This window comes from Mchenga conophoros, linkage group LG14 (genome assembly GCF_057382185.1).
Source record: "Mchenga conophoros isolate Kocher_MC1m ecotype Shallow Benthic linkage group LG14, M_conophoros_male_GT1.1, whole genome shotgun sequence".
NCBI lineage: Eukaryota > Metazoa > Chordata > Actinopteri > Cichliformes > Cichlidae > Mchenga > Mchenga conophoros.
Window position 1 is genome coordinate 4,864,534 of NC_140539.1, and position 121,896 is coordinate 4,986,429.

At 38.4% G+C, this 121,896-nt stretch overlaps 3 protein-coding genes across 9 annotated transcripts; 1 reads left to right on the top strand and 2 right to left on the bottom strand.

Annotated features, from left to right (window-relative positions):
• Window positions 1-31,130: 31,130 nt before the first annotated feature.
• Window positions 31,131-33,065, top strand: LOC146559116 (uncharacterized). The gene is made up of 5 exons (XM_085244750.1): window positions 31,131-31,420; window positions 31,518-31,629; window positions 31,945-32,033; window positions 32,147-32,319; window positions 32,483-33,065. The coding sequence occupies exons 2-5, from the start codon at window positions 31,574-31,576 to the stop codon at window positions 32,510-32,512; spliced, it is 348 nt and encodes a 115-aa protein (XP_085100876.1). The 5' UTR covers window positions 31,131-31,420; window positions 31,518-31,573; the 3' UTR covers window positions 32,513-33,065.
• Window positions 33,066-63,621: 30,556 nt separating this feature from the next.
• On the bottom strand, window positions 63,622-85,955 carry wsb1 (WD repeat and SOCS box containing 1). The gene is made up of 9 exons (XM_085244828.1): window positions 85,566-85,955; window positions 84,108-84,276; window positions 77,533-77,816; window positions 72,043-72,174; window positions 70,740-70,840; window positions 68,619-68,791; window positions 66,540-66,653; window positions 65,737-65,844; window positions 63,622-65,529 (listed from the first exon to the last, which is right to left on the bottom strand). Exons 1-9 carry the CDS (start codon window positions 85,603-85,605, stop codon window positions 65,367-65,369), a joined length of 1,284 nt encoding a protein of 427 aa, XP_085100954.1. The 5' UTR covers window positions 85,606-85,955; the 3' UTR covers window positions 63,622-65,366.
• Window positions 85,956-86,865: 910 nt separating this feature from the next.
• Window positions 86,866-119,941, bottom strand: LOC146559118 (CUE domain-containing protein 1-like). Of its 7 annotated transcripts, none has more exons than XM_085244829.1 (12): window positions 119,643-119,941; window positions 115,098-115,198; window positions 113,331-113,975; window positions 112,291-112,418; window positions 109,693-109,819; window positions 104,559-104,817; window positions 101,273-101,338; window positions 100,983-101,081; window positions 100,086-100,179; window positions 96,652-96,710; window positions 95,568-95,637; window positions 86,866-92,367 (listed from the first exon to the last, which is right to left on the bottom strand). In XM_085244829.1, coding segments are annotated over exons 3-12 (1,215 nt in total). In that variant the 5' UTR covers window positions 113,643-113,975; window positions 115,098-115,198; window positions 119,643-119,941; the 3' UTR covers window positions 86,866-92,366. The 7 variants fall into 7 exon arrangements, with proteins under 7 accessions (XP_085100955.1, XP_085100959.1, XP_085100962.1 ...); XM_085244833.1 differs by having other exon boundaries at window positions 104,559-104,814; window positions 119,643-119,940; XM_085244836.1 differs by having other exon boundaries at window positions 100,983-101,057; window positions 119,643-119,940.
• Window positions 119,942-121,896: the final 1,955 nt, after the last annotated feature.

Here is a 121,896-nt window from a genome sequence, read left to right on the forward strand (position 1 = left end):
AATGTGTGGACTCTGACCAGCAACATCCAGCAAGACCCAGACAGCATTTTCTATCTCCCAGCTGGAGGTTTTTGTTTGTCTGTGACTGGAGAGTCAGATTTTTGTTGAGCTTCACACTTGCAGAGGTAAGTCAGTTTGCAGAGATCCCTCCCACCCTGGCTTTTATGTGCTAGATTTCTTATCTGAAACAGTAATATTTCAGTGACTGCTGCTTATACCACAGGTTAATACACTCTACTGATCCCTGATAGGAGAATCATCAATTTTGGGCTTTGTTGTCCTCGGTCTTTTTGCAGGATCAGAAAACAAAACCAGGAGGCACGTAAATGTTTCTTCTCCATGATGTTTCTTCAAATGTTTCTTCTGGATGATGAGAAGACTGTGACACGGGATGCCACCTTTGGTCTTGTGATGAAGCAAAGCTCAGGAAGAAGTGTGATTAAATGGTACCCACATGTTGAGAAGGATGTACAGGGCACCTGCAGCCAAATCCAAGCTTCGGGTTAATTGTAGTTGCAGAACACTATAGGACTGAGACATCTGAGGCATCAAATGTTTGATTAAACGGATGAAAAAGAGAAGTTTCTTCCCTATAATTATCACTTTTTAAAATCTGTAGCAACTTCAAGTCTGTCAGCATGCTGAGCATGCTCAGAATGTGACAGTATATTTTTGTTCAATATTTAATTTCTTTCAGTTGCAATTGTTAAATGAAAAAAAATATATATTCTTATAATTTAGCAAACTAATTTATCAAAAATATATATACATATATCTGTATTAGTTTTAATAAATTAATTTGACACCTGTATTGAAAATACCATATTGTATTCATACAGAATCAGTTTGGTATCATTGTTTGTCTGATTGCTGAAACTAAGAGCTACTTTGATCTGTTTAGATCTAAAGTATCCAAAGTTGAGCTCTAATGTTTCTTCACCCCTGTGTGTGTGATATGTGATTTCCTACATGCTGGCAGAGCAGAGCAGCAGTTTGTGCTCACAGATGGTGACGGTGTGGAGAGACGGTGGTGTTTCCTCAGAAGAACCAGCAGAGTCACAAAGGACACCAGTCCATCTCACCACCTTGACTTGCTGACTGATGCTCATCTGCACTGCACAGAGGAGATCAACTGACTGAGGTTTGTCCAGTGACGTGTTATGAAATGTATATTTGTTTTATGCTTACAGATATGTTTTTCTTGACAGAGGCTCTGCAGAGGTTTGACAAAGCAGAGAAAATATGTGCTTTACATTTTACTGTGATTTATTGAGATATTTGTTGCCTGATGTTCAGCAGGAATGGAGAAATAGAATCAAAGGAGATGTTTTTGATGTTTTTGTAATGATGTAAGTAAATCTTCAATATTATTTATTTGCTTGGTTATATTAGGAGTGTTTCCTGGAGTCATCATCCAGGTAAAGTGACGTGGATCAGTGGATACACTTGTCTCCCCTTTAAAGGAGACGATCCAAGTCATCCTTAAATGTTAGTGCTTTCAAATACACAAACATTTTTAAAGGACAAAAATGAACATCCAACTTTGACTGTAATACAAAATAAATCTTTGCATGTGTGTTTTCAAACTCTCAGATGGGCAGCATATCAGTCTTGGACTGTCTAACCTGCCGGAGCAGCACTGAATGACCACCACACATGAGCATGTTCCTGCAACATTCAGCATCTGATCCTTCATCTGTGTGCTGCTGCTTTTGGTAAGTAGAGTTACCCAACTACAGTAACTCTAAACACATGCCATCCATTTCTAACGGCCTGGTTACTTCCTGTCAGTTACTTTAGAAACCATGTGGTCACCTGACCTAACACTATTTCTTCTTCTTCCCCTTAATGTTGAAGTGTCAAATGTCAAACAGCTGGAGAGGAAACTACACCAGTGTACTGAGATGTTTCAGCAACACGTGCCAGATGCTGTTCCTTCATGGTGACATCACCAGAGACAGCCCCGCCCGCCTCAGGACCTCGCCATTGATCATGATGATTATAATGATGACAGCAAGCGGAACTAAGACTGTAAAAATCCATGACCAGAATGTTTAGATGCTTTCTAATTATTAATGAATACTGAGTTTTTGTCTCTCCCTTTTTTTTTTTACCTCATTTGTTACTAACAAAGTTCACCAAACTCACACAGTTTACATTCTGTATGTTTCCATCAAGGTTTATTTTCTTAGAAATCATAGTTTTTCTCCTTTTCTCTTTTGTAATTGATGATAATTCAGTGAATATACTGCGCTGCTTCCTTTTATTGCGTCACACATTGCTTTAAGTTTTTCAGAGTCCAGTTATTTTTTACTGCTGTTTGAATTCTCTGTATGTTTGACCCTGTAGACTGTTTGATGGACTGCTTGTCTTCCTGTTTGTAACTGCCGCCTGTTTTTGACTAAAGATTTGGATTTCTGACTTTAACACAGCCTCTGCGTGTCCTCCCTTTGTGTCCTCTTCCTCTGTGAATGTGTTGCATGTGTCACAGATTCGTTTTATTAACAGCTTTCCCACAGTGAGTTGCATCAGCATTCATTCACAGCACATTTCAGAAGGATTCAGATTAATAGAGTGATCTTATAGTCAGAATTATCCTGACAGAGTGCCACTGTAAATTATCTTTCATCAAGTAAATTTTAAAGTTCAGTATTTCAAAGCAGGAGTTATGAAGAATCATACTGGCATTAGGACTAATAATATGTACTTACAAAGTCAAAGTTTTTTAATTATGCTACAATATTGGAAGACAATCAACTTTTAGTGTTTTCCGCATATTAATTATTCTGAAATAGAGATGGTGACCCTAACTGTACAGAAGCACACTAAACAACTGACAATCTAACAGACATCATTGGCCCGAGCCGTCATGCACAGTGAGTCTGATCCTTTGCTGTGAGAGTCTGACAAGCATATTTCTGGTCAGTTTGGAAGAAATAATATCACAGTGTTGATCTTTCTTTCAATATTCCTTTTACAACATAAACTGTGATCAAAGCTACTTATGTTCACAGCATGTAATAATACTGACAGTCCAGGGCATTGTGGTCTGTTGAGCTAGGGTTAGGGTTAGGGTTAGCAATTCAGACATACAGTGGGGCAAAAAAGTATTTAGTCAGCCACCGATTGTGCAAGTTCCCCCACCTAAAATGATGACAGAGGTCAGTAATTTGCACCAGAGGTACACTTCAACTGTGAGAGACAGAATGTGAAAAAAAAATCCATGAATCCACATGGTAGGATTTGTAAAGAATTTATTCGTAAATCAGGGTGGAAAATAAGTATTTGGTCAATAACAAAAATACAACTCAATACTTTGTAACATAACCTTTGTTGGCAATAACAGAGGTCAAACGTTTACTATAGGTCTTTACCAGGTTTGCACACACAGTAGCTGGTATTTTGGCCCATTCCTCCATGCAGATCTTCTCGAGAGCAGTGATGTTTTGGGGCTGTCGCCGAGCAACACGGACTTTCAACTCCCGCCACAGATTTTCTATGGGGTTGAGGTCTGGAGACTGGCTAGGCCACTCCAGGACTTTCAAATGCTTCTTACGGAGCCACTCCTTTGTTGCCCGGGCGGTGTGTTTTGGATCATTGTCATGTTGGAAGACCCAGCCTCGTTTCATCTTCAAAGTTCTCACTGATGGAAGGAGGTTTTGGCTCAAAATCCCACGATACATGGCCCCATTCATTCTGTCCTTAACACGGATCAGTCGTCCTGTCCCCTTGGCAGAAAAACAGCCCCATAGCATGATGTTTCCACCCCCATGCTTCACAGTAGGTATGGTGTTCTTGGGATGCAACTCAGTATTCTTCTTCCTCCAAACACGACGAGTTGAGTTTATACCAAAAAGTTCTACTTTGGTTTCATCTGACCACATGACATTCTCCCAATCCTCTGCTGTATCATCCATGTGCTCTCTGGCAAACTTCAGACGGGCCTGGACATGCACTGGCTTCAGCAGCGGAACACGTCTGGCACTGCGGGATTTGATTCCCTGCCGTTGTAGTGTGTTACTGATGGTGACCTTTGTTACTTTGGTCCCAGCTCTCTGCAGGTCATTCACCAGGTCCCCCCGTGTGGTTCTGGGATCTTTGCTCACCGTTCTCATGATCATTTTGACCCCACGGGATGAGATCTTGCGTGGAGCCCCAGATCGAGGGAGATTATCAGTGGTCTTGTATGTCTTCCATTTCCTGATGATTGCTCCCACAGTTGATTATTTCACACCAAGCTGCTTGCCTATTGTAGATTCACTCTTCCCAGTCTGGTGCAGGTCTACAATACTTTTCCTGGTGTCCTTCGAAAGCTCTTTGGTCTTGGCCATGGCGAAGTTTGGAGTCTGACTGTTTGAGGCTGTGGACAGGTGTCTTTTATACAGATGATGAGTTCAAACAGGTGCCATTCATACAGGTAACGAGTGGGGGACAGAAAAGCTTCTTACAGAAGACGTTACAGGTCTGTGAGAGCCAGAGATTTTCCTTGTTTGAGGTGACCAAATACTTATTTTCCACCCTAATTTACGAATAAATTCTTTACAAATCCTACCATGTGGTTTCATGGATTTTTTTTCCACATTCTGTCTCTCACAGTTGAAGTGTACCTCTGGTGCAAATTACTGACCTCTGTCATCATTTTAAGTGGGGGAACTTGCACAATCGGTGGCTGACTAAATACTTTTTTGCCCCACTGTATGTAATACATCTCTGACATGGGCCACTGTTCGCAGTGTTGGGAAATCCATACCAGGCTGGAACGAGTCAAGGTAGGTGAGCATCCACGAGAAGACACAGCAGATGCATCCTACTAATACTGACAGGACCAGGAGACTCCAGAAACCGAGAATCTTCTCTTCAGTGCCATCCTCTCCTGTCACCCTCTCTGCCCGCAGCTCTTAGAGTATGGGGTAGATAAGGGCGCAGAGAAACCCTTATTACTAATTTGTATTATAATTCAATTTTCATGAAATATTCATATTCAGTATCGGTCCTTTTATATTATAACCACATATCCACCCAGGCTCATGGTGGGGCAGGGCTCTGTCCTGGGATGCTTGAGTACAAGGTAATGTACACCTGGCCAGGTATCCAGTCTGTCAGAATTGTTTTCAATATTTGGTTCAAAAACATGAGTGACAACAAAAATCCAACTAGGATTCTTGCATATGATGAATGAAGTCTGTCTTTGACTGTATTGTCCAGCTGATCCATCAAACCCCCAGTAGGTGATCCTTATTCATGACATAACACGGCAACAATGTAAAATACTAAACAGCAACAGTCTAAATGTAAAGTGCATTCTAAACTCCTCTTCAATAAATTATATGCAAAGAGTCATTCAGGACTGTAAAACGTGAACTACAGAACCCAGAGTCTTCATCATTAAATCTTTGGTTTCTTCATTTTTCTATCCTATATCAAATACTTTAAAGGTTAGGTTAGGTAAAGTTGCATTCTCATGGTGAGGCAAAGTGCTTTATGTGTGTGTGTGCGTGTCATGAACGGCTATAAAAGGCCTATAATTAAAGAACAAAGCGGGGTTTGAGTTCGAGTTACGGCAGACTGTCACTACTTGTAAATGGAACGCAGCCTTCCTACGGCGGACAGCTAATAACAGGAATCGGTCGCGGTCCACCCAAGTCCACAGCAACCACCATAGCAACCGCCTAGCATGACCATAAAAACATATTCTGTCTTCATAACTATCAAAAACGTGAAATGATTTGCAAAGTGGGAAAGTGTTACTGCTGCAGAGAGCTATGGCAGTATCTTTGGAAGCTGTTTACATAGCTAATAATATACGATGTAACTATGGAGACAGTCAGTCACGTGAGCTAGCGGTGCATGTTCCATCCATCCATCTTCATCCGTTTTATCCAAGGCCGGGTCGCGGGGGCAGCAGCTTAAGCAGAGAGGCCCAGACCTCCCTCTCCCCAGCCACCTCCTCCAGCTTATCCGGGGGAACACCAAGGCGTTCCCAGGCCAGCCGAGAGATATAATCTCTCCAGCGTGTCCTGGGTCTGCCTCGGGACCTCTTCCCAGTGGGACATGCCCGGAACACCTCACCCAGGAGGCATCTTTGTCAGATGCCCGAACCACCTCAGCTGGCTCCTTTCGATGTGGAGCAGCAGCGGCTCTACTCTGAGCCCCTCCCGGATGGCCAAACTTCTCACCCTATCTCTAAGGGAGAGGCCAGCCACCCTTCGGAGGAACCTCATTTCTGCCGCTTGTATCCGCGATCTCATTCTTTCGGTCACTACCCACAGCTCGTGGCCATAGGTGAGGGTAGGGACGTAGATCGACCGGTAAATTAAGAGCTTTGCTTTTACACTCAGCTCCCTCTTCACCACGACGGACCGGTGCAGCGTCTGCATTACTGCAGCTGCAGCCCCAATCTGTCTGTCGATCTCCGGCTCCCTTCTCCCATCACTCGCGAACAAGACCCCGAGATACTTGAACTCCTCCACTTGGGGCAGGAACTCATCCCTGACCCGGAGTGGGCACTCCACCCTTTTCCGGCTGAGAACCATGGCCTCAGATTTGGAGGTGCTGAGCCTCATTCCCGCTGCTTCACACTCGGCTGCGAACCGTTCCAGTGCGAGCTGGAGACCCGATGAAGCAAACAGAACCACATCATCTGCAAAAATCAGAGATGAGATTCTGAGGCCACCAAAGTGAAAGCCCACTCCGCCACTTGGCTGCGCCTAGAAATCCTGTCCATAAAAATTATGAACAGAACCGGTGACAAAGGGCAGCCCTGGCAGAGCCCATCACCCACTGGGAACAAGCCCGACTTATTGCCGGCAATGCGAACCAAGCTCTTGCAACGGTTGTCCGTTGCAAGAGATTCTGGCAAACTGTCAGGCGTCTCAGGAAGGGAAAGCGGTGCTCTACCTGCACTGTGTATAGTGCTGGCGGAGCGCTGCTGACATCGACTGAGAAAATTGTCAGGTGGTGGAAGGAATACTTCGAGGACATGTCTTCCGAGGAGGAGCAAGAGTCTGGGGATGAGGGGAATGACCCGCCAATTTCCAGGGGCAAGGTCACTGAGGCAGTTAAACAACTCCTTGGTGGCATATCCCCTGGTGTTGATGAGGTCCGCCCCGAGTTCCTGAAGGCTCTGGACATTGTAGAGCTGTCCTGGTTGACACGCCTATACAATGTTGCGTGGAGATCAGGGGCAGTACCCCTGGACTGGCAGACTGGGGTGGTGGTCCCCATCTTTAAGAAGGGAGACCGGAGGGTGTGTTCCAACTACAGGGGGATCACACTCCTCAGCCTCCCTGGGAAAGTCTATGCCAGGGTGCTGGAAAGGAGAGTTCGTCCGCTAGTCGAACCTCGGATACAGGAGGAACAATGTGGTTTTCGTCCTGGTCGCGGAACACTGGACCAGCTCTTTATCCTCTCAAGGATACTTGAGGGTGCATGGGAGTTTGCCCAACCAGTGTACATGTGTTTTGTGGACTTGGAGAAGGCATTCGACCGTGTTCGAAAGTCTTTTTCCAAGGCCTCTCCGAACTCCTCCCACACCCGAGTTTTTGCTTCAGCCACTGCCCGAGCCGCATTCTGCTTGGCCTGTCGATACCTGTCGGCTGCCTCCGGAGTCCCACAGGCTAACCAAGCCCGATAGGACTCCTTCTTCAGCCTAGTGGCTCCCTTCACCTCTGGTGTCCACCATTTGGTTCGGAGATTACCACCACGGCAGGCACCAACCACCTTGCGGCCGCAGCTCAATGCAGCAGCTTCGGCAATGGAGACGCTGAACATGGTCCATTCAGACTCAATGTCCCCAGTCTCCCTCGGAATGCTGTTGAAGCTCTGCCGGAGGTGTGCGTTGAAGATCTCGCGGACTGGGGCCTCTGCTAGACGTTCCCAGCACACCCTCACTACGCGTTTAGGTGCACCGGGTCTGTCCAGTGTCCTCCCCCGCCATGTCTCCACTCTAATTCTGTTGTTTTCATTCAAATTCCATTTTTGTCATTCGAATTCTGTTGTTTTCTTTCAAATTCTGTTGTTTTTTTTCTAATTCAGTTATTTTCATTCTAATTCAGTTCTTTACATTCTAATTCTGTTGTTTTCATTCTAATTCTGTTGTTATTCGTTCAAAATCCGTTGTTTTCCTTCTAATCCAGTTCTTTTCATTCAAATTCCGTTCTTGTCATTCTAATTCTGTTGTTTTCATTCAAATTATGTTGTTTTCATTCTATTTCTGTCGTTTTCATTCAAATTCGGTTCTTGTCATTCTAATTCTGTTGTTTTCTTTCAAATTCTGTTGTTTTCATTCTAATTCTGTTGTTTTCATTCAAATTTTGTTGTTTTCTTTCTAATACTGTTTTTTCATTCAAATTTTGTTCTTTTCATTCTTATTCTGTTCTTTTCCTTCTAATTCAGTTCTTTTCATTCTAATTCAGTTATTTTCATTCTAATTCTTTTGTTTTCATTCTGATTCTATTGTTTTCATTTAAATTCCTGTGTTTTCATTCAAAGTCCGTTCTTCTCATTCTAATTCTGTCTGTATTTGTTCGAAATCCGTTGTTTTCCTTATAATCCAGTTCTTTTCATTTAAATTTTGTTCTTTTCATTCAAATTCCATTCTTCTCATTCTAATTCGTTTGGTTTTTGTTCGAAATCCGTTGTTTTCCTTATAATTCAGTTCTTTTCATTTAAATTTTGTTGTTTTCATTCAAATTTTGTTGTTTTCTTTCAATTCCGGTGTTTTCATTCAAATTCCATTCTTGTCATTCTAATTCAGCTGTTTTCATTCTAATTCTGTTGTTTTCATTCTAATTATTGTTTTTTTCATTCAAATTCTGTTGTTTTCATTCTAATTATTGTTTTTTCATTCAAATTCCGTTTATGTCATTCTAATTCTGTTGTTTTCATTCAAAATCCGTTGTTTTCCTTCTAATCCAGTTCTTTTCATTCAAAGTCCATTCTTGTCATTCTAATTCTGTTGTTGTCATTCTATTTCTGTTGTTTTCATTCAAATTCTGTTCTTGTCATTCTAATTCTGTTGTTTTCTTTCAAATTCTGTTGTTTTCCTTCTAATTCTGTTGTTTTCATTCAAATTTTGTTGTTTTCTTTCAACTTCCGGTGTTTTCATTCAAATTCCATTCTTGTCATTCTAATTCTGTTTTTTCATTCAAATGTTGTTGTTTTCATTCAAATTTTGTTGTTTTCATTCAAATTTTGTTGTTTTCTTTCAATTCCGGTGTTTTCATTCAAATTTCATTCTTGTCATTCTAATTCAGTTGTTTTCATTCTAATTCTGTTATTTTCATTCAAATTATTGTTTTTTCATTCAAATTCCGTTTATGTCATTCTAATTCTGTTGTTTTCTTTCAAAATCCGTTGTTTTCCTTCTAATCCAGTTCTTTTCATTCAAATTCCGTTCTTGTCTTTCTAATTCTGTTGTTTTGTTTCAAATTCTGTTGTTTTCCTTCTAATTCTGTTGTTTTCCTTCAAATTTTGTTGTTTTCCTTCTAATCCAGTTCTTTTCATTCAAATTCCGTTCTTGTCTTTCTAATTGTGTTGTTTTGTTTCAAATTCTGTTGTTTTCCTTCTAATTCTGTTGTTTTCATTCAAATTTTGTTGTTTTCCTTCTAATCCGGTTCTTTTCATTCAAATTCCGTTGTTCTCTTTCAACTTCCGTTGTTTTCATTCAAATTTTGTTGTTTACTTTCACCTTCCGGTGTTTTCATTCAAATTCCATTCTTGTCATTCTAATTCTGTTTTTCTCATTCAAGTTCTTTTCTCTTTTTTCTAATACTGTATTTTCATTCAAATTTTGTTCTTTTCGTTCTAAATCAGTTCTTTTCATTCTAATTCTGTTCTTCTCATTCTAATTTTGTTGTTTTCGTCCGAAATCCGTTGTTTACCTTCTAATCCTGTTGTTTTCATTCAAATTCCTGTGTTTTCATTCAAATTCCGTTCTTGTCATTCTAATTCTGTTTTTTTCTTTCAAATTCTTTTCTTTTCCTTCTAATTCTGTTGTTTTCATTCTAATTCTGTTGTTTTCATTCAAATTCCTGTGTTTTCATTCAAATTCCGTTCTTGTCATTCTAATTCAGTTGTTTTCGTTCAAAGGCCGTGGTTTTCCTTATAATCCAGTTCTTTTCATTCAAATTCCGTTCTTGTCATTCTAATTCTGTTGTTTTCATTCAAATTGTGTTGTTTTCTTTCAACTTCCTGTGTTTTCATTCAACTTCCATTCTTGTCGTTCTAATTCTGTTTTTTCATTCAAATGTTGATCTTTTCATTCTAATTCTGTTCTTTTCATTCAAATTCCATTCTTGTCATTCAATTCTGTTGTTTTCTTTCAAATTCTGTTGTTTTCCTTCTAATTCTGTTGTTTTCATTCAAATTCTTTTGTTTTCCTTCAAATTTTGTTTTTTTCTTTCAACTTCCGGTGTTTTCATTCATCTTCCATTCTTGTCATTCTAATTCTGTTTTTTTTTCTTTCAAATTCTGTTGTTTTCCCTCTAATTCTGTTGTTTTCATTCTACTTCTGTTGTTTTCATTCAAATTCCTGTGTTTTCATTCAAATTCCGTTCTTGTCATTCTAATTCAGTTGTTTTCGTTCAAAGTCCGTGGTTTTCCTTCTAATCCAGTTCTTTTCATTCAAATTCCGTTGTTTTCATTCAAATTTTGTTGTTTTCTTTCAACTTCTGGTGTTTTCATTCAAATTTCATTCTTGTCATTCTAATTCTGTTGTTGTCATTCAAATTCTGTTTTCTTCATTCTAATACTGTTTTTTCATTCAAATTCTGTTCTTTTCATTCTTATTCTGTTCTTTTCATTCTAATTCAGTTCTTTTCATTCTGATTCTATTGTTTTCATTCAAATTCCTGTGTTTTCATTCAAATTCCGTTCTTGTTATTCTAATTTTGTTGGTTTTTCTTCGAAATCAGTTGTTTTCCTTCTAATCCAGTTCTTTTAATTTAAATTTTGTTGTTTTCATTCAAATGTTGTTTTTTCTACTTCAAATTTAGTTCTTGTCATTCTAATTCTGTTGTTTTCTTTCAAATTATTTTGTTTTCTTTTAAATTCTGTTGTTTTCCTTCTAATCCTTTTTTTCCATTCCAATTCTGTTGTTTTCATTCAAATTTCTGTGTTTTCATTCATATTATGTTGTTTACTTTCAACTTCCGGTGTTTTCATTCAACTTCCATTCTTGTCATTCTAATTCTGTTTTTTTCTTTCAAATTCTGTTGTTTTCCTTCTAATTCAGTTGTTTTCATTCTAATTCTGTTCTTTTCATTCAAATTCCTGTGTTTTCCTTCTAATTCTGTTGTTTTCATTCTAATTCTGTTCTTTTCATTCAAATTCCTGTGTGTTCATTCAAATTCCGTTCTTGTCATTCGAATTCTGTTGTTTTCTTTCAAATTCTGTTGTTTTCCTTCTAATTCTGTTGTTTTCATTCAAATTCTTTTGTTTTCCTTCAAATTTTGTTGTTTTCTTTCAACTTCTGGTGTTTTCATTCAACTTCCATTCTTGTCATTCAAATTATGTTGTTTTCATTCAAATTCTGTTGTTTTCATTCAAATTATGTGGTTTTCTTTCAACTTCCGGTGTTTTCATTCAAATTCCATTCTTGTCATTCTAATTCTGTTTTTTCATTCAAATTATGTTGTTTTCATTCTAATTCTGTTGTTTTCATTCAAATTCTTTTGTTTTCCTTCAAATTTTGTTGCTTTCTTTCAACTTCGGTGTTTTCATTCAACTTTCATTCTTGTCATTCTAATTCTGTTTTTTTCTTTCAAATTCTGTTGTTTTCATTCTAATTCTGTTGTTTTCATTCAAATTCCTGTGTTTTCATTCAAATTCCGTTCTTGTCATTCTAATTCTGTTTTTTTTACTCTAATTCCGTTCTTGTCATTCTAATTCTGTTGTTTTCATTCAAATTCTTTTGTTTTCCTTCAAATTTTGTTGTTTTCTTTCAACTTTTGGTGTTTTCATTCAACTTCCATTCTTGTCATTCTAATTCTGTTTTTTTCTTTCAAATTCTGTTGTTTTCATTCTAATTCTGTTGTTTTCATTCAAATTCCTGTGTTTTCATTCAAATTCCGTTCTTGTCATTCTAATTCAGTTGTTTTCGTTCAAAATCCGTTGTTTTCCTTCAAATTTTGTTGTTTACTTTCAACTTCCGGTGTTTTCATTCAACTTCCATTCTTAGCGTTCTAATTCTGTTTTTTCATTCAAATGTTGATCTTTTCATTCTAATTCTGTTGTTTTCATTCTAATTCTGTTCTTTTCATTCAAATTCCTGTGTTTTCATTCAAATTCCGTTCTTGTCATTCTAATTCAGTTGTTTTCGTTCAAATTATGTTGTTTTCATTCTAATTCAGTTGTTTTCGTTCAAAGTCCGTGGTTTTCCTTCTAATCCAGTTCTTTTCATTCAAATTCCGTTCTTGTCATTCTAATTCTGTTGTTTTCTTTCAACTTCCGGTGTTTTCATTCAACTTCCATTCTTGTCATTCTAATTCTGTTTTTTCATTCAAATTATGTTGTTTTCTTCAACTTCCGGTGTTTTCATTCCAATTCCGTTGTTGTCATTCTAATTCTGTGTTTATCATTCAAATTCTGTCCTCTTAATTCTAATACTGTTTTTTCATTCAAATTTATTTCTTTTCATTTTTATTCTGTTATTTTCCTTCTAATTCAGTTCTTTTCATTATAATTCAGTTATTTTCATTCTAATTCTTTTGTTTTCATTCTGATTCTATTGTTTTCATTCAAATTCCTGTGTTTTCATTCAAATTCCGTTCTTGTCATTCTAATTCGTTTGGTTTTTGTTCGAAATCCGTTATTTTCTTTATAATCCAGTTCTTTTCATTTAAATGTTTTTGTTTTCATTCAAATTTTGTTGTTTTCATTCTAATTATGTTGTTTTCATTCTATTTCTGTTGTTTTCCGTCTAGTTCTGGTCTTTTCATTCTAATTCCGTTCTTGTCATTCTAATTCTGTTGTTTTAATTCTAATTCTGTTGTTTTCATTCAAAGTTTGTTGTTTTCTTTCAACTTCCGGTGTTTTCATTCAAATTCCATTCTTGTCATTCTAATTCTGTTTTTTTCTTTCAAATTATGTTGTTTTCATTCATATTATGTTGTTTTCATTCTAATTCTGTTGTTTTCATTCAAATTCCTGTGTTTTCATTCAAATTCCGTTCTTGTCATTCTAATTCAGTTGTTTTCATTCAACTTCCATTCTTGTCATTCTAATTCTGTTTTTTCTTTCAAATTCTGTTGTTTTCCTTCTAATTCTGTTGTTTTCATTCAAATTCCTGTGTTTTCATTCAAATTCTGTTCTTGTCATTCTAATTCAGTTGTTTTCATTCAAAATCCGTTGTTTTCCTTCTAATCCAGTTCTTTTCATTCAAATTCCGTTGTTTTCTTTCAACTTCCGGTTTTTTCATTCAACTTCCATTCTTGTCATTCTAATTCTTTTTTTTTCTTTCAAATTCTGTTGTTTTCCTTCTAATTCTGTTGTTTTCATTCAAATTATGTTGTTTTCTTTCAACTTCTGGGCCCTGTTTCAGGAAGCCGGTTTGGAAAACTCAGAGTGAAAAACGACACTCACGGTTGAGTAACCCCGAACTGTCCAACTCGGAATATTCCGTTTCAGAAAGGCTGATAACAATTAGTTCAATCAAGGCGGAGTTGCTTTAACCCCAAGTGAAGCGCGCGGACGAGGATACATAAAGCCCTGATAAGCGGAGCACAAATTAAGCGAGTCACCATGGAGACGGAGGGAAAGAAGGCGCGGTCAATGTATTTTACAGCGCTTGAGGCCGAAATGCTGATGGCAGCATATGCCGATAACATGCAAATTCCGCGGAAAAAAGTAACACAGCGACAGCTGCAAAAGAAAGTGAGCATGCATGGCAAAACATAGCCGACAGAGTCAATGCGTGAGTGTTAATATAAACATTGATCGAGGGATTTCCACCCATTTAACACGTTATTTTATCATATGTTATTTTATTTGTTATTTTATACATTTTATTTTGTGACGTGATGTGAGCGCAGGTGCAACCCAACAGGCCCCAAACGTGCCTGGCAGCAAGTAAAAATGAAATATAAAAATATAGTCCAAACAGGTAAGGTGTAATTGTATTATGAGCCATAGTGCTTGGTCTGTTTGTCCGATGTAAATCAATTGCAGTTAGAGGTTACATTAATTTTCTGTCTGTAAGCACTTATTGAAATTATCTGAGCACATTACAAGTACATATTTGCTTACTCTGTATGCTCAAATGTGACCCGTTATAGCCAACAGAAAAAAAGCGGAGGCCCGAAAAACAGGTGGGGGTCCTCCTCCACCACCACTCACAGAGGCTGAGCAGTTGGCCCTCAGCCAAAACAGTGGGCGCCCTGTGGCCGAAGGCATCTCTGCGGGGACATCCTCTGAGTCAATAACCCCGCAAGACACAAGTGCCTACATAGGGGGTAAATTCAAAATAATACATGATGTGCATACATCCTTTCTTCACAGTCACCTTCGCAGTGCTACTCATTCATTTGATAAACTCTTTACCATAATGGATTATTTTGTAGTGAAGTTATTTTCCTACTGATTTTGCCTTGCCTCAGTCTTGGTTGTCTTTGAGAGCATAATGACAATGAAGTGTAAGGTGCTTGGTATGTTTGTTAATTGCCATTTGGTCCCTTGTAAGTTATAAGTGACCTGTATAAACCTCATATTCTATCAGTTGATGGTGATGGTGTACTGCATCTGGTGCAGCCTCCTGTTGAGCCAGACCAACATGCAGTTGTGAGTAATACTCCACAGATTATATGAGTTTACAGTAGAACAGCAATGTTGTTTATTTCTTTACTACAGGAAAATAATGAAGAAACATTGACAGCTGTTACAGAGGAGGAAGCAACAGAGACACTTTATGAGGTGTACATCTTTTAATACTTTGTGTACAGGAAACACAGGCGACCAATAAAGCCAGTTGAACAAAAAATCTGTTTATTCTTCTTTCAACATGTTGAGGTGATGGGTCAAAGGAAATGATTGTGACATATGGTGTCTCTGACTGCTCTTCCATCTTGTATGTCCGTGGGAGGGTCAGGATGTTCATGGTTTGGATCACTGCTGTTTGGTTCAGAAGGACAGTGTTCTCCTCTAATTGTGGCAATGTTGTGAAGAATCACACATGCCACAATAATGTCACATGCCCTTTCTGGGGTGACCCTGAGGCTTTGCAGGCACTGGAACCGGGCCTTAAGCATTCCGATAGTCATTTCAACTCTGGCTCTTGTCCTGCAATTAGCCAGATTATATCGCTGCTGTGGGCCCGGTTCAGGGTCAGGGTAGGGGGTAAGCAAATAGGGTAAACATGGATACCCCCTATCACCAAGCAAGTAGCCAGTGAACTCTCCTAAGACAGAAGGATACACTTCAGTTCAAATGTCCCTGAAGCAATTGGTCTTTATATATTTTAAAGTATTTTCAACTCACCATGTCCAAATTTTGTGCTCAGTGTACATTCACGGAATATTTGTGAGTCATGGACAGAGCCTGGCCACTTGGCTTCCACATTTGTGATAATGTTGGCAGCATCATATATGATCTTCACAGTGCAGAGAACACAAATTAGCATCCATTACTATGATGAAATAATTTGTTAGTTTGAAATGCTACAGGGAACTATGTACCTGTACATTAATGCTGTGGAAAGACTTCCTGTTCACATAGTCTCCTTCATTTACTGAAGGAGCAATAATTGGAATGTGAGTACCATCTATACAGCCAATCACGCCTGGGAACCCTGAAAATAAATGTAAAATTTAAGTAGTAGTTCAAGTATCACCACATCATAAATTAAGTTTTGTTCATCCTGATACCTGCAATTTTGTGGCATCCCTCTTTGATGAATCTTGTGGGTCTATGACCGGGGAACACCACAGACGAGTACAGGAGACGTTTCAGTGCAACTGTAACATTCCTGACTGCCCGACAGACGGTAGCCTTGGAAACGTGCTCAGCGTCACCAATATTATACAGAAAGCTCCCGTTTGCAAAAAACCGAAGTGCAATACAAATAATATGTACAGAACTGAGAGCATGTCCGCGATGTGTCACATGCGTAATATATGGCCTGAGGATGTTATCCAAATAACTTATAGATTGTGCTGAGACACGGTAACGTTCGCACAGGAAATCATCAGGTAATGATAAGATGTCCAGACGCGCTCGAATCACTCTCTCCCGGCGGAGAGCTCTGCGGAGAATTTGGGCTTCGATATCTACCGGCTCTTCAAGGAAGGGACACGCCATGTCTGAGACTTCCTACTGTCAGGTTTCCGACAAAGGGGCGGAGACAGTCAGGGTTAGTTGTGGTAAACCTGCTAGGGGGCAGGTTAGCTTCACGGCGTGTGTCGTCATAGTGACTCACTCAGGCTGCAGCTGAACTCGCTTTGTGAAACCGAAAACCCAGAGTTTTCGTTAACTCAGGGTATACTTACTCAGTTTTTCCACTAAACCGGCTTCCTGAAACAGGGCCCTGGGCCCTATTTCAGGAAGCCGGTTTTGAAAACTCAGAGTGAAAAACGATACTCAGGGTTGAGTAACTCGGAATATTCCGTTTCAGAAAGGCTGATAACAATTAGTTCAGTCAACGCGGAGTTGATTAGTGGAGCACAGAATAAGCGAGTCACCATGGAGACGGAGGGAAAGAAGGCGCGGTCAATGTATTTTACAGCGCTTGAGGCCGAAATTCTGATGGCAGCATATGCCGATAACATGCAAATTTTGCAGAAAAAAAGGTAACACAGCCTCAGCTGCAAAAGAAAGGGAGCATGCATGGCAAAACATAGCCGACAGAGTCAATGCGTGAGTGTTAATTTAAACATTGATCGAGGGATTTCCACCCATTTAACACGTTATTTTATTTTATTTTATTTTTCATTTTATACATTTGATTTCGTGATGTGATGTGAGCGCAGGTGCAACCCAACAGGCCCCAAACGTTCCTGGCAGCAAGTAAAAATGAAATATAAAAATATAGTCCAAACAGGTGAGGTGTAATTGTATTATGAGCCATAGTGCTTGGTCTGTTTGTCCCATGTAAATCAATTGCAGTTAGAGGCTACATTAATTTCCCCTCTGTAAGCACTTATTGAAATTATCTGAGCACATTACAAGTACATATTTGCTTACTCTGTATGCTCAAATGTGGCCCGTTATAGCCAACAGAAAAAAGCGGAGGCCCGAAAAACAGGTGGGGGTCCTCCACCACCACCACTCACAGAGGCTGAGCAGTTGGCCCTCAGCCAAAACAGTGGGCGCCCTGTGGCCGAAGGCATCTCTGCGGGGACATCCTCTGAGTCAATAACCCCGCAAGACACAAGTGCCGACATAAGGGGTAAATTCTAAATAATACATGATGTGCATACATCCGTTCTTCACAGTCACTTTTGCAGTGCCACTCATTCATCTGATAAACTCTTTACCATAATGGATTATTTTGTAGTGAAGTAATTTTCCGACTGATTTTGCCGTCCCTCAGTCTTGGTTGTCTTTGAGAGCATAATGACAATGAAGTGTAAGGTGATTGGTATGTTTGTTAATTGCCATTTGGTCCCTTGTAAGTTATAAGTGACCTGTATAAACCTCATATTCTATCAGTTGATGGTGATGGTGTACTGCATCTGGTGCAGCCTCCTGTTGAGCCAGACCAACATGCAGTTGTGAGTAATACTCCACAGATTATATGAGTTTACAGTAGAACAGCAATGTTGTTAATTTCTTTACTGCAGGAAAATAATGAAGAAACATTGACAGCTGTTATAGAGGAGGAAGCAACAGAGACACTTTATGAGGTTTACATCTTTTAATACTTTGTGTACAGGAAATACAGGCGACCAATAAAGCCAGTTGAACAAAAAATCTGTTTATTCTTCTTTCAACATGTTGAGGTGATGGGTCAAAAGAAATGATTGTGACATATGGTGTCTCTGACTGCGCTTCCATCTTGTATGTCTGTGGGAGGGTGTGATGGCATGCCACACATGTTACCTGGGGGTTGGTGTCTCCTCCTGTCTGGCAAAAGGTGTGGCAAAGGGCTGGGAGACCTGAAGTACTGCTGACAGCCTAATTGGATTGCACCACATGCTTCATTGCCTGGGGGGTGTTTCATGTTTGTTTAAATGTTTTGTATTAGTTGGTTATATGGCAGCCATCTTGTTTTCCCCCGTGTGTGTCATTTGGTTTAGCTAAACCAGTATTTAAGTCCCCCTGTGTGTCATTTCAGCAGGTCAGTTTACCATATGTTTGTTTGAGGTTTTGTTAATTATTAGCTTGAGTTTAGTCTGTTGAGTTGACCTCTTTTATTGGTCTGCCTGTTTAAGTTTTGGCTTTGTTAAATATATTTTCATATTTTTGGGTCAATAAAACCCGTTTTTTGAATTAAAACCACCGGTGTCCTTTATGCTTTACTGCTTGGTCCCTGACAATTGGTGGCAGCGGTGGGATCATCCAGTATTGGACACAGGTCTTTTTTCTTTTTCTTTTTTTCTTTCTTCTGTTTTTCCCCATGAGGAGGAAGAATGCATCGTGGTGGCAAGAATGAAAAGAAAAAGGGATCTGCTCAGCAAACCTGCGAAGAGGAGGAAAATGGAGCCTCAGGAGTCACTGAAGTTGTGGAGAGAGTTGAAAAGGAGCCTACTTTGTCTGATCTAGTCAATATGCTACATGCTCACATGGAACAACAGGACATCCGGGATGCAAAACAGAGTGAGTTAAATGCACGACAAGAACAGCGATTTAAAGCCTTTCAACATCAGTTTAGACTTTTGCAGTCAGAAATCCAAGTCAGAACATCACCATCAGATTCTGCAGAAGCTCGCTCTGAATCATTAGAGTTTGATATTCATCCTTCTTCCTCTGTTCAGCAGGCCCAGGCTGAACCAGTTATGACTAATTCCAATCCAGCCATTTCACCAGCATTTCAGTTTCCCCTACAAATAGAGGGCAGATTGGAAAGATTAACTGAAGCTGATGATATTGAACATTTCCTGATCACATTTGAACGTATGGCTACAGCTTATCGATGGCAGAAGTCAGATTGGGTTTTTCATTTGATACCCTTGCTTACTGGTAAAGCTAGAGGTGCCTATGTTCACATGGACATTGATGATTCATTAGACTATGATAAAGTGAAATCAGCTATTCTGTCAAAATATGACATTAACCCTGAAACATTTTCAATTCAATTCAATTCAATTCAATTCAATTCAATTTTATTTATATAGCGCCAAATCACAACAAAAATCGCCTCAAGGCGCTTCATAGATACAGAGAAAAACCCAACAATCATATGACCCCCTATGAGCAAGCACTTTGGCGACAGTGGGAAGGAAAAACTCCCTTTTAACAGGAAGAAACCTCCGGCAGAACCAGGCTCAGGGAGGGGCGGCCATCTGCTGCGACCGGTTGGGGTGAGAGAAGGAAGACAGGATAAAGACATGCTGTGGAAGAGAGACAGAGGTTAATAACAGATAAGATTCAATGCAGAGAGGTCTATTAATACATAGTGAGTGAGAAAGGTGACTGGAAAGGAAAAACTCAATGCATCATGGGAATCCCCCGGCAGCCTACATCTATTGCAGCATAACAAAGGGAGGATTCAGGGTCACCTGGTCCAGCCCTAACTATATGCTTTAGAAAAAAGGAAAGTTTTAAGCCTAATCTTAAAAGTAGAGATAGTGTCTGTCTCCCGAATCCAAACTGGAAGCTGGTTCCACAGAAGAGGGGCCTGAAAACTGAAGGCTCTCCCTCCCATTCTACTTTTAAATACTCTAGGAACAACAAGTAGGCCTGCAGAGCGAGAGCGGAGCGCTCTAATAGGGTGATATGGTACTACAAGGTCATTAAGATAAGATGGGGCCTGATTATTTAAGACCTTGTATGTGAGGAGCAGGATTTTGAATTCAATTCTGGATTTAACAGGAAGCCAATGAAGGGAAGCCAAAACAGGAGAAATATGCTCTCTCTTTCTAGTCCCTGTCAGGACTCTTGCTGCAGCATTTTGGATTAGCTGAAGGCTTTTCAGTGAGTTTTTTGGACATCCTGATAATAATGAATTACAGTAGTCCAGCCTGGAAGTAATAAATGCATGAACTAGTTTTTCAGCGTCACTCTGAGACAGGATATTTCTAATTTTAGAGATGTTGCGCAAATGGAAGAAAGCAGTCTTACATATTTGTTTAATATGTGCGTTGAAGGACATGTCCTGGTCAAAAATGACTCCAAGGTTCCTCACCGCGTTACTGGAGGCCAAGGTAATGCCATCCAGAGTAAGAATCTGATTAGATACCATATTTCTAAGATTTTCAGGGCCGAGTACAATAACCTCAGTTTTATCTGAATTAAGAAGCAGAAAGTTAGCGGCCATCCAGGTCTTTATGTCTTTAAGACATTCCTGCAGTTTAACTAATTGGTGTGTGTTATCTGGCTTCATGGACAGATAGAGCTGGGTGTCATCTGCATAGCAGTGAAAATGTATGCTATGTAGGCAAAGATTCAGATCCCTGGACGTTCAACCAGATGAAAGCCCTCGTGAGCTATATGCGAGACTGAAGGAGCTTTATGGGAAATGGATCCAGCCAAAGGGTAAAACTATTCATGACATTGGTGAAACTATAATCTTGGAGCAGTTTCTCAGAATGTTATCTCCTGAGCTTCAGGTTTGGATCAGAGAACACAACCCTGGTTCAGCAATGGAAGCGGCTCGGTTAGCTGATGTTTTTGTTGCTGCCAGAAAGAAGGGGCAAGCATGGAGCCATAATGCATGGAAGGTATCGAGGGACACCCGGAAGATACCTCAGCAAAACCATCTGGATTCAGCAAATACAAGCACCAGTAAGAGCTCTCAGTCTACCACTAGACCACCAAAGGCCTCTGGTAAGAAGCTCATTTGTTATCTTTGTGGATTAGAGGGCCATACAAAACCTATGTGCCCAAGAAATTCTGCTAAAATGGTGCAAATGTGTTTTGCTCCTCGTTCTAATGCTGATCCTGAGCAGGAGAGTGACAAATCCATCAAAATGAGCCAGATTGAAGTGAATGGGGTTCTACTCAATGCCCTTCTTGACTCTGGCAGTTCTCGGTCTCTTATTCACTCAGATTTTGCCCCACCTAATATTGTTCGCACCAGTGATACAATTTCAATCTGTTGTGTCCATGGAGATGAGAAAAGATATCCGACAGCTGACATCTACATTAAAGTTCAGGACCAGATGTATCTGCTGAATGTGGGTGTTGTGAACAGTTTGCCTTACTCTGCCGTGTTAGGGTGTGACCTTCCTGTGCTTTTTGATTTGTTGGAGTCTGAGCAGACTGAGGAGTGCAATGTAGCTGTTACCAGAGCTCAGGCTAAGCAAGTCAGTACCCACTCTGAGACCCTGAGTGCCCTGCCTTTTTTTAATGAGGAGTTTGAGACAACTGTGGTGAAGCCACGGAAGACCCGCAGACAAAGAAGGCAGGAGAAATTCAAATTTTCACCTGTGGATACACTAACAGACGCTGAGCCAACACCGTCACCCCTAGGGTTTAATATTCCAACTGAAATTGCTGAACTCCAAAAATCTGATCAATCTTTAATATCTCTTTTCCGGAAGGCCAAAGAAAAGGAACCTGGAGTGGAGCAGGTTAACAGTGAGTACATCTTGCAAAATGACATTCTCTATCGTCAGCAGGGGTCGGTGCTGCAGCTGGTGGTTCCCCAGAAGGTCAGAAACGCCATTCTCACCTTAGGGCATTCTATTCCGTGGGCTGGCCACCTTGGTAAACACAAGACCACAGCTCGCATCAAACATCATTTCTACTGGCCTGGTCTTAGCAAAGATGTGGCTCAGTTTTGTAAAAGTTGCCCACAGTGTCAGATAACATCTGCTAAAATCCCCCATAGAGCTCCACTCCAACCTCTCCCTGTCATCGGCACTCCTTTTGAGCGTCTTGGAATGGATATTGTAGGGCCTGTTGAGAGGAGCAAAGCAGGAAATCGTTACATGCTTGTTGTAACAGATTATGCCACAAAATATCCTGAGGTGTTCCCTTTAAAATCTATAAAGGCCAAGCCCATTGCATTTTGTTTAGTGCAGTTCTTTGCAAGAGTTGGGTTTCCACGAGAAATACTAACTGATCAAGGCACTAACTTCATGTCTACTCTGTTAAAGCAAGTTTATCAGTTGTTGGGCATCCGGAGTCTGAGAACTTCACCATACCACCCTCAAACTGATGGGCTGACAGAACGGTTTAACCAGACATTGAAACAGATGCTCAGGAAGTTTGTCAACGACAGTGGTAACGATTGGGATCAATGGCTGCCATATCTACTCTTTGCTTATAGAGAAGTCCCCCAAGCCTCCACAGGTTTTTCACCTTTTGAGCTGTTGTATGGTTATGAGGTTCGTGGCCCTCTAACTCTGTTAAAGGAGATTTGGGAGGGAGACAAGGTGGAGGGGGGATCCAAGAACATTTTGTCTTATGTCATTCAGATGAGAGAACGGTTGGAGAAAATGGGTGAACTTGCTCAATCACATATGGTGGAGGCCCAGCAGCAGCAGAAGTCTTGGTATGATAAATCTGCTCGTCAGCGTGCGTTTGAGCCAGGACAAAAGGTGCTCGTGCTCCTCCCCAGTGACAACAACAAATTGTTGGCAAAGTGGCAGGGGCCATTTGAAGTCATGAGGAAGCTGGGACCCACCACATATGAGGTGTCCACCCCAGGGCAGTTGCGCTCCAGCAAGGTCTTGCATATAAACCTTCTGAAGGAGTGGGTGGAGCGTATTGAACACAAGGCGGATGCAATGCTCATACGGCGAGTGCCTGAAGAAGATGAAGCAGATGAGCAATATCTACCACCTGCTGGCTCTCTAGATTATGATCTCAGCCATCTCCCAGAGGACAAGCAGCAGCAGGTGAGAGAAATGTGTAAATCAGCAGTCTTTCAAGAGAATCCAGGGAGAACTGACATTGTCGAACATGATATTGTGGTACGAGAAGGTGCCTCTGTGAGACGATTAAGTTACAGGATCCCAGAACGTCTGCTGCCTTCATTGAAGAAGGAAATCGATTTGATGCTATCTCTAGGGATCATTGAAAGATCTAAGAGTGAATGGTGCAACCCTGTGGTCTTGGTACCCAAAAAGGATGAGAGTATGAGGTTCTGCATTGATTTCAGGTACCTGAACTCCATATCCATGTTTGACTCCTACCCGACACCAAGAATTGATGATCTACTTGAACGTCTGGGAAAAGCAAGGTACCTGACCACAATAGATCTGTGTAAGGGTTACTGGCAGGTCCCACTCACTCAACGGTCCAGAGAGTTCACAGCATTCAGAACACCATGGGGGCTTTTCCAATTTACAGTCTTGCCATTTGGACTACATGGAGCTCCAGCAACTTTCCAACGGCTGATGGATCAGGTATTACATGACTGCTCTGACTTTGCTGCTGCTTACTTGGATGATATTGTTATCCACAGCAACACCTGGGAGGAGCATGTGGAACACCTGCGAACTGTTCTGGACCACCTGCACTCAGCTGGGTTGACGGTGAATCCGTCAAAGTGTGTTTTCGCCGCTGCTGAGACAGAATACCTGGGCCATGTCATCGGCAAGGGGGTTATCAGGCCACAAGTCAGCAAAATCGAGGCCATGGAATCATCCCCCCTGCCCCAAACAAGGAAGCAGCTGAGATCCTTTTTGGGCATGGCAGGTTTCTACCGTCGTTTCATCCCTCAGTTCTCCAACAGGGCAGCTCTGCTCACAGACCTGACGGGATCACGTTCCCCCAATTACATCCAGTGGACAGAGGAGGCAGTGGCAGCGTTTCATGACATACAACAGTCACTAAGTAAGCAACCGGTTTTGTACAGTCCCAACTTTGATGAACCATTCATATTACAGACTGATGCTTCAGATCGGGGCCTGGGAGCTGTCCTCCTTCAGGAAACCATGGAAGGCCGCCATCCAGTGGCTTACATCAGCCGGAAACTGTTTCCACGGGAAGTTCGGTATTCCACAGTAGAGAAGGAGACCTTAGCGATCAAGTGGGCCCTGGACTCCTTCCGCTACTATCTACTGGGAAGAGACTTCACCTTGGAAACTGATCACAAAGCACTACAGTGGCTTGAGCAGATGAAGGACACAAATGGGCGAATTACCCGCTGGTACCTGGCCTTACAGCCATTCCGATTCACTGTCCACCACGTACCAGGCAAGGAGAACCTTACTGCTGACTATCTCTAATTCTGTTTTTTCATTCAAATTCTTTTGTTTTCATTCTAATTCCGTTCTTGTCATTCTAATTCTGTTGTCTTCATTCAACTTCCGGTGTTTTCATTCAACTTCCATTCTTGTCAACTTCTGGGCCCTATTTCAGGAAGCCGGTTTAGAAAACTCAGAGTGAAAAACGATACTCAGGGTTGAGTAACCCCGAACTGTCCAACTCGGAATATTCCGTTTCAGAAAGGCTGATAACAATTAGTTCAATCAACGCAGAGTTGCTTTAACCCCAAGTTAAGCGCGCGCACGAGGATACATAAAGCCCTGATAAGCGGAGCACAGAGTAAGCGAGTCACCATGGAGACGGAGGGAAAGAAGGCGCGGTCAATGTATTTTACAGCGCTTGAGGCCGAAATTCTAATGGCAGCATATGCCGATAACATGCAAATTTTGCAGAAAAAAAGGTAACACAGCCTCAGCTGCAAAAGAAAGGGAGCATGCATGGCAAAACAAAGCCGACAGAGTCAATGCGTGAGTGTTAATATAAACATTGATCTAGGGATTTCCACCCATTTAACACGTTATTTTATCATATGTTATTTTATTTGTTATTTTATACATTTTATTTTGTGATGTGATGTGAGCGCAGGTGCAACCCAACAGGCCCCAAACGTTCCTGGCAGCAAGTAAAAATGAAATATAAAAATATAGTCCAAACAGGTAAGGTGTAATTGTATTATGAGCCATAGTGCTTGGTCTGTTTGTCCGATGTAAATCGATTGCAGTTAGAAGCTACATTAATTGTCTTTCTGTAAGCACTTATTGAAATTATCTGAGCACATTACAAGTACATATTTGCTTACTCTGTATGCTCAAATGTGACCCGTTATAGCCAACAGAAAAAAAGCGGAGGCCCGAAAAACAGGTGGGGGTCCTCCACCACCACCACTCACAGAGGCTGAGCAGTTGGCCCTCAGCCAAAACAGTGGGCGCCCTGTGGCTGAAGGCATCTTTGTGGGGACATCCTCTGAGTCAATAACCCCGCAAGACACAAGTGCCTACATAGGGGGTAAATTCTAAATAATACATGATGTGCATACATCCTTTCTTCACAGTCACCTCTGCAGTGCTGCTCATTCATTTGATAAACTCTTCACCATAATGAATTTGTTTGTAGTGAAGTTATTTTCCTACTGATTTTGCCTTCCCTCAGTCTTGGTTGTCTTTGAGAGCATAATGACAATAAAGTGTAAGCTGAGTGCTATATGTTTGTTAATTGCCATTTGGTCCCTTGTAAGTTATAAGTGACCTGTATAAACCTCATATTCTATCAGTTGATGGTGGTGGTGTACTGCATCTGGTGCAGCCTCCTGTTGAGCCAGACCAACATGCAGTTGTGAGTAATACTCCACAGATTATATGAGTTTACAGTAGAACAGCAATGTTGTTTATTTCTTTACTGCAGGAAAATAATGAAGAAACATTGACAGCTGTTACAGAGGAGGAAGCAACAGAGACACTTTATGAGGTTTACATCTTTTAATACTTTGTGTACAGGAAATACAGGCGACCAATAAAGCCAGTTGAACAGAAAATCTGTTTATTCGTCTTTCAACATGTTGAGGTGATGGGTCAAAAGAAATGATTGTGACATATGGTGTCTCTGACTGCGCTTCCATCTTGTATGTCCGTGGGAGGGTCAGGATGTTCATGGTTTGGATCACTGCTGATGTTTGGTTCAGAAGGACAGTGTTCTCCTCTAATTGTGGCAATGTTGTGAAGAATCACACATGCCACAATAATGTCACATGCCCTTTCTGGGGTGACCCTGAGTCTTTGCAGGCACTGGAACCGGGCCTTAAGCATTCCGATAGTCATTTCAATTCTGGCTCTTGTCCTGCAATTAGCCAGATTATATCGCTGCTGTGGGCCCGGTTCAGGGTCAGGGTAAGGGGTAAGCAAATAGGGTAAACATGGATACCCCCTATCACCAAGCAAGTAGCCAGTGAACTCTCCTAAGACAGAAGGATACACTTCAGTTCAAATGTCCCTGTAGCAATTGGTCTTTATATATTTTAAAGTATTTTCAACTCACCATGTCCAAATTTTGTGCTCAGTGTACATTCACGGAATATTTGTGAGTCATGGACAGAGCCTGGCCACTTGGCTTCCACATTTGTGATAATGTTGGCAGCATCACATATGATCTTCACAGTGCAGAGAACACAAATTAGCATCCATTACTATAATGAAATAATTTGTTAGTTTGAAATGCTACAGGGAACTATGTACCTGTACATTAATGCTGTGGAAAGACTTCCTGTTCACATAGTCTCCTTCATTTACTGAAGGAGCAATGATTGGAATGTGAGTGCCATCTGTACAGCCAATCACGCCTGGGAACCGTGAAAATAAATGTAAAATTTAAGTAGTAGTTCAAGTATCACCACATCATAAATTAAGTTTTGGTCATCCTGATACCTGCAATTTTGTGGAATCCCTCTTTGATAAATCTTGTGGGTCTATGACCGGGGAACACCACAAACGAGTGCAGGAGACGTTTCAGTGCAACTGTAACATTCCTGACTGCCCGACAGACGGTAGCCTTGGAAACGTGCTCAGCGTCACCAATATTGTACAGAAAGCTCCCGTTTGCAAAGAAACGGAGTGCGGTACAAAGAATATGTAATGGACTGAGCGCATGTCCGCGATGTGTCACATGCGCAATATATGGCCTGAGGATGTTATCCAAATAACTTATTGATTGTGCTGAGAAACGGTAACATTCGCACATGAAATCATCAGGTAATGATAAAATGTCCATACGCGCTCTGATCACTCTCTCCCGGCGGAGAGCTCTGCGGCGTATTTGGGCTTCAAGATCTACTGGCTCTTCAAGGAAGGGACACGCCATGTCCGACACTTCCTACTGTCAGGTTTCTGACAAAGAGGCGGGGACAGTCAGGGTTAGTTGTAGTAAACCTGCTAGGGGGCAGGTTAGCTTCACGGAGTGTGTCGTCATAGTGACTCACTCAGGCTTCAGCTGAACTCGCTTTGTGAAACCGAAAACCCAGAGTTTTCGTTAATTCAGGGTATACTTAGTCAGACTTTGCACTAAACCGGCTTTCTGAAATAGGGCCCCGGTGTTTTCATTCAAATTTTATTCTTGTCATTCTAATTCTGTTGTTCTCATTCAAATTCTGTTTTCTTCATTCTAATACTGTTTTTTCATTCAAATTCTGTTCTTTTCATTCTTATTCTGTTCTTTTCCTTCTAATTCAGTTCTTTTCATTCTGATTCTTTTGTTTTCATTCTGATTCTATTGTTTTCATTCAAATTCCTGTGTTTTCATTCAAATTCCATTCTTGTTATTCTAATTTTGTTGGTTTTTCTTCGAAATCCGTTGTTTTCCTTCTAATCCAGTTCTTTTAATTTAAATTTTGTTGTTTTCATTCAAATGTTGTTGTTTTTACTTCAAATTTAGTTCTTGTCATTCTAATTCTGTTGTTTTCTTTCAAATTCTGTTGTTTTCCTTCTAATCCTTTTTTTCCATTCCAATTCTGTTGTTTTCATTCAAATTTCTGTGTTTTCATTCATATTATGTTGTTTTTTTTCTATTTCTGTTGTTTTCATTCAAATTCCATTCTTGTCATTCGAATTCTGTTGTTTTCTTTCAAATTCTGTTGTTTTCATTCTAATTCTGTTGTTTTCATTCAAATTTTGTTGTTTTCTTTCTAATTCAGTTCTTTTCATTCTAATTCTACTGTTTTCCTTCTAATTCAGTTCTCTTCATTCAAATTCCGTTCTTGTCATTCTAATTGTGTTGTTTTCATTCAAATTGTGTTGTTTTTTTTCATCTTCCTGTGTTTTCATTCAACTTCCATTCTTGTCGTTCTAATTTTTTTTTTCATTCAAATGTTGATCTTTTCATTCTAATTCTGTTCTTGTCATTCTAATTCTGTTTTTTTCTTTCAAATTCTGTTGTTTTCATTCTAATTCTGTTGTTTTCATTCAAATTATGTTGTTTTCTTTCAACTTCCGGTGTTTTCATTCAAATTCCATTCTTGTCATTCTAATTCTGTTTTTTCATTCAAATTCTTTTGTTTTCATTCTAATTCCGTTCTTGTCATTCTAATTCTGTTGTCTTCATTCAAATTCTGTTGTTTTCATTCTAATTCTGTTGTTTTCATTCTAATTCTGTTGTTTTCATTCAAATTCTTTTGTTTTCCTTCAAATTTTGTTGTTTTCTTTCAACTTCCGGTGTTTTCATTCAACTTCCATTCTTCCCAGATAGCAAGGAGACATTGAACAGATGTTGATTTTCCATCTGAACCATCAGAATCGTCAGGATTGAAATGTCAACGCAAAACCAATGTTGAAACTAGAGATGGACCGATCCGATATTACGTATCGGTATCGGTCCGATACTGACCTAAATTACTGGATCGGATATCGGAGAAAAATAAAAAATGTAATCCGATCCATTAAATATCACGAAAGCACCTCACAAAACTTGCAACACGCCGTAACTCACCTCAGAACGTTAGCACGTCGGAGCAGTATGCATCACGTGATAGAGCGGCTGTGGCATGCAGGACCTGTCGGTGGTCTGGATAGCATGTGGAGCTTCGCTAGCAACCCGGCATTTCATCTCCGACAAAGTTATCCCCGAGAGAAGTAAAGCAAGTGTGTAAGTTCATCTCTGAATGTTTGTAAAGCATTCCTGCGTTAAGCTTACCAAACGATATATGGAGCGACTGCCTCTCCTGCTGCTACTTCAATCATGAAACTGCTTAATGATCAGCTGATCGGCTTTTCTGTCGCGAGTCCGTCTCTCTTGTTTGTTTTTGGCCCACTTTGCACCAGAAAGAGGAAATCAGCGGCTAAACAACAGCAGCACGTTTAAGCTTGATCAGCTGTTGTTAGAATTTATTTATTATTACTTTCTACTCGAGGATCTTTTTCTACGTAGCTGACGGCTGGTAACTGTGCAGGGGCGGATCTAGCAAAGTTTAGCCAGGGGGGCCGATAGGGCATTAACAGGGAAAAGGGGGCACAAAGACATACTTTTCTTTCTTATTCTCATTTAAAATGTCTAGCTTTTAATAAATAATTATCCGAATCTTACACCCAAAGTTTTAATTTGATGTAAAATGAATAGAAGTCAATTACTGTATATAGTGACTATTAAGTCTAATATATATACCCCAGTAAGCTATAGTACTTTTTCCTTTGGGAAGGTACCATCTGTGCAGTCTGCAATTTTGTTGAAGAAAGATGTTGAATCTATTTAATATTTCTTGAAAAATAATTGATTTCTGTGCATTTTTTTTTCACACTGCATCAAATTAAGGTTGATTACGTTGATTAAGCATCATGAGGTGGAGTGTGAGGGGTGGTTCCCTATTTTTTATCTATTTATTTTTGTTGTTGCTGGGAGTTGGAACCCTATTAGTTAGGTTGCTTAATATTTACGCTAAGTACTCTTTAAAATACCAGAATAGGGAGGATGGTGTAGGTTTAAGTTTATTAGATTGATCAGTATTGCTGAACTATGAAATTTTATTTTATTTTTTTGCATACAGGTATAACAGAATAGCTTTAGTGTAGTTGTTGTTTTAAACTTGAGTATGAACTTATACAAAATGCAGCAAGATATTTAAAAAAAACTGTTTTGTTGATTAAAAAACACTATATCGGATTCATATCGGTATCGGCAGATATCCAAATTTATGATATCGGTATCGGTATCGGACATAAAAAAGTGGTATCGTGCCATCTCTAGTTGAAACAACATTGAAATACTGATGAAACCTGACACTGACATTGAAATAACATTGATTCACTGTTGTTCTGTCATCGTTGATTTTTGATCTATTTATAGTTGACAAGGTGACAACAATCACGTTGAAAAACCATCGATTTATGGTTGAGCGGGAAATTAAAGCTGCAACCACTTGGACTATTCCGCAGCACCCCTATCACATTGGTACATCCCTCCAGGTAACCATTGTCTTGTACAGTAGAGCGGGACATTAGATTTACTCTCAGCGGAATTGACCGGAGAAGGCATCAGTTCATGCACTGCACTGGCCTGCACCACAATTAGTATAAGGTAAGAATGAATGACTTTTGTTCTATTCGTTATTTCCACAGTTGCATTTGAATAACAGTAAAAAAAAACAAAAAAAAAAACTTGTTAATGTAAAGTTTCGGATAAAATGTAGGAGCCCGAAATTGTGTCTACTTTCATCTTACAACCCGGCAACAAATAAATTGCACTGCAAACAAAGTCTATCAACAAAGAAAACATTTTCGTTTCATACTTTTCCGTTATATTCCCTTACAAAGCTAGCTTTAACGCTTCGAGGGTTCCTTTGTTCTTGCCGTCACCTCGGCGCTTGACCCAGACTTTCGCTCTGTAGTTGCTTTTTAGCATAGTACTACAAAAAATTGTAAATCTGTGATATATGATTGATAAACGTAAAGGTAACTGTATAAATGTGTTCAATGACTTTGTTACTTTTAATGATTGGTGAGCACCCGCTTCGATTCCCACTCAATTCAAACTTTACGTTGCACGCTCACCTAACTTGCGTTTGCACCTTTTGTCCACACGTAAACTGCGTTTAGCATTTACGTGTGGACGAGGAAGACGGAGAAAACGTAGCGTCAAAGGTGTGCGCCTATTTTGACGCCACACTGTGCGCCAAGTTTTTGTCTCGGTGTCATGAATTCCTACAATGGCAGACTTAGACAAAATACTGTTAATTTTATTATCTTCAGTGTTTAAATGCTTGCATATACGGGTTTGCTTGTAATTGTTGCCTATATACATTTTAAGCTATTATTTATTATTTAGTTCAATCAGTAGATCAAGTTTTGTAGTGACTATGAAATATATTGTAATTATCTGTTTCCTGTTTATCCTAGACAGGGCAAAAAAGGACTCCAAATTAAAAAAAAAAAGATAAAAATGAAAGACTGGTGCATTGTGCAGTTTAGCACTGGTGGTACAGAAATAGTCCCTAGATCATGGATAAATGGGGAGAAATTGTCATGGCCTCCATATCCTCCGTGAGACACATTCAGGATCCACGACGCAGTAAAGAGGAGAGTTCATCCTGGTGCAACATGGCTCACCTATGCACCAGTCCGACTTCTAATAAGCCATGGTGGGTATCATCTGGATTGGTGTTGTATAAATGTAACAATAACAAGTTTTTCGTGTCCTAATTTATGTCTGGCCATACATTGTGTTTGTACTTCCAGACACATTTCACGAAGCAGAACGCAGTCTTCAGAAATATCTAAGTGAACACTGTGATATGTCTGACCTTCAGTCCGAAGCTGAAGCTCAGACCAGTCATAAAAGAAAGCACAAGTAAAACTTTTTTTATTTCACAAACATATCTTTGATTGCTAAGAATTTATGATCTTGTCTTTTATACATATCTGTGGTGCTTGCATACTGCAATATCACCACATAATATAGTCCAAAAAGTGGAAGCTTGTAAACTTTTTATAAATGCAAAGCCGTGTACACTTGTGCACTTCAAAAATTCCTTGTATACTGTACCTTCTTGCACATCTCCGTTTCCTGTGTGTGTTGTTATAAATCAAACTGTAACTTTAGGAAAAAATATTCCAAAAGCACATTTGTAATTACTTATGACCGTTTTCAACTTTTTTTCTTTAGACCAAATCCCCTGTACACATATAGTGACTCAGAGGATGAGCAGCCCACAAAAAAATGGTTTCCCCAGGCCCCTCGAGTGAAAATACCAGGTAATAAAATACTGTCTAGTGTCTTTGTACATATCTGTGTGTGACACAAGGAAACGTTTGACAAGTTGTCTGTATTCTTAAATACTTTAAAAAAAATTATCTTTTTCTGTCAGACCTGACGAGAGCTGTTAACGAACTCTGTGAGGAGGTCAGAGCCATCCGCAATACTGGCTGCAATGAATCGGTAGATGCTGGGGTACTGCCTCTGGATTTGCCCTTGCACAACATTGAGGAGTTAAACAATGCAGAGCCAGCTCTTCAATCACAAGAGGCGAATAAGGCAATGGTAAGTATATAAAGGTTATGTACACTTTGTAACTATAAAGTGTAATAGCTGTCAGATGTGATTTAAATACATAACAACGGCCTGTTGATTAAACACACAAGCACTTGCATACACATTTAAGACATGAGACACGCTAATTCCATCTCTTAAAATGTGTCTATAGGTGAGACGCTTTGCCTTGATTGGAGCCTGACGCAGCAGTTAGGGGCAAACTCTATGTCCGAGTTTGTCTTTGCACAAGCAGTGCAGAAATGGCTCCGATACGCCCCAGATCGTTTGGGTGGTGCAGGACGCACATCATGCAAAAAATTACAAACTTCTGTGAATCATATAAACGTAAATAGGAAACTGTCTTTTAATAAAGTATTTAGCAAACGAAACATGCCTATTGACCTTTTTTTATTTTTATTTTTTTCTCTGTTACATCACATGCAATGCTTTCTTATTTTAGGATATTAATATTGACATGATACATTGTGAGACATTTGGTGTGTTTTTTTATAAAGGGTGTCCAATTTAAGGAATAAGTACAATTATGTGTTTAGGTGGTTGAAGTATTGATGGAAACATGCAGTAGTTTAGTATTGGTTAAAATACCTATAAAGAAAGGTAGATTTCCAGTCATGATTTAACTGTTGTTTTAATAAAAAGCAACTGTGCGAAAGAGGTGGAAAATCAACACCATAGCTCAACAGTGTTTCAATATCAGAATCTGACATTGTTTCAATGTCAGCAGTATTAGAAAATATAACGTTGACTCAACGTCAGGTTTCAACATTGATTCAACATCAAAACCTGACGTTGTTTCAACGTTAAAAAAGGGTGCAAGAGTGACGTTAGGTCAACGTCACACTTCAACGTTGATTCAATGACACAGCCTGATATTGACTCAACATTTTTTCAATGTTTCCTTGCTATCTGGGTTGTCATTCGAATTCTGTTTTTTTCTTTCAAATTCTGTTGTTTTCCTTCTAATTCTGTTGTTTTCATTCTAATTCTGTTGTTTTCATTCTAATTCCGTTCTTGTCATTCTAATTCTGTTGTTTTCATTCATATTATGTTGTTTTCATTCATATTATGTTGTTTTCATTCTAATTCTGTTGTTTTCATTCAAATTCTTTTGTTTTCATTCAAATTCCTGTGTTTTCATTCAAATTCCATTCTTGTCATTCTAATTCAGTTGTTTTCATTCAAATGATGTTGTTTTCATTCTAATTCTGTTGTTTTCATTCAAATTATGTTGTTTTCATTCTAATTCTATTGTTTTCATTCAAATTCCATTCTTGTCATTCTAATTTTGTTGTTTTCGTTCGAAATGCGTTGTTTACATTCTAATCCTGTTGTTTTCATTCTAATTCTGTTGTTTTCATTCAAATTATGTTTTCTTTCAACTTCCGGTGTTTTCATTCAAATTCCATTCTTGTCATTCTAATTCTGTTTTTTCATTCAAATTCTTTTGTTTTCATTCTAATTCCGTTCTTGTCATTCTAATTCTGTTGTCTTCATTCAAATTCTGTTGTTTTCATTCAAATTCTTTTGTTTTCATTCAAATTCCTGTGTTTTCATTCAAATTCCGTTCTTGTCATTCTAATTCAGTTGTTTTCGTTCAAATTATGTTGTTTTCATTCGAATTCAGTTGTTTTCGTTCAAAGTCAGGTGTTTTCCTTCTAATCCAGTTCTTTTCATTCAAATTCCATTCTTGTCATTCTAATTCTGTTGTTTTCTTTCAACTTCCGGTGTTTTCATTCAACTTCCATTCTTGTCATTCTAATTCTTTTTTTTTTCTTTCAAATTCTGTTGTTTTCATTCTAATTCTGTTGTTTTCATTCATATTATGTTGTTTTCATTCTAATTCTGTTGTTTTCATTCAACTTCCATTCTTGTCATTCTAATTCTTTTTTTTTTCTTTCAAATTCTGTTGTTTTCATTCTAATTCTGTTGTTTTCATTCATATTATGTTGTTTTCATTCATATTATGTTGTTTTCATTCAAATTCCTGTGTTTTCATTCAAATTCCATTCTTGTCATTCTAATTCAGTTGTTTTCATTCAAATGATGTTGTTTTCATTCTAATTCTGTTGTTTTCATTCAAATTATGTTGTTTTCATTCTAATTCTATTGTTTTCATTCAAATTCCATTCTTGTCATTCTAATTTTGTTGTTTTCGTTCGAAATGCGTTGTTTACATTCTAATCCTGTTGTTTTCATTCTAATTCTGTTGTTTTCATTCAAATTATGTTGTTTTCTTTCAACTTCCGGTGTTTTCATTCAAATTCCATTCTTGTCATTCTAATTCTGTTTTTTCATTCAAATTCTTTTGTTTTCATTCTAATTCCGTTCTTGTCATTCTAATTCTGTTGTCTTCATTCAAATTCTGTTGTTTTCATTCAAATTCTTTTGTTTTCATTCAAATTCCTGTGTTTTCATTCAAATTCCGTTCTTGTCATTCTAATTCAGTTGTTTTCGTTCAAATTATGTTGTTTTCATTCGAATTCAGTTGTTTTCGTTCAAAGTCCGGTGTTTTCCTTCTAATCCAGTTCTTTTCATTCAAATTCCATTCTTGTCATTCTAATTCTGTTGTTTTCTTTCAACTTCCGGTGTTTTCATTCAACTTCCATTCTTGTCATTCTAATTCTTTTTTTTTTCTTTCAAATTCTGTTGTTTTCATTCTAATTCTGTTGTTTTCATTCATATTATGTTGTTTTCATTCTAATTCTGTTGTTTTCATTCAACTTCCATTCTTGTCATTCTAATTCTGTTTTTTTCTTTCAAATTTTGTTGTTTTCCTTCTAATTCTGTTGTTTTCATTCTAATTTTGTTGTTTTCATTCAAATTTCTGTGTTTTCATTCATATTATGTTGTTTTCATTCTATTTCTGTTGTTTTCATTCAAATTCCATTCTTGTCATTTGAATTCTGTTGTTTTCCTTCTAATTCTTTTGTTTTCGTTCAAATTTTGTTGTTTTCATTCTAATTCTGTTGTTTTCATTCAAATTATGTTGTTTTCTTTCAAATTCCGGTGTTTTCTTTCAACTTCCATTCTTGTCATTCTAATTCTGTTTTTTTTTTTCAAATTCTGTTGTTTTCATTCTAATTCTGTTGTTTTCATTCTAATTCTGTTGTTTTCATTCAAATTCCATTCTTGTCATTTGAATTCTGTTGTTTTCATTCTAATTCTATTGTTTTCCTTCAAATTTTGTTGTTTTCTTTCAACTTCCTTTGTTTTCATTCAAATTCCATTCTTGTCATTCTAATTCTGTTGTTTTCTTTCAAATTCTGTTGTTTTCCTTCTAATTCTTTTGTTTTCGTTCAAATCTTGTTGTTTTCTTTCTAATTCAGTTCTTTTCATTCTAATCCTGTTGTTTTCATTCAAATTATGTTGTTTTCATTCTAATTCAGTTGTTTTCGTTCAAAGTCCGTGGTTTTCCTTCTAATCCAGTTCTTTTCATTCAAATTCCGTTCTTGTCATTCTAATTCTGTTTTTTTCTTTCAACTTCCGGTGTTTTCATTCAACTTCCATTCTTGTCATTCTAATTCTTTTTTTTTCTTTCAAATTCTGTTGTTTTCATTCAAATTATGTTGTTTTCTTTCAACTTCCGGTGTTTTCATTCAAATTCCATTCTTGTCATTCTAATTCTGTTTTTTCATTCAAATTCTTTTGTTTTCATTCTAATTCCGTTCTTGTCATTCTAATTCTGTTGTCTTCATTCAAATTATGTTGTTTTCATTCTAATTCTGTTTTTTTCTTTCAAATTCTGTTGTTTTCCTTCTAATTCTGTTGTTTTCATTCTAATTCTGTTGTTTTCATTCTAATTCTGTTGTTTTCATTCAAATTCCGTTCTTGTCATTCTAATTCAGTTGTTTTCATTTAAATGATGTTGTTTTCATTCTAATTCTGTTGTTTTCATTCAAATTTTGTTGTTTTCTTTCAACTTCCTTTGTTTTCATTCAAATTCCATTCTTGTCATTCTAATTCTGTTGTTTTCTTTCAAATTCTGTTGTTTTCCTTCTAATTCTTTTGTTTTCGTTCAAATTTTGTTGTTTTCTTTCTAATTCAGTTCTTTTCATTCTAATTCTGTTGTTTTCGTTCGAAATCCGTTGTTTACATTCTAATCCTGTTGTTTTCATTCAAATTCTTTTGTTTTCCTTCAAATTTTGTTGTTTTCTTTCAACTTCCGGTGTTTTCATTCAACTTCCATTCTTGTCATTCTAATTCTGTTTTTTTCTTTCAAATTCTGTTGTTTTCATTCTAATTCTGTTGTTTTCATTCAAATTATGTTGTTTTCTTTCAAATTCCGGTGTTTTCATTCAAATTCCATTCTTGTCATTCTAATTCTGTTTTTTTCTTTCAAATTTTGTTGTTTTCCTTCTAATTCTGTTGTTTTCATTCTAATTTTGTTGTTTTCATTCAAATTTCTGTGTTTTCATTCATATTATGTTGTTTTCATTCTATTTCTGTTGTTTTCATTCAAATTCCATTCTTGTCATTTGAATTCTGTTGTTTTCCTTCTAATTCTTTTGTTTTCGTTCAAATTTTGTTGTTTTCATTCTAATTCTGTTGTTTTCATTCAAATTATGTTGTTTTCTTTCAAATTCCGGTGTTTTCATTCAACTTCCATTCTTGTCATTCTAATTCTGTTTTTTTCTTTCAAATTCTGTTGTTTTCCTTCTAATTCTGTTGTTTTCATTCTAATTCTGTTGTTTTCCTTCAAATTTTGTTGTTTTCTTTTAACTTACGGTGTTTTCATTCAACTTCCATTCTTGTCATTCTAATTCTTTTTTTTTTCTTTCAAATTCTGTTGTTTTCATTCAAATTATGTTGTTTTCTTTCAAATTCCATTCTTGTCATTTGAATTCTGTTGTTTTCTTTCAAATTCTGTTGTTTTCATTCTAATTCTGTTGTTTTCATTCAAATTCTTTTGTTTTCATTCAAATTATGTTGTTTTCTTTCAACTTCCGGTGTTTTCATTCAACTTCCATTCTTGTCATTCTAATTCTGTTTTTTTCTTTCAAATTCTGTTGTTTTCCTTCTAATTCTTTTGTTTTCGTTCAAATTTTGTTGTTTTCATTCTAATTCTGTTGTTTTCATTCAAATTATGTTGTTTTCTTTCAAATTCCGGTGTTTTCATTCAACTTCCATTCTTGTCATTCTAATTCTGTTTTTTTTCTTTCAAATTCTGTTGTTTTCCTTCTAATTCTGTTGTTTTCCTTCAAATTTTGTTGTTTTCTTTCAACTTCCGGTATTTTCATTCAACTTCCATTCTTGTCATTCTAATTCTGTTTTTTTCTTTCAAATTCTGTTGTTTTCCTTCTAATTCTTTTGTTTTCGTTCAAATTTTGTTGTTTTCTTTCTAATTCAGTTCTTTTCATTCTAATTCTGTTGTTTTCGTTCGAAATCCGTTGTTTACATTCTAATCTTGTTGTTTTCATTCAAATTCTTTTTTTTTCTTTCAAATTTTGTTGTTTTCCGTCTAATTCTTTTGTTTTCATTCTAATTTTTTTGTTTTCATTCAAATTTCTGTGTTTTCATTCATATTTTGTTGTTTTCATTCTATTTCTGTTGTTTTCCTTCTAATTCTGTTGCTTTCATTCAAATTATGTTGTTTTCTTTCAACTTCCGGTGTTTTCATTCAAATTCCATTCTTGTCATTCTAATTCTGTTTTTTTATTCAAATTCTTTTGTTTTCATTCTAATTCCGTTCTTGTCATTCTAATTCTGTTGTCTTCATTCAAATTATGTTGTTTTCATTCTAATTATGTTTTTTTCATTCAAATTCTTTTGTTTTCCTTCAAATTTTGTTGTTTTCTTTCAACTTCCGGTGTTTTCATTCAACTTCCATTCTTGTCATACTAATTCTGTTTTTTTCTTTCAAATTCTGTTGTTTTCCTTCTAATTCTGTTGTTTTCATTCAAATTCCTGTGTTTTCATTCAAATTCCGTTCTTGTCATTCTAATTCAGTTGTTTTTAATCAAATGATGTTGTTTTCATTCTAATTCTGTTGTTTTCATTCTAATTCTATTGTTTTCATTCAAATTCCATTCTTATCATTCTAATTTTGTTGTTTTCGTTCGAAATGCGTTGTTTACATTCTAATCCTGTTGTTTTCAGTCTAATTCTGTTGTTTTCATTCAAATTATGTTGTTTTCTTTCAACTTCCGGTGTTTTCATTCAAATTCCGTTCTTGTCATTCTAATTCTGTTGTTTTCTTTCAAATTCTGTTGTTTTCCTTCTAATTCTTTTGTTTTCGTTCAAATTTTGTTGTTTTCTTTCTAATTCAGTTCTTTTCATTCTAATTCTGTTGTTTTCGTTCGAAATCCGTTGTTTACATTCTAATCCTGTTGTTTTCATTCAAATTCTTTTGTTTTCTTTCAAATTTTGTTGTTTTCCGTCTAATTCTTTTGTTTTCATTCAAATTCTTTTGTTTTCCTTCAAATTTTGTTGTTTTCTTGTAACTTCCGGTGTTTTCATTCAACTTCCATTCTTGTCATTTGAATTCTGTTGTTTTCCATCTAATTCTTTTGTTTTCATTCAAATTCTTTTGTTTTCCTTCAAATTTTGTTGTTTTCTTGTAACTTCCGGTGTTTTCATTCAACTTCCATTCTTGTCATTCTAATTGTTTTTTTCTTTCAAATTTTGTTGTTTTCCTTCTAATTCTGTTGTTTTCATTCTAATTTTGTTGTTTTCATTCAAATTTCTGTGTTTTCATTCATATTATGTTGTTTTCATTCTATTTCTGTTGTTTTCATTCAAATTCCATTCTTGTCATTTGAATTCTGTTGTTTTCCTTTTAATTTTTTTGTTTTCGTTCAAATTTTGTTGTTTTCATTCTAATTCTGTTGTTTTCATTCAAATTATGTTGTTTTCTTTCAAATTCCGGTGTTTTCATTCAACTTCCATTCTTGTCATTCTAATTCTGTTTTTTTCTTTCAAATTCTGTTGTTTTCCTTCTAATTCTATTGTTTTCATTCTAATTCTGTTGTTTTCATTCAAATTCCTGTTGTTTTCATTCAAATTCCATTCTTGTCATTCTAATTCTGTTTTTTTCTTTCAAATTTTGTTGTTTTCCTTCTAATTCTGTTGTTTTCATTCTAATTTTGTTGTTTTCATTCAAATTTCTGTGTTTTCATTCATATTATGTTGTTTTCATTCTATTTCTGTTGTTTTCATTCAAATTCCATTCTTGTCATTTGAATTCCCGTGTTTTCATTCTAATTCTATTGTTTTCCTTCAAATTTTGTTGTTTTCTTTCAACTTCCTTTGTTTTCATTCAAATTCCATTCTTGTCATTCTAATTCTGTTGTTTTCTTTCAAATTCTGTTGTTTTCCTTCTAATTCTTTTGTTTTCGTTCAAATTTTGTTGTTTTCTTTCTAATTCAGTTCTTTTCATTCTAATCCTGTTGTTTTCATTCAAATTCTTTTGTTTTCCTTCAAATTTTGTTGTTTTCTTTCAACTTCCGGTGTTTTCATTCAACTTCCATTCTTGTCATTCTAATTCTATTTTTTTCTTTCAAATTCTGTTGTTTTCCTTCTAATTCTGTTGTTTTCCTTCTAATTCTGTTGTTTTCCTTCTAATTCTGTTGTTTTCATTCAAATTCCTGTGTTTTCATTCAAATTCCGTTCTTGTCATTCTAATTCAGTTGTTTTTAATCAAATGATGTTGTTTTCATTCTAATTCTGTTGTTTTCATTCAAATTATGTTGTTTTCATTCTAATTCTATTGTTTTCATTCAAATTCCATTCTTGTCATTCTAATTTTGTTGTTTTCGTTCGAAATGCGTTGTTTACATTCTAATCCTGTTGTTTTCAGTCTAATTCTGTTGTTTTCATTCAAATTATGTTGTTTTCTTTCAACTTCCGGTGTTTTCATTCAAATTCCGTTCTTGTCATTCTAATTCATTTGTTTTCGTTCAAATTATGTTGTTTTCATTCTAATTCAGTTGTTTTCGTTCAAAGTCCGTGGTTTTCCTTCTAATCCATTTCTTTTCATTCAAATTCCGTTCTTGTCATTCTAATTCTGTTTTTTTCTTTCAACTTCCGGTGTTTTCATTCAACTTCCATTCTTGTCATTCTAATTCTTTTTTTTTTTCTTTCAAATTCTGTTGTTTTCATTCAAATTATGTTGTTTTCTTTCAACTTCCGGTGTTTTCATTCAAATTCCATTCTTGTCATTCTAATTCTGTTTTTTCATTCAAATTCTTTTGTTTTCATTCTAATTCCGTTCTTGTCATTCTAATTCTGTTGTCTTCATTCAAATTATGTTGTTTTCATTCTAATTCTGTTGTTTTCATTCAAATTCTTTTGTTTTCCTTCAAATTTTGTTGTTTTCTTTCAACTTCCGGTGTTTTCATTCAACTTCCATTCTTGTCATTCTAATTCTGTTTTTTTCTTTCAAATTCTGTTGTTTTCCTTCTAATTCTGTTGTTTTCATTCTAATTCTGTTGTTTTCATTCAAATTCCTGTGTTTTCATTCAAATTCCGTTCTTGTCATTCTAATTCAGTTGTTTTCATTTAAATGATGTTGTTTTCATTCTAATTCTGTTGTTTTCATTCTAATTCTATTGTTTTCATTCAAATTTTGTTGTTTTCATTCAAATTCCTGTGTTTTCATTCAAATTCCGTTCTTGTCATTCTAATTCAGTTGTTTTCATTTAAATGATGTTGTTTTCATTCTAATTCTGTTGTTTTCATTCAAATTATGTTGTTTTCATTCTAATTCTATTGTTTTCATTCAAATTTTGTTGTTTTCTTTCAACTTCCTTTGTTTTCATTCAAATTCCATTCTTGTCATTCTAATTCTGTTGTTTTCTTTCAAATTCTGTTGTTTTCCTTCTAATTCTTTTGTTTTCGTTCAAATTTTGTTGTTTTCTTTCTAATTCAGTTCTTTTCATTCTAATTCTGTTGTTTTCGTTCGAAATCCGTTGTTTACATTCTAATCCTGTTGTTTTCATTCAAATTCTTTTGTTTTCTTTCAAATTTTGTTGTTTTCCGTCTAATTCTTTTGTTTTCATTCAAATTCTTTTGTTTTCCTTCAAATTTTGTTGTTTTCTTGTAACTTCCGGTGTTTTCATTCAACTTCCATTCTTGTCATTCTAATTCTGTTTTTTTCTTTCAAATTCTGTTGTTTTCATTCTAATTCTATTGTTTTCATTCAAATTATGTTGTTTTCTTTCAAATTCCGGTGTTTTCATTCAACTTCCATTCTTGTCATTCTAATTCTGTTTTTTTCTTTCAAATTTTGTTGTTTTCCTTCTAATTCTGTTGTTTTCATTCTAATTTTGTTGTTTTCATTCAAATTTCTGTGTTTTCATTCATATTATGTTGTTTTCATTCTATTTCTGTTGTTTTCATTCAAATTCCATTCTTGTCATTTGAATTCTGTTGTTTTCCTTCTAATTCTTTTGTTTTCGTTCAAATTTTGTTGTTTTCATTCTAATTCTGTTGTTTTCATTCAAATTATGTTGTTTTCATTCAAATTCCATTCTTTTCATTCTAATTCTATTGTTTTCTTTCAAATTCTGTTGTTTTCCTTCTAATTCTTTTGTTTTCGTTCAAATTTTGTTGTTTTCTTTCTAATTCAGTTCTTTTCATTCTAATCCTGTTGTTTTCATTCAAATTCTTTTGTTTTCTTTCAAATTTTGTTGTTTTCCGTCTAATTCTTTTCTTTTCATTCTAATTTTTTTGTTTTCATTCAAATTTCTGTGTTTTCATTCATATTTTGTTGTTTTCATTCTATTTCTGTTGTTTCCATTCAAATTCCATTCTTGTCATTTGAATTCTGTTGTTTTCTTTCAAATTCTGTTGTTTTCATTCAAATTCTTTTGTTTTCCTTCAAATTTTGTTGTTTTCTTTTAACTTACGGTGTTTTCATTCAACTTCCATTCTTGTCATTCTAATTCTGTTGTTTTCATTCAAATTATGTTGTTTTCTTTCAAATTCCATTCTTGTCATTTGAATTCTGTTGTTTTCTTTCAAATTCTGTTGTTTTCATTCAAATTCTTTTGTTTTCCTTCAAATTTTGTTGTTTTCTTTTAACTTACGGTGTTTTCATTCAACTTCCATTCTTGTCATTCTAATTCTGTTGTTTTCATTCAAATTATGTTGTTTTCTTTCAAATTCCGGTGTTTTCATTCAACGTCCATTCTTGTCATTCTAATTCTGTTTTTTTCTTTCAAATTCTGTTGTTTTCCTTCTAATTCTGTTGTTTTCATTCTAATTCTGTTGTTTTCATTCAAATTCCTGTTGTTTTCATTCAAATTCCATTCTTATCATTCTAATTCTGTTTTTTCATTCAAATTCTTTTGTTTTCATTCTAATTCCGTTCTTGTCATTCTAATTCTGTTGTCTTCATTCAAATTATGTTGTTTTCATTCTAATTCTATTGTTTTCATTCAAATTCTTTTGTTTTCCTTCAAATTTTATTGTTTTCTTTCAACTTCCGGTGTTTTCATTCAACTTCCATTCTTGTCATTCTAATTCCTTTTTTTTTTTTCAAATTCTTTTGTTTTCCTTCTAATTCTGTTGTTTTCCTTCTAATTCTGTTGTTTTCATTCAAATTCCTGTGTTTTCATTCAAATTCCGTTCTTGTCATTCTAATTCAGTTGTTTTTAATCAAATGATGTTGTTTTCATTCTAATTCTGTTGTTTTCATTCAAATTATGTTGTTTTCATTCTAATTCCATTGTTTTCATTCAAATTCCATTCTTGTCATTCTAATTTTGTTGTTTTCGTTCGAAATGCGTTGTTTACATTCTAATCCTGTTGTTTTCATTCTAATTCTGTGGTTTTCATTCAAATTATGTTGTTTTCTTTCAACTTCCGGTGTTTTCATTCAAATTCCGTTCTTGTCATTCTAATTCATTTGTTTTCGTTCAAATTATGTTGTTTTCATTCTGATTCAGTTGTTTTCGTTCAAAGTCCGTGGTTTTCCTTCTAATCCATTTCTTTTCATTCAAATTCCGTTCTTGTCATTCTAATTCTGTTTTTTTCTTTCACCTTCCGGTGTTTTCATTCAACTTCCATTCTTGTCATTCTAATTCTTTTTTTTTCTTTCAAATTCTGTTGTTTTCATTCAAATTATGTTGTTTTCTTTCAACTTCCGGTGTTTTCATTCAAATTCCGTTCTTGTCATTCTAATTCTGTTTTTTCATTCAAATTCTTTTGTTTTCATTCTAATTATGTTGTTTTCATTCAAATTCTTTTGTTTTCCTTCAAATTTTGTTGTTTTCTTTCAACTTCCGGTGTTTTCATTCAACTTCCATTCTTGTCATTCTAATTCTGTTTTTTTCTTTCAAATTCTGTTGTTTTCCTTCTAATTCTGTTGTTTTCATTCTAATTCTGTTGTTTTCATTCTAATTCTGTTGTTTTCATTCAAATTCCTGTGTTTTCATTTAAATTTTGTTGTTTTCTTTCAACTTCCTTTGTTTTCATTCAAATTCCATTCTTGTCATTCTAATTCAGTTGTTTTCATTTAAATGATGTTGTTTTCATTCTAATTCTGTTGTTTTCATTCAAATTATGTTGTTTTCATTCTAATTCTATTGTTTTCATTCAAATTTTGTTGTTTTCTTTCAACTTCCTTTGTTTTCATTCAAATTCCATTCTTGTCATTCTAATTCTGTTGTTTTCTTTCAAATTCTGTTGTTTTCCTTCTAATTCTTTTGTTTTCGTTCAAATTTTGTTGTTTTCTTTCTAATTCAGTTCTTTTCATTCTAATTCTGTTGTTTTCGTTCGAAAACCGTTGTTTACATTCTAATCGTGTTGTTTTCATTCAAATTCTTTTGTTTTCTTTCAAATTTTGTGTTTTTCCGTCTAATTCTTTTGTTTTCATTTAAATTCTTTTGTTTTCCTTCAAATTTTGTTGTTTTCTTGTAACTTCCGGTGTTTTCATTCAACTTCCATTCTTGTCATTCTAATTCTGTTTTTTTCTTTCAAATTCTGTTGTTTTCATTCTAATTCTGTTGTTTTCATTCAAATTATGTTGTTTTCTTTCAAATTCCGGTGTTTTCATTCAACTTCCATTCTTATCATTCTAATTCTGTTTTTTTCTTTCAAATTTTGTTGTTTTCCTTCTAATTCTGTTGTTTTCATTCTAATTTTGTTGTTTTCATTCAAATTTCTGTGTTTTCATTCATATTATGTTGTTTTCATTCTATTTCTGTTGTTTTCATTCAAATTCCATTCTTGTCATTCTAATTCTGTTTTTTTCGTTCAAATTTTGTTGTTTTCATTCTAATTCTGTTGTTTTCATTCAAATTATGTTGTTTTCTTTCAAATTCCGGTGTTTTCATTCAACTTCCATTCTTGTCATTCTAATTCTGTTTTTTTCTTTCAAATTCTGTTGTTTTCCTTCTAATTCTGTTGTTTTCATTCTAATTTTGTTGTTTTCATTCAAATTTCTGTGTTTTCATTCATATTATGTTGTTTTCATTCTATTTCTGTTGTTTTCATTCAAATTCCATTCTTGTCATTTGAATTCTGTTGTTTTCATTCTAATTCTATTGTTTTCATTCAAATTTTGTTGTTTTCTTTCAAATTCTGTTGTTTTCCTTCTAATTCTGTTGTTTTCGTTCAAATTTTGTTGTTTTCTTTCTAATTCAGTTCTTTTCATTCTAATTCTACTGTTTTCATTCTAATTCTATTATTTTCATTCTAATTCCATTCTTGTCATTCTAATTCTGTTGTTTTCGTTCAAAGGCCGTGGTTTTCCTTATAATCCAGTTCTTTTCATTCAAATTCCGTTCTTGTCATTCTAATTCTGTTGTTTTCTTTCAACTTCCGGTGTTTTCATTCAAATTCCATTCTTGTCATTCTAATTCTGTTTTTTCATTCTAATTTTGTTGTTTTCATTCAAATTTCTGTGTTTTCATTCATATTATGTTGTTTTCATTCTATTTCTGTTGTTTTCATTCTAATTTTGTTGTTTTCGTCCGAAATCCGTTGTTTACCTTCTAATCCTGTTGTTTTCATTCAAATTTTGTTGTTTTCATTCAAATTCCGTTCTTGTCATTCGAATGTTGATGTTTTCATTCTAATTCTGTTTTCTTCTTTCGAATTCTGTTATTTTCCTTCTAATTCAGTTGTTTTCATTCAAATTCCATTCTTGTCATTCTAATTCAATTCTTTTCATTCTAATTCCGTTCTTGTCATTCTAATTCTGTTGTTTTCGTTCGGAATCCGTTGTTTTCCTTCTAATCCAGTTCTTTTCTTTCTAACTCTATTGTTTTCGTTCAATTTCCGGTGTTTTCATTCTGATTCTGTTGTTTTTATTCAAATTTTGTTGTTTTCTTTCTAATTCAGTTCTTTTCATTCTAATTCTACTGTTTTCATTCTAATTCTATTATTTTCATTCTAATTCCATTCTTGTCATTCTAATTCTGTTGTTTTCGTTCAAAGGCCGTGGTTTTCCTTATAATCCAGTTCTTTTCATTCAAATTCCGTTCTTGTCATTCTAATTCTGTTGTTTTCTTTCAACTTCCGGTGTTTTCATTCAAATTCCATTCTTGTCATTCTAATTCTGTTTTTTCATTCTAATTTTGTTGTTTTCATTCAAATTTCTGTGTTTTCATTCATATTATGTTGTTTTCATTCTATTTCTGTTGTTTTCATTCAAATTCCGTTCTTGTCATTCTAATTTTTTTTGTTTTCGTTCGAAATCCGTTGTTTTCCTTCTAATCCTGTTGTTTTCATTCAAATTATGTTGTTTTCCTTCTAATTCTGTTGTTTTCATTCAAATGATGTTGTTTTCGTTCTAATTCCGTGGTTTTCATTCAAATTATGTTGTTTTCTTTCAACTTCCGGTGTTTTCATTCAAATTCCATTCTTGTTATTCTAATTCGTTTGGGTTTTTGTTCGAAATCTGTTGTTTTCCTTATAATCTAGTACTTTTCATTAAAAAAATGTTGTTTTCATTCTAATTTTGTTGTTTTCGTCCGAAATCCGTTGTTTACCTTCTAATCCTGTTGTTTTCATTCAAATTTTGTTGTTTTCATTCAAATTCCGTTCTTGTCATTCGAATGTTGATGTTTTCATTCTAATTCTGTTTTCTTCTTTCGAATTCTGTTATTTTCCTTCTAATTCAGTTGTTTTCATTCAAATTCCATTCTTGTCATTCTAATTCAATTCTTTTCATTCTAATTCCGTTCTTGTCATTCTAATTCTGTTGTTTTCGTTCGGAATCCGTTGTTTTCCTTCTAATCCAGTTCTTTTCTTTCTAACTCTATTGTTTTCGTTCAATTTCCGGTGTTTTCATTCTGATTCTGTTGTTTTTATTCAAATTTTGTTCTTTTAATTCTAATTCAGTTCTTTTCATTATAATTCTACTGTTTTCATTCTAATTCTATTGTTTTCATTCAAATTCCGTTTTTGTCATTCTAATTTTGTTGTTTTCGTTCGAAATCCGTTGTTTTCCTTCTAATGCTGTTGTTTTCATTCAAATTCCGTTTTTTTCCTTCTAATTCTGTTGTTTTCATTCAAATTCTATTCTTGTCATTCGAATTCTGTTGTTTTCTTTCAAATTCTGTTGTTTTCCTTCTAATTCTGTTGTTTTCATTCAAATTATGTTGTTTTCTTTCATCTTCCGGTGTTTTCATTCAAATCCCATTCTTGTCATTCTAATTATGTTGTTCTCTTTCAAGTTCTGTTCTCTTTTTTCTAATACTGTTTTTCCTTCTAATTCAGTTCTTTTCATTTTAATTCAGTTCTTTTCATTCTTATTCTTTTGTTTTCATTCAAATTCCTGTGTTTTCATTCAAATTCCGTTCTTGTCATTCTAATTCTGTTGGTTTTTGTTCGAAATCCGATGTTTTTCTTCTAATCCAGCTCTTTTCATTTAAATTTTGTTGTTTTCATCCAAATTCTGTTGTTTTCATTCAAATTCTGTTGTTTTCATTCTAATTCTGTTGTTTTCATTCAAATTTTGTTCTTTTCATTCTAATTCTGTTCTTTTCATTCAAATTCTGTTGTTCTCCTTCAACTTCCGTTCTTGTCATTCAAATTTTGTTTTTTTCTTTCAAATTCTTTTGTTTTCCATCAAATTTTGTTGTTTTCATTCTATTTCTTTTGTTTGCATTCAAATTCTGTTCTTGTCATTCTAATTCTGTTTTTTTCTTTCAATTTCTGTTGTTTTCATTCTAATTCTGTTGTTTTCATTCAAATTTTGTTGTTTTCATTCAAATTTTGTTGTTTTCTTTCAACTTCCGGTGTTTTCATTCAAATTCTTTTGTTCTCTTTCAATTTCCGGTGTTTTCATTCCAATTCTGTTGTTTTCATTCAAATTCTGTTGTTTTCATTCTAATTCACTTCTTTACATTCTAATTCTGTTGTTTTCTTTCAAATTTTTTTGTTCTGTTTCAACTTCCGTTGTTTTCATTCAAATTTTGTTGTTTTCATTCTAATCCAGTTCTTTTCATTCAAATTCTGTTGTCCTCTTTCAATTTCCGTGGTTTTCATTATAATTCTGTTGTTTTTGTTCGAAATCTGTTGTTTTCCTTCTAATCCAGTTCTTTTCATTGAAATTCTGTTCTCTTTGTTCTAATTCTGTTGTTTTCTTTCAAATTCTGTTGTTCTCTTTACACTTCCGTTGTTTTCATTCAAATTTTGTTGTTTTCTTTCAACTTCCGGTGTTTTTATTCAAATCCCATTCTTGTCATTCTAATTATGTTGTTCTCTTTCAAGTTCTGGGCCCTGTTTCAGGAAGCCGGTTTAGTGGAAAAACTGAGTAAGTATACCCTGAGTTAACGAAAACTCTGGGTTTTCGGTTTCACAAAGCGAGTTCAGATGAAGCCTCAGTGAGTCACTATGACGACACACTCCGTGAAGCTAATCTGCCCCCTAGCAGGTTTACTACAACTAACCCTGACTGTCTCCGCCCCTTTGTCGGAAAGCTGACAGTAGGAAGTGTCAGACATGGCGTGCCCCTTCCTTGAAGAGCCAGTAGATCGTGAAGCCCAAATTCTCCGCAGAGCTCTCCGCCGGGAGAGAGTGATCAGAGCGCGTTTGGACATTTTATCATTTCCTGATGATTTTCTGTGTGAACGTTACCGTTTCTCAGCACAATCTATAAGTTATTTGGATAACATCCTCAGGCCATATATTACGCATGTGACACATCGTGGACATCCTCTCAGTTCTGTACATATTATTTGTATTGCACTTCGGTTTTTTGCAAACGGGAGCTTTCTGTATAATATTGGTGACGCTGAGCACGTTTCCAAGGCTACCGTCTGTCGGGCAGTCAGGAATGTTACAGTTGCACTGAAACGTCTCCTGTACTCGTTTGTGTTCCCCGGTCATAGACCCACAAGATTTATCAAAGAGGGATGCCACAAAATTGCAGGTATCAGGATGACCAAAACTTAATTTATGATGTGGTGATACTTGGACTACTACTTAAATTGTACATTTATTTTCAGGGTTCCCAGGCGTGATTGGCTGTACAGATGGCACTCACATTCCAATCATTGCTCCTTCAGTAAATGAAGGAGACTATGTGAACAGGAAGTCTTTCCACAGCATTAATGTGCAGGTACATAGTTCCCTGTAGCATTTCAAACTAACAAATTATTTCATTATAGTAATGGATGCTAATTTGTGTTCTCTGCACTGTGAAGATCATATGTGATGCTGCCAACATTATCACAAATGTGGAAGCCAAGTGGCCAGGCTCTGTCCATGACTCACAAATATTCCGTGAATGTACACTGAGCACAAAATTTGGACATGGTGAGTTGAGAATACTTTAAAATATATAAAGACCAATTGCTTCAGGGACATTTGAACTGAAGTGTATCCTTCTGTCTTAGGAGAGTTCACTGGCTACTTGCTTGGTGATAGGGGGTATCCATGTTTACCCTATTTGCTTACCCCTTACCCTGACCCTGAACCGGGCCCACAGCAGCGATATAATCTGGCTAATTGCAGGACAAGAGCCAGAATTGAAATGACTATCGGAATGCTTAAGGCCCGGTTCCAGTGCCTGCAAAGACTCAGGGTCACCCCAGAAAGGGCATGTGACATTATTGTGGCATGTGTGATTCTTCACAACATTGCCACAATTAGAGGAGAACACTGTCCTTCTGAACCAAACATCAGCAGTGATCCAAACCATGAACATCCTGACCCTCCCACGGACATACAAGATGGAAGAGCAGTCAGAGACACCATATGTCACAATCATTTCCTTTGACCCATCACCTCAACATGTTGAAAGAAGAATAAACAGATTTTTTGTTCAACTGGCTTTATTGGTCGCCTGTGTTTCCTGTACACAAAGTATTAAAAGATGTACACCTCATAAAGTGTCTCTGTTGCTTCCTCCTCTGTAACAGCTGTCAATGTTTCTTCATTATTTTCCTGTAGTAAAGAAATTAACAACATTGCTGTTCTACTGTAAACTCATATAATCTGTGGAGTATTACTCACAACTGCATGTTGGTCTGGCTCAACAGGAGGCTGCACCAGATGCAGTACACCACCACCATCAACTGATAGAATATGAGGTTTATACAGGTCACTTATAACTTACAAGGGACCAAATGGCAATTAACAAACATACCAATCACCTTACACTTCATTGTCATTATGCTCTCAAAGACAACCAAGGCTGAGGGAAGGCAAAATCAGTAGGAAAATAACTTCACTACAAAATAATCCATTATGGTAAAGAGTTTATCAAATGAATGAGTAGCACTGCAAAGGTGACTGTGAAGAAAGGATGTATGCACATCATGTATTATTTTGAATTTACCCCCTATGTAGGCACTTGTGTCTTGCGGGGTTATTGACTCAGAGGATGTCCCCGCAGAGATGCCTTCGGCCACAGGGCGCCCACTGTTTTGGCTGAGGGCCAACTGCTCAGCCTCTGTGAGTGGTGGTGGTGGAGGACCCCCACCTGTTTTTCGGGCCTCCGCTTTTTTTCTGTTGGCTATAACGGGCCACATTTGAGCATACAGAGTAAGCAAATATGTACTTGTAATGTGCTCAGATAATTTCAATAAGTGCTTACAGAAAGAAAATTAATGTAGCCTCTAACTGCAATTGATTTACATCGGACAAACAGACCAAGCACTGTGGCTCATAATACAATTACACCTTACCTGTTTGGACTATATTTTTATATTTCATTTTTACTTGCTGCCAGGCACGTTTGGGGCCTGTTGGGTTGCACCTGCGCTCACATCACATCACAAAATAAAATGTATAAAATAACAAATAAAATAACATATGATAAAATAACGTGTTAAATGGGTGGAAATCCCTAGATCAATGTTTATATTAACACTCACGCATTGACTCTGTCGGCTATGTTTTGCCATGCATGCTCCCTTTGTTTTGCAGCTGAGGCTGTGTTACTTTTTTTCTGAGAAATCTGCATGTTATCGGCATATGCTGCCATCAGAATTTCGGCCTCAAGCGCTGTGAAATACATTGACCGCGCCTTCTTTCCCTCCGTCTCCATGGTGACTCGCTTAATCTGTGCTCCGCTTATCAGGGCTTTATGTATCCTCGTCCGCGCGCTTCACTTGGGGTTAAAGCAACTCTGCGTTGATTGAACTAATTGTTATCAGCCTTTCTGAAACCGAATATTCCGAGTTGGACAGTTCGGGGTTACTCAACCCTGCGTATCATTTTTAACTCTGAGTTTTCTAAACCGGCTTCCTGAAACAGGGCCCTGTTCTCTTTTTTCTAATACTGTTTTTCCTTCTAATTCAGTTCTTTTCATTTTAATTCAGTTCTTTTCATTCTTTGTCACGGGTCACTGTCCGTTGGACCCAGTATGTTGAGTTTCATGTTTTTGTTATTCCATATTTAAGGTTATTATGTTTTGGTTTTAGTTTGCATCAGGGATTGTGTTCTTGTTCTCTTGTTGTGTTTATGATGTTTATTATTTGAGTTTCATGTTTAAGGATTTGTTCTCGTTTGTATCTCACGTTTAGTTTAGTTCAGGTTCCATGTGTCATTCTGTCTGTCTCTCAGTGTCAGGTCTGCGTCTTGGTGTGGTGTTCTCATTTCCTGTTTTATTGTGAAGGTCTGCGTCTCATGTGAGTGTGTTCAGATTTTACCTCTGTCTCGTCTTGTTGATCATTCCCAGCTGTGTCCACCACCTGTGTGTAATTCCCCTGTGTTTTTCTAGGTGTATTTAAGTCATGTCCTCCGTTATTGTAGGGCTGGTCCGTCTGTGTATTCCACCCTGCCTCATCTGCGTTTCTACCATGGCTCACCCGTGTGTTCTCCGTGCTGTCCGCCGTTAGTCTCTTCTGGTCGTTCTCGTTAAGGTTTGTGCTCTGTAGTTTAGTTGATCCCAGTATAGTTTAGTTCTAGCTCCTTTTGTCGTTTGTATTTACTTTCATGTTTAATAAACCACCTTTACACCTTCACGACTGCCTGCATTTGGATCCTCCTTCATTTCCTCCACACGGCTCACCTCACTCGCCGTGACATTCTTATTCTTTTGTTTTCATTCAAATTCCTGTGTTTTCATTCAAATTCCGTTCTTGTCATTCTAATTCTGTTGGTTTTTGTTCGAAATCTGATGTTTTTCTTCTAATCCAGTTCTTTTCATTTAAATTTTGTTCTTTTCATTCAAATTTTGTTCTTTTCATTCTAATTCTGTTCTTTTCATTCTAATTCTGTTGTTTTCATTCAAATTTTGTTCTTTTCATTCTAATTCTGTTCTTTTCATTCTAATTCAGTTCTTGTCATTCTAATTCAGTTCTTTTCATTCTGATTCTGTTGTTTTCATTCTATCCATCCATCCGCTTTATCCAAGGCCGGGTCGCGGGGGCAGCAGCCTAAGCAGAGAGGGCCAGACCTCCCTCTCCCCAGCCACCTCCTCCAGCTTATCCGGGGGAACACCAAGGCGTTCCCAGGCCAGTCGAGAGATATAATCTCTCCAGCGTGTCCTGGGTCTGCCCCGGGGCCTCCTCCCGGTGGGACATGCCCGGAACACCTCACCCAGGAGTCAAAGGAGCTTGCAAAGAAAAGCGTCTGGACTTCTTCTCACCCAGGAGGCATCTTTGTCAGATGCCCGAACCACCTCAGCTGGCTCCTTTCGATGTGGAGCAGCAGCGGCTCTACTCTGAGCCCCTCCCGGATGGCCAAACTTCTCACCCTATCTCTAAGGGAGAGGCCAGCCACCCTTCGGAGGAACCTCATTTCTGCCGCTTGTATCCGCGATCTCATTCTTTCGGTCACTACCCACAGCTCGTGGCCATAGGTGAGGGTAGGGACGTAGATCGACCGGTAAATTGAGAGCTTTGCTTTTACACTCAGCTCCCTCTTCACCACGACGGACCGGTGCAGCGTCTGCATTACTGCAGCTGCAGCCCCAATCCGTCTGTCGATCTCTGGCTCCCTTCTCCCATCACTCGCGAACAAGACCCCGAGATACTTGAACTCCTCCACTTGGGGCAGGAACTCATCCCTGACCCGGAGTGGGCACTCCACCCTTTTCCGGTTGAGAACCATGGCCTCAGATTTGGAGGTGCTGAGCCTCATTCCCGCTGCTTCACACTCGGCTGCGAACCATTCCAGTGCGAGCTGGAGACCCGATGAAGCCAACAGAACCACATCATCTGCAAAAAGCAGAGATGAGATTCTGAGGCCACCAAAGTGAAAGCCCACTCCGCCACTTGGCTGCGCCTAGAAATCCTGTCCATAAAAATTATGAACAGAACCGGTGACAAAGGGCAGCCCTGGCGGAGCCCATCACCCACTGGGAACAAGTCCGACTTATTGCCGGCAATGCGAACCAAACCGTCAGGCGTCTCAGGAGGGGAAAGCGGTGCTCTACCTGCACTGTGTATAGTGTTGGCGGAGCACTGCTGACGTCGACTGAGAAAATTGTCAGGCGGTGGAAGGAATACTTCGAGGACCTCCTTAATCCCACTGACATGTCTTCCGAGGAGGAGCAAGAGTCTGGGGATGAGGGGAATGACCTGCCAATTTCTGGGGGCAAGGTCACTGAGGCAGTTAAACAACTCCTTGGTGGCAGATCCCCTGGTGTTGATGAGGTCCGCCCCAAGTTCCTGAAGGCCCTGGACGTTGTAGGGCTGTCCTGGTTGACACGCCTCTACAATGTTGCGTGGAGATCAGGGGCAGTACCCCTGGACTGGCAGACTGGGGTGGTGGTCCCCATCTTTAAGAAGGGAGACCGGAGGGTGTGTTCCAACTACAGGGGGATCACACTCCTCAGCCTGTCCTCAGCCGATACCTGTCGGCTGCCTCCGGAGTCCCACAGGCTAACCAAGCCTGATAGGACTCCTTCTTCAGCCTGGTGGCTCCCTTCACCTCTGGTGTCCACCATTTGGTTCGGGGATTACCATCACGGCAGGCACCAACCACCTTGCGGTCGCAGCTCAATGCAGCAGCTTCGGCAATTGAACGCTGAACATGGTCCATTTGGACTCAATGTCCCCAGTCTCCCTCGGAATGCTGTTGAAGCTCTGCCGGAGGTGTGCGTTGAAGATCTCGCGGACTGGGGCTGCTAGACGTTCCCAGCACACCCTCACTACGCGTTTAGGTGCACCGGGTCTGTCCAGCGTCCTCCCCCGCCATGTCTCCACTCTGATTCTGTTGTTTTCATTCAAATTCCATTCTTATCATTCTAATTCAGTTCTTTTCATTCAAATTCCGTTCTTGTCATTCAAATTTAGTTGTTTTCTTTCAACTTTCGGTGTTTTCATTCAAATTCCATTCTTGGCATTCTAATTCTGTGGTTTTTGTTCAAAATCTGTTGTTTTCCTTCTAATCCAGTTCTTTTCCTTCAAATTATGTTGTTCTGTTTTAACTTCCGTTGTTTTCCTTCAAATTTTTTTGTTTTCTTTCAACTTCCGGTGTTTTCATTGAAATTCCATTCTTGTCATTCTAATTCTGTTGTTCTCATTCAAATTCTATTCTCTTCATTCTAGTAATGTTTTTTTATTAAAATTTTGTTCTTTTCATTCTAATTCTGTTGTTTTCATTCAAATTATGTTGTTTTCATTCTAATTCTGTTATTTTCATTCAAATTCCGTTCTTTACATTCTAATTCTGTTGTTTTCTTTCAAATTCTGTTGTTTTCTCTATCAACTTCCGTTGTCTTCATTCAAATTTTGTTGTTTTCTTTCAACTTCCGGTGTTTTCATTCAAATTCCATTCTTGTCATTCTAATTCTGTTGTTCTCATTCAAGTTCTGTTCTCTTTTTTCTAATACTGTATTTTCATTCAAATTTTTTGTTTTCAAATTCAAATTCAAATTCAAATTTATTTGTCACTTACACAGTCATACACAGTACGATATGTAGTGAAATGCTTGGACAACTGCTCGTGACCTAAAGAAAACAAAAAAGGAAAAGGCTATGAATAAGATAGGAAATAAATATGAAAAATTAAAAAGGGTAAATTTAACTAGGAAGGAATAGAATATAAATTAAGGTTAAAAATGAAATAACTGTACAACACAAATTAGAATGAAGGGTAAATTTAACTGGGAAGAATAAGATAAAATATATAAATTAAAGTTGAAAATAAAATAACTGTACAACAAAATACACAATACACAATATAGAACTATATAAGAATGTATGAAGAAATCTAAATATAAATAAATATATACACAATAACAGCAGCTGTACAAGTATTAACTGGAAATGAAGAATATAGTGACCAGTGTTGTGCAAAAACAAAGTCCAGAAAGTCCAGTGTGTGTGTAAGAACCATATGTGTGGGTCAGTACTGTGTGGTGGTGTGATTGAGAGACCGTATCGCCTGCGGGAAGAAGCTCCTCCTCAGTCTCTCTGTGTTGGTCTTCAGGGAGCGGAATCGCTTTCCTGACCTCAACAGAGAGAACAGTCTGTTGTTGGGATGGCTGAGGTCCTTCACGATCTTCCTGGCCTTGGTCCAGCACCGCCTGCTGTAGATTGAGTGCAGGTCAGGGAGCTCGGAGCGGATGGTGCGCTCAGCTGACCGCACAACCCTCTGTAGAGCTCGTCTGTCCTGCATGGTGCTGTTCCCGAACCAGGTTAAGATGTTTCCCGCCAGGATGCTCTCTATGGTGCACGAGTAAAAGTTCCTGAGCACCTTGGAGGGCAGTTGGAAGTCTCTCAAGTGTCTGAGGTGGTAGAGACGCTGTCGGGCCTTTTTCACCACGGTGTTGATGTGACAGGACCATGACAGGTCCTGCGTGATGTGAACTCCGAGGTATTTGAAGCTGTCCACTCTCTCCACTGTTTTCATTCAAATTTTGTTGTTTTCATTCTAATCCAGTTCTTTTCATTCAAATTCTGTTGTCCTCTTTCAATTTCCGTGGTTTTCATTATAATTCTGTTGTTTTTGTTCGAAATCTGTTGTTTTCCTTCTAATCCAGTTCTTTTCATTGAAATTCTGTTCTCTTTGTTCTAATTCTGTTGTTTTCTTTCAAATTCTGTTGTTCTCTTTACACTTCCGTTGTTTTCATTCAAATTTTGTTGTTTTCTTTCAACTTCCGGTGTTTTTATTCAAATCCCATTCTTGTCATTCTAATTATGTTGTTCTCTTTCAAGTTCTGTTCTCTTTTTTCTAATACTGTTTTTCCTTCTAATTCAGTTCTTTTCATTTTAATTCAGTTCTTTTCATTCTTATTCTTTTGTTTTCATTCAAATTCCTGTGTTTTCATTCAAATTCCGTTCTTGTCATTCTAATTCTGTTGGTTTTTGTTCGAAATCCGATGTTTTTCTTCTAATCCAGTTCTTTTCATTTAAATTTTGTTGTTTTCATTCAAATTTTGTTGTTTTCATTCAAATTCCGTTCTTGTCATTCTAATTCTGTGGTTTTTGTTCAAAATCTGTTGTTTTCCTTCTAATCCAGTTCTTGTCATTCAAATTTTGTTTTTTCTTTCAAATTCTTTTGTTTTCCTTCAAATTTTGTTGTTTTCATTCTATTTCTTTTGTTTGCATTCAAATTCTGTTCTTGTCATTCTAATTCTGTTGTTTTCATTCTAATTCTGTTGTTTTCATTCAAATTCCATTCTTGTCATTCTAATTCAGTTCTTTTCATTCTAATTCCATTCTTGTCATCCCAATTCTGTTGTTTTCGTTCAAAATCCATTGTTTTCCTTCTAATCCAGTTCTTTTCATTCAAATTCTGTTGTTCTTTTTCAATTACCGGTGTTTTCATTCTGATTCTGTTGTTTTCTTTCAAATTCTGTTGTTTTCATTCTAATTCACTTCTTTACATTCTAATTCTGTTTTTTTTTTTTTCAAATTTTGTTGTTCTGTTTCAACTTCCGTTGTTTTCATTCAAATTTTGTTGTTTTCTTTCAACTTCCGGGCCCTATTTCAGGAAGCCGGTTTAGAAAACTCAGAGTGAAAAACGATACTCAGGGTTGAGTAACCCCGAACTGTCCAACTCGGAATATTCGGTTTCAGAAAGGCTGATAACAATTAGTTCAGTCAACGCAGAGTTGCTTTAACCCCAAGTTAAGCGCGCGCACGAGGATACATAAAGCCCTGATTAGTGGAGCACAGATTAAGCGAGTCACCATGGAGACGGAGGGAAAGAAGGCGCGGTCAATGTATTTTACAGCGCTTGAGGCCGAAATTCTGATGGCAGCATATGCCGATAACATGCAAATTTTGCAGAAAAAAAGTAACACAGCCTCAGCTGCAAAAGAAAGGGAGCATGCATGGCAAAACAAAGCCGACAGAGTCAATGCGTGAGTGTTACTTTAAACATTGATCTAGGGATTTCCACCCATTTAACACGTTATTTTATTATATTTTATTTTATTTTTTATTTTATACATTTTATTTTGTGATGTGATGTGAGCGCAGGTGCAACCCAACAGGCCCCAAACGTTCCTGGCAGCAAGTAAAAATGAAATATAAAAATATAGTCCAAACAGGTAAGGTGTAATTGTATTATGAGCCATAGTGCTTGGTCTGTTTGTCCGATGTAAATCGATTGCAGTTAGAAGCTACATTAATTTCCCCTCTGTAAGCACTTATTGAAATTATCTGAGCACATTACAAGTACATATTTGCTTACTCTGTATGCTCAAATGTGACCCGTTATAGCCAACAGAAAAAAAGCGGAGGCCCGAAAAACAGGTGGGGGTCCTCCACCACCACCACTCACAGAGCCTGGCCACTTGGCTTCCACATTTGTGATAATGTTGGCAGCATCACATATGATCTTCACAGTGCAGAGAACACAAATTAGCATCCATTACTATAATGGAATTATTTGTTAGTTTGAAATGCTACAGGGAACTATGTACATGTACATTAATGCTGTGGAAAGACTTCCTGTTCACATAGTCTCCTTCATTTACTGAAGGAGCAATGATTGGAATGTGAGTGCCATCTGTACAGCCAATCACGTCTGGGAACCGTGAAAATAAATGTAAAATTTAAGTAGTAGTTCAAGTATCACCACATCATGAATTAAGTTTTGTTCATCCTGATACCTGCAATTTTGTGGCATCCCTCTTTGATAAATCTTGTGGGTCTATGACCGGGGAACACCACAAACGAGTGCAGGAGACGTTTCAGTACAACTGTAACATTCCTGACTGCCCGACAGACGGTAGCCTTGGAAACGTGCTCAGCGTCACCAATATTATACAGAAAGCTCCCGTTTGCAAAAAACCGAAATGCGATACAAATAATATGTAATGGACTGAGCGCATGTCCGCGATGTGTCACATGAGCAATATTAGGCCTGAGGATGTTATTCAAATAAATTATAGATTGTGCTGAGAAACGATGACATTCACACAGAAAATGATCAGGAAATGATAAAATGTCCAAACGCGCTCTAATCACTCTCTCCCGGCGGAGAGCTCTGCGGAGAATTTGGGCTTCAACATCTACTGGCTCTTCAAGCAAGGGACACGCCATGTCTGACACTTCCTACAGTCAGGTTTCTGACAAACAGGCGGAGAAGGTCAGGGTTAGTTGAAGTAAACCTGCTAGGGGGCAGGTTAGCTTCACGGAGTGTGTCGTCATAGTAACTCACTCAGGCTTCATCTGAACTCGCTTTGTGAAACCGAAAACCCAGAGTTTTCGTTAACTCAGGGTATACTTACTCAGAGTTTGCACTAAACCGGCTTCCTGAAATAGGGCCCCGGTGTTTTCATTCAAATTCCATTCTTGTCATTCTAATTCTGTTGTTCTCATTCAAGTTCTGTTCTCTTTTTTCTAATAGTGTATTTTCATTCAAATTTTGTTGTTTTCATTCAAATTCTGTTGTTCTCATAGTTCATAAACGGAGAGGGGAAAAAAGACACAAAGCAAAATGAAAGGAAACAAAGCAATAATAATTATAAATAACTTACATGTTCCAAAAGGAGTAGGAAGAAGCATAAGCTTATTTAATCCCACCCCCTTTCCACTATTTAGCAATTACTACAAGAAGGCCCTGAGTAAATGTGGTTATCCCAGCTGGACATTTGTCAAAGCTGGGAAGGCGCCTAAAGAAAGCTCCAGCTGATCCAGGAGAGAAGGACAACTGCCAAGGAGGCGATTTATGTGAAAAGGGAAAGTCCATCTCTGAATCGAGGAGTTGCCCTAAGGGTTCATGTTTCACCATCTTACAATCCCTAACTAAGATAGTGCAAGTTACAGCACGGATGTAAACATCTGTTTGTTAGGAGCAGTTTTGATTGTACCGTCTGACAGCTGCAGGAAGGAAGGATCTGCAGAAACGCTCATTCATGCATCTAGGATGCAGCGGTCTGTCACTGAAGGAGCTCTGCAGTTCAGCAGCATTTACATGCATGGGGTGTTAGACTCTGTCCATCAGAGATGTTATTTTGGCCAGAGTCCTTCTGTCTCCCACCACCTGCACTGGGTCCAGGGTGCATCCCAGAACAGAGCTGGCCTTCCTAATGAGTTTATCCAACCTCTTCCTCTCAGCTGCCGATAAACTGCTGCTCCAACATACAACACTATAAAAAATGACAGATGCCACCACAGAGTCATAGAAAGTCTTTAGAAGAGCTCCCTGGACACCAAAAGACCTCAGTGGCCTCAGAAGCCCTTCCTGTAAAGAGCATCAGTGTTGTGGCTCCAGTCTACTTCATTATTCAGGTGAACACCCAGGTACCTATATGAGTCCACTATCTCAATGTCCACTCCCTGGATGTTCACTGGTATCAGTGTGGTGGGTCTGCATCTCCGGAAGTCCACCACCAACTCCTTGGTTTTCCCAGCATTGATCAGCAGGAGGTTCTGCTGGCACCAGTCCACAAAGTCCAGAGTCCACTGTCTGTACTCTGCCAAAGAGGGTGAAGAGGAACGGTGCCAGCACAGTTCCCTGTGGGGCCCCCGTGCTGCAGACCAGCGTATCAGAGACACAGCCCTGTATCCTCACATACTGTGGGCGTCCTGTGAGGTAGTCCAGTATCCACTGGGACATGGATAGCTGGAGCTGATAGCTCCAGCTTGTCCCTCAGAAGTCGTGGTTGGATGGTGTTGAAAGCACTGGAGAAATCAAAGAACATGATCCTCACAGTGCTTCCAGGCTTCTCCAGGTGAGTCAGAGTTCAGTGCAGGAAGTAGATGATGGCGTCCTCCACCCCAATGCCAGGCTGGTAAGCAAACTGCAGCGGATCCAATGAAGAACTCACTCAATGCCTGCCACTATCCTTACCTTTACTAACTATAGTCCAACCATCAGCTGGGCCAATTCAGTTTGTAGAGGTGTGGCTGGGACTTCTGTTTTTTCTCCTAGGACAATCCAGGAATCTTGAGACAGATCTGGAGAAGCCACTGGAATTCCAGTGGTAATGAAACTGAACCATGGTATCATCACCGTCCATCGGGGTTGAGGTTCAGTGATTTTTGGTGCAGCAGGTTATGTTGGTCCTGTCCTGGTGTTGTGCCAAAAAGTTTTTATGTATTTTTTTTATGTCTGAATATTGATTCTTTACATTCTGTATTTATTTTTACTCTAATGTGGAGACAAGTATTATGATTGGTTTGAGTTTTAGGAGACTGACGACTGCCCCGTGGATGCCATTTTATGGAAGTTCTTAACTCTTTGAATCTCTGCAGTGGAGGTAGTGATAGCAATATTAGCACAACTATCAAACACAGTAACTACTTTTATGTGAAATACAGCAGGTTTAAAAGTACCAGATTTCCATTCAAATCAATTCTTTTATAATACAAAATAACAGGCTCTTGCTTTGATGTCACTGGTGAAAAAGAGGAATGTAGAAACTGTGTGAGGCTATTTTATCAAATCTGCAAAGGTTTGGAGCATCAAAGAAGAGACAATAACTGGAGATGTAATGCGTCATTATTTTAAAAAACAATTTCATTATTTATTTCTAAAAGGAATGACAACCTCTCCACACTATTACATATTCCATATGTACGCAGAATGGCTAGCTCCCGAACTGGAATGACCCAATATTTTTCAACAATTTATTTTCAAATTTGTCAAATATATCAACACATAATCTTATAATCAAGGGTGATGCAAATTCCAAATTGCTTTCTCCACCAGATCGGAGCTCCTTGGCAAGGGCGCCCCTGTCAAAATCTGCCCAGTCTACTATCTACTACTTGAAAATTATGGTATGGTTGATAGCTGGCAATTTTGTAATCCTACTTCCAGGATGTATTCCTTCTTCTACTGAGTCCATAAAACATACTTGATGAGATGGGGGTACAACATACTGATAATGCAGAAATGAATTCCTGCTTTTTTGATTTTTACAAATCAAATCTGTACAGCTCTGACTCACCTGCAGGCATTGATGAGCTAAAACATTTTTATTTATTTTTTTAGATTTCTGCAAATCCCTTTTATCAGTGTTAATCATTTTAATGAGTTTGAGAAAGCTCTGACAACTATGGAAATAACATCAGCAATCAGAAACAGGCAAGTAGGAAAGCATGGCCCGGATGGCTTTTCAGCCAATTTTTCTAAAAAGTTTTCTGATCAGCTTCCCCTTCGCTATCAATCAATCAATCAATCAATCAATGCTTTATTCGCCACATGCAGGTTGCCCTGCAGTGAAATGGGACACCCCCCCGACCTTACACACACAACACAGACATTACATGGCGATACAAGTCGGAGATCGGTAGCATTACAGAAAAACACTGAAATGTACACAACAATTGGAAAGTACAAGAGGAAAAAAAGAGACCTCTACTCATGCTGTGCTTCCATGGTAGGACAGCACGAGAACAGGGAACAAAAAAACTCCTCTGCACAAAAAGCACATAAATGTCCACAGCACAACTTTGTGAAAGACATGACAAGCCACAGGATTGGGTGGGGGGTGAGGAGTAATACGAAGTGAACACAGCAGCCGCCCTGCACAGCGCTACCATTCCAGCGCGGCACACAGACCCGCCGTGTTCCCCCGCAGGAAACAAGCATCGAAGACGTTTGGAAAGGGAGGGGGATGAGTGTGTGCTTATCAGTGTAAGTGTGTGCGTGTCCATAGTTCAGCTGAAACAGTGTCCTTCGCCCCTGCCAGGCTAAGTATCAGGGAGTTGTTTTTCGGCTCCAGCCTCGAGACCGCCGCTGGCACCAAGGGGTATCCGCATGAAGTGATGGTGCTTTTTACTTTAGTGCGAACAGCTCACATGAATTTCAAAGCAGTTCTACAGTCCAACATTGGTCTCTCAATCTCCCGTTGGAGAGCCGCGATTCGTCATACTTGCGTTCTGTGATGTTGTCATTTCTTGTGCTCAAGGAGCCGATTTCTGAGAACCCACGGCAGTGTGCCTCCCCGAGATGTCATCCAATTTGCGCCCAGAGATCTTATTCCGAGCTAGCCCTTCCGAGATGTATCCAGTCTGCAGTCAGAGATCTTATTCTGAGTATTCACAGCAGCCGTAGCCTCTCCAAGATCTTATCCGTGCTGCACTCAATGAGCCCATTTTGAGAAACTCACGCCTCTCCCATCATTCCAATTGTCAGTATTTAAGGAATCTTTCACCTCAAAGGCCCTACCACCGTCAATGTGTCAAGCAATCATATTTTTATTGGTCAAAAAAGGCAAAGATCAACCCAAGACTAACTAAATGAACATAACCCATAATACAACATGACATGAAAACACGAGAACTCATGAAAACACTGGGTCAAGTGACCCAGGACCATGACATAAAACCCCAACTTAGAACATATAAAATATAAACCTCTCCATAAAACACACTCTCCAGCGCAAAAGATGTTCCAAATGAACCTTACAGACTGAAACATATACACCCACTGCACAGGGAATTTCACTGTACTTTAATTTCACAGATTGTGGTGGCGGATGCTGTCCCCAAGCCCGGCGACTGGCCTTTTCTGCATGAGTCCAAGTGTGGGACCTGGAACCCTCGTGTTCCTCCTTGTATGCTCCACACTGTGGAGTCAGTTGGCCTATATCGGAATGTCCAGTCCAGTCGGGGGCAGGTATGTTACCCACAAACTCTGGGTGGAGCCAGTCCCAATCACCTCTTTACTGCTGTCTGCCTCTCACCTTTAGACACTGATGTTTTTGGGACAAAGTGTGGATGAGCACTACTAACCTGCAGTCGTGCGCTTATGTCACAGTTGTCCCCTCAATTTTAATAGCACTCTAGATTTCACAGTGGCACTGATTATTTACAGCATATACTCTCACATACTCTAATCACACCCAATAGGCCACCTTTAATACTCAAAAGTGGGGAGGGGAGAAGGCAGGTCTTCCTACACCGTGGCCAGTTGGCTCCAGGGTCACTGTTGGGCCATCCTTATAAGCTAGAATTAGCTAGCCTCATGTACAACAACATAACAACAGAAACCCATGGTATAAAACTTCTTTCAGAGAGCTTTTGGGATGACAGCCAGGAGAAATGGTCAGGACATGGTCATCATGTCCAGAACAAGCAGACATCACACAGAACTTGTCATGATTTCATTTTTCAACTAAACCAGTTGAATTGCTTACTGAAACTTAATATTAGTTATTTCCACTTAATATGATGAGTGCACTGGATTTCAGTTTTATGCCCTCTCTGTTTGGGAGCAGACAGGACAGGTCTTCTGAATTCATGCTCGGGGATGTGTATGATTGGGCTGCAGGGCAGTGTGGTGATAAACTACAGAAGCCCTTGCAAACCTGATAAAGCTAATAAGAAGAGAAGGACAAAAATCAAATTACCATACAAGTAAATGCCATTTCTGACATTAAAGATGAAATAATCCTCGATGGCAGTGGTGATTTTGACTGTGGCACTATTGTATCCTTTGCTTATGCTGGCAGACTCATGAAAGATTCAGATTCATAAAATCATGAAAGTATAGAAAGCTGCAGATGGATGGATTCTTGAAATAATAACCACCAGTACAAAGTGTCAAAAAACACCTTTATTGAAAATTTTAAAAAAAGATCGCAGGAAATTAATACATTCATGTATTTTGGAAATATTTACCACTTTATACTCCATCTGAGGCAGGAATGTATTTCTCTAATCACAATGGTAACAGCTATATGAACATCATGTAATGCCAACCCATAACGATTCTAAATCCCACTCACACAATTAACACTATCAGAAATGATAACAACCTCTACCATTTCCACACTAATGAAAGGACACAACTTTGGCATTAGCACTGTCAGAGAACTTATTGCCACAAATGATTGACACCTGCTCCATCCACCCTCCTACAAAACACCTGGAGCTCCCATCTCTTCTCACAGACAAACTAAAAACAATAAGATGATCAAGAAGTTTCTAAAAACTCAGCATCTGTCCAAGTTCAGTGAGTATGAAGGTCTGACAACCACATGGCCCAGAATGGCAGTTGATTGATTTTAATTACTTTGGATTATTCCAGGTTGCAAAGACTGCTTACTGTAGTTTCTATAAACAGAGTCCATAAGCACAAACAGTCTACATTTGAGCCACACACACACACACACAAAAAAAAAAAAAAAAAAACCACACACACACACAAAGATGTGCAGCTGTTTTAAGGAGAACAAGAACAAATTAATAAAATACAAATCTTCAACACAAGAAGTAGATATAAAAAGGAGAAAATAAAGGTCACAATTTTGATATGTTTATGGACAAAAGACAGAATCATGTGTTTACACACAAGGTTCTGTCAGATTCTGTATGTTCAAATACAAATAGTTAAGAAGCAGAGGTGCTTTATCTAACACTGGTCTCTGTAACACCCTCAGGCAGGGCACTGAAAAAATTAACCATACTGTAAACATACTAGGGTGGGTGTGAGTACGTTACACCTGCAAGTTTGAGGAAAAATTAGCAGAATATTTGCAGTTTACCCAAACGGCATCTCTTGACTTGGACAGAAATATTAAGAGTCATTCAATTTCTTGCCAAGGGATGACTACCAAGATGGTGGATACCCTATTCATCAGGCTCTAGCTTGATAGCTAGCATCTTTTACTGACAAATGCTGTCCTTTCATCAGAAATAAAAGCTGCTACAAGTTTTTCAGTGAGCGAGTATACCATGGTAGTGTAAATACTGTTTCAGAAAAATTTGAAAAACCTCCAAAGAGACCATGTCTGCATCATTATTTCCTTAGTATTGATAAGATGTAAATAATGGGCCTCAAGACCCTGCATCCCATACCTTTTCCCTTTAGTTCCCGCACCAAAGCAGAAAAGAAAACCTAACATTAAAAGCAAGCCCCACTGCAAAGCCTGTGTTAAATGCAATACCTATTCCAGGTCTGTGGAACTAATGCAGAGCTTAATAATAATGCAGGTGGACAGCTGGAGGCAGATGGAAGAGCAGCCGAAAATTACTGATAACCACACTGATACAGAGGAGGAGACCTGGCAGTATTGACCTAACAGGAATGGGTGATGTGCTGGGCCCTGTACACTCATTTACAAAAGCACTTACAAAAATAAATATGTACAAGATAAGGTAGTGATGGGCTCTGGCGAAGACATGGCCCTGGGCTTTCAGAAAAACAAACTTTTCTTCTTCCTGTCCCGATCTTCTTAGATTGTTCAGAGTTTTATGAAAAGCTGTTCAGAAAAAAAGTGTTTCAATGGTTTTTCAGTATGTTGCCAATACAAATGCAGTCAGATCAGCCAATGCCAAGGATTAAATGACTTTGTAGGTTAGGTAGTCACAGAGGAGTGCAGGAATGGCCAGCGCCTCCACCTGCTGGGTGCTCATCACTCGACGGAGAGCCATTCTGCACATGTGCTGCAGACTGGCAATGCTACGTGGACACTCCCAGAAGTGCACGCTACCATCACGAGTCCTAAAACATAAATCAAAAGGAGAAAAAACAGAAAACTGAGCTAATATTTCAGAGAGCTCTAAATGTAGTAAGGTGGTGCAAGGAAGCTGAGGGAAAAAATGATGAGGCTTCCTTATCAAAAGTCAGGATGTGCCCAGGTGTAGTTTAACTTCAAATGTGTGTGTGTGTGTGTTAACAGAGCATCGTCAACATGTTGTGGCATCTTACCCAGCAGCAAGGACACTTCCTTGAGCAGAGAAGGCACAGCAGAGGCCATTAGAGACAGAGGCAATCGCCAGAGGAGCCCTTTCCTCAATGCTCCAGAAGCGAACCAGCCTATGTAGAGAGAAACAAACAAAAATAAATAAATAAATAAATAAAATTGTCACAACCTAAACTGCAAAAATTTTGCTACCACCAGACCAATATCTGACCAGTGACCAAGCCAAATAGTTTCCTGTACTTCTGACTGGTTAACACATTTGTCTTAAACCTTTCAATCTTCCCATTTTTCTCCAACACTCTGAATAATAATGTGGGAACGTTGTGAAGCTTCCTCTCAACACTTTCCCAGCAATTCAGTGCTTGGACAGTTAGCAGTCAGAGTAATTGATAGCCACCTTGTTACAGTCATGTAACCCAGGACAAGCCAAAGAGACCAACAGTAGCTCTGCTTCTGAAACTTCCAAGAAGACATGAGTGTTGAAGAGAGAGCACAAACTGCACCAGACAAGCTTTTCTGCTATGCTCCAGTTGACTGTACAAACATACTCTCGAGAGGCCCAAAGACAAACACATGTGGGTTTGTCATGGCTCACTCTAGTTTTGTGTTCTAAAGTATTGTAAATAGACCACTTGCTTATATGCTGCTGAAACTGGTCTTGCTGATGCATAAAAAAAGATCATTCTCTTGTTTCTCGCCTTCTTTGTCTTTAAATCATTCACCAGACAAAAACAGTGAAAAACAAAACAAACAGATTTTAAGAATAAATAAAAACATACACACATACATTAAATTATATTAATATTACCTGTCATCTGTAACACTGGCAATGTGTCGGCCATCAGGGCAGAAGCTCACAGAGCGAACCCAGCGGTCATTTGCTCCTCCTGCAAAAATGGGTGAAGGAGGGGGGAAGAGGTGGCTGGGAGAAGACAAAAGCAGAAGTTCATAGAGCATCAGTAATAGAGCTTTTTGGATTCAAATTTTAAAACTCGCCGTTTGGAATGAAAAAAGTCATAATTTAAAAATTTTCATTGTACATCACATCATTATAGCTTTTTATAAAGCATATTTATGGGTTTCATTGTGTTTGAACAGTGGACAGAAGATAGGAAGCTGGGGAAAGAAATCAGTGACTGACATGCAGTAGGTGGCTTCTTTTTGAAATTTTCATTTCAACCATGTGCAGTGGTGCAGTAAACAGTGAAGCGAGACAGCATTCCTTCAAGACCATGGTGCTACATATAACAGACAATCAACCCAGTACTACATATAGTGCAGTGTATATAATTTAAAAAATAAATAAATAAATAAATAAAATAAAAAAAATCAAAGATTTCCTTATGCAGGCCTCTGCTGCTCACTCCAGAGCATGTCAAAAATAAATGCATTTTTGAGATTCATACGTTTCCTAGGTCATTATTGTAATTTGCTGTGGGACGAGACAACAGAGTGACATTCAGTTGGGCAGACTGAAGCAGGACAGGTTTGCCCACAGGAAGCGGAGATGAGAGTTGTTGAATTAATCACCGACTAAATCAAGGCAGATCAGTCGACTACCAAAATAATTTTTTCTTGCTGTACTACAGATGAAGACGAAATTATTAGTCCTCTTATGAAATTTAAAGTTTGTCAAAATTCTCAAATTTTCCCAATTCCCTTTTCAGCAAGCAAGGACTTTTCAACATATCATTTCTAAACATGCTAGGTTTCTTGAGAAAGCATAAATCATGTTTGCACAAAATAAAAGAATTAAAGATCAAGAAGTTATTGTGATCCCGCAATCACAGGGTGATCTAACAAAGCACTAGAATTTATTTACAAAAATGCAGCCTGTTCCCAGTGAGCCAATTCAGCTAAATGAGAAAAGGCTACAGGAGAATAAATATGCTTTTGATATAATGGATAACTGATAGAAATCCCTTGGCACTGTGCAAAGGGTTCTGAGAATTGAAATCTAGGTGGGGTGCAGGATTTATCCAGAGGAAACGGCATTATTATAACTATTCCACCTGAAATATGTCAGATCACAAGTTATTGTGCTACATGTGCAAATGTACAGATCACATTTTCATAGCACATAGCAACATTCAGGCATTAATATAACACATTTACACATATTCATTGATAGCTGTGTTTTCACAAACATTTCACTTTTATTCGCTACAGAGTCAGGAAAGAGAAGTTGCTTGCTGTTTGTGCACTGCTGAGAAAAAGACAGCTCAGTTTAATTAATTTCTGCTTCTGCTTTAAAAAAGCAGCATTATTGAGGAGCAATAAGTGGGGCTCACTTGTCAATACTCAGCGTGAGGACTGAATGAAGAGTTTTAGGACAGAACCAAAGTATTGGCACTGGGATCACAACTCAGTCATCCACAGAAAGTCCTAACATACATGTGCCGATCACATCTCCCCCACAAAACTCAAACTGCGCCTCTTTAGTAAACCCAGTCAAAAGGCAGCTTTGGGCTGCAGCAGATGTTAGTAAATATGTCCCTAAAACTTCCTTTTGCTTTAAAAGTGCAGTTGTCATTTAAATAACTTGCATAAAACCTAGTGGTGAATAATCATGTCTCAGTAGATTCAACACAGCGAACACTCGGCATTACATTCTTAAGGAGACTAGTGTAAAGCCGTTCGGATTCTCAGCGCACTCCTCTTCTCTTTTCCCCAAGTCCTTATCTCACATTTCCTTGACCTCAATTAAACCTCAACGTCAAGGAAACGAGTTAGGCAAAGCCAATGGGGGACTTTTGGAACACTTTCTTTAAAGGAGATTTATTTTAGTTTACTTAGGGCTGCCGCTCAAACGAGCAACATTTTGTTTACCAAACAAATGTGTACTAACATAATATTGAATATCTGTGTTGTTTGGATTTCTTCTTACCCCAGTTCCAGGAGGATTGTGGCCTTATGGTGGTCCCAGACAATCACTCGGGTGTCATAAGAGGCGGTAGCTAACAATGCTCCATCTGGCGAAAACTCACAAGACACCACATCATGGTGATGTCCCTCCAACTTTCGGATCAGCGTGAACTTATCCATGTTCCATAGGAACACCTGCAATAAAGAATGACACGTTATAGCCCATGGAATGATTTAGACTGTATGACTATAGATGTGTTATCTTACACTAATTATCACTAGATGCACAAAAATCAACTAGAAATTAAATTAATTAAATTAAAAGGAATTAAATCAGAAAAATAGTTATGCTCAAATTATGCTCAGTGTCACTATAATGCTTTGTAACCTTAAACCAGGCAGAAAAAATAAATAGCAGAGCCTTGCTAACGTGCAGTGTGCTACACATCACCAACACTATGCCAATAAGAACACTTTCCTACAATGACAATAAAAATAACAAACATTTATATAACTGTAAAGCTTCTACATTAGAATTTACATTCATACATCTTTCATTACATCAGTAAATGAGCTAAATGTACACTATTTTAATAAAAAAAAAAGTCTACACAAAAAAGAGAAAATAAAACAAGTAGTAACTTAAGGTAACATAAAGTTACTCCACTGGTTTCCCCTTTCAGAGATTTAGTTCACTGTGTTTACAATAGGCTCGCATCTCCGGCAGAAGCCTACGAAGAGAGACTGCAAGAGAAAAGAATATTTATGGCCAAAGGATCGATACCTCTGGCAGAGTACACATATGCACGCACATGCGATTCGCGCGTGCCCGCACACACAAACAGACACGAACATACAGGCACACACACACACACACACACACACACACACACACACGCAAAAAGTGACAATCTGCATAAGCCTTTTTCTTTTAATGTCAGCCATGGTCAGAATGTTTATTAATAATGTCTTTGATTTGTGGCATTTATCACAGGACTGTACGAGTATGAAACTTTTAGGGCCTGCCACTGACTAATTATAGGAAACTATAAATGATGCTGGTCGTTAAAACCTTATTTAATGGTCTATAAAAAATACAGCTTGCAATCTAATACTACTGTTTAATCTTTCTGTATGGGTTCTTTTCTTTTTTTGTCGTCATTTTTCAGTTAAAAGAAACAACATTTTTCACAGCTGAATTCCTGAAATGATGGCAGAAAGGTTGAGGTAAAAAAAAAGAAAAAAAGAAAGAGCATAAAGTATTGCTGCTCCCTTTTATTTGTTTAGCGATGGCAGTGCATGTGTGTTTGGGTGGGGGGTGGAGCATAGGGCCACCATTTACATGACAGTTTTAAAACTACAATTAATAAAGTAAATAGAGCAACCGCGACAGCAGAAGTAGACAGACACGGAGCAGCACCTACGTACAGAATGACCTTGCAGGTCAGGATGCCAGGCTGCCCCTGGCCAGGCCTTTGGGCATTGCGCACTGTGCGTCCGTGGTTTACCAGCTGCTCAAAATGTCAGCGCAGCGCTCCTTTCAAAACCAATCACACACTGAGTTTTACCACCACCTGTGACAAGGAGAGCAAGACACACACTGTAGGGACATAAAACCTAACAAAACTATCACCACGTTAAGAGTAATCTAGGTTTGTGATACTATGCATAAGGTTAGCCAAAGCTGGCCAGTCCATGGAATTGCTATTCAGCAACATGTTTGACTTGTAAATGATTTACAATGATTTCGAATTTTTTAAAATGAAAAAAGTATTTTTGGGGCAATTTATGTTTAAGTTAAACATTCCCCAGTATTAAAGAGGTTTTTTTGTTTTGCCTCTCCCACTTCCATGTCCATACTAAAAGATTAACTTCAGCTATATAACATTCATAAAAACAATTGTCTTCTTCATACTTCATGCATACTTCAGAACAAAATCCCTTTTTCACAGCATACAAAAGCCAAACAGAATCTAGATCCAAGCACTTGACTGTTGACACCGAGCACAGTTTATATTAAAGGTAGACAAAGAGGTTATGGGGTCTAATTGAGGTTTGATTGAGCATAACTGATCACAAGCAACTGCACAAAGATTAGCTAGGACACTCATAAAAATGAGTACAAAGGAACTTGTTTACGCACCGACTTTCCTGCACCAACCGAGCACAGAATGGAAGAGTCAGGGGAGAAGGAGCTGCAGTACACCCAGTTCTGATGGCCCCTCAAAACCTTCACCATATTACCTACAAGAGAAAATGACCGGGCTCATTACTCTGAGTGCAACATTTCTGTCACAACCTATATGCCAGTCTTATATTTTGATCATGTTTATATTGTTTTATTTAATCAATATTTAACCAGGATATTTAGTTTCCCGTGAAGATCGTGATTAGAAATAACTGGTCAATATATTTTTGAACCACTGCCGTGTTAAGAGTTAAGTGTTAGCTGCATATTTGCTAAAATTGCTGCTACTCATCTACTAAAAAGTAAGCAATTGGTCTTTTCACAACACTTATTTACACTGCTCTTTTATTTTGCGATATTACTTAGTTGCATTAACATTTTTAACTGACACAATGTATGGAAGGATTCAGGGTTCTGGTGTTGCATCTAAGGTTCCCATGATCTGCAAATACTCTCAAGGCAGCATGTGGTTAGTGTTTTAAGTGAGATTCATGGTTCAGCATGGGTAGCGTTCTGGGGTTGGGCCTTCAAAGAGCTCCATTGTCAGATAGAGGCAGTTTACAAAGTTTGTGGTACAACTGGTCTATGGGTCACGCTTGCTTGTGCTATTGTTGGTCTGCCAGCAAGCTGCAGAGGAGAGCGAAGTTACAACATACAAATTGCTGATGTGAAACAGAGTGTTAAAAACAATGGAAAGTGCTTACTGCAGCTAGTTTTGCTTTTTGCAATTCTTCCATTCCTAGTGAACTCTGTTATCGCTTTCCTTTCTTATTCTGGCCCACTTGTCAACCAATAACCAGACACAGAGGTCATATGTATCCAGTCATGTGCAGCTAGGATTTTGGAAAACTGCAGGACTTTGTGTGTCAGGATGTCTGCTCTGCTAACTATCTAAACAGCAGTATGATGAATGCAAACAGACGCATTATTTGACATAAATTAAGCTTGAAGCAGCATCTGGGTAATAAATGGAACTAAGACTCTTGTGTTTGTCAGGTTGCATTTTTTCAACATTAATAATAATAATAATAATAATAATAATAATAATAATAGGGACTTATCACTTCACTTCTTCATTGTGAACTCAGTGTAACTGTAAACACTGTTTGCTTTTCTGGTTTTAAAGACCAGGGGCCTTATATTTCAACTGTGAACAGCATGGTCTCAGTTAAGAAATGAGGCTATTACTTCTTTGCACTGGAACGAAAAGCAAAGAATAAGGTTGGTTTTTAAAGTCAAAAACAGCTCATCCACTTACCATCATCTTTGAGATCCCATACACGAAGGGTCTTATCTCTGGATGCTGACACCAGCATCAGACTGCCATCAGGAGCAAAAGTTAAGTCTCGTACTACATCTGTATGATCCATCAGATTCAGCAACAGTTTTCCTACAGAAAGCAAACCAAAGAAAGTAGATTAAAAGAAATGTCAGTCTTCACAGGCAACAACACAATTTCAGTTCTAAAGCTCCAGCTTTGTTTGTTTCAGGGACGAAAACCACAAGGTTAAAAATGAACGAAAAACTGATTTTAATTGCCAACTGAAAATTAAGAAAAAATACACTTGTGTTGCAGATAACAATGGTACCTGAAAGACAGGCATAATCAAGGACATAAGGTGTTAACTTGAGGAACAACCCTCAACTAGACTTTCTTTTGGAGCATTTAGCCCTAGGGGTTGGGTGGGATGGAGAGACTGCTGATTTCTCACGGTGCCTCCAAAGAGACATTTTTTTTCTTTTTTTCAATTTTTTTTTTTTAAAATTAAGAACAAAATCCGACATCTATAATTCCACAGAAGCCACACATTAAATACTTTTAGAAATTTTGTTCGTTCACTGCAAAGCCGAACTATAGAACTGTAGCTCCATCTCCAGCTTTAAATTGGTCACATATTTGTATATCTTCCCAATCTACAAACCAAATACCAAAAAGAAAATATATATTTTTAAAAAGTCTCTAAAGGACTGTTGTTTCACGGCATTTTAAACTCTAAGGTAAAAATCCTATAATAATACAGAGAAATTTTAATTGCAGCATTGATGAAACTGGGATGGGGTTATCACAAGGGACAGGAAAATTAGTGGTACTACAAGGAAACAGCTAGAGAAACATTAAACAAATTAATTAGCTTAATTGGCAACATTGTGTGCCCCAGGGACCATCTGGCTGGTTATCAGAGATCGGTTTTCTGACGGTATGGGGGCACACTAGTGCCTATGGAATTGGCAACTTGCTCATCTGGAACAACCATTAGCCTCCTAGGACCTGGCGTCCACATATGTGGACATCACATTTCGGGTTCATTTTTCTCAGAAACAAAAATCAGGTTAAAAAAAAATAAATAAATAAAAAAAAATCAAAAAAAATCTGGTAATTCTTTGTTTGTACATTCATCAGGTCCCAATATAGAATAGAATAGAATAGAATTCAACTTTATTGTCATTGCACATGCACAGGTACAGGGCAACGAAATGCAGTTTGCATCCATCCAGAAGTGCTTTAGTGATATAGATATATTACAATATATATTAGCAATAGTATAGATATGTAAGTATATTACAGATATACAGATATACGCTTCCATCTAGAAAACATCTTTTCCAGGAAAGGCATAGTATACTTCATCAAGGTAACTGTAGAGGCTAAGCCTACGCTTGAAGCCACTGAGGTGGTCGTTAACGGGGGTGACGCGATGTCACTGGTATGCATGAATTAAGTTCACAGTCCAATAAATCCAGCAGTATGTATCTTGTCCTTTTTGGTCTTTATTCTGTATCGACTTAGCATAACAGCGCAACGTTCACAAACTGTTTGCCTTCTTAATGACACACCTGACGCCGATTACGTGCGTCTACCTTAAATACCTTTACATTACATAATCAAAACAGAAAAAGGTGACCTCTAGTGACCACATAAGGTATTAACCCAAGAATGGCTCCTACACCCCGGCCCCTAATTGAAATGGCTATCAGACATGGCAATTCTAATCACAAAGAAAATAAGGAGCCACTAATACAGTCTACTTTAGACCTATACATTCACATAAATAAACATAAGTAACACACTTTTAACCTTGAAATGGGAAAGCATTTGCAAATCACTGAGCCAACTTTTCCACTTTTGCAACATGGTTTGGGGTATTGGTTCATCCCATCCCAGTTTCCTTTTGCAAAGCTCCTGCTGCATTCCTTTGGCAGGCAGCAGGACTGGTGCAAGACACCCCAATGGATCGTAAATGGAACTTGATATTGATAACATTCCACGCCTAGTACAGGATTTTTGAGGGATATCCATTTTGAAGTTGAATGTATCAGTTTCCACGCACCACTGCAAGCCCAGAGCTCTTTCTACCGGAAGTTTGTCTCTGTCAAGATTTAATTCTTTCAAGTCTTTAGCCCTTTGCTCCTCAGAGATACTTTGCAACAGGGTGCGATTGTTACTGACCCACTTGGTCAGTGTAAATCCTCCCCTTTGACAGAGTGCTGAAAGATCCTTGACCAAATCGACAGCATCTGAGGTGGAGGCCACACTCTTTAAACAGTCGTCCACATAGAAGTTCTCTTTCAGCGTTTCACATACCTTGTCTAGGAATTCAGTTTTATTGTCCTCAGCCGTTTTTCTCAAAGCGAAACTGGCGCAGCTCGGGGAAGATACTGCACCGAACAGATGAACAGTCATGCGAAACTCAATTATGTCCTTGCTCAGATCTCCATCTGGCCACCATAAAAAACGCAGAAAGTCTCTGTCCTCTTTGGCAACTTTAACTTGATAAAACATTGCCTTTATGTCACCCATAAATGCGACTGGATCCTGTCGAAATCTAAGCAAAACCCCAAGCAATGTGCTTGTGAGATTAGGACCTTGTAAGAGCTGCTTGTTTAATGATGTCCCCTGGAATGATGCCCCACTGTCAAATACAATTCTTATGGATCGTTTTCTGGGATGGTAAACTGCGTGATGAGGAATGTACCACTTCTTTCCATTTTCGCAAGACAGCTGCTGTGAAGGTATCTGCTCTGCATATCCATTACTTATCATCTCGTCCATAAAGTTTTTATATTCTTTATGCAACTGTTCATTCTTGAGAAGTTTTCGTTGTAGACTTTGCAATCTTTGTTTAACTATGGAGAAATTGTTTGGCATCTTTATGTTATCCTTTTTAAAAGGTAACTTCAAACAGTAGTGTCCATCTTCCATTGTTGCAGATTTTTCCATGATCTTCATGAACTTAAGGTCCTCCCTTGACAAACCCTTTTCCTCTGTAACCCTTTCATTAAAGTCATAGTTATATTGACTTTTCAACATCTCCTCCAGCTTACAAACAGATATCCTATTTACAACTGTTGGTGGGTGCTCGCTGTCCAAGTTGCTTTTACCATCTTCCATGGGCCCATTTATGACCCAACCCAATGCTGTTCTTATAGCATATGGGCCATTCCCCTGGCTATGAATGACCTCCCATGGTTCCAATAACTTGGGAGTGTTGCATCCAATCAACAGGTCCACATTAGCCGTTATGTGGGGAATTTTAACCTTTGACAGATATGGCCACCTGATCAGATCTTCCTCCTTTACAAAGTTATCCGTGGTGACAGGCATCCTTTCCTGTGTTAGGATTTCTGGAAGTTCATAGAAGGCATTGCTGCCTAAACCAGAAACTTCAAGACCAGTAAGTGAGTGGGCAGAGACGACCTTTTCTTGACCCATTGTTTGTAACAGGAAGTGAGTTCTTTTGCCCACAAGATTTAGCTTTTGCATGAGGTGTTCTGAACAGAAGCTAGCTGAACTGCCAGGATCTAAAAAAGCATGTCTGTATGACATGACTACCTTTAACAGACTTTATTTGAACTGGCAGAATGGAAAGCAAACCGCTTTCTCTTCCGGCCCCTGTATGACCACAAGTTTTTACATTCTTTGAAGAGGAGGGCTCTCCATAGCATTCAGGACTTACACCATCGTTATCAATATGGAGGACAGTGGGATGACCTTTACCACACGTTCTACATATCAAACGCTTAGCACAGTCCTTGCTTGTGTGCCCAGCACCTAAGCAACCAAAACACAGCCCTTTCTCCTTTAGAAAAAGCATTTTGTCTCTGTGCTTCTTCCGCTAAAACTGTTGACACTCCTCCAGTGTGTGTCGTTGAGTACAGCAGACACAAGATGGCTTTACTGTAAAGTCATGGCTTGTTGTAGTAATCAGCCTTTCCGTGCTGTAGGTTTTATTCATGTTCATGGGTGTGGCTGTAGCAGCAAAGCTGTTCCCTTTAATTTGTTTGCTTGGTTGTGACTTCAGTCTGTTGTCAACCTTTGAGACAGGGCTTGTTGACGTTACATTCTGAATGTCCCCAAACAAAGGCTCTGAAAGAATTTTCACCTGCTTTTCAATAAATGCAACCAAATCTTCAAACCGAGCTCTGTGTTTAGAGGTTTCCAATATATCATATGCGAACGCTCTCCATTTCTCTCTCATTTTATATGGCAACTTGCACAAAATGATTTTCATGTTCACTGGCATGTCCAGTTCCTGCATATGTTGCAATGTTTCCATGACATTACAACTCCCACGTAAGAAAAGAGAATATGCTTGCAATGATTTCACATCTTCATTTTTAATTGCAGGCCAAGATAACGCCTTGTCAATGTAAGCAGTTGCAATTTTATATTCATTTCCGAAGTGTTCTTTGAGCAGTTGCTTTGCTTGTATATAGCCTTGTCCTGCAGCCATATGTTGACAACTGCGTACCAGCTCTCTCGGCTGTCCTGTTGTAAACTGCTCCAAATAATACAAGCAGTCCCTCTTATTGGCCTTTTCTTCCACTCCTTGTTCAAACGCATTAATGAAAGAGATGTACTGAAGAGGATCACCATCGAATACAGGTATTTTCCTGGATGGTAATGACGATGCACGCTGATGCTGAACAAGGGTTGCAGTTATTTCATTTTGTCTTTGTAAAATGGTACAAATGTCCTCCGACCGTCCTTCTGCCGCTGTAGGAATTGACCTGGGCGATGGAGGATCCACATTGTGAAATTGCATTGTGATGACCGTTTGAGCTTGTGGCTCACTTTCAATTTCCGTTCCTGGCAGGATCATTGCAGATATGTTGCTTTCAGTCTGTACTATTTGCACTGCAGGTTTATCTTCATTGACTGGTGTACTAGGCTTGACTGTGGCTGAAGCAGCTGTTTTCTTGATTTCCCTTTCATAATATGAATTCATAGCATTGGACGATATGTTAAAGCTATTAAAACAGCATGGGTTTGTAAGGAGAAGAGACCAAGTGCTGAACTGGCCTGCCTGGAGTCCAGATCTTTGGCTATCTAAAAACTAATCATGCATATCAAGAAATAAAAAAAATAAGTCAAAGATGCAGGAATATTGAGTGGAGAGAATCCTGTATTAGACAAAAATGAGACAACAATCCTCTCCCAAAAGTCCACCAACTGGTCGCCTCAGTTTCCAGATGTTTATGAGCTGTCAAAAGAAGGGACTTGTACAGTTGTAACCATGACCTGACTTTTTTTAATGTGTTGCTGCCATTAAATTCAAAATGACAACATTTTGTTTTCTTCAAATGGCACGGTCTCTCAGTTTACACCTTTGATATATTTCCTATGGAAAATAAAATGTTCAACATTTGCAGAGTTGGGTTTATATTTCATAGATTCAAGTATCTAACATGATTATCAACTGGTGAAGCTGAAGAGAGCTACTTCTAATTAATGATGATGTGTTCTCACCAGTGTAAACATCCCAAATCTTGATGCGACCATTGTTGAGGCCTGTTGCCAGGAGCAACTGATCCTGTCCAAACTTGAAGCGATGCCACTCAATGTTGACACAGCGGCTGTGCTTTTCTGGTACTGAGGAACCAAAGGCCAATCCCCAGACAATATCACCACAATCTATGGTGTGTTCTGGTGGCTGGCCTGCTGCTGGGACTACTTGACCACCATTGCTGCTCTGACGAGACAAATGCCGAGGGCTCAAGGCATTGGTATCCTCTTCTCCATGGTCCACTGAACTACAGCAAAAAAAAAAAAAAAAAAAAGAGTGGAGAAAGAAGGATGTCAATTATGGAACATGGTCAAAGAAAGGAAAGGTAAAAAGCTAATACAAGTCTAAAACATGTAGCCTAACTTTGGTAGATGTTTCCAGTACAGCTGCAGTGATTCAGACTAACTCTAATAACTTGATTATGAGAAACCATTGATGCAAATTCCTTGCTATGATGTTTTATTTAAATCCATACAACAGTCAGTAGTGACCATGTGTCCATGAGCACAGTGTGACGTATCACATGTGTAGCAGTCATGATTTGATGGCGGGATGGAGGCAATTGCTCTTGGGTATACATGAGGCCCAGTTTTTAAAGGAAAGATTGACTGCAGCAATCTACTGCAGATGTCAAGAGATCTTAGTTTCCTTAACAAAAACAGGTGACACACTCCCTTTTTGTATAGTTCATCTATAAGCAGGGACCAGTCCAGTTTGTTTATCTCGGTGTAAAACCATCCCAAAAATTTACACAGGGTAAAAAAGGAGGCCTGAATTTCCTTGGCTTGGCTCAACTGATGGAGCTGGTTGTCCTGGAGTAGTTGGTGGTGGAGCTTCCGGTAGGCACCACCCAGTGTGTCTGCTGCCACCGGCCCACCAGATTGGACACAGCGGTAGCCCTGGCAGGGGCCATCTAGTGGCCCGGCAAATGTGAGTCGCTGGGGCTGCTACATCCGTTGCCACGGCGGCTGGTGGAAGCAGAGCAACAGCCACTTTCTCCAACTAACCTAGGCTGTTAATTCAGGGTCTGCAGCCTCAAAGGCCGCATTTTAAGGCCGATTACGTCACAGCGACGCGACGAAGGCTGCCCCAATTCAAAGGCTGCTCGAAATGCAGCCTCAAATGAGTCCTTTATTTCCCTGAATTTTGAGGATGTGGCGGTGTAGACTTCGTGGCCCAACATATCCCAGAATGCATAGCGCGGCAGTGTGTGTGGATAATTTTGCTGGAAAAAAACGGCGGAAGAGGGGCGCCCAAAGAGTAAACTTTTAAAAGTAAGTACTGAATATTATGTCACTTATTTATGTGCAAATGTTTAATAACGAAGAACAAAACATTACTGTTGGCCACATGTCGGCAAAGTTATGTGACATTAGTGATGTTTGTACTAACTTGGTTTTAAAGCCTTTACTTTAAAATATACGCCGTTCAATAGTCGACCTTAATCTTATAGAGAATGTGATGATTTTATGGATAATTAAAGTCAGTCATACATCCACAAACACAACAGTTTTGCAGTCCTGAATATCACAGCACAAGCAGGATTCACTGCACTGTTAATGTTAGCTATGTTATATTGCTGCCTCTGTTCGGTGGTGTTGAGCCAAACGGACTTTAACGTGTGTTTGAACGACCTGACGGTTCACTCGTTAAGCTGAAAGAAAGATGCTTCAATCACAGCAGTCACACATGTGTCCAATGTACCATCTGGGAACTCTTCTTGTTTAGCACTCGTAATAACACAAACACTAAATCCTCCTTCACTCCTCGCATTCCACCAGTGTGTGAATACGAGAGTGAATGAATAGTGGCATTGTAAAGCGCTTTGGGTGCCTTGAAAAGCACTATATAAATCCAATCCAATCTATTATTATTATTATTATTATTATTATTATTATTATATTCTGAGGTAAGTTGATCTATAGTGTTACATCATATTCTATAAGGATGTTATGTGTTTGTAGACTTTCTGCCCAGTTTGACCCATTTAGCAGAAGTCAGCCTGTTTAAGGCTCTGATATCTGTTCTCTATGACTTACAGCAGTTATGACATGGTCTGATTTTCTCACCCAATAAACAAATATTTAATATATCAGTCTACTCTTCATTTAATCAGAAACAGTTATCACAGCTCGTACATTTGCTTTTTCCACATATATGTAAGCATTGAGCAAAATGTAATAATGCCAACATACTGAAAGAACAATATTTGTCTCTTATATATGATACATCTATATATACACTGTCAAAGATACTTGTCTTTGAGTGAAGATTTAAGGTGATAGGACATAAATAACTGCAACTTGAATCTTTACTGAAGCTCAGTATTTGACACAGAGTTCAACCCTCCGACTCCCTCCCCCGACCCAAGAGAGACTTACTGCATACTGGCAAGGTGCCAAAGGGTTATACAACAGGCTATGGTTCATAAATATCCTATGGTACCAGTGGAAATTTTATATATGGGCAAAACTTAGAGGCTAAATGATACGGGCAGCATGCACCTATTGAATATGAGAATGAACTGGCATGGTTTCAGTATGCTAATAGGGCAGTGTGTAGGGGTGTGTTCTCAGCTGGTAGGGACACAGGTCTGTGCTGAGCTCAGCGGTGACATGAGATCGTTCGACATGGACTCTGGGGGGAGGAGGAAATGGCAGGGCTTTCATGGGAGACCCTGCCAGCTCCAGCAATTAGCTCCAATGAAGGTGGAGCTGGTGAACCAGCTGGCCGTTCCAAAAGCACCTTTGCAGTGCCACAGCACACTTGTCTTGCAAAGAGTGTAGTACATGCACAGTTTCAGGTCATCTCTTGAGTTGGGATGCCGAAAGAGATACCAACTGACCAGGGCACATTGTTTATGTCTAGGACACCTAAAGAGGTGTACGAATTACTGGCCATTAAATCTGTTCAGACCGGTGTCTACCACCTTCAGACAGACGGGTTGGTGGAGCAGCTGAATAAGCCTTTGAAATCCATGATTCGTAAGATCATATAAGAGGATGAATGCAATTGGAACCACTGGCTGGACCCTATGTTGTTTACACTGCCAGAGTTCCCTAGGACTCCATGGGATTGTCTCTCTTTGAATTTCTGCTCAGCAGGAAGCCACATGGGGTGTTGGACCTAAATAAAGAAAGCTGTGAGGAAGGGCCAAACCCTGCTAAGAATGAAATTCAGTACATTCTGGACTTGAGAGCAAACCAATACACACTGGGTAGGTTATCTGAGAAAATGTGCTCTAGGCTCAAGAACATCAGCAGCGCCTGTAGAATGGAGAGGCTAGTCTCAGACAATTTTCAACCGGAGAAAGCTCTTGTATTACACACTTCTTTTAGCTCAAAGTTACTCGCCACGTGTCGAGGATCCTACATGGTCACACCCTATATGATAAAACCCAACAAAAATAAAGTTTGTGTAAAGATCAGAGCTACCAGACCAGTTGAAGCGCATGTTCCAGAATCTATAGATTACAAGTACAATCTATACTTTACTCAATACACATCAGCTGAGTGGTTTCAAATATTTTCAAAACAAATAGCAAACCGACTCAATTTGGCAAAAAATCAAAAATCATGAGGTTATGCATTTCTTCAGGGTGACTTAGATGTTCTGTAAAACAGTTTAAACTTGTACATAGTCTTCATTGATCTAATGACAAGTTATCAAAAGTTCAAAGAGATCCTACATGTAACCAATGCAGTCACACTACTGCATCCTTGTCATTTCCAAAACTAGATAGAATTTTTGGAATTCCATTTTGAGACCCTAACCTGTCTTTCACTGCATCATTAATAGCAGAGTAATAGAACTTGTGAGGTATCTTGAAAAGCATTTACAAATAAAATGTATTACTATTAATTTAAACTCCACAATTCTGTAAAACATGTCACATATTTATTAACTCCAATTCAAAATGTGATGTGGAACAAAATTCCTCTTTGCCTGTATGCACAAACTGCACACAACACTCTGTTGGAAAGCAGAAAATAGAATGTCATTAAAGACTTCTTAGGAATCTATTTTGTTAATATAATATTTATAATATTGATTCTCTCATTAAATAAAGAATTTTTTTGTTACTGCATAATTTCATATTAAAGTGGTATATCTGGTAAAATGGCACCAAGTGGATGCAGGACTTATTTCTGTTTTGTTTTTTTTTGTTTTTTTTTATTGTTCTGTTTGACTGTTTGAGTGTCTGAAGAGCAAAAGCATGAGACTGGAAATATTACACTGATTAATTTAATTAACAAGTACCCAAAATTAACAGTCCCATTAATAACTGCATTTTGAAAGCCATGTGGTCAAGGGTGGAAATGGAAAATGTTCCTGGAGAAAATTTTGCATCTGCCACAAAAATGCAACACCACATTGAGTTTTGCTCTTTCTTCTAATAAAGGCATTTAGAGCAGACTAGCAGCAACCCACGCTGCCCACGACAGGTCAGGAGTGTAAACTGAACATAGTTTTTTCTGTTCAAATTTAAACCCACCACGAAGGCTTGTGCATTCTTCCAATTTACAAGCCCATCCATAAATTTACCCCCATTTGGCCAGTGGCAGGAGCTAATTTCCACCCATGCATGTGGTATGTAATTCAACCTACTGAAGACAGAAAGAAATATGAATTTTACCAAAAGACAGTTTTCACTGTGTACCATCTCTGCAGAAATGTGACTAAAAGCCTGAAACACTGGAATCTGCTCTGTAAAAAGGAAAACATGATACATTATTGTATGCATCTTGCATTTGAAGTCTCCTCTTCACTGCCTCTGAAGCGCCATTAAGTTTAGTTCAGCTCAGCTGTTTTAATAAAACACCAATATTGCTGTAGAGCAGGACTATGTGGGGCTTGGCTCTAAAGACTGCATGAAAAAAATTACATAACAGAGCCAAAGTTTTGGCACCATGCTTGCAGTTTTGAGCCATCCACTACTGCCAATAGTGTCACACTCGCTCTGACAACATTTCAACATCAATTCTAGCAGTAACTAACTTATATGTATCTAACACAAAACAAGTTGTTCTTCTCTGCTTTAAAATGTAATTATGTTTGAAGTAAAATGCCTGCCACATTTGCGCATTTTATTATTTGATGGTACAGACCAACTCTAAATGCCAATGCACTGCAATCTGTCTTCATGTATACATTTGCCAGCAATTATTTGCAAACATTTGCCAATCTGTCCAAGATTGTCTGCAGTCTGTACAAGTCCAACTAAGATTAGCTGGCAACGGGTTGCCTCTCATCAAGCAACCTGTACAATTACCTCTCAATTGAAATTGCAAGTAGTTGCACAGTAATTCAGTGTGCAGCACCCTCAACCTCTGGGTGACTGCCTACTTACAATCAGTTCCAGATAGAAAATCAAGTGTTATCACACCATTGTCACACAGAGGCTGCTGTCCTTCTTTTCCTTTAATGTCACTGGGGCCCAACCAGCCACAGCCCTGATGGCCAGGAACAACAGGCACTTCTTTCTAAAGATAACTTCAACATGTGGCTCAGAGTCACAAGACCCTGGTAAGCGGAAAAACACACCATTAAGCAGAGAGTGAGCTGGTAATTCAAACCACGTGTTCTTGGCACTGACAAATGCATCTGATCTTTTAGCTTGAGGTTGGCAGAGACTGATTCAGAAGACAATTAAACAGCTAGAAAGCATGCAGAGTTTTATGTGTATGTAATCATGTAAAACTCATTCTGCTCTCCATCCTGCAACACAGAACAGCAGCTCATGCACCAATGTAATACTAATGACCAAATTCAGCTGGCTGTTAATCTCAAGAATTTGCACATTTCCACAACACCAGCCATTTGTTACCTAAAAGCAGTTTTCAACATGGAGGAGGAGCAGCTGTAACTGTGAGCCCCTCCTGCATGGCTGAGCTCCTCACCCTATCTCTAAAAGAGATGCCAGCCACCCTTCGGATAAAGCTCATTTCCATCACTTGTATACGCAATGTACAACGGACAGTACAGCGTCCGCATCACGTAGCCGAAGCCGCAATCTGTCTGTTGATCTATCCCTCCCCTCTCGAATAAGACCATGAGATACTTGAACTCCTCCACTTGGGGCAGCAACTTATCCCTGACCCAGAGTGGGCAATCCACTCTTTTCTGGCTGAGGACCATGGCCTCAGACTTGGAGGTGCCGATTCTCATTCCTGCTGCTTCTGTATGAATGTCAAAATTAAATCATGCGCCCCCCAAAAGCAGCCCCAGCAATGGTAAATGCTCTGTTGTATGAGATAGCACAAAAATTTAATTGTAATCCAATCAAAAAATAATTAAATTAATTATCCTAAAAGCCTCAGTGTCTCATTTTTTTTTCCATAAATTTGAAGATTTTTATAATTAGTTGGGGGTTTATCTAAGAAGCAAAACAACAACACAGAAAACATGTACTCTATTACTATAAAAAACAGGCAAACATACTACCAAGGTAGTTATGATAGTGATATAAAAAGTGCTTGGTGCTTTAAGAAAATAAAGAGAAAAAGACATGAAGGGAAACAAACCAAAAGAAACTTACAAGCTGTTCAGGCATTTTGTCCAAGGGATAAGCCTGACAATGCGATGCCCCTGAGACCAAGCAAAGTAGGAACCATTGGGTGCAAAGGCCACTGTCCAAGCTTCACGCCCAGACTTCTGGTCAAAGGGAGCAACAGGCACCAGGAGTTCGCCAATGAACTTTGCCTTACCTGGAAAAAGCAATAACATAACTTTTTTTCAGCTACATTCTGTAACAAACTGAATGTGCGTCATTTTTCAGCCCAAATAATGCACATGAAACTAACTTCTTTATCTGGCACAGACACAGTTTGTTCACTGGTGCAGATACCTGATTGGCTAATGTGCAAACCATACCATTGTACAACGGGGGAGGGGGGGGAGACATAGTTATATTCTCTCAGCTATAATGGGCTATACGCTGATATATGAACTGTCTACAATTAACCTCTGCAGATCCACTATTAACTTTTTACGTTTGGAAATTTACTTTTTTCAAGTCCATTTCTACAGGATATCAAAGTCTACGTGGCAAAGTAACCTTTGGTTAACTTACGTCTTAAATTCCGGATACACAACATACTGGCAGTTTCATAACTGCATTCTTCACATAGCGCACAAAATGGAATCGTTGTGCTTTGTGTTCAGGTGTGTATATATATCGGGGTTACTTGGTAAGACCAATATATAAGTTAATGTCAACACATTTTTGCAACAAGTAAAATAACAGCAACAATAAAACAAATACTGCATTGTTTACATGAGTGAGTAGATAAATATAACTCCGACAACGTCTATACAGTTATGAAGGTTGTCTTTTTGTGTGCAAGAATGTGTGAAGGTACGTGCATTAAGTAAACCACTAAAGGCCTACATGGGGCTGACGTTTATCAATTCTGATTTTAGGATTAAATAAGACGTTTAGTACCTAACTACGGTTATAGCTAATAAATAAGCAATAAATAAAAGTAATACAGTTAACATGCTAAAGCTACGAGCTCGGTTTATTAGCCATGCAACGTTGGCGTGCAAGCACGCACGTACATCCCTGGGCGGCTATGGTTCTCGCTGTTGTAGGAAGAATGGCTCTCGGCCACTGTTTGTATCAGCAAACCAGCAACAGGGAAACGCTGCACTAACGTATAAAATGGTTTTTATCGTGGATATGCATCAAAATAACAAACCGCACTGAGCTAATATAACAGCAGGGATACATACGTATATAAACCCAAGAAACACTGACAAATAAACGACATCTCTTAACTTAATTAAACTTTGCTTTACCGGTTTAAGCTAAGTAGCCACTAATTCGACATCTTATTTAGTAACAATGTTTTGAAAGTCCACATAGTCTGGTGGAAACAAAGAAAGTTTTACAGTTTGGCATTAGATAAAAAGCACTAAGACTAAAATACCAGGACATCGTTCAGCGTTCTCACCTGCATTCACAAAAACAATACATGTAAAATGTTTTACTTACCTAAATCATTTTCGTTCACAGAGTCTGGGAAGCTTGCCATCTAAATAAGGGCACAGACCTAAGAAAAAGTCGGACACGCACTATGAAACAAAGATGTTTGACAGAAATCTGGGTGCGGATTTATACAGCGAATTTTTCGTTAAAAACGTATGCTAAATTCGGTTAAATCCCTCCGCCAAGCTTCACGTCTGGGGTGGAAAATACAATCTTCGTTTGGCGCGTCTTTTTACTTGAGTACTTCGGCAGTAGACGTTATCTTTGAATCTATAATTATATTGGTAGTGTTTTAACACGTCGCGTTAAAAACTATATGACTCGCTACGCTTTAGATTTCTTACGATCCGTAAAAATACAATGGCTGCCAACTGAACGGTACAAAGGCTGAATAACACCGTGGGAGGGGTTTCATTCTACGTCAGCACAGTTGCCATGGCAATTTAGCCCCCCCCTACACCCCCCCCCCCCTTTTTGTCTGACGTGTCCTGCGCATCCAGTCATTTGACGTTGTCGGCAACTAACAAAATGGCGCATCCGTAACCATCTGATGGAACACTTTTTTCATGTTTATGTCACAATTGACGCCACTCACAGACAGCTACTCAGTTTACCAGTATATCTTTAAAAATTACAATATTGTTTTCAATTCATTTTATTTATTTAGCACCAATTCCCAACAACAGTTGCCTCAAGAAAAATATCTTACAACAATACAGAGAAAATTGTCCCGATTATCGATTATCCCCTATTAGCAAGTGCTTGGTGGCAGTGGGAAGGAAATACTCCCTTTTAATAGGAATAAACTTCAGTCAGAAACTGTAATTGAAGATATATGTGACCACAGAGTGTCATCATGGTGTTTACCAATTTTAGAACTGAGTAACTGAGCAAGAAGGGCCATATCAAGACGGTGACCAAGAACATAACAAAACTTCTGCAAGGACAGAAAAACCTGCCACAAGAGGAGCCATCTCATCAGCTACAGCCTGTTTGAAGCTAATCCAAATGTTTTTAAAACTAAAAGAGTAAGAGAAAAAAATATTTTAAGATATGAGATCAAATGTTCATGTTTTTGAGCTGAATTACAGGTACTCCATTGAACTCCATGGCAATCCTTCACATTGTGGTGGCAACATTATGTTTTGAAGCTGGTTCTGACCATCAGTGATGTGGTGAGTGGCCAGAATGACGGAAAGATGAATGCTACAAACAATCCTCTGAGAAACTGGTTAGACTTGAAAATGGGGTATTAGTTCGTCTTTCAGGATAGCGATGACCTAAAGTATACTGGCAACACAAAATGTTACTTTATAGAAAAAAAATCTTTATTGGTTGTGTTAATGTATTCACAAATACAGTTTACAGACAAATCAGGGTAGAAAAAAATTACATAACCATCACAAAATGAGGAAGAAACGAATTCTCTAATTCCCACCTTCTTCAGACGCCAAGCAATTGAGCCAAATTGTAAAGTTACTAGTTGTAGCTGTATTCACACATAAATTTCAGAGAGCAGAATTAGTTTGGGATGTTCAGTTGTCCTTTCTCATATATACACATGGGCATATACATGTATACATTTAATATGCATTTGTAAATAACCTGCTTTTACCCTGCTGGAGATACTCTAGCAATGATTGCACTAGAATATTACCTACAGTATTCACACAATGGCACAATCCACTTCACATGGACTTTGTACTAGCGAGTTGGCAGGTTCAAGACTGGCTAATATAAGATCCAAATGCATTCTTACAAGCACGAGGGTGTGGTGTATGTGCAAAAACAAAAGAATTTGAAATCAAACAATAGACAGTTTTCTGTTTCGCATTTTAAAGAACATGGGACCCAGTAAATTTTACCTACTTAAAAGTGTTCAACATGTTGTATGTTTCTTGCTCTCTCTGTATAGTCTTACAGGTGCGTTCATAAGCCCATATGCACTGTAAACAACTCACCAGTATCAAACTTGTTGTTTTTTTTCTGGCTATCTAATATGACTGATGCAGCTGAACATGTAGTTATGTAAAAAGGATTTCTCAGCTCTTAGTCTACTAGTTAGTATATTCCACAAAAATACATGTTAGAACATTTCCTTGTATCTGCCTTATTTTAATGGAACGCTAATGTTGTTAATATACACTAAAATAAATCAAATTGATAACATTTAGATTTGATCTGCAAATTTTGAACCATTTTCAACATCCAACATTAAAGTGAAAAATGTTGCTTTAAATTAGTTAATTATAACACAATTCAGTTACAGCTGTAATTATATTGTATTTCCACTTTTAATCTTTTACCTGATTTAAAAAAAAATGTACGTAGTAAATATAAGGTTTTTTATGGGATGTTTATGTTTGTTTGGTTCTAAAAACAAAAAATAAACAAAAACATATATCCTTTGGATTCAGTGTTTTGGAAGACTAAGTATTGAGCAGTACAAACATTACAGAAAAAAAGTCTGAAATCAGAAAACCTGATTTGCTATTGCTAAATGGCTGTTTCATAAAGTTCAAATGAAAAAGAAAAGTATTTCTGGTCTCTGTTTCAAATGGGCAATCCATTGTTGCTTCGGTGAAATATGAGATTTTTGTGCTTCTGTTTGTTAAGATATCTAGTGTTAGACTTCCCTGAGGAGGAGAACACAAAGTATCCTTAAACAACAACCAACCATCCTATATAAATCAGATAGACAAGCATTGCCTTCAACTACCCTGTAGGACATTATGCTGCTGTTACTATTCCTGTTGTGCACATTATGCTACATTTAATCAGCCAACAGGATTTTGAATGCATTTCCTACATGTTTTTAGGAAGTGGGTGAAAAGTCAAACAAAAAGCCCATTCAGGCTTCCTGCCTCTTTACAAAACTGATTAAAGCTTTTGTTTATTCTTCTAGGTCCGACATGGAAACCAAGTTTCAGAATCAAACTGTCAAATATTCAAATTTGACAGTTTGACCTGCATTTTACAGTAACATAATCTATATGAGAAACAAAACAAGGACTACAGAAAACCTCATCTAACACTTCACCTGATTCTAATCTGGAATTTGTCCCTTGAAAATACACCATATGTCCTAACATCGATACTTTAAATTGCTGACTTTACTACACAACAACATAGCCTCATCTCTTAAAGGACCAGCACAGTGGTTGGCATGTTTCTTTCTGTTAAAGCTGTTTTTGTTTTTGTGTTTTGCCCTGGTGCAAAAAACAAACAAACATTAAAATCAACACTGACATAATATCAACATTTTTTCTAGCATTTCTTTCACCAGGAACACAAAATTCTTTTGTCCAAACACAGTTCTAAAGATAGACCCATTGACATCAGTGACCATGGAAAGGATTACCACAGGTTCTGTATGCTGTGATGTGTAGACAGACATCCATAACTTAAATTCTTCTGTTACATCCATGTTAAGTTATGTTCAATATGGTCTGAAAACTTCCTGTAAGGCACCATGAATTCTTGAGTTTTTGATTTCTTTTAAAAAACAAACAAAACAAACCAAAATCTGCAATTTTAGAGGCCAAATGCTGCACTAGGTTTACCAGCCAATCTTTATCTATCTGCTACTTGTGACACATCAGGTAGTTTCTTGAAAAAGACAAAACTAGTGAGGTCAATATTGATGAGACACTGACAAACCGAACTTCAAAATTAACCTTTGCAAAGTAATTGGCCAGAACACGCATTTAACACTGCAATGGTCCTTTGAGAAATTACGTATTTGACATCACTGACAAGTAAAGTTTACTCATCATCAAATAATCCAGTAGAGCAGACAAATCCAGAATGGTTTATTTATCAAGCTGCAATTTACTTGCTTTGTACTGTTAGTTCACTCATACAAGTAGGTCCATAGGTATGGGACTTAAGGATTAAGAGAATTACCGCATTGACTGTCTAGTTATCACAGAAAAGTTTATATACAGTCCCAAATTTACAGAATCTCATAAATAATTAAAGAAGCTAACATAACTTTAAATGTGTTTTCAAAAATTAGATGACCTTTGCAGCACATGACAACCCCAAGTCTAGAATCTACAGACATCACTAAATGCTGCAATTACTTCCTTGGAAGTTTTATGGTTTCTCAAAGTCAGCTGAGATTTTTGTTAGATGCATCTATGGCATCAATTTGAGAACCCTAGGTGACTTCTTTCTCACGTTATTGCATTGCAATACTGTCAGAAATCTTGACCTTTAACCTTGAGGTCGACGTCATTGAGATTAAAATTTGTCCAAGATTTTTAGAAGATGTACCAAGGGTATCAACTTGAAGCACCTATATTAAATTCACAAACTTCAAGGCCCACCTACCTTCCTGCCCGGCGGGGTGATGACAATACCTTTTACCGTTTAGGGGTAAAAAGCATGCTATGTCAAGTTGAGAATATGTGACCAAGTTGGCTAAATGTATTATTCAATCAATTTTGCAGTATTTGTTTGAATCTGAGAAGACATCATAGCCACACACTTCAGAATTCATTATACTGTTTTTATCAGCATTCACTGCAGTCACCTTCTCAATTTCCTTTTCCCATCATTCTAGTACAAGTTCATCTTGATTTCATCTTCCAAAGGAAAGGATTCTTTTTTCCCCCCCAGAACTGATCGGGCTCCCCAAGAGGTTTTCTGGCTTTTTCAATTTTGAACTCCCTGTTCTTGAGTGTAACCAGTATTTGGACCTTCTTGTAAACCTCTATTCACAATCGTGAAGTAATCTCTTGATTGCAGAGAATGACAATCATAGGCAGATGGCTAGATGTTGTGTTTTTCTAAATCGAGGAAAGAGTACACAACAAGCATCCACTTTAGTTGTCTTCTGTGGCCAGTGAGCATGGCCAGTGCATTCCTGCTTTTTAGGAATGTACCACATCTCTGATATGGTCGCTACCAAAGTTCTTGCTTGCTCTGATAGATTTAAGTTGGTTTTTAAGCCAAATTATGGTCTGCTTCCTGTGCATCAAGATCAATGGACCTCATATTGAGAATTCAGGGGAAAAGATGCCAAATATAAGTTCAACCCTTGGAATCATAGCTGAATCTTTTATCAGATTACTTTATCATGCAATGATATGAGAACAGGCATCACCTGGTCATCAAACATTTTGCAATACTTTTGTTAAACCCATTTGTTAAATTAAAGCAGTTACATATTGTTTGATTTCTTTTGTTCTTCCCAACATTACAATTAACAATCCACAATAGGTTCACAGCTACACGTGCAAATAAAAACAGTAGAAAGATGAAGATGAAAATCCCACAAACATTTTTTCTGTTGTCATTTTGTTCAGCCACCAGATTTCACAAACCCACAACCATCTTATTGTTTATAGAACCATCACTTGTAAATATGCTTTCCTTCAGGAAATAAAGACAAAAAATGATCTGCATGAAGATTTTTGGAAACCTGGCACCTAATTAGGACCTGACTCTTCTGTCACCTACCAGTAACAGGCTTCACACGATAAGGGTGGAATGTGCGTCGGGTTCAAGCTACCAAGGTGAAGCCGTGAACAAGATGAGAACCTTCATCAACTTAACAACATTTCAACATATTGGTTGTTGGTCCTACCTTCCAGGCAGTCAGTCATTTGCTGCTATACACAAGTTTTACAAAAATGTCTTGTTCAGTGTTCAGTTTTTCCTTTGAGTACATCTTGTTATTTTCACTAGCAATAATTGCTATCCCAATTGACATCGAAGTGAATAATGGACGTACCTCGCCAACTAAACTAGGTAGTATTAGCTGATAACTTCCCATCTCCACTGTTGGGTTTCGATCATGTATTAAAAATAAAATAAAACAAGATGGCAACAATGACAAATGCCAAACTCAAGGCCCAAACTCAATGGGGAGGGGTGACTGTGAAGATTTTATTCAAATTTAGTCATTCCTGTCATTTCACCTTTAAATGGCCATAGCCTAAAAGCTCCAAATTTGCATTCAGACTGGGTTAGACAATAATGTATGTGAAGGACTTTGTGTACCAGTTAACCTTATGAAGCCTAATAAGATGCTGATGTTTTCCCTGGCTTGACAGCTTCTAGTTGGTCACCCTGGGTTAATGTTCGAACAGCACAGTGCCTACAGTACTACTGAAATAGACAACAACGCAAACTGAAAAATTTCACCTTGCCAAACAAACAAACAAAAAAATAATAAAATAGTAAACTGCTCCATACCCTGCAACACCCTTATTTCCCAGAACACCATTCTTTAAAAACACAGCCTAATGGTTATTTTGTCCATGGTGACATTTTGACATTTAGGCAGCCACAGACAACCACAATATTTGTACACCAAAAAAATTCAGTTACATAAAAAGCTAAATATTACAATGCTTGAGAAAATGAGGTAAAAAAAAAAAAAGCCCTACATGGTTTAGTGTATATAAAGATGCATGTTCACACTTTGGATTTGAAATGCCTAGTATGCTGTAGTACAGGACTGGAGAAGGGTTTGTATGGAAAGAGCTTCACTATGCTAGTATTCCTCCACAGTGGATTAAAAGAAGTCATCAACAAATACTGTAAGGAATAACGTGTGTTCCTTTATGTTCAAAATGATATATCAATAAAATGTTAGAACACAGAGATTATGCATTTACAAAGTTTTTGCCCAGTGGCTGGGAACAGTCTGATTCCTCTTTCAGGGGTGGGCAGGGGTGTCTTAACTCTTCAGATGATTTGGACAGGAGCAAGTAGGAACAACACGAGCTAGAAAACCACTGCCCGTGGGTGATGCTGTAGTCACCTTGGAAACCGATATGGAGCAGCACGGGAGGATCTGAAAAGCAAAGAGTCTAGATGATTATGATTTTATACCAAAACAAAATCTGTGCCTTTTTTTCCTTCTTTTTTTAAAAGAAGCTTTTGAAAAGTCCAAGTGATCACAGAAGATCACATTCAATATCTTTTATCCAATATTTCTATCATCGCTCTGTCTCCAATAAACCTGAGTGGTTTCTTTGATATAATCATTTTCTAATTTCTCATCACTCCCAATGAAAATATTAAAATGTTTTCAACTCTGCCACCTCCCGCCCAGCCTCCTTTTTGTTCGTGTCAACATTTCAGAAACATACACCATAGCAGGTCCCTATCTCTGCACTGCTATCCTTTTGTTACAAGTCACCTCTGATGCTTATGCCTACCCACGCCACACTGCCTGCATTCTTCTCTTCACCCCTCTTTTTGACTCTATGATATCCAATATGGGCTCAAATTGTGGTCATAAATATTTTGTACTTGTAAATCAGTTTTGTATTTGTAAATCAGGATTTGTATGTGTAAAAAGAATTTGTGTGTGCGTAAAAAAGATTTGTGTGTGGCCAAAAAATGCCTGTGAAACTCTCGCACTCAAGTTTCAAGTTACAAGTACGAATTTTGACCCTATTTTTCTTCCTTTCATCTGATTAGTCAATGTCATGTCAATCACAAATTTAACTATCCAATCAGAGAACAGATGGGTTTGTCTGTCAGAGGGGCGCAGGTCCTTGAAGGGTAATACAGTTTGAAGCTGGAGGCTCTCTATATAAATAGCCGATAGAAGCTAGGTCCTGTAACTTTCAGCAGCTGTTGAAATGATAAAGTTGTGGTATATCAGTGGATAGAAACACCATTATTACTTTAGGATTAGTTTAACACAAAGTCAGGGCTGACCCGGGACCATTGCTGTGAGTCACAGTGCGCAGCATAAAGGTCCTTTCACATCGGACGCAGGATGTGCTGCTAATGCTAACTGCTAACTAAAAGCCAAGGATCCAGAATTTGTTGTGCTGGCTGCTGAGCTCTGTGGGTTTTTGCAGCAGCTCTACCTGTACTAGATGCACCTGCTCCTTGTCGTTTCTATCTCAGACTTTATGTCCTCTACAAGAGTTTCTGTTTTTTTTGCTAGTTCTTCAAATGTTCAATAAAAACATGTATGCTCACGAAGAAAGCTTTGTAACTATCCCCACTAGTGAAGACTGTCATTTCCAAAACACTGCCCCCCCACCCCCGCAGTCCACAGCGCTGTTGAAAAGGCTCTGGAGGTCCCTGTATTAAGCACGTAAACCTGAGACACAAAAATCACCAAACTGAGACCACCACAGATTGGTTTTTTTCATGGTGATGAAGGAAAACGCTGGGCTGGCATGTAAAAGGGCATTTATTCCCTTCAAGGACCTGAAGCTCCATAAAGCACCCACCTGTTCTCTGATTGGATAGTTAAATTTGTGATTGACATAAAATTGGTCAATCAGATGAAAGGAAGAAAAGTAGGGTCAAAATTCGTACTTGTAACTTGCAGAGTTTCACACGTATTTTTTTGACTAAGTCCACACACAAATCTTTTTTTACGCACACACAAATTCTTTTTACACATACAAATCCTGATTTACAAGTACAAAATATTTATGACCACAATTTGAGCCCATCATATGACACTTTACATGGTTGATCTGAAGTATTTAATTTAATTCAGTCTCTCCAGTGTATACCTCCATTTTACCAGGAACTCTTCCATCTGCTTCTTACTCCCACTACCGATCATAATATCATCACATACCACCCCTACCTTTAACCCATATGTCACTCCTATTGCACACCTCCCCACATATGTCCTGCACCACCATCCCGCAGTTCTCTCCCACTCCTCTACATCACCCTTGATCTTGAGAGTCCGTAACAGTATTCCTCTCGAAGAAGCATCTTTTTTTATCCACCTCTATTCTTGGCAGTCCTTGTAAAGACTGAATGCTCCTGTGGAGGTGCTGGTGTTTCCCATTATGGGTGAGAAGACGCAGTTGCGCATGTGTCATTTTGGACACAGGTCCCACCTTTCAGGACAGTTGCATGCAGATACCACTGCAGATGACACTTATTTGTCCCCATGCAACTGGAAATGTGGTCACAGAACATCTTCTCCATCATGATTAGGTGTGGGTTAAAAAAAACAAAACCAAAAAAAAAAAAAGATTTACCCGATTCAATTTTTTTTTAGTTTGAATAATGCGATATCGATTCATTAAATCCTGAATCGAATTTTAAATATAAATGCATTTTGCCAGAAATGCTAGAAATCTCAAGTTAAAGCTCACAAAACTACTTGCACAACCACCAAAGAGCTAAAACAGCACGTGAAAGCAAGTAAAAGGTTTCGGCACAAAGATCTAAACACACTCGGCGCCATGTATGCAGAATTGCCGTCGGGTGCTGAAAGCTGACATCTCACATGAAGCTGCAGGTTTCCTCACTCTCCAACCAAAATTCACTGAACCAGCAGCAAAAGAAGATCAAAACTACGCGTCATGTTTGATAAACATCGTCATTAGTTCCCTCTTACTTTTGCTGCTCTGCTTCCATCATGATAAGATCGCGCTTTGTGCACAGCTCTCTCTCAGTGTGTTTCAAGAACAGTTTGCTATAAAAAAAAAAATTTCTCTGTTTCTGTATTATTCGCTTGCTTATTACGCACCAGTCTACTGTTGTGTTCAGTGCCGTCAGCCACTGTTTTGCTTTTGTTTGTTTTTTTCTGCTGTTCAATACCGAAGACATGTAAACTTTTACAAGTTATGCCAAATTGCAACATGCTTAGCTATGTCTCCAATAAAACTTCAGCACTTCAGCAGCAGCAGTTACTGTTCATATGTTGATTCATGGTTTTCTTCAGATTTTGATCTATTGCAGAATATTTATCTGCCATAATAAGCGAGGCCAGCAAAATCTCCTTTATATTTTTCTGTGTTTTATCCTCAGTTACTACAGTCTCACATTATCAGCTTTGGTTTTTTATACATAGATATAATTCTGATCATTTATCTGTACATATCCATATTCTTTTAGAATATTTATGACTGTCGGAGTCAAAATTGAATCAAATCTGGATCAAATCAGTTAAAGAAATTGAAATCGATGCCCAGCCCTAATCATGATGCAGGATATATAAAGTGGTCACTGTACATAGACTCATTTAAGAACTGTAAAAATAACAAAAGATTATCTTACCATGATATTGTCTCACTGCGTTTTTCAGTTTCTTCCTGAGTGTTTGCTCTTCTAGGCTGGCCATCTTCCTCTGGACACACACAAAAGTAAATGAACAGTTACATGTGCACCTAAAAAACTTAAAAAGTGCTCTAACATTCTCACACATTTATACTTCGATGGATGCACTGAAGAGCAACTCAAGGCTAGTATATTACCCAAGGATATATAACCTGTGATTAGTAGAAGACCTGCTCTACCTCCTGAGTTACCAGTCCAAATTTTAGGTAGGGTTAGGGTAAGACGGACAACAGTGTTCCCAAACAAAGGCAAAACAAAATTGGCTACTCATTTTTCATTTCATGCTGAAAAATCAAGCTGCTGCCAATCCTATCCTTTTCAGGTGGTATTTCATGGTGGATCCAAATATGACAGTACTTTTACTGCATTAATCAATCAATCAATACAATGACAAAGCCTGTACTGTGTTTTACAGACAGCTGAAGATACTCCTGTGTCCTTCTCTTGACTATCTCCTGTACATGTTTTTCATTTGAACCACACATTATGGTCGTACCGAAGGACATGTTGCATCAGGTCCTGTGTCAGATTTGCTTTTTCACATTAAAGGAGTAGTTTGGTTCCTTTGTGACCTTTATGCAAGTATCCACCCACAGCTGGGTTTGGAAAAGAAGACAAATTATGTCTAATGTGGTCAGAAGTTCAGTTTCCTGTCAGAAAGTTATTTAGGTTTTTAAAACCTTTTTTTAAACTGGCTAAGACACATTTTGCCGCCAAACCCAAATATGCCAAAATATTACATTGCTTAAGTTGTGTACCAGTCCTCTTCTGAATTTCCGAACTGGAACTATGCCCACCACAAAGTTGGTTAGGACTAATTCTTTAAAACTAAAATGTGGCTCAGTTACTTATCTTTGTGTTTTAATGCAAGGATTGAAAACACAGAATCACTGTTAGGGTGCTTTATGCTTTAACCATTACTCTCTCTCTGAGGTCTGACCTTTAAGCTAGATCAGTCAGGAAACACTCCTCTACATTATAGCATGAAACCCATTAGCATTGTATGGTTCACATGATTTCTTACCACAGTGGTGTCCTTCTACATCATCAAGAAGATTGGCTGTAGAGTTGGCTGTGCCCAATCTGGAAAGGAGTTTAGTTAAGAGCCACAAAACTCAGCCAGATCAATCTCTCAGAGTTCATGGACTCACAAACATGGAGAAATAAATGCAATTATGGAAGCTTGTGCATGGCTAGCAATAATATGAGAACCAAAAACCTCGGTAACAATGGCACAGACTATGGAACTGCTTTTCTCAGAATATGACAACAATGATGGTGCTTAGCTCCTTATGAATAACACTGGTCCACCAGAGGTGGCAAAACTGCACATCTGTCACTTCAGTAGATGGTTTTGTAAAAGTACTGATAAAAAGTACAGCCTCTGAAATATCCAAAATACAGTAAAAATGCAATTTAAAAAGTAGCTTATTGAAGGACATATCTACCAGCTATTACTGAGGACAGCTAACAGAACCTTATGTCATGTTAATATACCAATAAAATGATCTTACTGGAATACAAACATTATGGGAAAAAAAGCTTAGAAAAAACAAACAAAATTTAACAAATGCCTGTCCTATTAAGTGAGTATACTCATGGGTTAAAGTGGGATTCAGCAGGTGTGAGAAACCTAAGATCAATTGTAGTGGTGCAGCAAGGAGTAACTTAGAAATCATTCACAGTGATTTCTGTTGTGTGCTCCAGCAGATTATTTTGTATACAGCCTGTGGTCATCTAACCTGTGCTGCTCTAAGTTTTATTGTTGAGATTGTCTATACCAGGCTTTTTGTGGATGGAAAGGATGGTGGAGGCCTTCAGACAGGTGGGAACAGTGGCATGAATCAGGGAAAGGTTGAACAATCTGGTGAGGATGCCTGCCTGAGCTCCTCTGCAATTTTGAGGCTCCTGTTGGGGGGCTCTGGCCTTTGTATTTGGTGAGGGCTTGGATTCCTCTCCACACCTGGTAGGAGATGTTATCAGTAAGACGGCCTCCACACTCTCCTATAGGCCCTCCTTGGCCAGTTCGATGCCCCTCCTCAGGTTGGCTCTGGTAGTGCTGTCCCTCAGCCTGAGTTACGAATTCTGACCAGAGCCTGTACTTCATTTGTCATCCAAGATTTTCGATTAGGGAAAATGCAAACAGTTTAGGTCACTGTCACATTCTCTACACTTTCTTTAATGTAGAAAAGGACAGACTAAGTGAAGGTCACCAGTAGGGATGGGTACCGGTGTCCGGTGCGTTCTGACATAAACGGTAGTAACCAGACCGAAAAGCAGCGCACATTTCGGTGCTTTATTTCGGTGCTTTTTTTTCCTGAGCTGTGATACACTTCTAGCCAATCATTTTACGTTTCCCAGGATAGTAGGCGGGGCCAGGTACGTACGTTCAGTTAGAGCAGAGCTACAGATTAAAAATGTCCAAGGCGAAGCGGTCAAAAGTCTGGCTGTACTTCACAGCAAAAGATGCAAACTCAGCAGCAACAAGTGCTTTAAGCTGATACTGTGATACTGTCAAAGGAGGTAACACCAAGAATCCGATGAAACACCTGGCGACGCATAGCGGTTTTTTTTAAAAGCCGAGAAATGCGCCGTATTTGATAGCTTGCTGCGAGACCTCACACTGTGCACGTTGGGTGGGTTGCCAGTTATCGGACCCGGAGCAACATCCCCCAAAAACCCGAAGAATAGAGTCCTGGCCCCTAGCCCTGCCAGTGTAGCAGAAATGATGAGGATGATGATGCAGCAGCAGCCGTTCTTCTCTGCGTGAGTAGCTTAATGTTGTTCGAGTGTAATTTACGTTGAGTAGGCTAACCACGTTATTACATTAACGCATGTAAGGTGAACTAGCAAACATCATCATAGCTACATGCGGCTGTCTTCTTGTTTGATGGCAGATACTCCCTTCACCCTGGACAAAAAGGCTAAAATGACCAAAGAAAAAGTGGGAAACAGCTGAACATGAGAGGTTTTTGGACAAAGTTTGTGTTTTTTTCCATTGTTTAAGCACTGCTTCCAGCCAAGAGTGATACCATATATGCCCCATAGCTGCAGAAAAGGCTAACATTGTTATCTTTTTACAAAAAAAACAGCTGAACATGAGAGGTTTTTGGACAAAGTTTGTGTTCTCCATTCTTTAAGCACCGGTTTGAGCACCGTTTAAGCACCGTCACCGTTTCAAAAGTACCGATTTGGCACCGGTATCGGATAAAACCTAAACGATACCCATCCCTAGTCACCAGGTCCTGCTGTTCAAAGATGGACCAGTCTGTTAGATCAAACCCACCCTCATGGGGCCATTTCACCAGAGTGCACGCAGATATCCCTTTGTTTTGCACACAGATGTCAGTTTTTGTCTAATCAGCCATTCCCCATTTCTCCAACAGTTGCTTGCTGGGTTCAGAGAAGATGAAGGAAGACAGCTGAGCCAAGCTGGTTTCTGCAGTTGGAAACTAGCTGTGAGCTGGCTGGCAACTGGGAAGCATGGCCGCAATGGTATACCAGAGGAAGTGTGGAATAAAAGAAAGTGTGAGCGAACCCCAAAGGAAGTGTCATCAGTGTCTTGCTGGAGCCCTCCCCTCACAGCCTCAGCCTCCTACAACTCTATTGCATCAACTGAACACAATTGTGCCTAAAATTGTCCACCATGTTTCACCATGCTTAAAATGCCAAATTTTAGACCTTTCATGTCACCTGTGATCACAAGTTCAGATGTATATCAATTCACTATGTTCAGTTTAAACACTGGTTTAAACTGAACGTAGTGTTAGAGTGTCAGGTTGATGGTGTTTTAGCCTTCAGGTGTACTAAAAGACAGTCAAGGGGGTTAGCAAGTATCCAAATATTGTTGTATGATCAAACAACACTACCAACACACAAAGTTTAATGTTAGTGACTTATGAAATCAAACACTTATCAAATTAATTACTAAAACACTAAAACAAGACAAGAACGTTCTGCAATTTTAACTAATTACTTATTTACATACTACTCAGTTAAATTTTTCTTCTTACTCTTTCTTCATAATGTAGTCCATCGTGGAATGCTACTTGTATAGTGCTTTTCTGAGCACTCAAAAGACTTGTGTTGCTTTTTATGTCTCATTACAAAGGACTTTCATTCTATGCCTTTAAGTGCTTTGTCTCATACACACAAACAACTAAAGGAGCAACTTAGTGTTTAGTATCTTTCCCAAGGTATTTCTACATGCAGACCGGAGGACCCAGGAGTTGAGTCACCGATTAGCACTTAACAGCAGTAAAAAGAAACAAGTACTATCAACAGTAAAAAAAATTCTTCTGTGTGTAGTGTACTAGAAGTCTAACCATTATCATAACAGTTTTGAAAGTGGTTTTGATTTAATGTGTTGTTTTAGCTACTGTACTGCCTCACAACATGAAATGGAACCTTTTTAAAAATACAAGAATCTCAGCCTAACCACATTTACATAAAGGATACGAATGATGCTTCAGGAGTGTCCTCCTTTTTGACTTTCTTCTCTTTGTCTTTTCTGAAAATGTTCTGGCAATTTCAAACAGCTTCTTTCTTGTTGCTGAAGGTGAAAAAAACAACTTCCTGCTCCATTAATCAAACTACAAAATGACTATAAATACTAATCAATCAATCAAGGCTTTATTTGCCACGTGCAGGTTGCCCTGCAGTGAAATAGGACCCCCCCCCAACCTTACACACACAACACGGACATCACATGGGGATACAGGTCGTAGATCGGTAGCGTTACAGAAAAACACTGAAATATACACTACAATGGGAAAGTACAAGAGGAAAAAAAGAGACCTCTACTCATGCTGAGCTCTTGGGAGGACAGCATGAGAACGGGAAACAAAAAAACTCCTCTGCACATAAAAGTAATGCCACTGTTTTGCACATGTCTCACTCTGTATATTTTATTTTATTTATTTTATATATTCTATTCATTGTTTACTCTATTTAATTTGTAAAATATGTGTACACACACACACACACGTAGAAAAATATTTAGTATACACATCCAGAAATGCATATACTATTATATATTGTACATATATTTATTAGTTTCAGATGTAGCCATTCTTGTATTTTGCTTGTTTACATTATTGTATTTTGCACAACTCTGTTGCTTGTGAAGCTCGCACACAAGAATTTCACTCACATGTGCTGTACCAATGTACCTGCACATGTGATGTGACAATAAAAGTGATTTGATTTGATTTGATTTGAAGTACATAAATGTCCACAGCACAACAAGCCACGGGGTCGGGTGGGGGGTGAGGAGTAATCCAAAGCAAACACAGCAGCCATCCTGCTAGGTAGGTATTGTGAAACAATAATACTACTGTAAATCAGCAGACTTACATTTGCCCATGTGTTTGAGTTTGTCTCTGAACGCATCATCTGAGATGGCCTCCATGGAAGCTCCAGAGTACTGGTCTCCTGCACACATACACAGAAGCACTACCACACAGTACACTTATGCATCTGAAGATCAAATATATCAAACGTAAAAATGCACAGTGTGATATATTGAGTGCAAATTTTTGATGCAGCTAACACAGTGAATGCACAAACACATAAACCAGTACTCTGTACAATTTAGACAGAGCTCAAAGTAGCTTAGCAGACAAATCTTGATGAGTGATATCTACCTGTGGAATTCTCCAAGCTAGTTGAATGATTGGACTTTGATTTCTTTGACTCATACTTCAAGCGATCTAAAAAGAGAGCAGATGTTATGACCACTAATGTGTGTTGCCCAGATGTGACGAGCTCTAGCATAAAAGTAATATGACCCAAATTTAAATTCTTAATCTCAGTTTCTGCTGGGAAAGGCAAACTGTTAGAGCTCTGGCACATTGTAGAGTAAATGCAGCAACTTCTTGTGCAAATCTTTCACAATAAACGTACAGAGATATATCCCACTACTTATAGTGAACTATCACTAAGAAGTTGACTTTTCATGAATACTAGCCACCCCAAAATAGGTTTTGTTTAATGAACACAGATTTCTTGTTTTGGGGTGACTGCCAAGCATATGCAGATGTGTTTGAGAGTTCTCCTTTTTCAGATTTTGGTTCCAGCATTCTCTAGACTTAGCAAGCTTTAGCTTTTTTGTTAATACTGTGTTGTATGAGAGCAAACCTTTAAATTTTATTACTTTAACCAAAGTAATAAAAACAAACCAAGCATAATACTTAAGCATAAAAGCAGACCTTGGCAATAACAAAGCAAAATAAAACAAGAAAAAAAAACAGTTTTCTGCACTGTGCAGTTTTCTTTAAACAATTATGTTTACATTCAGTGGTCCTCAGCAAAACACAATGTGGAAAAGGAAAAAAAAAAAAAAAAAAAAAGAAATAAAGAACATGTTAACTTAAAAAAATAAAAATAAAATAAAAATAAAAAAATAAAACAATGTGTGCTTTCGCAGTCAGTAATTTTCTAATGTTATATAATAGAAAAAGAATGGTAATATACGAATAAATATACATAGATTAGTTTGCACGCCAGCCAATACATGTAATCTTCCTAGTGTGTTGCGGGTCTACACCGGGGTCTCCTCCTGGTAGGACATTCACAGTCGGGACACCTTATCCAGGAGTCTACAGCAATCTCCTTCCAATGTGGAGGAGTAGCTGCTCTACTCTGAGCTCCCTACTCTGTTGCTAAGGGATAAGCCATCCACCTTTCAGAGAAAGCTAATTTCCTCCATGCTCTAATACAAAAAGATAAGGCCTAGATTCATAGATTTATTACATTTCTCAAAAACAATGTGCTATCTGGTGGCAGATGGTTGCATAACATTTATGACAATAATTTACAGGCATTGGGCATCAATTAAAATTTTAACAATTAGATTAGACAACTAGTCTGGTACCGACTAGCCATGATTAGTCAGCAAGTCAACTACTCGCCCACGTCACTATTTAGTATTAGACAAAGGTAACTGGATTGAATACAAAATGTGAACTTAAATTATGTTTTTATTCATTAAGGGAAAAAGAACTACCTTGCCCTATGTGAAAAAGTAATTTAAATGATAAATTAACTGTCATTAACCACCTTTTTGGAAAGTTGAGTTCAATTTCGCTAGGCCTAACTTACCAAGAACCTGTCTGGCAAAGTGAAATAGGCTATGCAGGAAACACAACACATAATATAATCTAAAGAAACTTAAGAATAGATGAGAAAAAAACACAAGTGATATCTACTAGTCTGGAAAGGGTTGCAAATCTTTACCAAGCATTGGCACTCCAGCAAAACGCAGTGAGAGCCATTACCCACAAATGGATATAACCTGGAACAGTGGTGAACCTTCCTAGTAGTGGAAGGTCTACCAATGCTATTCCAAAAGAGCATCAACGGTTCATCCAGGAGGTCACAAAAAAAAGAAAAGAAAATACACTAAAGGAATTCCATCCTTACTTTCACTGAACTTAACTAAGTTGACTGCTCATAATTCAGCACTAAGAAAGAGACCAGGTAAAAACTCTGTCCATGTAAGAATTCCAAGGCAAAATCCACTGCTGACCAAAAAGAATGCAAAAGCCTCTATTCCACCATCACCTACTTAGCTGGACTTGACTTTCTGTTCTTAGGGTTTTCCATTACGTAGGTAGTATCTAGCTTCCAGTCGAGCAAGACATTGCTAGCTCTTGCCGCTGAGTTGTTTTTAATCTTCTATTTTAGGCATATTTGTGTTTTGTCAGCCTCCTGTGATTCCTTCCCCACTCAATCGTGGGTTTAACTCTAGAAAAATCGTCAATTATTACGTTTTTAGTGGATTAAGTCCATCAATAAGCAGTTACTTCACATGTCTGTCTCGTTAAACCATTAAACTGGAAGTCCAGTGAAGAGGTGCAAACGTTTACCATCAGTTTAGCAGCAGCTATGCCATCACCTCAATGTCTTGTTGTGTTGTTTGTGTCACATACAACAAAGAACTTTCATTCAGCCTTGGTCCAACAAACCCATCTACATTCAGGTGGATCATCCAAAACCAAGTAGAGCAGAGTACAGTCAAGTCAAGCCGAGTAGGTGCTAGTGCAAAAGAGGCAAAAGGCTGATCTCAGAATTGGCAAAAAATTTCCGTAAGGATTTTGGGAAAAAATTCTGTGGCTAACAAGACAAACATTGAACTTTATGGAAGATTACATCCGATTACATCTGGCGTAAAACTAACACTGCACTTCATGAAATAAACAAACAAGTCATATTAGCATGGTTGTGGTAGTGTGATGGGCTAGGTGCACAACACTGTAAAAGGACTTGACAGCTCTTCAGTATTAACAGTATCTTATTAAGTATTTTTTAAATTCCAATACATCAGGTAAGTACAATAAGATATAAGACGAGGCAGTGCAACAGTACTGACCCACACATATGGTTCTTACACACACACTGGACTTTCTGGACTTTGTTTTTGCACAACACTGGTCACTATATTCTTCATTTCCAGTTAATACTTGTACAGCTGCTGTTATTGTGTATATATTTATTTATATTTAGATTTCTTCATACATTCTTATATAGTTCTATATTGTGTATTGTGTATTTTGTTGTACAGTTATTTTATTTTCAACTTTAATTTATATATTTTATCTTATTCTTCCCAGTTAAATTTACCCTTCATTCTAATTTGTGTTGTACAGTTATTTCATTTTTAACCTTAATTTATATTCTATTCCTTCCTAGTTAAATTTACCCTTTTTAATTTTTCATATTTATTTCCTATCTTATTCATAGCCTTTTCCTTTTTTGTTTTTCTTTAGGTCACGAGCAGTTGTCCAAGCATTTCACTACATATCGTACTGTGTATGACTGTGTACGTGACAAATAAAATTTGAATTTGAATTTGAATTTGAATTTTGAACTCACAGGCTCATGTTGACATTAATGGCAGAATTTTTCTGTGTATACTGTGAACAGGAATACCTTTCTCTAAGGCAATGAGAAACTCGTGGTTGCGTTGTAGCTCTCTCATAAACTCCTCGTTCTGCAGGAACAGTGCGATACGCTCATCTTCCAGATACTGTTTCAGTTTCTTGTCTTGCTCTGTAGCTGCTGTTGTTAAACCAGGACCCCCAGTGGTTCCGGCAGCAGACCCAGAACCAGACTGTACTGTCCACTGACTTAATGAAGAAACTGACGAGGAGGACGGTGACAGCTGAGACAGACTGTTCTGAGAGCTCTGCTGAGAAAAAAAAAAGGATTAATGTATGTATCAATCTGTACTCAGGATTACTATTATTTTGTCTAAACCAGTGGCACCAATGCCAAAAATGCAAAAAAAGACCAAAACAAAAAAAACCCTTTATGAGATCCCTGTGACTGTTCGTCATTGCATCATAGAAATCAAATCAAAATAATAACTGAAACAGAAAAGTGCATGAAAAACAAATTTTGTACCAGCACTGGCCACAAATGTCCATCCATCCATTCATTCGCTTCCGCTTATCCTTTTCAGGGTCGCGGGGGGCGCTGGAGCCTATCCCAGCTGTCATAGGGCGAGAGGCGGGGTACACCCTGGACAGGTCGCCAGTCTGTCGCAGGGCCAACACACAGGGACAGACAACCATTCGCGCTCACATTCACTCCCGCATTTACACCTATGGACAATTTAGATTTCTCAATTAACCTATCCCCACAAAGTGCATGTCTTTGGACGGTGGGAGGAAGCCGGAGTACCCGGAGGGAACCCACGCAAACACGGGGAGAACATGCAAACTCCACACAGAAAGACCCTGTCACAAATGTATTGTAGAATAAACTAAGAGGTAGATGTGAAGAAAAATTGATGGAAAAACTGCTGTGCCTGTGTGTTAAATGCAGGTCAATAAATCAAATGAGGATGAGGCGGTAAAAGACAATGGTGAGGATAAATACTAAATAAACAACACACGAATTCATGTAAAAAACAGAGCAGCTGTTTGGAGGGGGTCTAATTTTTGATCAGGGTACACAGATGTGAACAAAACTGTTGATCATTTTCCACTAAAGAAAAAAAAAGTTCAGTGGTGACAGAAAAAAATGAAATAAAATTATAATTTTATTATTATTATTTTAAATTCTAAAAGTGTGAATTTGAGTGTGAACGCTTGTCTGTCTCTCCGTGTTAGCTGTGCGATAGCCTGGGACAAGCTTCAGGACAAGCTTCATATTCACAAGAATTTCAGAAAGTTTACTCTGACTTTGAGACCAAGGTCACTGAGATTCAAACTTGTTCAATACTTTTAGTAGATGCACCTGTGGGATCAATTTGAAAATTCTCATCACACACTTGACACACCAATTGTGTCAATTTGAAGCTCTTACATCACTTTGTTCTCAAGTTATTGCATTTACAAACTTGAGTGTCCACACTGCCCAGTGGGGTGACGATAATACCCCAGCAGCCTTTAACAGTCGAGGGGTAGAAATGAAGCAAAGAAAAAAAAAACATTGAACCTACAGTGAAAAACAGAGGAGGCATGGACATGTTCTGGGGATGCTTTGCTGCATGTGACACAGGGTGTCTTGAATCTATGCAGTGTACAATTAAATCTCCAGACTATCAAGCCATTCTGGAATGAAATGTCACGCCCAGTGTCAGCAAGCTTTATCTCGCAGGTCATAGTCCCTCCTGCACTTTCCTGCTCGGTCAGATTTTAGTTACTCCTCAGCCTCCTTGAGTAATAACGATACTTGTAATAAACATAGCCCATTTACAACTTCAGAGGCCATCCATCCATCCATCCATCCATCTTCATCCGCTTTATCCGAGGCCGGGTCGCGGGGGCAGCAGCCTAAGCAAAGAGGCCCAGACCTCCCTCTCCCCAGCCACCTCCTCCAGCTTATCCGGGGGAATACCAAGGCGTTCCCAGGCCAGCCGAGAGATATAATCTCTCCAGCGTGTCCTGGGTCTGCCCCGGGGCCTCCTCCCGGTGGGACATGCCTGGAACACCTCACCCAGGAGGCGCCCAGGGGGCATCCTTGTCAGATGCCCGAACCACCTCAGCTGGCTCCTTTCGATGTGGAGCAGCAGCTGCTCTACTCTGAGCCCCTCCCGGATGGCCAAACTTCTCACCCTATCTCTAAGGGAGAGGCCAGCCACCCTTCGGAGGAAGCTCATTTCTGCCGCTTGTATCCGCGATCTCGTTCTTTCGGTCACTACCCACAGCTCGTGGCCATAGGTGAGGGTAGGGACGTAGATCGACCGGTAAATTGAGAGCTTCGCTTTTACACTCAGCTCCCTCTTCACCACGACGGACCGGTGCAGCGTCCGCATCACTGCAGCTGCAGCCCCAATCCGTCTGTCGATCTCCGGCTCCCTTCTCCCATCACTCGCGAACAAGATCAGAGGCTAGGATTACTAAACTGGAGATCCAGCTCTGCACTCTTGAAAAATTTGTAGCTAGTTTGGTGCTGCTCTATAAAAAGGCTTCCATAAAGCTAGAACATCCCGCTATTCAGCACTGATTGAAGAAAATAAGAACAACCCCAGGTTTCTCTTCAGCACTGTAGCCAGGCTGACAAAAAGTCAGAGCACTGTTGAGGCAACCATTTGTTTAATGTTGCCTAGTAATGACTTCATGAACTTCTTCACAAAATAAATTTTAACCATTAAGAGAAAAGATTACTCATAATCTCACAGACTTAACATTGTGTACCACAAATATTTATTTAGACTGTTTTTCTCCAATTTATCTCTCTGAGTTAACTTCAGTAATTACTTCCTCCAAACCATCAAATTAATTACTTCCTCAAAAGCCATCACTTAACCTAGCTGCCTTTCCTTTTATCTGAACATTTTTTTGAAAGACTTATTGTAAACTCTATTGTAAACTGATCATCTGCAGAGAAATCGTTTATTTGAAGAGTTTCAGTCAGGTTTCAGAGCTCATCAAAGTACAGAGTACAGCTTTAGTGAAGGTTACAAGTGATGCTCTTATGGCCTCTGACAGTGGACTCATCTCTGTGCTTGTCGTGCTAGACCTCAGTGTAGCCAGAAGCATTTGATACCGTTGACCATGATATTTTATAACAGCGATTAGAACATGCTGTAGGTATTACAGGTACTGCGCTGCAATGGTTTGAATCATTTCGACCTAACAGACTACAATTTGTTCATTTAAATGGAGAGTCCTCTTCACACACAGGGTTCAGTGCTAGGACCAATTCTGTTTACATTATACATGCTTCCCTTAGGTATAGCAATGTATGCATACATTCTCACTGCTATTCAGATAACACCCAACTCTCTCAAACACACGGATAGAACCCAGCTTCTATCCGTGAAGCCAGATAGTTAAACTGTAGGAATGTCATACAGATGTAAAGACATCTCTTCCGCTTATCCTTTTCAGGGTCGCTGGGAAAGCTGCACCTGTACCCTATCCCAGATGTCTTAGGGTGAGAGGCAAAGTATACCATGGACAGGTTGCCAGTCTGTTGCAGGGCTAACACATACAACCATTCACACTTACACCTGCATTCACATCTCTGGGCAATTTAGAGTTTCCAATTAACGCATTAGCGGGAGTGGCCTCCGGATTACCTGGAGAGAACCCACACAAACACATGCAAAATTCACACAAAAAGACCACAGCCTGATTGTGGAATTCAACTCAGGACCTTCTTGCTCTGAGGCAACAGTGCTAACCACTGTGCCACTTCTAATTGGCACGGTGGTCCTGCTTCTAAATTTAGATAAAGCTAAAGTTATTGTACTTTGGCCCTAAAAATCTTAGAAATTTGGCATCTAGCTAGAAGCTTACTCTGGATAGCATTACCTTGGCCTCCAGTAACACTGTGAAGAATTGCGGAGGATATATTGTTCAATGCACACATTAAACAAATATGTAAGACTGCTTTCTTCTATTTGCACAATGTCTCAAAAATGAGACATATCCTGTCTGAGAGTAACAAAGAAAAACTAGTTCATGCATTTATTACCTCTAGGATGGACTACTGTAACTCGTTATTACTGTGAAAGGTGTTCCCTGTTATGGCCCTCTTAGCTGACAGTAAAATTTCAGGATGAGTTGACGGTTTCAGAAAACTCCCTATCAGGACTGCCAGTTTTCACTGTTTCCGTTTGGCTTGGATTTTTTTTTTTTTTTAATGTTTGTGATGCTTTTAAAGTTGTCTTTGCATCAACAAAAGAAATAAAAAGAATATCACAAAAAAGAAAGTGAAAAACAAACTTTTCTGTGATGAAAATGTGACAACGAAACCTGCAGTTTCAGAATCTGTGAGAGGTTGGATTTCAGTACCCGACAGCATGTCGGGTGAACGATCAGCGATTTATGTTTACATCGTTTTGTGGATTTACCTGCTCTTTAATTGTTTGCTGTTTGGTGGTTGTTTAAATGGTATTGTACGCTTTTAGCTGAGATTCTGACATTCCTGTGGATACCAAACGTCTATATTTAAATAACATATCTGGCGATACATCCGTTGCCGGAAATTTCTTCCTGTTAAAATTGAGTTTTTCCTTCCCACTGTCGCCAAAGTGCTTGCTCACAGGGGGTCATATGATTCTTTGGTTTTTCTCTGTATGTAGGGTCTACTTTACAATCTAAAGTGCATTGAGAGAACTGTTGTTGTGATTTGGCGCTGTATAAATAAAATTGAATTGCATTGAATTACACCAGATGTTCTCCTTCTTGCCCCCAGTAATATAATTAACATAATTAACTTAGCCACATCAGAAATGTTTGGCTGTCAGAACACAATCTTCTGTCAGTGAAGGCTGACACACTACCTCCTTGACAACGTTCTTGACTTGGATACGTTATGAAAGTGTTTTCTTAACCAACAAATGCAATTCTTCTTTTTAAGCATGTCCCAGATTGTTAATTCAGCCACTCCGTAAGGCTTTTCTCTGTCTCTGACAGGTTTATTTTGTTTTTGTTCGTTTAACTACATACATATTACAGTATCACAAAGCAAGCAAACAAAAAAAACAAAAACAAAAAACAAACAAGGCCAACATAAGAAAAAGACATTAACAGTATTATTTAACAGTAAGGAGAGAAAAAAAGGAGCCATCTCGTGAACGCTTGGGAAAAAACAATCCCATTTTTACCTTAATGTTGTCTAACTGCTGTGGAAGAATCCGTAGAAAATCATCAGGGAGATTTCCAAGCAATGGAGGGTTCCAGTTACGGTAGCTTCTAACCTGCTGGTGAGCTGAAGGAGGCTGGGCTTTAGATCTAGGAGAGTCCATGGAGTAACAGGACAGATTAGTAAATCTACCAGTTGCATTTTCAAGTTGTCTCTATCTGAAACTATTATTAATTATTTAAATCCTTTATATGGTGCTCTCACAATAATAACTAGGGAGTGCTAGAGACAAGAAACATCTATTTTTCCCCATATATCTCAACAGGAAAATGATGTTATGAATGAGAAAATGCCTGGTGAGTGTTTGCAAATGTGGCCTAGACACAATCTATAATACTGTCAAACAATTAAAACAGGCTAATTCGATTTTAAGACGTGCCAACTCTTTGCTTGGTTTAGGTCTTTAAAGCATTGTCAGTGTTTGCATATAACATACAATCTTATGCTGCCTTTTGTTCAAGTCACAAAAGGAGCTGGGCTGTTTGGTATTGTCTGTTTTCACCCCATAACTATTTACATATCTCTGCATTATTGTACTGCAGTAAATAATCTTTGGATGAATTATCATAGCTGCTGATACAGATGTTAAAGGAGCAGCACAGGATCGGACCCACACTGGCATTTGCATGGTGCTTTTACAGTTTTACTATTGAACTACTTGTCTAATCGACAATTAGCCTAACATGTGTCTGTTTGGACTGTGAGAGGAAGTCAGAAAAACCAGACCAAACTCCACACAGAAAGGCCCCAGCCAAGCAGGACATTCACCTCACAACAAAAAGGTTCTACGAATTCCCTGTGACACTGTCCTTCACATATAGTGGTAACTGGGGAAACACCTATGCTCATTTTCCTTTTTTAAAAATGGCCACTTAAAGCAATGCATGAAGTCAATAATAGTTACAAAGTTTCACATTGCAGTAACTTTTCTCGGCGGCACAAAGCGTCAGAGAAAATTTCTTCATCAATTGCATGGACCAGGGTCTACATGAAAAGGAAGATACTTTTACCCCAGAAAAGACCCTCCTCAGGGGATACACTGTCTGAAAGGAAAGGACTCTTATGGGGGATGGCACTGCTTTTGTGTCAGTTTGCGTAGTTATTCTGCTACACAGATTGAAGGACTAAGGGTATTCAACGTACATAGACATGTGCAATCCTCCAAAAAATAAATACATAAAAAAAAATTTAAAAATTAAAAGAATGCATCTCCTTGTGTGGACTGTATGTGTTGGTCAACTGCTGGTTGTCTGAAATGTAGGCCTGGAAGAAAAAAATAAGGTATCAAAAGGAAACAACAATAAGGGGAAAAACAAAAGATCAAAAACACAAAAGGAAAACCACACAACAGCTGTACTGGGCCGTTTGTGTTTAAACACTGCAAATTCAGGGGTTGGTTCCTTCAAAGGACTCAGCCTACGTAGACCATGTCCTTTGTCCTTGAACAAAGCCTTTGTACTTTACAACTCTCCACAGTTTGCTGAAAGATAAAAGCACAACTAAGGTCACCAGTATAATCTCTGGTTATACATTGGTTGCTTCACTCGCCACCACATGATCATTACACAGTCACTCCGGTATGCCCGCTGTTAAGGCATAGGAAGGGACTGCAGCAGCATTCTCCTGAATGATAGGTGGCGCCACTCAGACAACACTGTGAAATAGTTGCTGAGACAGGAAGGGGAAGTCAAACCTGGAAGACTTTGCCCTCAGGGAAGGACAAAAAAACCCCCAAAAAAAACCCCTACTCGGCCACAGTGCAACACAGCAGTTACAAAAATTGAGAGGTGCTCAACCGAGCGTGCCAAACGTCAAAATCGGTGTATGACAGCCACGACAAGAGGCATGCAGCGAGCATAAAAACACTGTAAAGGCCCCGGTTTGGATGAACACAACTACAACTGTGGCCAAGTTTTGGTAGACGTACAATGTTTATTTGTTTCTTTGCCACTTATTTAGATCATTTTTTACGTTTCTATTATACAGTCAATAAAAATTAGAAGGATTTCATTGGTTTTAAAAAATTTTATTAGCAAATAACATGATCATATATACATATATGGAAGCTGTTTGTTCTTAATCTAAAACACCTCGAATACACAGCACAGAGGCATCGTTTGCTCTGAATATGTGAAATTGTGAAAATAGCAACACTGAAGTGACTGCAACGACTGAAACACCCACCCAGACAATGAATACTGAAGATATTTTGAGATATTTTAGGGACCCATGTCCACTCTGAAAATGTGTCTGCATTGTGATATTACAGTGAAACTGACCATTAACCTGGGAAAATGTTATCACTTCACTTTTTTGTTATAACTAGAATCTGAATTCTTGAAATATGGACTCATGTTGATGAGTCACTGTGACCTTGACTTTTGACCTAGAAAAAAAGACAATTTATCTTTGAGTCCAAGAGACATTTGAAGAAATGTTCTTGATATATTTTATTTACAAAAGCAATGCCTGAGGCTTCAGCAGGTTACAGAGGTATTTTATTTAAAAAAATCAACAGAACAATTATGTAAAACATAGCACCTAAGTCTTTGTTACTTACCGTGGAGATAGTGTTGGTGGGGCTTCTAGGTATTTCCTATCATAAATGTGCATGTCATATGTTGGTGGAGAGTAAACTGGAGGTGCCTCCTCATCTGAACTGTCAGGCTCCAGAGTTCGCTCCAATATCTAGAAAACACAAGTTTTGTTTGATTAGGTGCTTTGATTGATTTAAGCTGCCTTCAGCTAGATTTCCATTTTTTCAGCTAAATAAACTTCAAGTTAGTGCAAAATGTCTTGATCTTGAACTGAGTAGCTATGCTCTTTTCAGTAAAAAGACTGACTAGCATCGTGTTATTGTTATACTTGTCATGGTGCCTTCATGCATATGACCACATCCTAGACAAGAACATCTGATTCGATACAACTTGTTTAAAAAAAATGGACATTTCTGCAGTTCCAGTCTTTGGCTGTAAACCATTATAGAACAGATTCTCTTAAAAAAAGAAAATGAAAAAAAAAAAATACAATTTTGTATCAACAGAACTTCTAAAAATCACATGAATACATGTGATTGAGAAATCTCATCACATGTATCCATTCTTTTTTCAGAGCCATCTTGAGATTTTCAGTGACTGCTTTTACAGGTATCCTGTTAGATAGCAACCTGGTTTTTAAAACTTCCCATACTTTGATTTTTGTAACCTTTAATCCCTTCACATGGAACTTAAACACTTGAACTTAAAACCTGGTTATTACTGTATTCCTAGATGCATTTTACCATCTGTTGCCTTGCCATTATCATGTGATTTGAGCCACTATGCTCTGTACCATCAAAGAAAGTTCAAACATCATAATATTGTGCTTTTGCATTGTATACATTGGATGCGCATGTTTCTCAAAACGTCACATTTCTTGCTCACGTTTCTGAATGCAAAACATGTGCAAATCCAAACATGAACACTGTAAAAGCCTGGTCATCACCAGAATCCTAATGTGCAATTTAAATGCAGGGGATGCTTTGGTTTACAGTGCCAGCACTGACAGCCAGTCAAGCTCAGCAGGTATTGGTGTTTGTACCCTTGGACCCTTTCCACTGACCTCTGGTGGGATGCTGTCATCCGAGTCTGAGCTGTCATCTGAGCCTTGTCCGTCAATGCTCATTTGCAGCAGCTGGTCGATGGTAGCATCCACAGCTCCATTGTTAGATCGCAGCACACACTCTATCACCTCATAGTCCATAGAGGGGAACATGGTCTTGAAGTCCTCCATGGCCTGGTTGAACTCCAGGCGTCTGACCTGTCGGCTTGGCCTGCTATTGTTAAGCTGCCCCTGTCCACTGCCACCCCCACCTCCATTTCCGCTGCTTCTGGAGCCTCCATTGCTGCTACTGCGTTTAAACAAGCTAGTCATCCTCACGCCCTGGCTACCTCAGGTGCTGCCAACCTACTGACAGGGTGGCTCTTCTGTTACCAGCACAAGCACTTTGGCCCCTTTGGTTTTACTTGCTTTTACTACTTTCTCGGTCACTCTCTCATTCTAACACAAATTGCATTTTGATTGGAGTTTAGAAAAACAAGAATTTTCCCAACCTAGTTCTATTCATTATTGGACTGCATTACACATGATTAAGTGTATAATAGAATGTCTAGGAACTTAGACAAATAGTGACAAAAACTAAATGTTCAAAATCCTCAAGACTCGAAATCCATGAAGTAAAAGGCCTAACTACATGACAGCCGCCACCTGCAGAGAGAGCAGACAGGATCATCTTAGAAAGAGGTGGTAATAAGTATTTGGCCATTTTTAATAAAATTTAAAGTTAGCTCAATCAGTTAGAAGGAAATGAAGCTGTATTGTATTACTAATGTCCATATGCTGCATCTCAGGAAATATCCAGCATCACTGGGGACCCCTCCAGGTTGTAAGGTGATTTTGGCATAAGGGTGTTAACAAAGTTACTACTCCTAGGTTCTCGTACATAATGCATTTTTAAAAAGCAGCTGTGAGACAGTAAATTGCCTATGTAAGAAAATTAAGTATAAAAATGTATTTGCTAACATAATATTAAGACAACATAGACTTGTGTCTCTTGCTCATTATCAGGAATTCTGGAGAGCACGCATACAGAAGCTGCAGTTTCACCAGGGGGAGATTAAATATTTACAGCCAGCAAGTCACTACTGACCAAGGAAGGCGTGAACTACATTTCAGGCTTCTTCTATGTCAGGTAAGATTAAGCTAGGTGGCTGATATTTGTTTACATTTAAATGTATGAGTAATATCTCTTTAATCATTTGTTTTCACATTGGCTTGAAATAAAATATCACCACGGCTTGTACTGCAGCTTACTGCAACTTCTGTATGTGGGTCCATTTCATGTGACATCCACAAGGTGGACCAGCATGTCTGTTACATGCTTTGAGATGATACAGGGTTGGAAGTTCAGCACCTGGGCACGTGTAGCTGGTGCACAGTTATAGAAATTCTCTGGACAAGTCCGCTTGGTCACAAAGAACAGATGGGAAACTGGTACGAAGCCCCACCTTTACTTTCTTATTATAAAATTTAGGTCACTTAAAACCAGGCAGCAGACTTGTGGACATGGAAAGCATAATCGAGGCTTAAGTTGGATGAAGTAACAAAAAATGTCCCTGGGTAGACGAGTGATGACTGGAGCTTACATCAATGGGCATGTAGATAAAGGGAATAAAGGTGATGAGGTGTTGGCTAGGTATGATGTTAACATGAGGAAGGACATATGGAAGTGCAGGGGAAAAAATGAAATGGCAAAGGTAAACATGTACTTGAAGAACTGGGAGGAACAGACGGTGACTGGTAAGAGTGGAATAACAAAATGGTTCTAACCTTTTCTTGTTTACAGTGGTGATAGTATGATACTCCATGGACTATGATGTTCACAGGTGTCATTGTGATCTGCAGCGAGCAAGGAGCAGCTGCAAGAGAGCCTGGAGAGGTGGAGGTATGAAATGGAGAGAAGAGGAATGAAAGTCAGTAGGAGCAAAACCAAATACATGAGTATAAATAAAGCTGGTTTTATGGTATAGTGGAGTTTACTGGGAAAAGGAGAACTGAGGAGGAAAAAAAGAACTTCAAAGATCAAAAAACAGCTTGAAAAGCACAAATGAGGGCTGCAGTGGACACGTTTCATTATTTCTAACACTCTGTTTCACTTCACTTTTTTTTGGATGTTACATATTTGCTCTTCTCCGAGGCTGCCTGACAGACTAACAACACGAGCAAAAGTGGCCTGCATATCTTCTACACTGCCTCCATCTGACAGCAGAGCTCCCTGCAGGCAGAGGGGCCCGGACTGAAGCTGACAATGAACACACCGCTTCTGCTCGACCATAAAACCAGCTTCAGACGGAGACAGGTGAAAAGGTCAACATCCAAGGAGTAGAGGTAGTGAAGGTAGATACCTGGGATAAACCATGGAAAAAGAACCAGGAGTGCATCAGAAATATAAAAAGAGAGTGCAGGCATCATGGAATGAGTGGAGATGAGTAGTGTCAGGGTGACTTGTGACAGAAGGATGGCAGCAGTTCACAAGATAGTAGTGAGACCTGTATATGATTACGGTTCGGAAATGCTGCAATTAGCTGGCAGCAGCCATCCTATTTTAAATTGAAGTGAACAGGGGTGTTTACTACATAATTCCATATCTGTTCATTCATAGTTTTGATGCCTTCAGGAGATGGGGCGAACAATACTAGAGGTCAACTTCAAGCCAACTGCACAAGTCAACATCAAGTGTGGGATCTACCAAGGAGATAACCTGCCCCCACTGCTGTTCTGCATAGGCCTGAATCCCTCAGTGAGATCACTGCAAGACTGGCTACGGATACAGACTACAGAATGGAGCAATCGTCAGCCACCTCCTCTACATATCTGACATCAAGCTGTATGAAAGAAGTGAACGAGAAATCGAGCTCTGAGCAGAAGATTGTTAGAGGCTGGGGTCTACCACAGCAGGCAAGATCCCAGGTGCAGGCTGTGTAAAGATGCTCCCGAGACAATCCAGCTCATAACAGCAGGGTGCCAGATGTTAGCAGCAAACGTGGAATGCTGCCAAGCGGCCAGCATAGTGAACAGGAACATCTGTGCAGAGTATAACCTAGAAGTCCTGAGGTCAAAATGGGACACGCCTCCTAGGGTGGTTGAGAATGACGAGCTAAGATCCTGTGGGACTTCAGATACAGACAGACAAACCGATGATGGCTAACCAACCTGCACATAGGAGTAGTAAACAAGTAGAGGAAGATGGCCGTAGTGATTGTTATACTGAGTTACAGCAACATAAGGAAAAAGGAACACGAGAAGCTCAAGAAGTACCAAGGCCTCAGAGAAGAACTGAAGAAGATATGGAGGGTGAAGGCAACAGTGATCCCTGTGGTAATCAGAACACCCGGTGCAGTGACCCCAAGTGATCTTGTGTGGGGGTCCTTATAGAAGGAGTTGGAATTTGGAAGCGTATTTTCACGCTGAAAAGAATGGAGCAATATTTCTAACCTTTAAAAGAAAACCAGCCCATCAGGACAAAACAAACACAGAACCTGCACCAAATGAAGGTACGTCTGAAAGAAAAGGAAAGGTTTAAAAGTACAACAGCAAGTGAAAACATGACTTTCCATGGCTGATTTACGATGCTAAGGCACAGCTTTTATTTTGTCACTACTGCTCAGAAGCAGCAAAAAAGGAGAAAATCAAACAATTCTTATGTCATGTCAAACAAGATATTTAAAAGACACAATGTTAAAAAAACACCACATTTCATGCTTGCACTACAACTTTTTGCTCTGTGCTACAAAACTGGCAACCTTGTTACCACCAGTACTATGAGCTAACAATGTTAATCTACAGCCCTGTCCTGTGCAGACAGTTATTTGAACTGTGCAGATATTAGTGTAGCAACCAGTCATCTAGTAATTCAAATAACTGTATTATAAAAAATCCTTGACACAAATGATTTGCTTCGATTGATACATCACTCTGTAACATTTGTGACTAAAAACAGACTTGGAATACAACCATATGTAGGAGTAGCATGTGAATAAAAAGTTTCACAATATTAAGCCCACACAGTTTTTCCAACAGACTGACAGAACAGCAGCAGCGACGATGACTCTAGCATAGTTTAACATGGAGCCAGAGTCTGTTTACACCACGAAGAGCTGAGAGGTGGAACTCTGACGTGAAGAAAAGCAAACTTTGTAGCTGTATACTCCACCATTTGTTTTACACAGCAAAAATGTCAAATAAAGCCACGTAAGTGGGATATCTTTAAAATATGCAGATGGACGGTTAAACCGTGTATCAGACTAAGTTAATTACGCCGCTTGCTGAAGGCTGACGGCAGAAGTCCCACTTTCCATCTCAGTGACCTGCGACACCTGCAATAAACAGGGGCGAGTTTAGAGACCATATTTTGTGAGTTTAGACCATATTTATTTCAAGGCTTTTGTAAATTTATTTTACAGATTTAAAGTGAAATAATATCAAATATTATCTCACAACAGCTTCTTCCCCCAAAAAACTCTGAGCCAGTGACCTGGGGCTGTTAGTTTGGACAGTGAATTATTATTAACATTATTAACATCTACACCATCATAATGTCTGTTCAGCAGCAAAAAAATTATACATCAATGCACAGGGCAAACTTCAGAATGCTGATATGCTTGCTTTTCTTCATTGCAGCCACCACACACACTCTTTTAAGGCTTACAGACACACAAACTCTCATATTCACATACACACTTAAATACGCAGAAACACATGCACAAAACACATACATATGAAAACACACTTAATCTATGTCATCCAGCAGATGCAACACAAAACTATTTTTGCAACATATTAATGTAAGAAAGCCTTCCAAGAAGACATCCATCCACTTTCTTCCGCTTATCCTTGTGGCAGAGGCAGGGTACAGGTCTGGGTGCCCAGTCTAACACATAGTTACTCAGGACCTTCTTGCTGTGAGGCAAATGTGCTAATCACTGAGCTGTACAGGCAATTTTATTTTATGCCTTAGTTTTCGTTGCATGTGTATATTATTTTATTTTATATTACCATACTTGAGATTATTTATTTATTTTTGCATTTACGAAAATGTTTTCTTTAAAAAAAACAAAACAACTATTTTAATACAACAAAATACTATATTAGTTGTTTTAACAGATGTTGTTGTGCAGTTAAATTATTAAAACATTGCCATTTCTAACAGCTCATTTTGAAGTACCTGTGTTTTTTCTTTGTGTCCTCTAATGTGTGCATTTCTCCTGCTTTGTATATATTCCTCTTGTTTTGTTATTTATTCTTACTGTCCTACCATTTATATTTTTATCCATGCATAGTTTGAACGGAGCACCTACAATTTCGTTATGCATGTGCAATGACAAGAAAAGGCTATTCTATTCTATTTTTAATATTCATTATTGCTCATTAATAGCGCAAAATTTATTTTTATCCAATTACTCGATTAATTGATGGATTAATCCAAAGACTAGCCGATTACTAAAAATAAAAAATTGACAGTTGCAGCCCTAGCAGAAATTACAGATATTTTGATAGTACAACAGCAGATGCGTTCATAAAGGCTGACGGGTGTTCGCGGTAATAACGGGTGAACCCAATGCTCCATCAGCGCTGACTCCTATATTTTGAACTGATAAATCCAGTTCAATGCAGCCCAAATGTGGAGTTCATGCACATTCAAACGGGGTCAGACCAATGAAACCCTGGACTGTCACATGTTAAAACCTCAGAAGTTTAGAATGTAGCACAGCTTTTTAATGGGGGTCTGATATCGCTGCTGCTGTACCGTAGCAGGGTTTATATGTGCTCTAAACAGACTAGGTCGCTGCTAACTAGCTAACGGTCCAACTCTCAATGTATATTTTGCTCGCAATATTAAGTCTTTATCCTAACGCAATTTCAGTGAAAAACGGCGGTGGTGGTGGGGTGGGGTACTTTAGGTAACACTGGGTAACATTCTAAGCTCCCTTTAATTAAACTAGGGTTAGCACCGATATGTTAGCTGTATTGGCTAACTAATCACTACCAGGTACATAGGGTCCTCAGAGCAGGGAATCGTCATTCCAAGGCCTCGGTAAGTGATTCGCAGTCGCATCATCAAACCTAAATTAAGACACTTTCAAAATGTTTCATCGGATTTCAGATGCTAAAAGAACACGTAGTACATTTCCCTCGCAAGAAATCATACTGTTCAAAACAACATTTTAAGAAATCGCCAAGCTGCTGTTTACAAAGATAAGCGGTAAAGTAAGCAAGCATACACAACAATCCGACAGTTAAAGCTGTCTTTTAAACTTGTCCTTCGACATGGGGTAAAAAACAAACAAACATAAGAGCAATGCTTGGAAAACTCACAGAGACCCCGATGTCCGGTTAAACAGACAGTATCCACACAATGCTCCACGCGATAGAGGAAGAACAGCTGACCAGCAGGACAGCAGCTTTTAACATTAGAACTATAGCTGCGGGAATACAGTAGCTACACACGTACCAGCAGAAATGACGTTAAAATTCAGCTGGCTACCGGATGTATTACGTTAGCCATGAAATACGCTGATCTTCAAACTAAAAGACATACCCATACCTGTGCAATATTATTTGTTAAAACATTTATGAAATAATATATCAATTAATTTAAGTGTTAACAGGGAAGGTAATTTACAAAAAAAAACCAACAACAAAAAAACCCCATATTTTCACCAACATCAGTTTCTTCCATGTTGTGTTTAGTAGTGCTTAGTGCCGACATGGGACAGTTTTCCAGTTTCGTTGTACTAAGTATGACTGTGCAGTGACAACAAAGAGTTGTCTTATTTGTGGAGTGTAACTCTGGTGTAGATTGATGAAGTAGCTTATGGAACAGAAAGAAATGTGGAAAGACTGGAAAAGCGTCAATTTAAATCAAGATTTTCAGATGCGACCAGTCTTGTGTTTGAAGAGCAAAACACCATAGTTTCTGTCTCCCAGACTGGCGTTCATAACTTACCTGAAACCACATCATGAACTGGTATGCAAAATAACAAACATCGTGAATTTGTTTTGCAAGTTTCAAGCGAGCTGATGTTTTGTTTTTGTTTTTTAACAAGATTGGCCAGAGACTCAAAGCTACTATTAACTGAATAATTAACATAGGCTTGGCTGTTGCTTGTCTGACTTGTGGGTATTAACATTTTGAGGAACAGACTGTATGACTTAATTTTGCTCACAATTGTACGTCAAAAGAATTCAGCAGTCACCCTTTGGGATCAAAATATCCATCCTCTGGTTTATTCAGTTTCAACTAGATGTTGGTGTCTAACATAAATATTTTTTTAACTCTTTCGTCCTTTATCGTCGATAGTTTTAGCTCTATTTCTTAAAACGTCGGGCGAACTATTTTAGCTGATTATTCACAACCTTTTGTTTCAGATTCAAACTTTCAACCACATTGAGCTGTTACTCCTGTTGCTATAAGCTATCAATCACTTCACAAAACATAATTTCACAAAACACATCAGATCGTAAAGGGGTGGGAGAAATCATGTTGTATATGGACTGGATAATGTTAGGAACAAAAGTCAGGAAATTAAAGTGATCAATCTACAGAGGGCTGAATTCAAAGACACCTTGAAAATTGAAGTAAAAACGTAAAAGAAAAAAAAGATCCAGCGTTGCCACAACTTAAAATGTTGCATAGTAGTTTGTATGGAGCCCACATGCTTGTATGTATGCATGCCTGAGCCAAATCCTCATGAAATGATACTTAAATTTAGCGACATGTGGACCAGGGCATCATTGAGCTCCTTGAGTCTGAGGTGCAACCTGGCAGCGTCAGATAGATACAGTCCTGATCAAAAGTTTAAGACCACTTGAAAAATGGCAAAAAATCATATTTTGCATGGTTGGATCTTAACAAGGTCCAAGAAGAAATGAGAGTGAGAAAAACATTTTATTAAGCATGCAATTTATCATAAACAACGCTTAAACTGAAACAGGCTGTTTTACAGCTGATCAAAAGTTTAGGACCACACCTCCAAAAAAACCCATAAACCCCCCAAAACAGCAATCAGAGTTCAAAACATGAACTCAGTAATGAGTAGCTCCACCGTTATTGTTGATCACATCTAAAATTAATTATGGTTGATGCAAGCGTTTCCATGAGGTGAATGGGAACATTTCTCCAGGTGGCGAAGACAGCTGCAAGAAAGGCATCTACTGTCTGGAACTGTTGTCCATTTTTGTAAACTTTCCTTGCCATCCGTCCCCAAAGGTCCTCAACTGGATTTAGATCAGGGGAACACGCAGGATGGGCCTAAAGAGTGATGGTATTCTCCTGGAAGAAGTCCCTTGTCCTGCGGGCATTGTGTACTATAGCGTTGTCCTGTTGAAAAACCCAGTCGTTACCACACAGATGAGGGCCCTCAGTCATGAGGGATGTTCTCTTCATAGCTAGCGGCCGTTTGATGCCCCTGCACTTCCTGAAGCTCCACTGTTCCACTGAAGAAAAAGCAACCCAGACCATTATGGCGCCCCCACCACTGTGTTGTGTAGAAAACATCTTTGGTGGGATTTGCTTGTAATGCCAGTAACCTTGGAAACCATCAGGACCATCAAGGTTACATTTTCCTCA

Coding starts and splice junctions, on each gene's coding strand:
- LOC146559116 (XM_085244750.1), top strand. CDS start 31,574: ATGTCTGACCTTCAGTCCGAAGCTGAAGCTCAGACCAGTCATAAAAGA. Junction 31,630..31,944: donor AGTCATAAAAGAAAGCACAA/GTAAAACTTTTT, acceptor TTTTTTCTTTAG/ACCAAATCCCCTGTACACAT. Junction 32,320..32,482: donor AAGAGGCGAATAAGGCAATG/GTAAGTATATAA, acceptor ATGTGTCTATAG/GTGAGACGCTTTGCCTTGAT.
- wsb1 (XM_085244828.1), bottom strand. CDS start 85,605: ATGGCAAGCTTCCCAGACTCTGTGAACGAAAATGATTTAG. Junction 66,654..68,618: donor ACAATCCTCCTGGAACTGGG/GTAAGAAGAAAT, acceptor GTCTTCTCCCAG/CCACCTCTTCCCCCCTCCTT. Junction 65,530..65,736: donor GGAAGTGTCCTTGCTGCTGG/GTAAGATGCCAC, acceptor TTTATGTTTTAG/GACTCGTGATGGTAGCGTGC.
- LOC146559118 (XM_085244832.1), bottom strand. CDS start 113,642: ATGACTAGCTTGTTTAAACGCAGTAGCAGCAATGGAGGCTCCAGAAGC. Junction 112,419..113,330: donor ATGACAGCATCCCACCAGAG/GTCAGTGGAAAG, acceptor TGTGTTTTCTAG/ATATTGGAGCGAACTCTGGA. Junction 109,820..112,290: donor CCACCAACACTATCTCCACG/GTAAGTAACAAA, acceptor GGACTCTCCTAG/ATCTAAAGCCCAGCCTCCTT.